This window comes from Symphalangus syndactylus, chromosome 22, assembly GCF_028878055.3.
Source record: "Symphalangus syndactylus isolate Jambi chromosome 22, NHGRI_mSymSyn1-v2.1_pri, whole genome shotgun sequence".
Classification (NCBI taxonomy): Eukaryota; Metazoa; Chordata; class Mammalia; order Primates; family Hylobatidae; genus Symphalangus; species Symphalangus syndactylus.
Window position 1 is genome coordinate 13,715,400 of NC_072444.2, and position 140,048 is coordinate 13,855,447.

General features: G+C 47.7%; 6 protein-coding genes across 26 annotated transcripts; 3 read left to right on the top strand and 3 right to left on the bottom strand.

Annotated features, from left to right (window-relative positions):
• Positions 1-2,071: 2,071 nt before the first annotated feature.
• Positions 2,072-28,305, top strand: FUCA1 (alpha-L-fucosidase 1). 4 transcript variants are annotated; one of them, XM_055261696.2, is made up of 8 exons: positions 2,072-2,528; positions 4,781-4,915; positions 7,056-7,193; positions 10,017-10,122; positions 19,367-19,567; positions 23,448-23,638; positions 26,121-26,220; positions 26,439-28,305. In XM_055261696.2, the coding sequence occupies exons 1-8, from the start codon at positions 2,140-2,142 to the stop codon at positions 26,577-26,579; spliced, it is 1,401 nt and encodes a 466-aa protein (XP_055117671.1). In that variant the 5' UTR covers positions 2,072-2,139; the 3' UTR covers positions 26,580-28,305. The 4 variants fall into 4 exon arrangements, 2 of the variants coding, with proteins under 2 accessions (XP_055117671.1, XP_055117672.1); XM_055261697.2 differs by lacking the exon at positions 26,121-26,220 and having other exon boundaries at positions 2,079-2,528; XR_010118905.1 differs by lacking the exons at positions 2,072-2,528; positions 4,781-4,915; positions 7,056-7,193; ... (2 more) ...; positions 26,121-26,220; positions 26,439-28,305 and adding exons at positions 13,305-15,008; positions 15,948-16,052 and having other exon boundaries at positions 19,367-19,389.
• Positions 28,306-42,573: 14,268 nt separating this feature from the next.
• Positions 42,574-66,674, top strand: HMGCL (3-hydroxy-3-methylglutaryl-CoA lyase). 6 transcript variants are annotated; one of them, XM_063631586.1, is made up of 10 exons: positions 42,671-42,701; positions 43,353-43,412; positions 47,444-47,527; positions 50,792-50,899; positions 51,600-51,695; positions 54,353-54,501; positions 57,872-57,935; positions 60,229-60,417; positions 64,037-64,162; positions 66,430-66,674. In XM_063631586.1, the coding sequence occupies exons 3-10, from the start codon at positions 47,459-47,461 to the stop codon at positions 66,625-66,627; spliced, it is 999 nt and encodes a 332-aa protein (XP_063487656.1). In that variant the 5' UTR covers positions 42,671-42,701; positions 43,353-43,412; positions 47,444-47,458; the 3' UTR covers positions 66,628-66,674. The 6 variants fall into 6 exon arrangements, with proteins under 6 accessions (XP_055118581.1, XP_055118584.1, XP_063487655.1 ...); XM_055262606.2 differs by lacking the exon at positions 43,353-43,412 and having other exon boundaries at positions 42,574-42,701; positions 65,986-66,674; XM_055262609.2 differs by lacking the exon at positions 43,353-43,412 and having other exon boundaries at positions 42,597-42,701; positions 66,392-66,674.
• Positions 66,675-67,961: 1,287 nt separating this feature from the next.
• GALE (UDP-galactose-4-epimerase) lies at positions 67,962-73,235 on the top strand. Of its 13 annotated transcripts, none has more exons than XM_063631592.1 (14): positions 68,042-68,116; positions 68,313-68,521; positions 68,727-68,969; positions 69,393-69,463; positions 69,816-69,941; positions 70,097-70,212; positions 70,619-70,732; positions 70,978-71,154; positions 71,699-71,812; positions 71,901-71,967; positions 72,061-72,146; positions 72,257-72,334; positions 72,570-72,684; positions 72,828-73,235. In XM_063631592.1, exons 5-14 carry the CDS (start codon positions 69,821-69,823, stop codon positions 72,884-72,886), a joined length of 1,047 nt encoding a protein of 348 aa, XP_063487662.1. In that variant the 5' UTR covers positions 68,042-68,116; positions 68,313-68,521; positions 68,727-68,969; positions 69,393-69,463; positions 69,816-69,820; the 3' UTR covers positions 72,887-73,235. The 13 variants fall into 13 exon arrangements, with proteins under 13 accessions (XP_055118573.1, XP_063487659.1, XP_055118580.1 ...); XM_055262601.2 differs by having other exon boundaries at positions 68,313-68,441; positions 68,710-68,969; XM_055262600.2 differs by having other exon boundaries at positions 68,313-68,441.
• Positions 73,236-73,295: 60 nt separating this feature from the next.
• LYPLA2 (lysophospholipase 2) lies at positions 73,296-78,004 on the bottom strand. Its single transcript, XM_055262612.1, has 10 exons — positions 77,540-78,004; positions 76,071-76,174; positions 75,799-75,830; positions 75,621-75,686; positions 75,085-75,132; positions 74,907-74,977; positions 74,700-74,773; positions 74,511-74,612; positions 74,236-74,409; positions 73,296-74,154 (listed from the first exon to the last, which is right to left on the bottom strand). The coding sequence occupies exons 2-10, from the start codon at positions 76,146-76,148 to the stop codon at positions 74,104-74,106; spliced, it is 696 nt and encodes a 231-aa protein (XP_055118587.1). The 5' UTR covers positions 76,149-76,174; positions 77,540-78,004; the 3' UTR covers positions 73,296-74,103.
• Positions 78,005-80,224: 2,220 nt separating this feature from the next.
• PITHD1 (PITH domain containing 1) lies at positions 80,225-90,915 on the bottom strand. Its single transcript, XM_055262614.2, has 6 exons — positions 90,509-90,915; positions 89,739-89,782; positions 89,280-89,357; positions 82,650-82,754; positions 82,004-82,112; positions 80,225-81,163 (listed from the first exon to the last, which is right to left on the bottom strand). Exons 1-6 carry the CDS (start codon positions 90,704-90,706, stop codon positions 81,062-81,064), a joined length of 636 nt encoding a protein of 211 aa, XP_055118589.1. The 5' UTR covers positions 90,707-90,915; the 3' UTR covers positions 80,225-81,061.
• Positions 90,916-104,402: 13,487 nt separating this feature from the next.
• Positions 104,403-122,992, bottom strand: ELOA (elongin A). Its single transcript, XM_055262597.2, has 11 exons — positions 121,038-122,992; positions 115,226-115,282; positions 114,334-114,440; positions 112,233-113,418; positions 111,745-111,856; positions 110,001-110,156; positions 109,796-109,893; positions 108,234-108,414; positions 107,873-107,984; positions 107,133-107,305; positions 104,403-104,783 (listed from the first exon to the last, which is right to left on the bottom strand). The coding sequence occupies exons 1-11, from the start codon at positions 121,188-121,190 to the stop codon at positions 104,722-104,724; spliced, it is 2,397 nt and encodes a 798-aa protein (XP_055118572.1). The 5' UTR covers positions 121,191-122,992; the 3' UTR covers positions 104,403-104,721.
• Between the last annotated feature and the right edge of the window lie 17,056 nt (positions 122,993-140,048).

A 140,048-nucleotide genomic window follows, 5' to 3' on the forward strand; every position in this document is an offset into this window, starting at 1 on the left:
TTTACCATATTGGCCAAGGCTGGTCTTGAACTCCTGACTTCAAGTGATCCACCCACCTTGGCCTCCCAAAGTGCTAGGATTACAGGTGTGAGCCACCACTCCCGGCCCCTATGTCTGCTTTAAGTAGAGAAGCAGAGCTTATGAGGGAGGAGAACAAGGGTGCAAAAGGGAACTAGATATCACTGAGAACTGCCCTTGTTGTTTGGTTGAGGAAATGGGCCCAGACAGTGGACAAGACTTGCTCAGGGAGACAAACGAGATGGTGTCCAGTGCAACAAACCCAGGTTTCCTAACTTCCAGTTCTGTCCGCTCTACATCAGTGCCTCTCACTCGTCCCTGCAGGTTCACATTTTGGTTATGTGGATAAGGAGAAATAAATTGAAGATCACAATGTCCCATTTTATCTTCCCCAAGACAAGCTCTGTAACATTAAAGACCACTGTGCAAATTGATTACTAGAAAATGTGTGTGGATGAGTTCGGTTTTTTTCCTAAGGTGTTCATGCTTACTGTTTTGGGCAATATTTCAACATAATCTGCCAGAAAAAGAAACTGAAGACAAAGAAAATAGATGTGGGCCGGGTGCAGTGGCTCACGCCTGTAATCTCAGCACTTTGGGAGGCTGAGGCTGGCGGATCACTTGAGGTCAGGAGTTCAGGACCAGCCTGGCCAACACAGCGAAACCCCATCTCTATTAAAAATACAAAAATTAGCCGGGCATGGTGGCACACCTGTAATCCCAGCTACTCGGGAGGCTGAGGCAGGAGAATGGCTTGAACCCAGGAGGTGGAGTTCAAGCAATGGTTAACCTCCACCTCCGGAGTTCAAGCAATTCTCCTGCCTCAGCCTCCTGAGTAGCTGGGATTACAGGCGCACCCCATGCCCGGCTAATTTTTGTATTTTTAGTAGAGATGGGGTTTCACCATGTTGGCCAGGCTGGTCTCAAACTTCCGACCTCAGGTGATCTGCCCACCTTGGCCTCCCAAAGTGCTGGGATTACAGGCGTGAGCCACTTTGTCTGGTCAGAGACTTCTGACTTCTGTTATTTCCCTCGCTAATGGCCTCACCTCCCGTCTGAGTATGTGCAGCATGTACAAATTGCACAGGAACTGGGGAACTGGGGAACTTCCCTGCCAGGCAGTCCTTGGGCCTGGGTCCTCTTGGCTCTCCACTTCCTTTTTCTTTTTCTTTTCTTTTCTTCTTTCTTTCTTTCTTTTTTTTTTTTTGACAGGGTCTGGCTCTGTGGCCCAGGAGCTGGAGTGCAGTGGCGCGATCTCGGTAGAAGCTAAGCTATTTGAAATGCCTCGGAATTCCCAAAGAAAGCTCAGTAAATATCAGACGATCCTGCCCGCTCCCCCTCTTTCAGTACCCACTTTTCTCTTTCCTCTCCCCTCATAACGTTCCCTCCCATCATCCCTCTACCTCCTTATTTCTGTCAGGGCTGTTAGATACCCTTCCAGTCTGGTATCTCCTCCTCCAGCCTTGTGCTACAGGACAACTCAAAAGCCCCCTATGGCTCCCAAGCGATCACTAAATAAAACTCGTGATCTGACTTCAGCCTATCCCTGCAGGATTGCTGCGACAAAATGGACTACTGCCAGAGGCGTGATCACGGTTCGGTTCACTGCAGCCCAAACTTCCCAGGCTCAAGCGATCCCGAACCTCCCACTTCAGCCTCCCGAGTAGCTGGGACCCCAGACATGCACCACCACGCCAGGCTCATTTTGTTTATTTTTTGTAGAGACCGGCTAGTCTCCAACTTGTGGGCTCAGAGCGATCCTCCCGCAAAGCGTTAGGATTACAGGCGTGAGCCACTGCGTCCGGCTCAATGGACTCCTTCTTAAATGTGAGTTCTCCGCACACACTGGGCCTTGCTCACCTCCACGATTTAACCTCGCAGTTAAGTCCCTTTTAAAGGTTTTTATTCGTCCTTCAGCGAAGCGCTGTCAACGCCTCCCTGCGTCTTTCCCCGTTTGAGCACCAGAGGGCGCTCCTCCGACCCGAGGAGGAAGCGACTCGGGCCAACCTGTCCAGGTTGTCCCACCCCTTTTTTCTTCCAGGCCAATCGTTAGTCAGAGTGGGCGGAGCCGCCCGCCGGCACCTGCGCGTTAAGAGTGGTCCGCGTCGCCGCGGGGTAGTGATGCGGCCTCCGGCGATGAGGTCGCGGCCGGCGGGACCCGCGCTGTTGCTGCTGCTGCTCCTCCTCGGAGCGGCCGAGTCGGTGCGTCGGACCCAGCCTGCGCGCCGCTACACCCCAGACTGGCCGAGCCTGGATTCTCGGCCGCTGCCGGCCTGGTTCGACGAAGCCAAGTTCGGGGTGTTCATCCACTGGGGCGTGTTCTCGGTGCCCGCCTGGGGCAGCGAGTGGTTCTGGTGGCACTGGCAGGGCGAGGGGCGGCCGCAGTACCAGCGCTTCATGCGCGACAACTACCCGCCCGGCTTCAGCTACGCCGACTTCGGGCCGCAGTTCACCGCGCGCTTCTTCCACCCGGAGGAGTGGGCCGACCTCTTCCAGGCCGCGGGCGCAAAGTGAGTGTGGTCCCGGGGAGCGGCGCCCCTTCCCGGCTCGGGCGGCAGACAGGAGGTGGGGCTGGGCGGCCAGCCGGGGCGCGCACCTGCCGGTCGCCCCCATGACCCCGGGGCCCGCGTGTGGCCTCCTGCGGCCACAGGAGTGAGCCTGGCACACCTGATGAGGAGGAGGAGGTGCGTTTGACTGGAGACTGATAAATGAAGGTTCAGGGAGATGGCGGGCTGGGAAGCCCTGGGTATCTACACCTGTGCACCGAGAGGGATGAGTTAGGCCATACCTGATGTCCCTTCCAGATTGACAGCACTATCAGGACTCCAGGGTTTCAAATCAGTGGTGTGGAGCCTGGTTCTAATTCAACTGTGAACCTGGACAAGTCACTTCAGCCTCCCTGCAGCCTCTTCTATGGTTATAGAAAGGGGTTGTATCCTTTCCTTTCAGCTCTAATGTCTCTAAGAGGGAAAGTGGGGAGTTCTGGTGTGCAGTGTATTTGGGCAACAGTACAGATAGTCATTCGTTTGCTCCTCTCAATCCGTTGTATATAGGAAGTACCCAAGAAGGGTCTGACTCTCTCTGAGAACTGTTGGAACTTGGGGGTGGCTGGTTCAGAGAACAGAGTAGAGAGCGCTGGGGTGGGGATAAGGGGAGACCAGGACCCATGAAGTTGTCAAGGCAGGGGCTTGTCCTGAAGGAGTGAGCCTTGAGAGCCCTGTATTGACAGGTGTTAAGTCAGGGAGTGGTTACTCTCAGCTTCTAGAAAGATTCTTTCGGCTGCTGGGAGAGAAGTGGGTTGGAGAAGAGTAAGAATGGAGGTGGGGAGGTTTCCCCAGCCCCTGGCTTAGAGCAGTCTTCCATCCTTATCTTGGTTCCTCGGCCATCTTCCGGGTTTTCGTTTCTCTTGAACTTTGGATTCACTTGTACTAAAGAGAAATTACAACTGGCATTTAGTGTTTACCATTAAATGTATGGGAGTATAAGACTTGATTAAGCAGAGGAAGTGTTTGTCTCCTAGGGGCCTTAGGGATCCATAACTTACAATTGAGAAAAATTAAAATCTGGGAGATAACCTCTTTCCATGCCTTTTATTTCATGGATGAGATGACTGGCCCAAAGAGAGGAAGGAATATAGTGTCCTAGACTCCAGGTCTCATGACGTCAAGGTTGTTTCCACTGCACCAAGGTCTGCAAACTGGCCAGAGGGATTGGTCCTCTGCCAGTTTTTTAAGGCCCATGAGGTGAGAATGGTTTTTACATTTTTAAAGGATTGTAAAATGTTTTAAAGAAGAATACACTACAGAGAGGAATGTGCCCCACAGAGCCTAAAATACTCTCTGGCCCATGAAGTCCTGGAGTTCCCTACTCTGGCCAGTGATTGAACCATGAAGTGCATTACCTATTTTTCTGCCATAAAAGTAAATTAAATATTGAGTGATTTGGTTGTTATTTCAACACTTGCCTTTTCTCCCAGTTATTGGGTCTTTTGTCACCTCTATAATAAATGAGAGGCAATTTATGTAGGCTTGGTAAACCAAACAGCTTAGTTTTCTAGAAAGTTTTCTTATTTTGTCATTGTTGTTTTGAAACAGTTTTGCTCTGTAGCCCAGTCTGGAGTACAGTTGCATGATCTCGGCTCACTGCAACCTCTGTCTCCCAGGCTCAAGTGATTCTTATGCCCCAGCCTCTCAAATACCTGGGACTACAGGCACACACCACCATGCCCGGTTATTTTTAGTTGAGATGGGTTTTCGCCTCGTTGGCCAGGTTGGTCTTGAACCCCTGACCTCAGGTAATCCGCCCATCTTGGCCTCCCAAAGTGCTGGGATTACAGGTGTGAGCCACTATGCCTGGCCAGCAAATGGCTTAGTTTTGTATTATCTGCCATTTCCAGTAGAGATCTTTCTCCTTCAGGGCAAAGAGTGAAAGAAAGTTAATCATTCCTACCAGAAGTGTTGAAGAATCAGAGAGCTAAGGTGCACTTCTTTTCCCTTACCCACTCCTTCCGTCCCTCTGGGCCTCCTCCTTCGCTGGGGACTGAGGGTTGGGACTTCCTCAAATCTGCTTCCATTCTTGGAGCAATGCCCAAGGGGAATTGTGACTGCAGCAGCTTCCTGAATATCACTAATATAGTCACTGGTACAAGTACATTTGTTGTGGTCAAGTTCTTTCAGGCATTTAAAAAGCCTCAAGCATGCTGGGCAAGTTCATGCAAGTTCACTGCCCACTTCCTTTGCTCATGTGGTTTTGCTGTCCACAGGTATGTAGTTTTGACGACAAAGCATCACGAAGGCTTCACCAACTGGCCGAGTCCTGTGTCTTGGAACTGGAACTCCAAGGATGTGGGGCCTCATCGGGATTTGGTTGGTGAATTGGGAACAGCTCTCCGGAAGAGGTGGGTGTCTAGGGATGGTTACTCTGTTATCTCTTTGGATCTGGCCGTCAAGAGTTCTGTACCTTCTCTACTCTCGTGTGATTTCTAGGTTTGCATTTAGCAAGTAGCAGAAGGGCCTCTGGCCTTTGAATTGGCAGTGTTTGATGCTTCACAGTTTTCATGTGACCAAAGGGGACACCATTACAGAAGTTCATGGCCATGTCTGGTTAGATGAAGGATACCCAACATAGACTACGATGGTACTTGATGTCCTGTTTGAGGAGTAGGCTGAGTGTCTGTGTAAATCATAAAGTTTGATTGGAACACAGCCATGCCTATTCATTTATGCACTGTCTGTGACTGCTTTCAAGCTACAATTTGAGAGCTAAGATAGAGACCAAATGGCCTACAAAACCTAAAACACTATCTGGATCTTTAAGAGTTCGCTGGTCGGGTGCATTGACTCACACCTGTAATCCCAGCACTTTGGGAGGCAGAGGCAGGCAGATCATGAGGTCAGGAGTTCAAGACCAACCTGACCAATATGGTGAAACCCTCTCTCTACTAAAAATACAAAAATTAGCCGGGCATGGTAGCATTTGCCTGTAGTCCCAGCAACTCGGGAGGCTAAGGTAGGAGAATCACTTGAACCCAGGAGGCGGAGGTTGCAGTGAGCCAAGATCGCGCCACTGCACTCCAGCATGGGTGACAGAGCGAGACTCTGTCTCAAAAAAAAAAAAAAGATAAAAGATAAAAAGACTTTGCTGACTCCTGTCACCTGCTCAGTTTGTTTCTCAGCACTGTGCTTTGCTTATAGTCCTGCTGTAAAACTCTGAGATGTTGATTAGATATGGACTTTAGGAGTCATGATTTTTACCATCTTTATTTAGTCCCTGGGTCATATGATGAAATACTTAAGTTGTTTTTTATCTGTGTAATTGCTTCTTGCATTATAAGGTTTTTGTAACACTCACCATTCTTAACCCAAAGCAAGCTTTATTAAATATGAAAATAGGTCATCAACCACATTTCATTTTGTGTATGTTAAGAACTACTACAGCGTGGTGGCTCACGCCTGTAATCCCAGCACTTTGGGAGGCTGAGGTGGGCAGATCATGAGGTCAGGAGATCGAGACCATCTTGGCTAACACAGTGAAACCCTGTCCCTAGTAAAAATAAAAAATAAATTAGCCGGGTGTGTTGGCGGGCACCTGTAGTCTCAGCTACTCAGGAGGCTGAGGCAGGAGAATGGCATGAACCTGGGAGGTGGAGCTTGCAGTGAGCCAAGATTGCGCCACTGCACTCCAGCCTGGGCAACAGAGCAAGACTCCATCTCAAAAAAAAGAAAGAAAGAAAAAAAAAAGAAAAAGAACTATTAGTAAATCTTAAATAAAACAATAAACCTATATTCACTTCAGCTGTGTGGAAAATGTTACTAATGATTATTTCTGAGTAAGAGTACTTTGGATATTTTATTTTCTATTTTCCAGTTTCTTTAAATATGAAATTTTATGATTGACAGGGAAGACATTTTTAAAAAATAAGACTATATGATTTTTTGTTTTGTTTTGTTTTTGTTTTGAGACAGGGTCTCACTCTGTCGCCTTTGCTAGACTCCAGCGGCACAGTCTCAGCTCACTGCAATCTCTACCTCCTGGGCTCAAGCCATCCTCCCACTTTAGCCTCCCAAGTAGCTGTGACTACAGGCTCGCACCACCACACTCAGCTAATTTTTTAATTTTTTGTGGAGACGAGGTCTCACTATGTTGCCCAGGCTGGTCTCAAACTCATGGACTCAAGGGATCCTCCCACCTCAGCCTCCCAAAGTGCTGGGATTACAGGCATGAGCCACCGCGCCCAGCAGGACTATACTCTATTGGGATAATTGACTTAAAAGATAAAAGATGGTTTAAATAACATTTTGGTGTTAAGTTATTTATGTATAAAAGGTAGTTATGTGTATAATCAAAAACACAGTAAACCTCATTTTGCTTAAGTGAATGGTGAATAATTTAAGGAAATGGTTTTAGATCCCATCCCTCTCTACATGCTCTTATGAGTGAGTGCCACTGAAATGAAAAAATGCTAGAACTGATATTCCTTAAAATAAATTATTTGTTCTATGCTTAATGGCAGTTGCCGTTCTGTTTTTCTGTTTAAGGAACATCCGCTATGGACTATACCACTCACTCTTAGAGTGGTTCCATCCACTCTATCTACTTGATAAGAAAAATGGCTTCAAAACACAGTATTTTGTCAGTGCAAAAACAATGCCAGAGCTGTACGACCTTGTTAATAGGTAAGACACTGAAATATTTTGGCCCTGCGACTTTTATCAATGAAATCAGAGCTTCCTATAGGGTACTGTTAAAGTGGAGAAGGGATAGGTATGAAAAAAACCTAAAAGACATCAAAATAATAAAAAGTGGTGGTTGTATTAAGACAAAATATGTTCTTTCCTCCTGCTTTTCAGAACTTCTGTCATGTGGTCATATTGCCTTCTACATTGAAACAATCACACAAAACCCAGGATGGCAGAAAGTCAAAATTTTAGTTCCCTTCTTACATGCCATTTTCCCTATGTCAGGACCCTGGAGAGGGGGTGGTTTGGCATCAGGCAGATTCGTGTTTGAATTCTGGCTTCTGTTACTTACACGCCTTAAACAGAACACTCTCCTGAGCTTGATTCTCACTCTGTAAAGTGGGGATAATAATGCCTTCTTTGTAGGGCTCAGAATAGTATGTGAAATGTATCTGTCACGGTGCCTGGTACAAAGTAAGGGTGTTGTTATTACCATTATTCTTTAAATGATCACTTTCACTTAGGGATTTGTCACCAGTTCTTCACAATGTTTTATCCCTGTTTGCCTTTCTCGAGCCTGGGGACTCATAGAGGACAGTAGACCCTTAAAGCTTCAGAGGCAGCTGCCTGGACCCTCACTTTAGAGCAAAGGAAAATCACCTTTAGCCAGGCACAGTGGCTCATGCCTGTAATCCCAGCATTTTGGGAGGCTGAGGCAGGCAGATCACTTGAAGTCAGGAGTTCCAGACTAGCCTAGCCAACATGGTGAAACCTCGTCTCTACTAAAAATACAAAAATTGGCCAGGTGTGCTGGTGCATACCTGTAGTCCCAGCTACTCGGGAGGCTGAGGCAGGAGAATCTCTTGAACCAGGGAGGCAGTGGCAGTGAGCCGAGATCCTGCTACAGTACTTCAGCCTGGGCTACAGAGGAAAACTTTGCCTCAAGAAAAGAAAAATTACCTTGTATTCAGATTCCATCCAGATGACTTCTCTTAAGAAAATAGTAACAATTGTAAGAGACCATCAGAGACATGGACAGATTTAGACATTACTGAATCTGAGATCCCCATTCTTTTATCGTACTTGGTTATGTTGCCTTGAACAAACTACTTATCTTTCAAGATCTTGGTTTCTCTATCTGTGAAATGGGATAATAATATATCCTAGAATCATGAGAACTAATGAGGTAATGAGTTTAAATTGCCTAATACAATTTCTTATACACAGTAAATCACAGACCATCTGTGTTGTATCTTGCCACTTAGTGATCTTCCTAGAGTTTACCTGCCTAATTATGGAGTACAGTGGACAGTTTGGCATTAGGCAGATTTGTATTTGAGTTCCACCTCCTGTTACTTACAAGCCTTGTTACCTAAAACAAATTGCCCTACTGAGCATCAAATTCTTGCTGCTCAGATGAGAATAATAATGCTTACCATATAGGTATATACATATGTATTTATATATATGTACACACAACATACATGCCTTATAGGGCTCAGAGTAATAATATGCTAAAGTACAAATGGGGCTCCAGTGGATTCCATAAATCCTTTACAGTACAGACTTTGGTAATTATCCACAAAAATGCATTTTATGAATAGTTCCAACTCTTAAAACATCTTCAAAGCAAATCTTAGTCTTATAGTCCTGAAGCACCATTTTTTTTCCTTTGCTTCCTTGAAACACCATTCTTAATTGGAATTAGTTACCGAAAGGAAACCAACTTGTTTGTATGCTGATTACACCTCCATTTTCTAAAAGGCATAAAGAAAAATATTAGGGCAGGCACAGTGGCTCATGCCTGAAATCCCAGCACTTTGAGAAGCCGAGGCAGGTGGATCACTTGATACCAAGAGTTGAAGACCAGCCTGGCCAAGATGGCAAAACACTGTCTGTACTGAAAATACGAAAATTAGTCAGGCATGGTGGTGCACACCTGTAATCCCAGCTACTTGGGTGGCTGAAGCACAAGAATCACTTGAACCCAGCAGGTGAAGGTCGCAGTGAGCCGAGATCATAGCACTGCACTCCAGCCTGGGAGACAAAGCAAAACAGTCTCAAAAAAAAAAAAATGAAGAAAGTAAAAGATCAGGAGGAAATATACCAGAATGCTGTGGGGTTTTTTGTTTTTTTGAGACGGAGTCTCACTCTGTCGCCCAGGCTGGAGTGCAGTGGCGCAATCTCGGCTCACTGCAGGCTCCGCCTCCCAGGTTCACGCCATTCTCCTGCCTCAGCCTCCCGAGTAGCTGGGACTACAGGCGCCCGCCACCACGCCCGGCTAATTTTTTTGTATTTTTAGTAGAGACGGGGTTTCACCATGTTAGCCAGGATGGTCTCGATCTCCTGACCTCGTGATCCACCCATCTCGGCCTCCCAAAGTACTGGGATTACAGGTGTGAGCCACTGCGCCCAGCCTGCTGTGTTTGTTTTAAATGGTGGTTTTATTAGCAAACTGGTTTTATTAGCAAATGTTTTCGGTTTTCCACATCCTCTGCACTGTGATAATTTTTATGCCACATACTTTCAAAATGGAGGAAGATTAATTTTAAAATATTTGTTGCAAAAATCAGTCCACAAGTCAAATGCAGTGATGTGCACCTGTAGTCCCAACTACTCAGGATGCTGAGGCAAGAGGATCGCTTGAGCCCAGGAATTTGAGCCTATGGTGTGCTATGATCGTACATGTTGATAGCTGCTGGACTCAAGCCTGGGCAACATAGCAAAACCCCATCTCTTAAAAAAAAAAAAAAAGGTCCATAAAATTTTACCATGAACATATTCAGATAATAAGCTCTTTCCTGATCATATGTCTTCCAGCCATAAACCTGATCTGATCTGGTCTGATGGGGAGTGGGAATGTCCTGATACTTACTGGAACTCCACAAATTTTCTTTCCTGGCTCTACAATGATAGCCCCGTCAAGGTATGTGATTATATGACTTCTTTCTTATTTATCTACTATGAAGAAAGAAAGTGCAAGGAGCCAAACTCTGGAGTAGACAACAGCAGCAGCAGCAATAATAAACAGGAATATCAACATGGAGGCAGTAGGGACTGGGGCACTTAATGGATGGTAAAGGTTTCTCCTTTAATCTTCCCTGGCTCCCTTAGAGTATAAGCTTTCTTCTCCATTAGTTCTTTTTTTTTTTTTTTTAATTGAGACAGAGTCTCACTCTGTCGCCCTGGCTGGAGTGCAGTGGCGTGATCTCCGCTCACTGTAACCTCTGCCTCCCAGGTTCAAGTGATTCTCCTGCCTCAGCCTTCCAAGTAGCTGAGATTACAGGCGCCCGCCACCCTGCCCGGCTGATTTTTGTGTTTTTAGTAGAGACAGGGTTTCGCCATGTTGGGCAGGCTGCTCTCAAGTCCCTGACCTCGGTGATCCACTCACCTTGGCTTCCCAAAGTGCTGGGATTACAGGCGTGAGCCACCGCGCCCGACAATCTCCTTTAGTTCTTAACTTTGACAATATAGGTTTAAACAGTGGTAAATTTACATAGTAGACTAAAAATAGTAATTACAATTTCCAGACCACTACAGAAAAAATAAACTCTATTAAGCAAATAAATGTTATAAATGAGAAAACCACCAAAAAGATATTAAAACATATAATAAAATATAAAGAAAACATATAAAAGACATACAGGCCAAGCACAGCAGCTCATGCCTGTAATCCCAGCACTTTGGGAGGCCAAGGCAAGCAGATGACTTGAGTCCAGGAGTTCAAGACCAGCCTGGACAACATAGTGAGACCTCATCTCTACAAAAAATAAACAAAATTAGCTGGGTGTGATGGCATGGACCTGTAGTCCCAGCTACTCGGGCGGCTGACGTGGGAGGATCACTTGAACCCAAGAGATCAAAGCTATAATGAACCTAGATCACGCCATTGTACTCCAGCCTGGGTGACAGCGAAACCCTGTCTCCAAAAAAATAAATAAATAAAACATATAAGATATACAAAACATACAAAATTAAACGGCAGGAATAAAATGCAAATGTCTACAATCCCACCTACTCTATGTTGATTTTATAGTTTAACTCTCAAGGGGCACACTCACTTCCCTTATATCCAAATCCTTGGGGGAATGTTGCCTACCCCATACCCCTCCCTATAATCAACACTATTAGGCAGTGCATAATGGCTGCCCATTTACAGTTTGTATTTTAGTGTACTTGCAAAGTAGCAGAAACCCTAATCTTCACTGTAGCAAATTTCAAAATTGTACATGTTCTAGATTTGTTGTGGATTTAAAAGAAAAATCTTAAGTGTAAAACCAGTTTGTACTGAGGTACCTTGGTAGTTCATAAACCTCTAAGGGTCTTGGCCAGGCGCAGTGGCTCATGCCTGTAATCCCAGCACTTTGGGAGGCCGAGGCAGGCAGATCATGAGGTCAGGAGATTGAGACCATCCTGGCTAACACAGCGAAACCCCGTCTCTACTAAAAATACAAAAAGAAATTAGCCAGGCGTGGTGGTGGGTGCCTGTAGTCCCAGCTGCTCAGGAGGCTGAGGCAGGAGAATGGTGTGAACCTGGGAGGCAGAACTTGCAGTGAGCCGAGATCGCACCACTGCACCCCAGCCTGGGCAACAGAGCGAGACTCCTTCTCACTTTTTTTTTTTGTGTGTGACAAGCGTATTTTATTGTATTCTAATTTTTTCAAAACAAGCAATATTTTTTTTTTTTTTTGATGCGTATCAAATATATTAGGAAGGTTGCACATGGGAAGTCGGGGAATAAAAATGGGGGGTGGGAGTTAAAATAAATGAGAGAGGGACTTTATGTGGATCAGTGATAATAACTCAATCCCCTATTTGACAAGAGGGAGAAGGAAGAGGAAGAAAAAGAAAGTGGGATAAAGGATCAGAAAGGGAGGAAAATAGAAAAAATTAGAGTATGACTCCAGGGTAGACCTGTTTTGTTGTCACTGAGTTGGTTGGTTGGTTTGTCTGTTGTATTTTTCATGTTTCGCCAAGTTGGCCAGACTGGTCTCGAACTCCTAGCCCGAAGTGATCAACCCACCTCGCCCCCCAGAGTGCCGGGACCACAGGCGTGAGCCACCACGTCCAGCCCCCACATTGCTTCTGGCCTCCGTGGTAGACCTCCCAGACGGAGCGGCCAGGCAGAGATGCTCCTCACTTCTTCCCAGACGATAGGTGGCCGGGCAGAGGCGCTCCTCACTTCCCAGACGATGGGTGGCCGGGCAGAGGCGCTCCTCACTTCCCAGATGGGGCGGCCGGGCAGAGGCGCTCCTCACTTCTTCCCGGACGGGGCGGCCGGGCAGAGGCGCTCCTCACTTCTTCCCGTATGGGGCAGCCAGGCAGAGGCGCTCCTCACTTCTTCCCGGACGGGGAGGCCGGGCAGAGGCGCTCCTCACTTCTTCCCTGACGGGGCGGCCGGGCAGAGGCGCTCCTCACTTCTTCCCGGACGGGGCAGCCGGGCAGAGGTGCTCCTCACTTCTTCCTGGACGGGGCGGCCGGGCAGAGGCGCTCCTCACTTCCCAGACGGTGGGTGGTCGGGCAGAGGCGCTCCTCACTTCCCAGACGGTGGGTGGCCGGGCAGAGGCGCTCCTCACTTCCCAGACGGGGCGGCCGGGCAGAGGCGCTCCTCACTTCCCAGACGGGGCGGCCGGGCCGAGGCGCTCCTCACTTCCCAGACGATGGGTGGCCGGGCAGAGGCGCTCCTCACCTCCCAGAGGATGGGTGGCCGGGCAGAGGTGCTCCTCACCTCCCAGACGATGGGTGGCCGGGCAGAGGCGCTCCTCACTTCCCAGACGGGGCGGCCGGGCAGAGGCGCTCCTCACTTCCCAGATGGGGCGGCCGGGCAGAGGCGCTCCTCACTTCTTCCCGGACGGGGCGGCCGGGCAGAGGCGCTCCTCACTTCCTCCCGGACGGGGCGGCCGGGCAGAGGCGCTCCTCACTTCCTCCCGGACGGGGCGGCCGGGCAGAGGCGCTCACTTCCTCCCGGACGGGGCGGCCGGGCAGAGGCGCTCCTCACCTCCCAGACGATGGGTGGCCGGGCCGAGGCGCTCCTCACCTCCCAGACGATGGGTGGCCGGGCAGAGGCGCTCCTCACCTCCCAGACGATGGGTGGCCGGGCAGAGGCGCTCCTCACTTCCCAGACGGGGCGGCCGGGCAGAGGCGCTCCTCACTTCTTCCCGGACGGGGCGGCCGGGCAGAGGCGCTACTCACTTCTTCCCGGACGGGGCGGCCGGGCAGAGGCGCTCCTCACTTCCCAGACGGGGCGGCCGGGCAGAGGCGCTCCTCACCTCCCAGACGATGGGTGGCCGGGCAGAGGCGCTCCTCACCTCCCAGACGATGGGTGGCCGGGCAGAGGCGCTCCTCACTTCTTCCCGGATGGGGCGGCCGGGCAGAGGCGCTCCTCACTTCCCAGACGATGGGTGGCCGGGCAGAGGCGCTCCTCACTTCTTCCCGGATGGGGCGGCCGGGCAGAGGCACTCCTCACCTCCCAGACGGTGGGTGGCCGGGCAGAGGCGCTCCTCACTTCTTCCCGGATGGGGCGGCCGGGCAGAGGCGCTCCTCACTTCCCAGACGGGGCGGCCGGGCAGAGGCGCTCCTCACTTCCCAGACGATGGGTGGCCGGGCAGAGGCGCTCCTCACCTCCCAGACGGTGGGTGGCCGGGCAGAGGCGCTCCTCACTTCTTCCCGGATGGGGCGGCCGGGCAGAGGCGCTCCTCACTTCCCAGACGGGGCGGCCGGGCAGAGGCGTTCCTCACTTCCCAGACGATGAGTGGTCGGGCAGAGGCGCTCCTCACTTCCCAGACGGTGGGTGGCCGGGCAGAGGGGCTCCTCACTTCCCAGACGGTGGGTGGCCGGGCAGAGGCGCTCCTCACTTCCCAGACGGTGGGTGGCCGGGCAGAGGCGCTCCTCACTTCCCAGACGGTGGGTGGCCGGGCAGAGGCGCTCCTCACTTCCCAGACGGTGGGTGGCCGGGCAGAGGCGCTCCTCACTTCCCAGACGGTGGGCTGCCGGGCAGAGGGGCTCCTCACTTCCCAGACGGTGGGTGGCCGGGCAGAGGGGCTCCTCACTTCCCAGACGGTGGGTGGCCGGGCAGAGGCGCTCCTCACTTCCCAGACGATGGGTGGTCGGGCAGAGGCGCTCCTCACTTCCCAGACGGTGGGTGGCCGGGCAGAGGGGCTCCTCACTTCCCAGACGGGGCGGCCGGGCCGAGGCGCTCCTCACTTCCCAGACGATGGGTGGCCGGGCAGAGGCGCTCCTCACTTCCCAGACGATGGGTGGCCGGGCAGAGGCGCTCCTCACTTCTTCCCGGACGGGGCGGCCGGGCAGAGGCGCTACTCACTTCCTCCCGGACGGGGCGGCCGGGCAGAGGCGCTCCTCACTTCCTCCCGGACGGGGCGGCCGGGCAGAGGCGCTCCTCACTTCCCAGACGATGGGTGGCCGGGCAGAGGCGCTCCTCACTTCCCAGACGGGGCGGCCGGGCAGAGGCGTTCCTCACTTCCCAGACAGGGTGGCCGGGCAGAGACGCTCCCCACCTCCCAGACGGGGCAGCGGCCGGGCAGGGGCTGCAATCCCAGCACCCTGGTAGGCCAAGGCAGGCGGCTGGGAGGCGGAGGCTGCCGCGAGGCCAGACCATGCCACCGCACTCCAGCCCGGGTAACACCGAGCACCGGGTGAGCGAGACTCCGTCTGCAGTCCCAGTACCTCGGGAGGCTGAGGCGGGCAGAGCAGTCGGCGTCAGGAGCTGGCGACCAGCGTGGCCAAGATGGCGAACGCGTGCCTGCAGCTAAAGGAGAAAAAGCAGGCAGCGGTGGCGTGCGCCGGCAGTCCCAGGTAGTCCGCGGCGCGGGCAGCAGAGAGCCGAGTAGATTGGAGCCGGGGCCACAGAGGGAAGGAAAGAAAGAAGAAAGGAAAGAAAGGAAAGAAAGAAAGAAAAGAAAGAAAAAGAAAGAAAGAAAGAGAAAGAAAGAAAGAAAGAAAGAAAGAAAGAAAGAAAGAAAGAAAGAAAGAAAGAAAGAAAGAAAGGAGGAAGGAAGGAAGGAAGCGAGACTCCTCAAAAAAAAAAAAGTCTAAGGGTCTCATTGGGTCTCTATTACTAAGCTCAGAAAATGGGAAGAAAGAAAAAAACAGATTCTATATGATGCACAGAGACAGATTAAGAGTGGTTTTCTAAGGCCGGGCGTGGTGTCTCACGCCTGTAATCCTAGCACTTTGGGAGGCTGAGGCTGGTGGATCACGAGGTCAGGAGTTCAGGACCAGCCTGGCTAACACGGTGAAACCCCGTCTCTACTGAAAATACAAAAATTAGGCCGGGCCTAATTTTTACATGCCTGTAGTCCCAGCTACTTGGGAGGCTGAGGCAGGAGAATGGCGTGAACCTGGGAGGCGGAGCTTGCAGTGAGCCGAGATGGCGCCACTGTACTCCAGCCTGGGCAACAGAGTGAGACTCTGTCTCAAAAAAAAAAAAAGAAAGAAAGAAAATACAAAAATTAGTCGGGCGAGGTGGTGGGCACCTCTAATCCCAGCTACTCGGGAGGCTGAGGCAGAGAATTGCTTGAACCTGGAAGGCAGAGGTTACAGTGAGCAGAGATCGTGCCACTGCACTCCAGCCTGGGTGACAGAGCGAGACTCCGTCTCAAAAAAAAAAAAAAAAAAAGTGGTTTTCTGGAACTTGATGAATGTTTGTGATCTCCCAGATGTGCAGTTCATCCCTGGGTAATGAACTCTGATGTGATGTCATATTGTAATTGTCCGCATATCTGTCTCTGCTAGTCTCTGCTGGATCGTTGAGGGCAAGAACTCCTTTATTCACCTTGGAAACTCAGTGTCTGCCACAGTGTGAGCCTCATGGTAGTTGCTGAATAATAGGAAAAGTAGGTGGGTGTTGAACCAAGAATTCAGATTGTTAATACCCCGTTTGTCTCTGAAATGGCGTCTATGTATATATATGTTCAGGGTGTATACCCCTGGAGCCAGGTCTCTTGCTATGTGAGGTTACAGTCTAGTGTTTGTGCTTAAGGAGTATCACGGAAGGAAAAATGACTAGCCAAAGATGCAGGATTGGGAAAGGGAAGAAAATATCAACCCCAGTGCCATTTAAGAAGCATGACTAGCTAGACAGCCTGAGCTTTTTTGGCTTTTTATTTATTTATTTTTTTGAGACGGAGTCTCGCACTGTCGCCCAGGCTGGAGTACAATGGCACGATCTCGACTCACTGCAACCTCCACCTTCTGGGTTCACACAATTCCCCTGCCTCAGCCTCCCAAGTAGCTGGGATTACAGGCGCACACCATCACACCTGGCTAATTTTTTTATTTTTAGTAGAGATGGGGTTTCACCATGTTGGCCAGACTGATCTTGAAACTCTTGACTTTGTGATCCACCCACCTCAGCCTCCCAAAGTGCTGGGATTACAGGTGTGAGCCACCACTCCCGGCCGGCCTCTCTTAAACAATAATTCCTAAGCAACCAGGACCTTCTGTGTGGGTGTGTCTCAACCCATCTTCACAGTAGCTTCGCAGGCATATGGGGACTGTAGATTCTCCTTCGTTTCTACCAGGATTTATTGAGAGCCGGTGCCGTAGCATGCCGCATGCTAAGCCTTGGAAATACTGAATGAATGGTTTCTGCTTTAGGGAACTACAGTCTGAAGAGAAAGACAGACATACAAACAAAGTACATTGTAGGGTGAACAGTATGATAGTAGAAGTATGTCCTGAGGTCTCCACAATCCATAGACACTGGCTCGAATGCCAAAGTGGAGGGTACTGCATTAGCTTCTGTGGGATGAAGGAGTGCATGGCTGTGTCTGTCCTTGACAGGCTGAGTGTACAGGGAGCGTTCACATCACCTGAGGACTCTGAGGAAGAGGAGGTGTGGCAAGGAGACACCTTTATTCACTCTGAGCCAGAGTCTAGGCACACTGTCACTTTTATCCCTCCCTGTCAAACCCCTGTGAGGTGGGTGATATTTGCCTTTGGATTTTGTTTGTTTGGTTGGTTTTGTTTGTTTGTTTTTATAGATAGGTAACTAACTTAAAAGGTAAAGTTGGCCGGGCACGGTGGCTCATGCCTGTAATCCCAGCACTTTGGGAGGCCGAGGTGGGTGTTTCACGAGGTCAGGAGATCGAGACCATCCTGGCTAACACAGTGAAACCCCGTCTCTACTAAAAATACAAAAAATTAGCCGGGCGTGGTGGCGGGCGCCTGTAGTCCCAGCTACTCAGGAGGCTGAGGCAGGAGAATGGCGTGAACCGGGGAGGCGGAGCTTGCAGTGAGCCGAGATGGCGACACTGCACTCCAGCCTGGGTGACAAAGTGAGACTCTCTCAAAAAAAAAAAAAAAAAAAGGTAAAGTTACCTGCCTAAGACCCCTTGACTACTAGGTGGTGGAGCCAGCTATGAACATCAAAGCCCTTGATAATCTTGTAACCAGGTATAAACTCTGATATGATGTCATATTGTAACTGTCCACATATCTGTCTCCTCTGCTAGTCTCTGCTGGATGGTTGAGGGCAAGACCTCTGTTTTATTCACCTTGGAGACCCAGTATCTGCCCACAGTGTGAGCCCCATGGTAGTTATTGAGTAAATACTTATTGAATAAGTGGATGGGTAGGTGTTGAATGAAGAATTAGGATTGTTAATACCCCATTTTTCTCTGAAATGGCTTTTACATACCTGTTCTTGAATTGATCTTGAGTTATCCTTTTCAATTATGTGACCCCATGATGCCCAGACATTGATAATCGAGTACCAGACATTGGATTGAACTAGTTACAGATAATGACTATTCTTCTATTTCTCTTTGGCACTTAACTAGCTTCCATAGGAGAAACTTCATACCAATGCGAATGACTCTAAAACAGGCAAGAAATTGGAATTTTAAACTTTTATTTAATCTCCTTTTGCCGTGATGAGTTGAACATGGTTTCAGTTTTGTTTTTGTTTTTGAGATGGAGTCTCGCTCTGTCGCCTAGGCTGGAGTGCAGTGGCACGATCTCAGCTCACTGCTACCTCCGCCTCCCAGGTTCAAGCGATTCTTCTGCCTCAGCCTCCCAAGTAGCTGGGACTACAGGCATGTGCCACCATGCCCAGCTAATTGTTTTTTTTTTTTGGTAGGGGCGGGGTTTCACCGTGTTAGCCAGGATGGTCTCTATCTTCTGACCTCATGATCTGCCTCCCTGGCCTCCCAAATGGTTTCAGTTTTTATCTTGTATTGGCCACTCTGTTATAAAATATGCTGCATTTGGCCGGGCGCGGTGGCTCACGCTTGTAATCCCAGCACTTTGGGAGGCCGAGGCGGGCAGATCACGAGGTCAGGAGATCGAGACCACAGTGAAACCCCGTCTCTACTAAAAATACAAAAAAAATTAGCTGGGCGTGGTGGCGGTCGCCTGTAGTCCCAGCTACTCGGGAGGCTGAGGCAGGAGAATGGCGTGAACCCGGGAGGCGGAGCTTGCAGTGAGCCGAGATCGCGCCACTGCACTCCAGCCTGGGTGACAAAGCAAGACTCTGTCTCAAAAAAATAAAAAAATAAAATAAAATAAAATATGCTGCATTTAACATTTACATTAAGATATTCCATGTATGATTTGTCATTCTTCAGCTAAACCTCGAAGGAAGAAAAAATTTGCATTTTTTTTTTGAGTGGGATTGGCTTAAGACTTTTTTTTACCTAGGTAAGGTTGCGATTATATAGTTGGAAAACAGCCTGCCATGGGTTCAGATACCTGATTTGCAGTTCCAGCTTTTGAAACTGCCTAGGGGCATGGCCCCAGGCAGATCTTCTCGTGTCCATTTCTCCTCTTATAGAACAAGTGATTTACCAGATGATCTTTAAAGCAAGCTCTCCCAGCCCTGACGTGTATCTCTGCTGCAGGGTTTCTCTGCCTCAGTACTGTTGACATTTAGGGCTCAATATTTCTTTACTGTGGGGGCTGTCCTGTGCATTGTAGGATGTTTAGTAACATCCCTGGTCTCTACCCACTAGATGGCATACCACCCCCGTTGTGACAATCAAAAATGTCTCTAGACTTTACCAAATGTCCCCTCCAGAGCAAAATTGCCCCCAGTTGAGAACCACTGCTCTAGACTAACTTTCTTGCTTCCAAATAGAGCCTTACCAAAGTGCATTACATAAAGAAGTCAAGTGGTTTTACTCCTCATGACCGAATATTCTTTCCCTTCTTAGGATGAGGTGGTAGTAAATGACCGATGGGGTCAGAACTGTTCCTGTCACCATGGAGGATACTATAACTGTGAAGATAAATTCAAGCCACAGAGCTTGCCAGATCACAAGTGGGAGATGTGCACCAGCATTGACAAGTTTTCCTGGGGCTATCGTCATGACATGGCAATGTCTGATGTTACAGAAGAATCTGAAATCATTTCGGTAAGAGCACCTTTGAGTTTTTTGTTTTTTTAACGAAATGGGGTCTTGCTCTGTCATGCAGGCAATAGTGCAGTGGCACGATCATACCTCACTGTAACCTTAAACTCCTGGGGCTCAAGTGGTCCTCCCACCTCAGCCTCCTGTGAGTAGCTAGAGCTACAGGTGTGCACCTCTACATCCAGCTAATTTTTAAATTTTTTGTAGAGACAGGGTCTTGCTATGTTGCCCAGGCTGGTCTGAAACCCCTGGCCTCAAGAGATCTTCTAGCCTCAGCCTCCCACAGCACTGGATTACAGGCATGAGCCACAGCACCTGGCCTGAGTGCACTGTTTTTTAACTATGGATCTCAAACCAGTTATTATTATTATTATTATTATTACCTTCTAACACTATATGATTGATTTCAATTATTTTTTTCCTCTTTTTTTAAATTTTACTTTAAATTCTGGGATACACGTACAGAGTGTGCAGGTTTGTTACATAGGTATACATGTGCCATGATGGTTTGTTGCAAACTATCAACCTGTTATCTAGGTTTTAAGCCCCGCATGCATTAGGTATTTGTCCTCATGCTCTCCCTCCCCAAGCCTCCACACTCCAACAGGCTCTGGTGTGTGATGTTCCTCTCCCTATGTCCACGTGTTCTCATTGTTCAACTCCCACTTATGAGTGAGAACATGTGGTGTTTGGTTTTCTGTTCCTGTGTTAGTTTGCTAAGAATGATGGTTTTAGGCCAGGCGCGGTGGCTCACATTTGTAATCCCAGCACTTTGGGAGGCCGAGGCGGGCGGATCCCGAGGCGGGCGGATCCCGAGGTCAGGAGATCGAGACCACGGTGAAACCCCGTCTCTACTAAAAATACAAAAAATTAGCTGAGTGTGGTGGCGGGCGCCTGTAGTCCCAGCTACTCGGAGAGGCTGAGGCAGGAGAATGGCGTGAACCCGGGAGGCGGAGCTTGCAGTGAGCCGAGATTGCGCCACTGCACTCCAGCCTGGGCGACAGAGCGAGACTCTGTCTCAAAAAAAAAAAAAAAAAGAATGATGGTTTCCAGCTTCATCCATGTCCCTGCAAAGGACATGAACTCATTCTTTTTTATGGCTGCAAAACCAGCTTTTTTATGTAAGAGTGATGTCCAGCTTCATCCATGTCCCTGCAAAGGACACATTCTTTTTTATGGCTGCAAAACCAGCTTTTTTATGTAAGACTGATAGAAGTACTCTGGATAGAAGTGCAGGTCAATAGAACCCTTTTAAGGACATTGAATAGACTAACAGAAACCTGTCCTAAGGAAATAATTAGAATTACACAAGAAAGTTGTGCAGAGGTCCTTCCCAGGATTATTTGTATGTATGTATGTATGTGTGTATTTATTTATTTATGACCGAACTTCACTCTGTCATCCAGGCTAGAGTGCAGTGGTGCGATCTCGGCCTGCTGCAACCTCCATCTCTTGGGTTCAAGCGATTCTCCTGCCTCAGCCTCCCGAATAGGGAATACGGGCACGTGCCACCATGCCCAGCTTGTTTTTGTGTTTTTAGTAGAGACAGGGTTTCTTCATCTTGGCCAGGCTTGTCTCGAACTCCTGGTAACCATAAAAGTGTTGACAAATTTAATATGGGTTAATGCTTAGAGCACTGAGTGAAAAAACAAGTTACATATTGGCTGGGCACAGTGGCTCATACCTGTAATGCCAACACTTTAGGAGGCCAAGGTGGGAGGATCCTTTGAGGCCAGGAGTTCAAGACCAGCCTGGCCAACATAGAAAGACCCTATCTCTATTATTATTATTATTTTTAATAAAGTTACATATTGGCTGGGCATGGTGATGGCTCACACTTGTAACCCCAACACTTTGGGAGACCAAGGCAAGAGGATTGCTTGAGGGCAGGAGTTTAAGACCAGCCTAACCAACATAGTGAGACCCCATCTCTATTTTAAAAAATGAGGCACAGTGGCTCACACCTGTAATCCCAGCACTTTGGGAGGCCAAGGAGGGTAGATCACAAGGTCAGGAATTTGAGACCAGCCTGGCCAATGTGGTGAAACCCCGTCCCTACTAAAAAATACAAAAAAATTAGCCGGGTGTGGTGGCGCACGCCTATAATCCCAGCTACTCAGGAGGCTGAGGCAGGAGAATTGCTTGAAACCAGGAGGCAGAGGTTGCAGTGAGCTGAGATTGCGCCACTGCACTCCAGCCTGGGTGACAGAGCTAGACTCTGTCTGAAAAAAATTTTTTTTTCAATAATAAATAAAATAAGTTACATATTATTACAACTATATAAAATTAACTACATAGGAAAAAGACTGGAAGAAGACATCAAAAGTTAATGGTGTGGTGTCACTTGGAGTACTGTAATGAATTCTTATAATGAATTCTTTAAATTCTTTTTTTTTTTTTTTCTTTTTGAGATAGAGTTTTGCTCTTGTTGCCCAGGCTGGAGTGCAATGGCACGATCTCAGCTTGCTGCAACCTCCACCTCCTGGGTTCAAGTGATTCTCTTGCCTCAGCCTCCCGTGTAGCTGGGACTACAGGTGCCTACCACAGCGGTCAGCTAATTTTTGTAATTTTAGTAGAGACGGGGCTTCACCATGTTGGCCAGGCTGGTCTCAAACTCCTGACCTCAGGTAATCCACCTGTCTTGGCCTCTCAAAGTGCTGGGATTACAGGTGTGATCCACCATGCCTGGCTGAATTCTTCAAATTCTATAATGAATTTAAAGTTTTCTCTATATAACCTTAGTTTTTCTGAGCTGCTTGGATATGTATAATACCTGTTCAAGGTCACAGTAAAAACACACACACCCAAATCCCACTCCAGAAGTCTTAAAGAATGTATCTCTTGGCTGGGCACGGTGGCTCACACCTGTAATCCCAGTACTTTGGGAGGCTGAGACAGGTGGATCACAAAGTCAGGAGTTCAAGACCAGCCTGGCCAACATAGTGAAACCCCATCTCTGCTAAAAATACAAAAATTAACTGGGCATGGTGGTGTGCACCTGTAGTCCCAGCTACTTGGGAGCCTGAGGCAGGCGAATCACTTGAACCCAGGAGGCAGAGGTTGCAGTGAGCCGAGATTGTGCCACTGCACTCCAGCCTGGGAGACAGAGCAAGACTCCGTCTCAAAAAAAAAAAAAAAAAAAAAAAGAATGTATCTCTTTATAGCAGTTTTCCCAAAGGGGCAGCATGTTCATTTATGTAGCCCAATGCATAAGGAATATCCTGAAATTCTCAGCTTCCTTGCCCACACCTCATGTTTTTGGGGCATGACCCTTCCCACTGCACCCAGCACCATGAGAAGTACAGTGTCACAGGAAGTGCTCCATGGCCACTCCCTGAAATTCGAGTTAATATAGCATGATTTTTCATTTACTCACATGAGCCTAACCTTTTATAGTGGCAAAAATATATATAGAGAGAGAATTTTTAGCTCAGGTGCGGTGACTCGCGCTTGTGATCCCAGCACTTTGGGGAGCCGAGGCAGGCGGATCACCTGAGGTCAGGAGTTTTGAGACCAGCCTGGCCAACATGGTGAAACCCCGTCTCTACTAAAAATACAACAATATTAGCTGGGTGTGGTGGCGCATGCCTGTAATTCCAGCTACTCAGGAGGCTGAGGCAGGAGAATCGCTTGAACTAGGGAGGTGGAGGTTGCAGTGACCTGAGATGCAGTTGAGCCAAGATCACGCCATTGCACTCCAGCCTGGGCGACAAGAGTGAAACTCCGGCTCAAAAAAAAAAAAAAAAAAAAAAATTAAAACAGCAGAGGATATTTAAAAAACAGAGTGTGCCCTAGATTCTTTCTCTTCTCTTACTGTCTGTTTTAAGCATGATGCCAGGCTTGGCATTCATAGCTAGACTTTCATTGTTTCTGTTGTCTCTAGGAACTGGTTCAGACAGTAAGTTTGGGAGGCAACTATCTTCTGAACATTGGACCAACTAAAGATGGACTGATTGTTCCCATCTTCCAAGAAAGGCTTCTTGCTGTTGGGAAATGGCTGAGCATCAATGGGGAGGCTATCTATGCCTCCAAACCATGGCGGGTGCAATGGGAAAAGAACACAACATCTGTATGGTGAGTCTTGTCTTCTGTTGTGTGTAAGAACAGGACAGTGCCCGATCCGAAACTGGTATCTCCTTGTTTCCTTGGGTCCACAGTATTACAAGCCAGGCTGGAAGTTGCCTTGAGAAAATCCAAAAGGTTATTTTCCTATGAAATTTGTACCCCATTTGAGTTATGTCTTAGGCTACTAGGTTATCTTTGACTAGTGAGGGGAGAGAGTGGGTTTGGTGAAAAGGGAAGGAGCAACAAAGCATCAGTCAATTTATTGAGATTATTACCCTGCCCCCTAAAAATAGTAATAATGAATGCTTGGATTGTACAGAGCCCCATGCAAAATTCTTTCTGTTCATACTTGGACTTCTGGATCTAGTTATTTGATCTTGGGCCCCATTTTTTCCACTACAGAATGGAGTGATGATACTTTATAGTGTTGTGAGGATTAAATGAGATGAGTGCCAGGCACAAACTCAGTGTTAAATTAAAGGGAACTGCTTTTATTATACCAGAGAGCTTAGGTCTCTGGATCTAATCCCTCTATTAATCCCTCTGTTTTGGATGAGTTTCTGTTTAGTGGTTGTCTTAGTCCATTTTCTGTTGCTATAACTGAATCCCACAGGCTAGATTTTTATTTTATTTTATTATTATTTTTTTAGACAGTCTCACTCTGTGGCCCAGGTTGGTGTACAGTGGCGCAATCTCAGCTCACTGCAACCTCTGCCTCCCAGGTTCAAGCAATTCTCCTGCCTCAGCCTCCCAAACAGCTGGGATTATAGGCACCCACCACCACGCCCAGCTAATTTTTGCATTTTTAGTAGAGATGGGGTTTCACACCATGTCGGCCAGGCTGATCTCAAACTCCTGGCCTCAAGTGATCCACCTGCCTCTGCCTCTCAAAGTGCTGGGATTACAGGCATGAGCCACTGCACCTGGCTCAGATTGGATAATTTTTAAAGAATAGAGGTTTATTTAGCTCACAGTTCTGGAGGCTGGGAAGTTCAAGAGCATAGCACCAGCATCTGGTGAGGGCCTTCCTGCTACACCATGACATGGTTGGGGACAGGAATGGGCATGTCCACTCAGGTCTCTCTTCCTCATATAAAGCCATCAAGTCCTATCATGGGGCCCTACCCTGATTACCTTATCTGATCCTAATTACTTCCCAAAGGCCTCACCTCTAAATACTATACCATCAACATATGAATTTGGGGATCAAGTTTCCAACATGAGATTTGGGAGATGCATTCAAACCATAGTAGTGATTTTCATCCTCTTCTCTAAACATAATGAAATTTCAGAACAGGCTGGGTGCAGTCTCAGAAAAAAAAAAAAAAAGAAATCTCTGAACAACAAATTTGTCTTCATTGCATATCTTGTCCTTGTTATAGTCTCTGCTATTTTCACATGGATTTGGAGTAGAAAAGAGATTTGAATAATAAGGTAAATGGCTCTATCTATTTGAAGTAACTGGTGTAGGAGATAATTTTTAAAGACAACCCAATTGGTAGGGAAAATAGACAATATCACCAGATAGAGTTTTATAGACTGCCTCCTTCCTGCAGACCTTCCTTGGTATTGAGTTATTGGTGCTCCCTAGTAGCAGTGACAGACTCAAGGACTGGGATTTGGTAGATAATTGAAAGGAGAATGAGTGGCCTTGTGCAGTGTTTCATGCCTGTAATCCCAGCACTTTCGAATGCCAAGGTGCGAGGATCACTTGAGCCCAGCAAAACATAGCAAGTTGTGTTGGGTGACACAGCAAGACTCCATCTCTTAAAAAAAAGAAATCAGGCCCGGCACGGTGGCTCACGCCTGTAATCCCAACACTTCAGGAGGCCGAGGCAGGTGGATCACCTGAGGTCAGGAGTTCGAGACCAGCCTGGCCAACATGGCGAAACCCCGTCTTTACTAAAAATACAAAAATTAGCAGGGTGTGGTGGCAGGCGCCTGTAATCCCAGTTACTCAGGAGCCTGACGCAGAATTGCTTGAACCTGGGAAGTGGAGGTTGTATGAGCCAAGATCATGCCACTGCACTCCACCCTGGACAACAAGAGCCTGGACAACAAGGCTTCATCTCAAAAAAATAAATAAATAAATAAGGAGCTGGGTGCAATGGCTCATACCTGTAATCCTAGCACTTTGGGAGGCCAATGCAGGTGGATCACTTGAGGCCAGGAGTTCAAGACCAGCCTGGTCAACATAGCAAAATGCCATCTCTACTAAAAATACAAAAGTTAGCCAAGCGTGGTGGTGCACACCTGTAATCCAGTGACTCGGGAGGCTGAACCACAAGAATTGCTTGAACCCAGGAGGCAGAGGTTGCAGTGAGCCAACATCACATCACTGCACTCCAGCCTGGGCAACAGAGCGAGACACTGTCTCAAAAAAAAAAAAAGAAAAGAAAAGAAAATTAACATTAGAAAGGGGGAACGTATAAAGTTGTATATCAGGATAACAAGCCAGGTATCTTTGACAGTGTTGTTTCTGTTTTCCCAGGTATACCTCAAAGGAATCAGCTGTTTATGCCATTTTTCTGCACTGGCCAGAAAATGGAGTCTTAAACCTTGAATCCCCCATAACTACCTCAACTACGAAAGTAAGGAGCCTCAGTCAGTCCTAAGATGTAACTTTCTGTAAAGGAATTGGCAGATCATTCCTTTCTTCCTTCCCTGCCAGGTTTCTCCCATATTCACACCTCTTTTAGACTGGCTTTCCTGCCCTGGCCCAGCGTGGCTGTTTCTCACCATAGTCAGCCTGTATTCTATACTCATTAGTGCATTACCAGTTTGTTTCATTCCCTTTTGTTTTCTGCAGATAACAATGCTGGGAATTCAAGGAGATCTGAAGTGGTCCACAGATCCAGATAAAGGTCTCCTTATCTCTCTGCCCCAGTTGCCACCCTCTGCTGTCCCCGCAGAGTTTGCTTGGACTATAAAGCTGGCAGGAGTGAAGTAATCATTTGAGTGCAAGAAGAAAGAGGCGCTGCCCACTGTTTTGCTGCCTCAGTTTTCCTCTTGTAGTACCATCACTATAATCAACGAACTTCTCTTCTCCACCCAGAGATGGCTTTTCCAACACATTTTAATCAAAGGAACTGAGTACATTACCCTGATGTCTTAATGGACCAAAGATCTGAGATCTATTGTGATTATATCTGTATCAGGTCAGCAGAAGAAGGAACTGAGCAGTTGAACTCTGAGTTCATCAATTCTAGTATTTGGAAATTGCCTACAGTGGAATTTTCCCTCTGTCCTCTGATAACCTACTTGCTTACTCAATGCCTTTAAGCCACATCACCTTGTTGCCTATGGGAAGAGGTGGAAAGGATTTGACAAGCTCAACCGCATGCTGTTTAGTTAGCATCAGTTGTCACCAACACTCTTTCTGCAAAGGGCCGGAGAGCTTTGGGGGAAAAGAAAAGGCTTACCAGGCTGCCATGGTCAACTCTTCAGAAATTCCCAGAGCAATCTAAGAGCGCCAAAGTTTGCTGTGTTTACAGTGATACTATTAAGAAAATGAATGTGATTCTGCTCTGTCTTTTTAAAATGATCAAATAAAAAAATTTGTGCATCACAATCATTTCTACCAAAAAAAATGGTATAGCTTTCTTTTCCTAGTTTCAGCTTAGACTGCTTATAGCTTTATGATCAGTTTCTGGTTTGTGTGTTTTTTTTTTTAATCTTGCAAAATCTCCTTAACGCTGAACAAAAAATGTAATTCCTGTGTTTTTTCTGCTTCTCACTTCTAATACCATTCTTCTGAGTTGACTACCAGTTCAGCCTCTTTGTTAGAGATCTAATCAAGTTTTCTATTTAATTTTTCCTTAATAGATATGTTTAGAAATCTTGTTTTGTTTTGAGGCAGAGTCTTGCTCTGTTGCCCAGGCTGGAGTACAGTGGTGTGATCTCAGCTCACTGCAGCCTCCACCTCCCAGGTTCAAGTGATCCTCCCTCCTCAGCCTCCCAAGTAGCTGGGACTATAGGCACACACCACCATGCCCAGCTAATTTTGTTTTATTTATTTTTTTTGTAGAGACGGGGTTTCACCATGTGGCCCAGGCTGGCCTCAAACTCCTGGGCTCAAGTGATCCACCTACCTCACAGCCTCCCAGAGTGCTGGGATTACAGGTGTGAGCCACCACACCCAGCCAAGTAGATGTATTTAGAAATCTTTACCCAACATTTAAGGAATATATGTTTTTCTCAAGCACATATGGAACATTTGCAAATCTCAAATACCAAAGAAGCAGCATCATATAAGCTGTTTAGTGTGTCTACAGTATAATTAAAAAACAATAACAAAAACTTGGAGAAGAAAAAACTATGTTTGTAAATGTTAAAATGCACTAACTCATTGTGTTACTGATTCATAAATTTATGGATTGTGCCATGAGATATAAGAATTCCAAATATGTAGTTCTGGTGAGGCAAATGAAGCCTGGTTGTGAAAGAAAAAAAGTAGACATTAGTGTAAGTAGATTAGCACAGCCAATTTTAATTAGATCGCTTTCTGCCCAGACTTAGAGAGCAAGTTGATGATAATAATATTGCTTATATGGTTCTTCACAGTCTTAAAGCAACTTCATGCACACTTCTAAAAAAAAAAATACTGGGAATGATAGTAACACTATATATTGAACCTTATAAGATGTAGCTTTAAAAATAAAAGTACTTTAGGAAAATACAGCGTTAAATGTTTATGTTAAAAAGAAGGCTGGTGGCCGGGCGCGGTGGCTCACGCCTGTAATCCCAGCACTTTGGGAGGCCGAGGTGGGCGGATCACAAGGTCAGGAGATCGAGACCATCCTGGCTAACACGGTGAAACCCCGTCTCTACTAAAAATACAAAAAATTAGCCAGGCGCGGTGGCGGGAGCCTGTAGTCCCAGCTACTCGGGAGGCTGAGGTAGGAGAACGGTGTGAACCCCAGGAGGCGGGGCCTGCAGTGAGCCGAGATCGCGCCACTGCACTCCAGCCTGGGCGACAGCGAGACTCTCTCAAAAAAAAAGGGCTGGAAAGAAGTAATGAAGGCCAGGTACAGTGGCTCACGCCTGTAATCCTAACACTTTGGGAAGGAGAGGCGGGTGGATTTCTTGAGTCCAGCAGTTCCAGATCAGCCTGGGCAACATAGCAAGACCCCATCTCTACAGAAAATACAAAAAGTAACCAGGCATGGTGGTGCACACTTGTAGTCTCAGCTATTTGGAAGGCGTAGGTGGGAGGATTGCTTGAGCCTGGGAGGTTGAGGCTGCGTTGAGGTGAGATGGATCACACTACTAGACTCCAGCCTGGGTGACAGATCAAAACCCCATCTCTAAATAATAAAATTTAAAAAGCAAAAGAAGTAAAGGGATGTAAGGAGCAACAAGGATGAAACCAAACTGTCATTGTTCTCAGGTGATGAAACTGTCCACATAGAAAACCTCAAAATAATATACAAATGAATTATTAGAATTAATGATAAGTTGTTGGATCAGAGACAAAAATCAATTGCATTGATACAGTTCAGAAACTAGAATACAATGAAAATATTCCATTTATCATAACAAAAGATATAAAGTAACTAAAATGAAATCAGCAAGAGTTGTGCAAGAAGCACCCACCCATTGCAGCTCCAACGGCCCCAAGTTTCCAGCTTCCACTTCCCAAAGGAAGGGGATGCAAGGGTGACAAGATGGTGCCAGGCGGCCTCTCTCAGACCTTTTGGAGGTTTCTTGAACCAGCCTTGCTGACTTTGTGGAATGTGTTGAGCAAATCCTGTTGGGTGAATCCATGAAAAATTCCAACTCCTGGTGGCAAAATTGCAAAATTGCGGCCCTAGAAATGTTCTCAGATTTTTTTTTTTTTTTAAGACAGAGTCTCGCTCTGTTGCCCAGGCTGGATTGCAATAGCGTGATCTTGGCTCACTGCAACCTCTGCCTCCTGGGTTCAAGCGATTCTCCTGCCCCAGCCTCCCAAGTAGCTGGGATTACAGGTGCCCGCCACCACACCCGGCTAATTTTTTTGTGTTTTTAGACAAGATGGGGTTTCACCATGTTGACCAGGCTGGTCTTGAACTCCTATCCTCAAGTGATCCGCCCGCCTCAGCCTCCCAAAGTGCTGGGATTACAAGCATGAGCCACCGCGCTCGACCGTATCCAATGTCTTGAGTAAATCAGCTTTGTTGGGTGTTTCTCTAGAACGGCTGCTATGAAAACTTGGAGAAACTCCTTTCAAAATTGAGTCCCAAATGTGTCCCTAATCCTTAAATCTTCAATGTTGCATCCAATGTCTGAAGTAAATACACGCTATTGGATTCGATTGCAGGCTAGTTCCAACAGAGACAGGTAGATCCAACTCCTTATAAAATCAAATCTCAAACTGTGGTCCCATCTCTGAGACCCAGACTGCATCTAGTATCTGGAGTAAATCCGTGCTGTTGGACATGATTCCGGATTCTAGGACAGTTATGATGGAGATAAGTTATTTCAGCTTCTTACAAATCAAGGTCCAAGGTGTGTTGTTTCCTTTCCCTGAGCAGGTGGAATAGTCTGTGGACAGTGACAGGTGCAGATGGTTTGCTGTGAAGATGTGGATAGAACCCCTTACAAAATGGAGGTCCAAGGTGTGTCCTGGTTCTTAAACTTGAACTCCTGGCTTCAAGCCATCCTCCCACCTCCACCTTCCAAAGTGCTGGGATTATAGGCGTGAGCTACCATGCCTGACCCCAATTCTTAAGTTTTCCAGACTGTATCAGATGTTGCTACTAAATCTGTATCCAGTAAATCCATGTTGGAGGATCTTCCACAATGGAAATAATAAATTGAATGCCTTAAAAGATTTGACCTCAACTCAAATTCATTCTGTCTAAAGCCTAAGTCATTCAGTGTCGAAATGACCAGGCAAGGTCAGGATGGATTGCAATGAAAAGTGGGTTGAACGCCTTACAAAGGCCCACAGTGTGTCTCAACTCTTCGGCTAGGGACCTTGGGAGGCCACTCAGTCTCATTTGCCACAAAATCCTAGCGTGACAAACTATTTTTGCACTGTGCTTATCTTAGGAAACTCTGTCTCAAAAAAATCTTATTTTGCACTGTGCTTATCTTCCCAGGCGCCAGAACAGAAGGGAAAACTTGTACATAGTTGCAAATAACTTTACACTACTCCATCCCTCTACTGCCACAGGATCTACTTTGAGGCACTAAGAAAAAAAAAGACAGCAGTTTGAAAAGTGCCCCTATCAGAATAACATGAATTCTGCTAAAATTGAAGCAAGAACAAACATCAACTTTTTTATTTTTTTTTTGAGACGGTGTCTTCCTCTGTCATCCAGGCTTGAGGGCAGTGGCGCAATCATGGCTCACTGCAACCTTCGCCTCCCAGGTTGAAGAGATTCTCCTGCCTCAGCCTCCCAAGTAGCTGGGGATTACAGGCACCTGCCACCACGCGCAGCCAATTTTTCGTATTTTTAGTAGAGACGGGGTTTCATCATGTTGGCCAGGCTGGTCTCGAACTCCTGACCTCAGGAGATCCACCTGCCTTGGCCTCCCAAAGTGCTGAGATTACAGGCGTGAGCCACTGTGCCCGGCGTATAATTTCTACTACGATTTTTTTCTTTGACTCATGAGTTAGGGTTTTTTTCCCCATACTTTCCAAGCATAAGGTTATGTCTAACTTAATTGCTCTATTTCTAATTTGAGTTTTCCATCAGAATTGTGTAAACTGAACCAATTGAGATGTCTATTGTGTTGGTTATTGTTTGTGCTGTTAATTGTCGGTCCTCTTCAATTAAGGCACAAACAAGATGAATTTTTTCCTCAAAAATTGATGTGGATGACGTGCTGCTGTGGGCTTCATTTTCAACATAATCTCATCGCTTCTTAAAATGAGTTATCCAGTTGGGTATGGTGGCTCATGCCTGTAATCTCAGCACTTTGGGATGCCAAGGTGAGAGGATCATTTGAGCCCAGGAGTTCAAGACCAGCCTTGGCAACATAGTAAGACCCCCATCTCTACAAAAAATACAAAACAAAAAATTTAGCTGGGCGTGGTGGCATGTGCCTGTCATCCCAGCTACTCAGGAGGCTAAGGTGGGAGAATCGCTTGAACCCAAGGGCTCAAGGCTGCAGTGAGCTATGATTATGCCACTGCACTCCAGCCTGGGTGACAGAGAAAGACCCTGTCTCAAACACACACACACACACACACACACACACACACACACACACACTTATCCACTTGTCATTAATTATGGTTAATTAATAGGATATGTATGTCACCAATTTTTTGAAATTTGCTTTATGGCCCAGAATATCATAAACGTTCATAAAAGTTGATACTGACTAAGTTCCACTAATGTGAAAAGTCTGCTATTGCTCTCACAGCATTTGCAGAAAGGCAGATGTTGGATTTAAACATTATTATTCCCACTTGCAGAAGAGATGTCATCTGCTTTTTTTTTTTTTTTTTTGAGACGGAGTCTCGCTCTGTCGCCCAGGCTGGAGTGCAGTGGCGCGATCTCGGCTCACTGCAAGCTCCGCCTCCTGGGTTCACGCCATTCTCCTGCCTCAGCCTCTCCGAGTAGCTGGGACTATAGACGCCCGCCACCACGCCCGGCTAATTTTTTGTATTTTTTAGTAGAGACGGGGTTTCACCGTGGTCTCGATCTCCTGACCTCGTGATCCGCCCGCCTCGGCCTCCCAAAGTGCTGGGATTACAAGCGTGAGCCACCGCGCCCGGCCGTCATCTGCTTTTAAGGAAAAGCTGTAAACAGAAATTTGCTGTTGTGCATTAGAAATGCAATCTGAGGCCAGGCGTGGTGGCTCACGCCTGTAATTTCAGCACTTTGGGAGGCCGAGGTGGGTGGATCACCTGAGGTCAGGAGTTTGAGACCAGCCTGACCAATATGGTGAAACCCCGTCTCTACCAAAAATACAAAAATTAGCCAGGTGTGGTGGTGGGCACCTGTAGTCCCCCCTATTCGGGAGGCTGAGACAGGAGAATTTCTTGAACCCGGGAGGTGGAGGTTGCAGTGAGCCAAGATCACACCACTGCACTCCTGCCTGGAGACAGAGCAAGACTCCGTCTCGTTAAAAAAAATTTTTTAAAGAAAAAAAAAGTCCTAGGAAAAAACCCTATACCATAAAATCTGAAGGTCTGAGAAAGGTGCGCAGAATTGTGGTGAATCTTCTTTACTACTGCGGTCTCAGCACCTAGCACCAACTTGTGCCTTAATCACAGCAGCCATCTCTTTTAGTAATTTGGAGAAAAAAGAAGAGGAAAGAGGGAATAGTGTTAGCATGTAGCAAATAAAGCATTCTCTAGAGTCAGATTTGGGTCTGAACTTACCCACCATACATGATCTTAGAAAAGTTATTTAATGTCTCTTAAGCCTCCGTTTCCTCATTTCTTAGATGGAAAGAGTAACATTTATGTTGCAGAGTTTGATTACTCATGAAAAGTTACTATATATCACAACCAATATATAGAAAAGATACTTAATAAATGGTAGAGGCTATTGTAAGCTTTGTAACTGAGGGTGGGTTACAATGCAAAAAAGGAAACATCTTGGTTAAAATAAGATTCCAACTAAGGGTGACCCTGAGCAAAGTCTCTTACAGTTGCTAGTATTACTTTTCAGTATTTACTTAATGCCACCAAATGTGCCTGGTATTGGAGACACCACATTTAACAACCAGTTAAAGTCTCTGCCCTTTAGTTTAGACATTTGCCTCAGAGCTTTGCTCGTAAGTTATTTACTTTTGCAGAATTTGCCAACAGGGGCTTTTAGAGGGGCAAACAGGAAGGAGAGAAGCCTCGTGTCTGTGACAATTAGGAGTAGTGGGGACTGGGGAGCTGGCAAGGGTATGCCTTGCCTAAGTATTTTTTTCTTGTGCAGTTTATTTTTTTTATTGTGTAAAATATATATAGCATAAAGTTTACCATTTGAACTCAGTGCCATTAAGTACATTCACATTGTTATACAACCATCTCCACTATACAGAACTCCTTCATATCCCAAACTGAAATTCCGTATCCATTAAACAATAACTCCCAATTTCTTTCCACTCCCAGCCCCTGATAACTGCTGTTCAACTTTCTTTCTCTATGAATTTGACTATTTTAAGTCCTCATTGTAATAGGATTCTCCAGAGAAACAAAACCAATAAAAGATGATATATAGACCAGACCCAGTGGCTGACGCCTGTAATCCCAACACTTTTGGAGGCTGCTGGAGCACCTGAAGTCAGGAGTTCGAGACCAGCCTGGCCAACATGGTGAAACCCTGTCTCTATTTAAACAAATGCAAAAATTAGCCAGGCATGGTGTTGGGTGCCTGTAGTCCCAGCTACTCGGGAGGCTGAGGCAGGAGAATCGCTTGACCCGTGGAGGTTGCAGTGAGCCAACATCGCGCCACTGCACTCCAGCCTGGGCAACAAGAGCAAAACTCCATCTCAAAAAAAAAAAAAAAAAAAAGATATGTATATGTATGAAATATCATGATCTGCTGTCAGCAAGCTGGAGACCAAAAAAAGCCAGTGAGGTGTAGCTCCAGTGGAAGCCCAGGGGCATGAGAATGAGGGGAACCAATGGTGTAGTGTAAGTCCCAGTCCGAATGTAGGAGAGAGAATTCTTCCTTCCCCACCTTTTTGTTCTATTCAGGCCTTCGAAGAATTGGATGATGCCCCCCACATTGAGGGAGTAATGTGCTTTACTCCCCCTACTGATTCAAATGCTAACCTCATTCACAAATGCCCCCACAGACACACCCGGAAATAATGTGTAGTCAAATATTTGGATACCCCGTGGCCTAGTCAAGTTGACACATAAAATTAACCATCACACCCACATAAGTGGAATCATGAAATTTGCCCTTTTGTGTCTGGCTTAGCAGAATATTTTTAAGGTTTATCCATGTTGTAACATGTATCAGAATTGTATATCTTTTTAAGAATGAGTAACTATTGTAGGTATACAATATAGCACATTTTGTTCATCCATTTATCTGTTAATGAACATGTGGATTCTGTACACCTTTTGGCCATCACAGATAACGTTACTATGAGAAACATTATTGTTCATTGTGTTAGACAGGGTTCTCCAGAGAAACAGAACCAACAGGATATATATATATATATATATATATATATACACACACACACATACATACATATATAATAAGTATATTATATATAAATATATTATATAAAAATATATAACTATAAATAAAAATATATAATATATTTATTATATAATTTGTTATATAATTTATAAATATATATTATATATTAATATATTTAAAATTATATATATAAATTTATATATACATAAAAGCTACTCAGGAGGCTGAGGTGGGAGGGTCACCTGAGCCCAGGGAGGTGGAGGCTGCAGTGAGCTGTGATTGCACCACTGCACTCCAGCCTAGGTGACACAGTGAGACACTGTCTCAAAAAAAAAAAAAAAAAATAGGCTGGGTGCAGTGGCTCACGCCTGTAATCCCAGCACTTTGGGAGGCCAAGGTAGACGGATCACTTGAGGTCAGCAGTTCGAGACCAGCCTGACCAACATGGTGAAACCCCATCTTTACTAAAAACATAAAAATTAACCAGGTATGGTGGTGTATGCCTGTAATCCCAGCTTCTCGGGAGGCTGAAGCATGAAAATTGCTGGAACCCAGGAGGCGGAGGTTGCAGCAAGCTGAGATTGCACCACTGCACTCCAGCCTGGGCGATAGAGTGAGACTCAGTCTCAAAAAAATAAATAAATAAATAAAACAAAAATAAAAACAAACATTACCATATGATCCAGGAATTCCACTTCTAGAAATATACTGAAAATAATTGAAAACAAGGAATTAAACAGATATTCACATACCAATAATGTTATCATGTTTGCTCATAAATATATATTCTTGTATACACAGAATAAATATATATATTTATATTTAAATTGGTATAACAATACCAATAATGTTGCTATGTTGCTCATAAATATATAGTCTTATATATGCAGAATATAAATAAATATATATATTTATAAATAAATTTATATTATATACATTCTATATATAAATATATAAATAAATATATTTATATTCTGTATATACAAGAATATATATTTATGAGCAACATAGCAACACTATTGGTATATGTACATATGTTTAAGTCCCTGTCTTCAATTATTTTGGGTATATTCCTAGAAATGAAATTCCTGGATCATATGGTAATTTTTATTTTTATTTTTTATATTTTTTCAGACAGGGTCTCACTGTCACCTAGGCTGGAGTGCAGTGGTGCAATCACAGCTCACTGTTAGCCTCCACCTCCCCAGGCTCAGGTGATCCTCCCACCTCAGCCTCCGAGTAGCTTGGACTACAGACATGTGCCACCACACTGGGGTAATTTTTTTTTTTTTTTTGAGATGGAGTCTTGCTCTGTTGCCCAGGCTGGAGTGCAGTGGAGTGATCTCGGCTCACTGCAAGCTCCACCTCCCGGGTTCACGCCATTCTCCTGCCTTAGCCTCCCAAGTAGCTGGGACTACAGGCGCCCGCCACCACGCCTGGCTAATTTTTTGTATTTTTAGTAGAGACGGGGTTTCACCATGTTAGCCAGGATGGTCTCGATCTCCTGACCTCATGATCTGCCCTCCTCGGCCTCCCAAAGTGCTGGGATTACAGGCATGAGCCACTGCGCCCGGCCCACACTGGGGTAGTTTTTGTATTTTTTGTAGAGACAAGGTTTACTATGTTACCCAGGCTGGTCTTGAACTCCTAACCTGAAGCAATCCACCTACTTTGGCCTCCCAAAATGGTAGAATTACAGGTGTGAGCCCCTGCACCTGGCTGTTAATTCTATGTTCAATTTTGTGAGGTATACTGTTTTTCACAGTGGTGGCACCATTTTACATTTTCTTTTTTTCCTTTTTTTTTTTTGTTGAGATGGAGTCTTGCTCTGTCACCCAAGCTGGAGTGCAGTGGCGCAATCTCGGCTCACTGCAAGCTCCACCTCCCGGGTTCACGCCATTCTCCTGCCTCAGCCTCTCCGAGTAGCTGGTACTACAGGCGCCCGCCACCACGCCCAGCTAATTTTTTTTTTTGTATTTTTAGTAGAGATGGGGTTTCACCGTGGTCTCGATCTCCTGACCTCGTGATCCGCCCACCTCGGCCTCCCAAAGTGCTGGGATTACAAGCGTGAGCCACCGCGCCCGGCCCATTTTACATTTTCACCAGCAATGCACAAGTGTTCTAATTTCTCTACATGCTTGCTAATAGCTGTTATTTTTCAGGATTTTGTTTAGAAAAGTGTTATAGCCATTGTGGCTGCTATGAAGTGGTATCCCTTTCTAGCTTTGATTTACACTTCCCTAATGATTAGTAATGTTGAGCAGCTTATGTGCTTATCAGCCATTTGTATATCTTGTTTGGAGAAATCTCTGTGCAAGTCCTTGCCCATTTTGGGGTTGGTTTTTTGTTGTTGTTGAGCTTTAAGAGTTCTTTATATATTCTGGATATGAAGCCCTTATCAGAGACCTGATTTGCAAATATTTTCTCCCATTCTATGGGTTGCCTTTTCACTCTGTGAGTAGTGTCCTTTGATGCACAAAACTTTTTAATTTTGATGAAGTCTCATTTATTAATTTTTTTCTTTTCTTTCTTTCTTTCTTTCTTTTTTTTTTTTTGAGACTAAGTCTTGCTCTGTTGCCCAGACTGGAGTGCAGTGGCATGACCTTGGCTCACTGCAACTTCCCCATCCACGCTCAAGAGATCCTCCCACTTTAGCCTCTGGAGTATCTGGGACTACAGGTGTGCATGCACCATGCCCAGCTAATTTTTTTGCAGAGATGAGGTTTCATCATACTACCCAGGCTGGTCTTAACTCATGGGCTCAAGTGATCCTCTCACCTCAGCCTCCCAAAGTGCTGGGATTACAGGCATAAGCCACCAAGCCTGGCCAATTTTTATTCTTTTGTTGCCTGTGTTTTTGGTGTCATATAAGAAATTATTGCCAGATCCAATGCTATGAAGCTCTTTCCCCTACATATTTTTTCTTTAAAAAAAAATCAACTTTTATTTTAGATACAGGGGGTATCCATGCGGGTTTGTTACATGGGTCTCCTGCATCCAGGTAGAGAGTACAGTGCCCAATAGGTAGTTCTTGAAGCCATTGCCCCTCCCTCCCCCACTCCCAGTAGTCTGCAATGACTATTGTTCCTTTTTTTTTTTTTTTTTTTTTTTTTTTGAGATGGAGTCTCTATCTGTCACCAGGCTGGAGTGCAGTGGTGCGATCTTGGCTCACTGCAACCTCCATGTCCAGGGTTCAAGCGATTCTCCTGCCTCAGCCTCCTGAGTAGCTGGGACTACAGGCACGCATCACCACGCCCAGCTAATTTTTGTATTTTTAGTAGAGACAGGGTTTCACCATGTTGACCAGGATGGTCTCAATCTCTTGATGTCGTGATCCGCCCACCTCGGTTTCCCAAAATGCTGGGATTACAGGCATAAGCCACTGCGCCTGGCCTTGTTTTGTTTTTTGAGACAGAATCTAACTCTGTTGTCCAGGTTGGAGTACAGTGGCACGATCTCAGCTCACTGCAGCCTCCACCTCCTGGGTTCAAGCTATTCTCCTGCCTCAGCCACCCAATTAGCTGGGATTACAGGTGCCTACTACCACACCCAGCTTATTTTTGTATTATTAGTAGAGATGGGGTTTCACCATGTTGGCCAGGCTGGTCTCAAACTCGTGAGCTGAAGTGATCCACCCATCTCAGCCTCCCAAAATGCTGGCGTTACATGCATGAGCCACCACACCTGGCCTATTGTTCCCACGTTTATGTCTATGTGTGCTCAATGTCTAGCTCCCACTTAGAAGTGAGAACATGTGGTATTTGGTTTTCTGTTCCTGAGTTAATTCACTTAGGATTATAGCCTCCAGCTCCATCCTTGTTGCTGCAAAGAACATGATTTCATTCTTTTTTATGGCCGTGCTTTCTCCCCTACATTTTCTTCCAAGAGTCTTATAGTTTTTGTTCTTATGTTTAGGCCTTTTTCCCATTTCGAGTTAGGTTTTGTATATGGTATCAGGTAAGAGTCCAACTTTATTCTTTCACGTGTGGATATCGAGTTTTCCCAGCATAATTTGTTTAAAAAGGCCGTCTTTTCTCCATGGAATGATTTTGGCACCTTTGTCAAAAATCATTTGACTATATATACAAGAGTTTCTATCTGGGCTCTCTATTCTACTTCATTGGTCTATGTCTATCTCTATTTCAGTACCACACTCTTTTGTTTCCTAAAGTAAGGTTTGAAATCAGGAAGTTTGAGTCCTCCAACTGTCCTTTTTCAAGATTGTTTTGGCTATTCAAGGACCATCGAGATTCCACGTGAATTTTAGGATGAATTTTTGTATTTCTGCAAAAAAAATCCTTGGGAATTTAACAGGGAATGCTTTCAACCTGTAGATCATTTTGGACAGTACTGACATTTTAACAATATTAAGTCTTCTGGGTGCTGGGACTCACATCTTTAATCTCAACACTTTGGGGCACCAAGACAAGAAAGATCACTTGAGCCCAGGAGTTCAAGACCAGCCTGGGCAACATGGCAAGACCATTGTCGGCACAAAAAACTTAAAACTTAACTGGTTGTGATGGTGCACGCACCAGTGGTCCCGGCTACTCAGGAGGCTGAGGTGGGAGGATGGCTTGAACGCAGGAGGTTGAGGCTACAGTGAGCTATGATTGCACTATTATACTCCAGCCTGGGCAAGAGAATGAGTGAGACCCCATCTAAAAAAAAAAATAAAAAAGGCTGGGTGTGGTGGCTCACGCCTGTAATCCCAGCACTTTGGGAGGCGGAGGAGAGTGGATGACTTGAGGTCGGGAGTTTGAGACCAGCCTGGCCAACATGGTGAAACCCCGTCTGTACTAAAAATATAAAAATTAGCTGGGCGTAGTGACAGGTGCCTGTAATCCCAGCTACTCGAGAGGTTGAGGCAGGAGAATCGCTTGAACCCGGGAGGCAGAGGTTGCAGTGAGTCGAGATTGCACCTCTGCACTACAGCCTGGGTGACAGAGCGAGACTCTGTCTCAAAAATAAATAAATAAATAAACAAACAATAAAATAAATAAAAATAAAAATAAATTAAAAATTAAAAAATTCAAAGCAAAAGCAAACAAACTAAAAAACAGTATTAAGTCTTCCAATTCATGAACATGGGATGTCCTACCACTATGTCTTCTTTAATTTTTTTCACCAATGGTTTATAATTTTCAGTGTGCAAGTCTTGAAAGTCATATTTTAAATAATACCATGCCAGTACGTTTGGGCCGAGGGCAGCCCTCTAACACAGGTTTGAGGATTCTGTGAGTAATGCTTCAAGTGTCATGATAGAGAAAATTTCCAGTGCTGCTGAAGCCTAACAGAATATTTATCATGTCTTGTTTTTTCCCTAGATAAAATCTGAGCTCCTTAAAGTCAAGAAAAGTGCCTTCGCTGCCTTCTCTGAGAATACCAAAGACACACCAATTAACATCCAACCAGTAGCCCCTGTGACTATTTAAAAATGCAAATTTAATCAGATTTCCCTACTCTATTCAAAATCACTGCTGTTAGGACAGCTGGTATTAGTGTGTTCACCAAAGCCCTGTGAGACAGTTCCTGCCAAAATCTCCAATCTTAGTAGGAAGTCCCCTTCCTACTCCCTCCCCGCTCTCCAATCATTCCAGCCTTCTTTTCATCTTGCTAAAAAGATGTTTTCAAACATTTCCAAGTGCAGCCCACAGTGAGAAATTTATTTTACATTGCAACCTTGTTGATATATATAATGAACAAAAGTTTTGCAAACCAGTACTTAGCTTTACTACTTTTATACACTGTATTCTAATATTTTTCTTATTTATTATTATTATTTATTTTTTAGACGGAGACTCGTTCTGTCACCCAGGCTGACGTGCAGTGGTGTGATCTCAGCTCACTGCAACCTCCGCCTCCCAGGTTCAAGTGATTCTCCTGCCTCAGCCTCCTGAGTAGCTGGGATTACAGGCACGCACCACCATGCCCAGCTAATTTTTGTATTTTTAGTAGAGACAGGGTTTCACTACGTTGGTCAGGCTGGTCTCGAACTCCTGACGTCAAGTGATCCGCCCACCTCAGCCTCCCAAAGTATTGGGATTACAGGCGTAAGCCACCACGCCTGGCTATTTTTCTTATTTATTGAATAGACTTGAGGTCTCACTTTATTGGCCAGAGTGGTCTTCAAGTTCTGACCTCAAGTGATCCTCCCACCTCGACCTCCCAAAGTGCTGGGATTACCGGTGTAAGCCACCGCACCCAGCCTTTTCTCTTTTATTATTATTTTTATTATTTTAGATCACTCTTATTATTTTATAGAGCAATATTTTATATTTTGGGCCTGGCACAGTGGCTCACGCCTGTAATCCCAGCACTTTGGGAGGCCGAGGAGGGTGGATTGCTTCAGCCCAGGCCAACATGGTGAAATCCCCCATCTCTACTAAAAATACGAACATTATCTGGGCACGGTGATGGGCACTTGTAATCCCAGCTACTCCGGAGGCTGAGGCAGGAGAATCGTTTGAACCCCGGGGGCAGAGGTTTCAGTGAGCCGAGATCAAGCCACTGCACTCCAGCCTGGGCAACACAGTGAGACTTTGTCTTAATAAATAAATAAATATAGATAGATAAAATTCTAGTTCTTTATTTTAAATAAAGTTTGTATCCACTAAATTGATACTGAGACCAATTAGTGGGGTACAACATACAGTTTGAAAAACAGTGCTCTGGCCGGGGGCAGTGGCCTTTGCCTGTAATCCCAGCATTTTGGGAGGCCAAGGCGGGCGGATCACCTGAGGTCAGGAATTTGAGACCAGCCTGGCCAACATGGTGAAACCTAGTTTCTACTGAAAACACTAAAATTAGCCAGGCGTAATGGTGCACACCTGTAATCCCAGCTACTCGGGAGACTGAGGCACGAGAATCTCGAACTCGGGAGGCGGAGGTTGCAGTGAGCCGAAATCGCCCCACTGCACTCCAACCTGGGTGACAGAGTGAGACTCTATCTCAAACAAACAAAACAAAACAAAACAAAAAAACACCAACAAAACAAAAAAGAGAAAAACAGTGTTCTAAGCATTTTCTTTGCCTCAGGGCCATTGCGAATGCTACACCGTCTGGAAAGTTTTTCTTGTATCCTCTTCACCTGGATAGATTTTTTTATTCAGCCCTTCAGAAAGTACACCTAGATAAATCTTAATCATTTTTTTAAGGTATGAAATCTAAGGATACCCCCTCTCTGGAGCTGCCTGCCTGTGTTTGAATCCTGAAGATCGTGATGCGTGAGTTAATCCGTGCTAAGAATTCGCAACAGTGAGTAGCAAATCGTAAAGCTGCTTCTTATAGTCAAGTTAGAAATGACACGACTGTTTGTGTAACTATTAATATGTGTCTCCTCACACCTCCCACACTCGAAACACAAGAAGCCACAGAATTTGGTTAATTTCTGTTTATGTTTTTGTTTTTTGTTTTGTTTTGTTTTTGACAGGCTCTCACTGTGTCGCCCAGGCTGGAGTGCAGTGGCACGATCTCCGCTCCCTGCAACTTCGCCTCCCGGGTTCAAACAATTCTCCTGCCTTAGCCTCCCAAGTAGCTGGGATTACAGGTGCCCACCACCAGGCCCGGCTTTTTTTTTTTTTTTTTTTTTTGTATTTTTTGTAGAGAACTGGGGGTTTCGCCATGTTAGCCAGGCTGGTCTCGAATTCCTGACCTCAGGTGATCTACCCGCCTCGGTCTCCCAAAGTGCTAAGGAGTACATGGTGTTCAGGCTGATTCTGTTCATCTTTATATTCCTAGCGTCTCACTTGGCCTGGCATGGAAGAGGCGCTCGGAATCCAAACGGAGAGAGGCTGGGAGTGGAGCCAGCTTCGGAAGTCACTGCGGAGGGGCGGGGGCGGGGGCGGGGCCTCGCCCACCAGACGTGCCGTCGGTCACGCGGGGCCCTGCTGGACTGCCGCGGGGGATTCTGGGCCAAGATGGCAGCAATGAGGAAGGCGCTTCTGCGGCGACTGGTGGGCTTGGCGTCCCTCCGGGCTGTAAGTGCCCCGAGCCGCCGAGGCGGCGGCCCTGCAGGCACTCTGACTGTCACGGTCGGGGGTTTGGCCCGTGGTGGCTGCTCTCTTAGAGGCGAGGCCGGACAGCTCTCAGGCCAGAGTAGGGAGGGCGTTGGAGTCCTGGACCCTCCCTTATCCCCTCAAATCCTTTGAAGGGGTTGGGAAAACTGAGGTCCGGAGGGGTGGAGTGACTTGTCTGGGTCATGGAGACCTGGGACGCCATCCTAGGCGTCCTGATTCCCCGCCCAGGACCCTTTCCGATGACCCTGGCCTCTTTCTCCCTCTAATTGAACTTCAGACCTCTCCAACTCTTCATTAGTGAAAATCACGAACACCCTTCCATTTCCTTCGTCTCCATTTCCAACTCTTGTTGCTTTTAGAGATGCTTGGGGAACTATCCCAGCCTACCGCGCGGGACTTGCGTTGATTGGAGCCAAGCTGTGATTCCCTTGGAATTGCACTTTGATCCTGTTCGATCCTGATGTTTTCCCCTCTCCCATTCTTAGCGCAGAAAAAGTGTGGGAGACGTAGCTGTATGGAGCAGAAAAAATAAAAGCTGAAGCTAGGGTGTCCCAATAGTTTTGCCACTTTCCAGACTTAATGACATAGTTATTTACTTTCTCTAAACCTCAGCTCTTTCATCTGTAAAACGGACAACATTCCCTTGGGGTTGTTTTGGAAATTAGAGAAAATGTAAGTAATACATTTGGCAGTGTTCTGGCTCCTAATAAGTGATGAGTCGGTGGTGGTATTTTGGCCTTAGAGAGTTGAGAAGGAGTTATAGCTGTATAGAGGGAAAAATACACTCCTGGTACTGGGTCCCTCTCAGAAAGCCACGTTAATATCCTTACTTGGCCATTCACCTGCACCCCCTGCTCATGTGTAAAATGAAGATGGCAATTCCAACTTGGAAAGTTAAGAAAATTAAACGAAATAGTAGATATTAATAAGCTTTTAAGAGATATTTGGTGTAATGAGATGGCCCTCCATGGGGTTCCAAGCATAGGAACCAGTATTAGTATTAGAACCAGATATGGGTTCAAGTCCAAGCTCTGTCACTTTCTAACTGTGAATTTTGGGTAACCTTTCTGAGGCTTAATTTCTTCACCTACAGAGTTGGGATAATAATAGTCCCTGGCCTGTAGTTTAACACTGGGTTTAGTCAGTATTCGCTGTTGGTGTTGATGTAGGTACACCATACCTCAGGACACTGTGGCACAGTACTCGTGTGGTTAGGGGGACCCTCTCTGAGCAGAGCTTTACAGAGGAGGAACGGGATGTTTAACCAGGAGAAGAGAAGACTGTGGACCGAACAGTGGTAAAGAGGCAACAGTGGCCCAGAGGTTAGGAGCTTGTGCTCTAGAGCCACACTGCCAGGTTTAGATACTGCCTCAGTGACTAGCTCCCCATGTCATCTCGGGAAGGTTACTTAATCTCTTTGGGCCTCAGATTTCTTTTCTTTTCTTTTTTTTTTTCCTGAGACGGTGTCTTGCTCTGTCATCTGTCACCCAGACTGGAGTGCAGTGGCACAATCTCAGCTCACTGCAACCTCTGCCTCCCAGGTTCAAGCGATTCTTCTGCCTCAGCCTCCCAAGTGGGGCCTTAGATTTCTTACAGTAAAATGGGGATGATGATAGTTCCTACCTGATAAGATTGTTGAGAGGACAGTATGGGTTAATATATAAATGGCTCACCAGGCGTGGTGGCTCATGCCTATAATCCTAGCACTTTGGGAGGCTGAGGTGGGTGGATCACTTGAAGTCGGAAGTTGGAGACAGGCCTGGCCAACCTGGTGAAACCCCGTCTCTACTAAAATACAAAAAATTAGCCAGGCGTGGTGGTGCGCACCTGTAGTCGTAGCTACTCGGGAGGCTGAGGCAGGGGAATCACTTGAACCTGGGAGGTGGAGGTTGTAGTGAGCCAAGATCGCGCCACTGCTTTCCAGCCTGGAGACAGAATGAGACTCTATCTCAAATAAACAAATAAATAAATATGTAAATGGCTCTTGTATGTGCCTGGCAAATATTAAGTGTTTAAAAACTGTGAATTATGTGAAGAGCTGTTACGGGGAAGGAAGGAAGTGGAATTGAGTTTATAATGTTCTAATAAAAGCAACTTGGAAGCAGGTTTCAGAATTTTTTTTTTTTTTTTGAGATGAGGTCTTGCTCTTGTCCCCCAGGCTGGAGTACAATGGCACGATCTCAGCTCACTGCAACCTCCTCCTCCTGGGTTCAAGCAATTCTCCTGCCTCAGCCTCCCGAGTAGCTGGGATTACAGGCGCCTGCTGCCACGCCCAGCTAATTTATGTATTTTTAGTGGAGATAGGGCTTCACCATGTTGGCTAGGCTGGTCTTGAACTCCTGACCTCAGGTGATCCGCCCACCTCGGCCTCCCAAAGTGCTGGGATTACAGGCGTGAGCCACCACGCTCGGCCTGAAGCAGGTTTTAGATTATTTCAGCAACACTCAACTGTTATTTATCAAGCCACTATTATGTCCCAGGGCCTTAGAAATACAGCATTGAATAAAACAAAGTCCCTGTCTCATGAAACTTATGTTCCAGTGAGATAGTTTTAGGGTGATATACTAGCAGAAGCTGAACATCCTTGTTGGAGGGAGATTCAAGTTGCAGGGACCTTCCAACTTAGCCTGTTGACTTCATGAAATCCAATGGCTCATTGCCTTAGTCTCTAAGAAGCCTTGTTGGCTAAAACGAGGCCAGTCAGGTGAGTTGTACATGTTCCAGCTGCTTCCTAGCAGGGAATTCCTGGGGGGCCTTCAGGGGGTTGAGATCGTTAGCAGATCACACAGTGTGCCTCCTGCTTTGCCCTGTTGTAGTATATTTATCCAGATTAAATCTGTAAAACAAAGTTGATTTGAAAAGTTACAGTATCAAGACAGGTAGAGGAAAGGGAAAAAAAAAAGTATTGTGTTACTTGATAGGGAAGACTAAGATTTTGAGCTGACTTTATATAGAGGAGACTCAGCATTTTGTAAAAAATGTCTTCAGCTACTGGGGGTGTCACCTCCCCTTATTCCCATGCTTGTCATCACCCAGCCTATGACTGTAACAGAATAGAGCCCTCCTGCATCTCGTCCATACCCCGAAAAGTCCAGGACTGACTACTCCTCCCCATACTCAGTAATTGCTCTCTTCTGGGACAGCTATGTCCTTCATGGTTTATGTGTTATTTTAATAACTTTAAAGAGTGGCTACTTTGTACCAAACACAGTGCCAAACACTAGGGATGAAGTGGAGTTGATTGAGACAGACAAGGTCCCTCAAAGAGCTTATGGTCTACTGGAAGAGACATTGAGTAGGCACTCTTTATCGTGCTTTGAAGGAAATAATTACAGCTCTGCAATAGAAAATAATGGGGGTGGGAGGAATGGCAGCTTTGCAAAGGGTGGTCAGAGGAAGCCTCTCTGCACTGAAAGATGAGAGATGTGAGAGAGCCAGTTTTTTTTTTAAAAAGCCAGATGAGGAACCCTGGGGCAGAGGGAAGAGAAGGCAGGGAGCTTAGCAACCTGTTGGGTGGAGGTTGGGAGTGGACAGTAGGGGCAAGTGATGATTCCAGGAGGTCAGAGGAGCCAACTCATACAGTCTTCTCCTTTTCTTAATTGGAAAGCATCAAGTGACATATAGAGTCATTTAATTTTTTTTTTTTTTTGTGACGGGGTCTCGCTCTGTTGCCCAGGCTGGAGTGTAGTAGCACAGTCATAGCTCACTGCAGCCTCAACCTTCTGGGCTCAAGCGATTCTCCCACCTCAGCCTCTTGAGTAGCTGGGAGTACAGGTCCATTCCACCGCGCCTGGCTAATTTTTCTATTTTTAGTAGAGACGGGGTTTCTTCATCATGTTGGCCAGGCTGGTCTCGAACCTCTGACCTCAAGTGATCTGCCTGCCTTGGCCTCCCAAAGTGCTGGGATTACAGGCATGAGCCACCGTGCCTGGCCTTTTTTTTGAAATGGAGTCTTCCTCTGTCACCCAAGATGGAGTACAGTGGCACGATCTTGGCTCATTGCAACTTCCACCTGCCTGGTTCAAGCAATTCTCCTGCCTCAGCCTCTTGAGTAGCTGGAATTACAGGCGTGCATCACCACACCTGGCTATTTTTTGTGTATTTTTAGTAGAGACAGGGTTTCACCATGTTGGTCAGGCTGGTCTCAAACTCCTGACCTCAAGTAATCGCCCACCTCGGCCTCCCAAAGTACTGGGATTACAGGCATGAGCCACTGCCCCCCACAATACCCAGCCTTTTTAAACTACTTACATACATACAGCAGCATACAGAGTCCTATAGGTCATGGTGAATAGGTGAAAGGGATCAATGAAGTTCTGGCTTATGCAGTAGGGTACATGCGATGCCTTTTACAGAGATGGAAAGCATGGAGTCAGACGGGCTTTAGGAGAAATTAGAGTTCTGTTTCAGGACTGCTAAATTGAAGAGATGCAAACAGAGCTGTCAGGTAGGCAGTGGAAAAGGAGTCTGGACTTCAGGGGAGAACCTCTACTGGAAGGATGAATCTCTTGCTTGTTCCTGTTACTCAGTGAAATTTTCTTTTTGTTCTTAATTCTAAAATAGACCAAATGTGAATTAAATGGTGAGAAATATTTCTTCTTGTCTCATTATTAGTGAAGATAGATCCATTCTTTCATATTGGTCTCCCTGGGAATTGTGGCAATCTCTTCCTCATACTTTTTGTTTCCTCTTTTAAACCAAAGGTCAGCACCTCATCTATGGGCACTTTACCAAGGCAGGTGAAAATTGTGGAAGTTGGTCCCCGAGATGGACTACAAAATGAAAAGGTAAAGTTGGAAATGAGCCAAAAAAAGTTTTTCAAGCATCTGCTTTGAGTACTATGTGTGATAGGTGCAATGGCAGTGGACAGAGCTATGCAAGATGTGATTCCTTTGCACAAGTTAGGGGAGAGTAGAGGAGGCCAAACAGGGACAGGTACCTGTGACAGTTAAATGGTCTAAAATGGTGGGGCAAGCTGGGTGGGTGGCTCATGCCTATCACCTCTAATTACTTGGGGGGCTGAGGTGGGAGGATGGCTTGAGCCCAGGACTTTGAGACCAGTCTGGGCAATATAGCAAGACTCCGTCTTATTAACAAATATATGTATATACATAAATTGAATGGTGGTACAGCAGGTTTGGTGTCCCCAGGTCCACAGCCCAGTGGGGTGGGGTAGACCCAGCAATTCCATGTAAGGAGATTTATCTTACAGGATAAATTTATAATAAATTTATTATTTAAATTTAAATAAATTTTAATTTAAAAATAAATTAAATTTATAAATTTATTTAAAATAAATTAAATTATTATTAAAATTAAATTTAAATTTAAATTTAAATAAATACTTACTGTAAGATTTATCTTACAGCAAGTCATGAAGGCCAAATGTAGAGATTTAGCCTTGGGGGTGTTCCTTACAAACCTGTTGGTAAGTGCAGAACAGTTGGAAACAACTTAAATATTTAGTATGAGGAAAGTTGGGTCAGATACATTATGGACTTTTTATAAAATGAAATATTATGAAGCCATTAATAACATAGGTGTATATAAAGTGACTCAAGCAGGTTATAAAATAGTGCATGTGGCTGGGCATGGTGGTGGCTCATGCCTGTAATCCCAGCACTTCAGGAGGCTGAGGCAGGTAGATCACTTGAAGCTGGGAGTTTGAGACCAGGCTGACCAATATAGTGAAACCCTGTCTCTACTGAAAAAAAAAAAAAAAAACATAGCTGGGTGTGGTGGCACACACCTGTAATCCTAAGGCTCAGGCATGATAATTACTTGAACCTGGGAGGCAGAGGTTGTAGTGAGTCGAGATCGTGGCATTGTACTCCAGCCTGGGTGATAGAGCACAATTCTGTCTCCAAACAAAAACAAATAGTGCATGTGCGCGTGCGTGTGTGTGTGTGTGTGTGTGTGTTTTGGGAGATGGCGTCTCACTCTGTCGCCCAGGCTGGAGTGCAATGGCGCAATCTCGGGTCACCTCAACCTCCACCTCCCCAGTTCAAGTGATTCTCCTGCCTCAGCCTCCCGAGTAGCTAGGATTACAGGCCCCTGCCACCATGCCCAGCTAATTTTTGTATTTTTAGTAGAGACGGGGTTTCACCAGGTTGGCCAGGCTGGTCTTGAACTCCTGACCTCAGGTGATCCACCTGCCTCGGCCTCCCAAAGTGCTGGGATTACAGGCATGAGCCACTGCGCCCAGCAATGTATTTTTTAATCTTAAACTTTTGTGTAAGAAAAAAGTTTATATACGTATGGGAGCATTTATCTAGACTAGGACCTAGGCCAGCACTTTCTGTGAAGACGGAAATATTCTGGACCTGAGCTTTTCCATGTGGCCACTACACCCATGTGGCCCTTGAGAATTTGAGATGTGACTAGTGTGGCCAAGGAATTGTATTTTTATTTTTATACAATTTTTATTAAATGTAAATAACCATATGTGACTAGTGACATATTGGGCTGCACAGATCTAGAAAGTTACACACCAGGGTGTTAATAGTGTTATCACTGGGAGATTCTAAGGGTAGTTTTCTTTTGTTTTTGGCATGTTTTTCTGAAAGAATCATATATTGATTATTCTTTCAATAAGAAAAGCTTTTTTCTTTTTCTTTTTTTTTTTTTTTTTAGCACATCCATCTTAGCTTTAATAGTGAGTGCTTGTTGGAAACAATAGTGTGTAAGTTCCCGAAGGGCAGAATCCTGTCTGTTCTGCTTCTGCTTATTGCTATATCCCCGGCACCTAGCACAATGCCTGCAACATGGAGGGCTTTCAAAAATTATTTGACAGGCCAGGCATGGTGGCTCATGCCTGTAATACTGGCACTTTGGGAGGCTGAGGCAGGCAGATCACCTGAGGTCAGGAGTTTGAGACCGGCCTGGCCAGCATGGTGAAACCCCATCTCTACTAAAATAAATGAGCCGGGATGGTGGCATGCTCATGTAATCCCATCTACTCTGGAGGCTGAGGCAGGAGAATCGCTTGAACCCAGGAGGCAGAGGTTGCAGTGAGCCGAGATTGTGCCACTGCACTCCAGTCTGGGCAGTAGAGTGAGACTCCATCTCAAAAAAAAAAAAATTTGTGGAATAGAGTAAGTTAGAGCAGTGGGAGAGAAACTGGAGAAGGCAGCCGAGGGGAGGACCTAGTGAGAAGGACCTGGAGTTTTTTTGTGTGTTCTTTTTGTTTGAGACAGGGTCTTGCTCTGTGTCACTTAGTGCAGTGGCACAATCATTGCTCACTGCAGCCTCGACTTCCCAGGCTCCAGTGATCCACCTCAGCCTCCTGAGTGGCTGGATCACAGACACGTGCCACCACGCCTGGCTAATTTTTGTATTTTTTGTAGAGAGGGGGTTTCGCCATGTTGCCCAGGCTGGTCTCAAACTCCTAAGCTTAAACGATCTGCCTGCCTCAGCCTCCCAAAGTGGTGGGATTACAGGCGTGAGCCAATGTGTCCGCCTGGACCGGGAGTTCTTAGAATTTTTTGCCTAATCCTATAAATATTAGGGAGCCATAGAAAGCTTTTGATGCAAGAGAATGGAAGATTGGAAGCTGCATTTTAGGATTCCTGTGTAGGATGAATTAGTGGCTTGAGACTGCGCCATGTTATATACAGGATCATGATGGTAGATTTGGAAAGAGGAATCCGTAGAATCTGTTGAGCTACTGGACATGGTGGGGAGGAAGATAAAGAAGCTATACGCTGAACACATGAGGCTGAAGTCCTATGCCAGTTGGGAGACAGAAGCGAGGAGTGTGTGATACTTTGGGGGCCCTATCCCATACTCCCCAGAGGGTTAGTCATCTCTGCTGTTTCAGGCCATCACACACTGCTCTCAGTTTGTTTATGCTGGGATTATAAATTAACACACATTTACTTACGGGAAAGCCTGCATGGCAGAATAATGTTTCCATGTAAATAACTCCTTTTCAGGTGAGAAGCTGCATCCACTACAAAAAATTATCTATAGTACTTGAACTAACAGGTACTGCATTCTGAGGCTGTTTTATTACTAACTTTGCTGCCTTGGTGTTTCTCTCTCCACTATAGAATATCGTATCTACTCCAGTGAAAATCAGGCTGATAGACATGCTTTCTGAAGCAGGACTCTCTGTTATAGAAGCCACCAGCTTTGTGTCTCCTAAGTGGGTTCCCCAGGTGAGCCCTAGCCCTCAGTGAGAGGCCTTTCTCCAGGGATGAAAAGTTTTGCATTTGCCTTTGAAGCAAGTACAGAACATAGGTTTCCAAGCCCCTGGCTTTGAGAGGTCTCAGGTGATTCATAGCACTGTGTTGCAGCAAAAGAACATGACCCAGGATTCAGGGCCTTGAGTTCAGTCTTGGCTGTGCTCTGACTTGCTCAGTGACATTGCTAAGGCCTTTCCCCTCCTCGATGTTAGAGATGACCTCTTCTAGCCCTAAAGTCTAAAACCCTGTATGCCTGTCTGTGATTTCTTTGTTTGTAAAAGAGGAAGACTGACAACTCCTGCTTCACAAAGATAGTTAAGTGGAGAAGAAACATCCTGTTACAGAGGAGTGTTTAACACAGAGCTGAGCTCAGTGCCTGGCCCAGAGTACATTCTCAATAAATGGCTGGTAGTAGTATTCCTGCTGTTTCTGCATATGTAAAGCTGGCAGTATGGGCCATATGGAGAAATAGGGATCTCACCCAGACCAAGGGCCCTTCTGAGCCATCAGCAGTCAAACAAACAGTAAAAGTATTGGAGAGACTCAGCTCTGCAGAAGGAATTACTCGCTAAGAGTTCTAGAGAACAGAGGTTTTGTGATGAAAAGGTTTTCTCTAACTGAACTCTCTGCCCGCTCTTGGTGATGACTTGGCAATGTCTCCCTTGGTTCCTAGATGGGTGACCACACTGAAGTCTTGAAGGGCATTCAGAAGTTTCCTGGCATCAACTACCCAGTCCTGACCCCAAATTTGAAAGGCTTCGAGGCAGCGGTAAGAGGATAGCTAGTTGGTGGGGGCTCCTGAAATGAGATTGATGGCACTGGTCCCTGCCTTGTCTTGGGGCCTCAGTCCCCTGTCCTGGGATGTCCATCTGAACAGCTTGTCTGTCAGCCAGACCCTGGGGCAAACCTGGCCCTGCCAATCACTGCTGTGTGATCCTGACAAGTTGACAAGCCTATAAAATAGGGCTAAATGATAGTACCTGAAATTGTGAGCATTTCAGAAGATAGGATGCATGTACATTGCTTAGCAAGAGCCAGATAAAAGGTAACTGCTTAATAAATGTCAGCTCTTTTGATTATCCACTTCTTTAGAGAAAGGTAACCAAACTCTCCACAAAAGTTTCAACAGTAGTTGCTGGCATCTGCCAACTTTCTTATAATTTTAGACAAGAACATCTTTGGAGATGTTGGTTCTGTATTTAGGCAAAAACCTTTTTTTGGCTGGGCACAGTGGCTAACACCTATAATCCCAGCACTTTGGGAGGTTGAGGCAGGAGAACAGCTTGAGGCCAGAAGCTTGAGATAGCCTGAACAACATAAGGAGACCTTGTCTCTACAAAAAAAAAAAAAAAAAAAAAAAAAATCAGCTGGCTATGATGGCATACACCTGTAGTCCTAGCTACTCGGAAGACTGAGGCACAGGATGGCTTGAGACCAGGAGTTCGAGGCTGCAGTAAGCCATGATAATACTGCTGCACTCGCCGGGCACGGTGGCTCACGCCTGTAATCCCAGCATTTTGGGAGGCTGAAGTGGGCGGATCACAAGGTCAGGAGATCGAGACCATCCTTGCTAACACGGTGAAACCCCGTCTCTACTAAAAATGCAGAAAATTAGCCGGGCGTGGTGGCAGGCACCTGTAGTCCCAGCTACTCGGGAGGCTGAGGCAGGAGAATGGCATGAACCTGGGAGGTGGAGCTTGCAGTGAGCAGAGATCAGGCCACTGCACTCCAGCCTGGGCAACAGAGCGAGACTCCGTCTCAAAAAAAAAAAAAAAAATACTGCTGCACTCATCCAGCCTGGGTGACAGAGCAAGAAAAGAAAAAAGCTTTTTCTCAAGAGTGACTTCCAGGGTGGTGATGGCGGTGGTGGTGGTTTCCTTGGGGAAAGTCAAAGTTTTTTTTTTTTTTTTTTTTTTTTTTTTAAGAGAAATTACTGTGTTTGTTTCCTAGTGCTACTGTAAGAAAGTACTACAAGCAGGCGCGGTGGCTCAAGCCTGTAATCCCAGCACTTTGGGAGACCAAGGCGGGTGGATCATGAAGTCAGGAGACCATCCTGGCTAACACGGTGAAACCCCGTCTCTACTAAAAATACAAAAAATTAGCCGGGCGTGGTGGCAGGCGCCTGTAATCCTAGCTACTTGGGAGCCTGAGGCAGGAGAATCACTTGATCCCGGAAGGCAGAGGTTGCAGTGAGCCAAGATCATGCCACTGCATTCCAGCCTGGGCGACAGAGTGAGACTCTGTCTCAAAAAAAAAAAAAAAAGAAAAGAAAAAAAGAAAGCACTACAAATTGGGTGGCTTAAAAACAACGGAAATTTATTCTCTCACAGTTCTGGAGGCCAGAAGTCCCAAATCAAGGTGTCAGCAGGATTGGTTCCTTCTGAGGCCTCTGGGAGAATCTGTCCCATGCCTCTCTGCTGGGGTCTGGTGGTAGCCAGCAGTCCTTGGCATTGCCTGGCTTGTAGATGCATCTCTCCAGTCTCTGCCTCCCTTTTCCCAGGGCCACGTTTTCTGTGTCTCTGTGTCTTCACATGGCCATCTTTTGTTTTTGTTTTTTTTAGACAGAGTCTTGCTCTGTGACCCAGGCTGGAGTACAGTGGCATGATCTCGGCTCACTGCAAGTTCCGCCTCCCAGGTTCAAGTGATTCTCCCACCTCAGCCTCCCGAGTAGCTGGGACTACAGGCGTGTGCCACCACACCCAGCTAATTTTTTGTATTTTTAGTAGAGATGGGGTTTCACTGTGTTAGCCAGGATGGTCTCGATCTCCTGACCTCATGATCTGCCTGCCTCGGCCTCCCAAAGTGCTGAGATTACAGGCGTGAGCCACCGCGCCCAGCTGGCCATCTTTTTTTAAGGTCACCAGTCGTATGGGATTAGGGGCCTACCCTATTCCAGTATGGCTTCATCTTAACTAATGATATCTGCAATGACGCTGTTTCCAAATAAGGTCACATTCTGAGGTGATGGGTTTTAATCCTTCAACATATCTTTTTAGGAGGACACAATTCAACCCATAACATTCACGTAACATAAAATTTACCTTAAGATAAATTTTTTGCCATTCTCTGTCAGTATTCTTTAAAGAGAAAAGTGCTGTCCAGGCGTGATGGCTGACACCTGTAATCTCAGCACTTTGGGAGGCCGAGGCGGGTGGATCACAAGGTCAGGAGTTTGAAACCAGCCTGACCAACATGGTGAAACCCCGTCTCTACTAAAAATACAAAAATTAGCCGGACATGGTGGTGGGTTCATATAATCCCAGCTACTCAGGAGGCTGAGGCAGGAGAATTGCTTGAACTCAGGAGGTGGAGGTTGCAGTGAGCCGAGATCGGGCCACTGCACTCCAGCCTGGGCGACAAAGCAAGACACCATCTCAAACAAAAAAAGAGAAAAGTGCTGAAAGGAATTCACCTGGATGTTGGCAGGTTGCTGCTGGAGCCAAGGAAGTAGCCATCTTTGGAGCTGCCTCAGAGCTCTTCACCAAGAAGAACATCAATTGTTCCATAGAGGAGAGTTTTCAGAGGTTTGACGCAATCCTGAAGGCAGCGCGGTCAGCCAATATTTCTGTGCGGGGGTGAGTCAGAGCACATTGGTATCCTTTCCTCTGTACCGTTCTGGAATGGGGCTAGACTCTGACTCAAATGGTCCTCCTGCCACAAACTTCTTATCCTGGGTGGGGGCAGCCCGAGCTCCACACCTAGACATCTTTTCCCAAATAAGTGTGGTCAGAAGAAATCCTAGCAAGTACCTTCTCTCAAACCTGAATTTTGGGTCAGTTTACCAGCTAGCCGTGATAGCATGCGCCTGTAGTCCTAGCAACTTGGGAGACTGAGGCAGAGGATGGCTGGAGACCGGGAGTTCGAGGCTGCAGTGAGCCACGATAGCACCACTGCTATCATGCTAAAGGAATCTAGCAGAACAGAACACTAATGGGTTTCTGGAGGTCAGTTGAGTCCTGGCTTTATCACTAGCTCTTCACACATCCCTGGAGAATTACCTAGGTTTCTATGTTTCCAACATCACGTCTCTAATATCAGTGGTTCCAGGCATTGTGTGTGTATTATCTATAATAATTGAAACCTCACAACAGCCCAGCAGGTAGTAGGTTATCCCCACTTTATAAATTACAAAACCAAGGCCCAGGAAGGGCGAATAGTCTACTGTAAGGTCACACTGCTGTGCAAATTGCAGCCAGAGGCCAGGCACGGTGGCTCACACCTGTAATCCCAGCACTTTGGGAGGACAAGGCAGGTGGATCAGCTGAGGTCAAGAGTTCAAGACCAGCCTGGCCAACATGGTGAAACCCTGTCTCTACTAAAAATACAAAAATTAGCTGGGCGTGGTAGCGGATAGAAACCCTGTCTTTACTAAAAATACAAAAATTAGCTGTAATTCCAGCTACTTGGGAGGCTGAGGCAGGAGAATCACTTGAACCTGGGAGGCGGAGGTTGTTGTGAGCCGAGATCACACCACTGTACTCCAGCCTGGGTGACAGAACAAAACTCCGTCTCAAAAAAAAAAAAAAAAAATTGTAGCCAGAACGATCGTTTAAAAGTGCACATCTGGGCTGAACATGGTGGCTCATGCCTGTAATCCCAGCACTTTGGGAGGCCAAGGCAGGCAGATCACCTGAGGTAAGGAGTTCGAGACCAGCCTGGCCAACATGGGGAAACCCCATCTCTACTAAAAATACAAAAATTAGCTGGGCATGGTGGCACGCATCTGTAATCCCAGTTACTCAGGAGGCTGAGGCAGGAGAATCACTTGAACCCAGGAGGCAGAGGTTGCAGTGAGCCGAGATCACGCCACTGCATTCCAGCCTATGTGACAGAGCAAGACTGTCTCAAAAACAAAAACCAAAAAAACCCCACAAAAGTGCACATCTGATCACATCCCTCCTGGTTAAAAAGCTTTCAGTGACTAATCAAGTGCAGACTTTTTAATGAGGTTTACAAACCCTGCATGATTTGGTCCCGGCTCTTTTCTGTAGCCCTACTGTTCAAGTTCCCTTCTGGCCTCTGTTGCCTCTTCATGGTACACTCCAGCCCAACTGGAACTTCTTTCTGTTTGTTACATGCCTCCACTCTTGCCTCTGGGTCTTTGCACATGCTTTATGTAGACTCAGAACAACCTTCCTTGGGAGGCCAAGGTGGGCGAGTTGCCTCAGCCCAGGAGTTTGTGACCAGCTTGGGCCTGGGCAACATGGTGAAACCCCAGCTCTACAAAAAAAAAAAAAAGCCAGGTGTGGTTGCATGTGCCTGTAGTCCCAGCTACTCTGGAGGCTAAGGTGGGAAGATCACCTGAGCCTGGGAGGTCCAAGCTGAAGTGAGCCAAAATCATGCCACTGCACACTAGCATGAGTGAAAGAGTAAGACTCTGTCTCCAAAAAATAAAAAAGAACACTTCCTCCACATCGTGCTTCTCGGGGATAACTCCTGCTCATCCTGACTCTTGCGGGAGTCAGTTCCTCTGAGAAGCTGCTGCAGTCCTTCAGGTGGCGTTAGCGCCCTTCTCTGGGACCCCGTAGTGTCGAGACATCCTCTAAATGTAGCACTTAGCGGCTTATTAAATTCCCTCCCTGCTCTACCCCACTAGACCGTGCACTCCATGAGGGCAAAGCCCACATCTCTCCCAGTCCCTGGGGTGCTCCACTCTCCCAGCTTGGGGCCTAGCACACAGTGGGCACTCAGTCACTGACGGGCAGGCAGACGAATGGGGAAGCAGGTGCTCCAGTAACATCGGCCCGACTCCCAGATCTGTGTCTTTCTAAGCATCTCTTACCTTTTTCTTGCTCAGCAATGGTTGGAGAGTAAGTGGGAGCATCGAAATGGAAAAGTACACCGAGATCTTTGAGTCTGAAATTATTTATCTGTTGAACATTTATTATGCCTCTTAATATGCAGAATTTGCTTGACTCTAAAGGGTTTTAAAGACAGCTCCAACAGGGCGGGTGGAAATAGAAGTCACCTACATCCCAAATCCACCCTCCTTACCATAGCCCTAAGACCCATGATCAGACCTGTGCCCACCTCGCTGACGTCCTTATCTCATACTTCCTTTCCCCTTGCTCTCTCTGCCTCAGCTATCCTTTGTTCTGTCTGGCTCTTCTGTCTCAGGGCTTTCCCCAGGTCTTCTCTCTGCCAGGAATGCTCTTCTCACAGACCCCCCCGGCTTCTCTCGGCTCCAACATCCTGTCCTCAGAGGGGTCTTTCCTGGACCTTCACTACAGTTGGCCTCCTCCACTTGTTCCTGTCATTTCCCATCTTTCCTCTGTAGCACATCACTTCTGAGATTTTCTCCATTACTTACTTGGTTGCTTTTTTGTTGGCCATCTCCCTAACTTGAGATAAGCTCTGAGAGGGCAGGAACCTTATCAGTCTTGCCCACTGCTCTGTGCCAGTGCCTGGCACATAGCAGGCAATTCAGTAAACATCAGGCAAATAAATGAATGAATGAATCCTCTAGCAACTCACTGGGGCAGCTCATCCCTTGGTCCTCAGGCCAGCCGAGCCTGTTACTGACTCATATCCAACTCAGCTCTTGTTCTGAATTTGGTTTTACCCAGTCTTTGGTCTCCTTCTGGAGTACTGGCCCCAGCTCCCCTGGCACGTAGTTTTGCTCCGTCTCCCCACCGTACAACCCAGCTGCTTACTCTCCTTGCCCTCTCTGGCTCCTCCTCCGCTTATTGTAAATCCTTGGCTGCCTCTTCTGAGGCCTGTGCAACTTCTGCTTCCTCAATTGTAGGTCCATTGTCCCCCAGTTCCCTGCGATTGCTCTCTACTGCCTCCTCCTGGCACTGAGTTGTACCATCCCTGCCCTTACTCCGCCCAGCTGCAGGTGTTGATTGCACACTGATCAGAAATGTGTGTTAAACAGCCCTGCCTTAGTTCTGCTAGCCAAAAAGCTCAGGACACTGACCTCATTCCTCCCCTGTCTTCCCACAGGTACGTCTCCTGTGCTCTTGGCTGCCCCTATGAAGGGAAGATCTCCCCAGCTAAAGTAGCTGAGGTGTGTGCATGTGTCAGGGTGGGGGGTTTGGTGAGGGTTGGCCACCTTGTCTGCCCCTGAGCACATAGGTTCCTCTCCCCACCCTTTCCTGCAGGTTCCTGACTTCATTCACCCAGCTCCTTCATTAAGCTCCCAGCTGTGAGCACAGCCCTGCACTTGCTCCTTAGAGGCCCCCCTCCTAGCCGAACATGTAGTCCTTGAATCCCCTGGCCTCTACCCAACCTGAAAACCTCTGATTCAGTTTCCAGTGTGGTCATTGAGGTGATTCTCTGAGGAGGGGCTCCTTACCCAGGAGTTCCCACAGTTCCTTGTAGTGATTGAAAGGCCACAACCCTGATGTCCTCTGAACAGTCACCAGGTCAACACTGAGAAGAACACAGCACGGGAATTGAGTTTGACCAGCCCAATAACTTATGTCATTTAGTCCTCAAAACCACTGTGCAAATTTGGTATTATTATTCCATTTTACAGTTGAGGAAACTGACACTAAATAACTTGCCACACAGGTTACAAATGGTGAAATCAGGTATCAAACCCTATTTTTTCTCTCTCCAAAGCCCACTTCTTCCCAGGATACTTTGTGGCATCCAGATAGGTGGAATGGTAACAGTAGCAACTGTTTCTTGAGAGCAGCTGCCCTGCTCCAGGTCTTAGCCTTAGTTGCCACAATCCTTGCCATATGACCAAAGGGTCATCACTATTTTTCAGAAGCAGAAATTGAAGCTCAGAAAAGTTAAGTTCCTTGCCAAGGCCCACAGCTAGTGAGCAGCAAAACTAGGACTTTAACCCAGCATCTCATGACTTCAAAGGCCTGCTCCTTCCCCTGCACCCTGCTGCCCCCTAAAGGCCAGCCACTGCTGCCCCACACTCTGTGCAGGGCCATTGGGGAAGTGACATCACCATTTCATTTATTTAGCAGATCATTGGTGTCTTCTGGTCCCCTTTCCCTGCCACATCCCTCTGCACCTTGTCCAGCAGCCCCGTGTGTGCTCTTTGGGTGAGGCCATCTTTTTTTAAGTTCACCAGTCGTATGGGATTAGCGGCCCACCCTATTCCAGTATGGCTTATTCCAATTGGACCCATATTGGACCTGTTCCAATATGGACCCATTTTGCAGTGGTTTTAGAGATGTGCAAATGGGCTTCTAAAAATTTAAATAGTGATGTACCTCTATTAAAAAATATAACTATTGGCCGGGTGTGGTGGCTCACACCTGTAATCCCAGCACTTTGGGAGGCTGAGATGGGCAGATCACAAGGTCAGGAGATTGAGACCTTCCTGGCTAACATGGTGAAACCCTGTCTCTACTAAAAATACAAAAAATTAGCCGGGCATGGTGGCGGGCGCCTGTAGTCTCAGCTACTCGGGAGGCTGAGGCAGGAGAATGGCGTGAACCTGGGAGGCGGAGCTTGCAGTGAGCTGAGATTGCGCCACCGCACTCCAGCCTGGGCAACAGAGGGAGACTCCATCTCAAAAAAAAAAAAAATATATATATATATATATATACACATAATTATATACATAATAATTATTATATACATAATATATATAATGTATATATTATATATACACATAATTATATACATAATTATAATTATATACATAATTATAATTATATACATAATTATAATTATATACATAATATGTATTATATTATTATATACATAATATATATTATATATTACATACATTTTATATATATATATACTATTAGCTGGGCATGGTGGTGCACACCTGTGGTCCAAGCTACTTGGGAGGCTGAGGTGGGAGGATTGCTTGAGTCTGAGAGGCCAAGGTTGCAGTGAGCCGAGTTCACACCACTGCACTCCAGCCTGAATGACAGAGTGAGACCCTGTCTCAAAAAAAAAAAAAGAAAAAAATATAACTAGCATCTCAGACCCATGATTTCATGGATTTTATTGCTGAGGATAAAACAACATGGAAGGAATCGACTTCACTGATTCCAGCACCTGGGTCTGACAGTATGATGTGACGGTGGTAAGTGAAAGACTGAAGTCTGAGGGGCACAGGTAGGGAGGAAAGCACGGGGGTTGGAGCCTCAGGATTGTGGGCTGGCTCCAGCGGCTGGCTCTGCCCCTTAAGCCTCAGCCTCCTGATCATAGATTGAGGAACATCATTCCCAGTTGGAGTGGTGAGGAGCATGTAAGCCAGTAAGAATTGAGTGCTTCATACACAGAAGTGTTCTGCCCAGGCAAAGGCCCCGTGCTTCTGAGTGCATGGATCCCCTGGCTGGTGGATTCCATATCCTCCAAGTGCCTGCTTGCTTCCTTAGGTCACCAAGAAGTTGTACTCAATGGGCTGCTACGAGATCTCCCTGGGGGACACCATTGGTGTGGGCACCCCAGGGATCATGAAAGACATGCTGTCTGCTGTCATGCAGGAAGTGCCTCTGGCTGCCCTGGCTGTCCACTGCCATGACACCTATGGCCAAGCCCTGGCCAACACCTTGATGGCCCTGCAGGTAATCAAAAGCATATGCCCATTCTCTCACAGGTCACGGTGGGCAGGACAGCTTGTTATTTATTTTTTCAGCAAACATTTACTGATGCCAGTATGCCAGGTTCTGAGCTGGCAATAGTGGACACCGTCATGGTGACCCTGCCCAGATGTGAAGTGTACACGTCTGTGTTGGGGAGACAGTCAAGGGAGTTACATGGCAATCCTACTGCACTATGACAGATGCCGTGAAGGGAGGAAGCACAGGGCTCAGGAAGCCTAGAGGGGCCCCAGCTGAGGAGATCTAGGAGGATTTGCAAAAGAGGCCTCAGTGAAGCTTGAAGGACATAAAGTAAGCTGCTGTTGAGGGAAGAGGAAAGGTGACTGGGCAGAATTGCACCTCAGGACTGATGTGGGGTTCAGGGAGGACTCATACAATATACAGGGTTTTCAGTGTGCGGGTGTGTAGCAGAAGCAGGTGAAGAGACAGGAGGTAGAGAAGCCAGCAGAGGTCACTCAGAGGGAGAGGCTTTAATGCCGTTCCCCACAGATTGAGCTAAGACCTCAGATTTAGTTTCCCTTGAGGTTTGCTTCTTGTAGGCTGGTCCAGAATGGAGATCCATTGGCTGGCAGCCGGATAGAAGGAGCATTCTTAGTGTCTGACCACAGCTACCTTGCTGTAGCATTGGCCTAACCTTCCGTCTTTAGGATAGTGATGGCAGTCCCAGCCACTCTTTTTTTCCTCTCAATTATCCCCTAGAGGTTCGTGTCTAAGCCAGGTGAGTCTGTTACATTCTGGGCCGGTTTCCTCAGAGTTGTGGCTGTCAAGGTTAAGGTTCGTAGCTCTGTGGTCTCCTCATTTCTCAGCTTACTGTGACACCCTGCCCTGGCTCCTGGGCTTTCCTTCAGCTCATGCGTTTCCCAGCCAGGCAGGCAGGGAGAGTGACTTCCTCTCCTATGCCTTGCCAGGCAGGTAAAGGGGAATTCTGCACAGCTGAGGTGAGTCTGAGGCAAAACTTCATCCTGATCAGGCTGAGGACACTCCTGCTCCTCTGTGCTTCTCTGTTTCATGGCAGTGATATCTCAAAATCCCCTTTTTGAAAATTTATCAGGGAACAGGTTGAGCTGTGTGCTGTCTGGCAGTAGCTTCCTCTGACCTCCCTCTTCCATCAGTTATTTGGGAAATATGGATCGATGTGCCAGGTTAAGTGCTGACTTAGATAATAGTAACAGGACCCAATCCCTGCCCTCTGGGAGCTCATGTCATGGTGGGTGGGGAAGACGGATGGAAGATTATAGGTGTGTAAATAACACATTGTACGACCATTTATTCACTATTAAAACCTAACCTAACAGTGTTAGTGTGCTAGGCACTGTTCTCAGCATTAAGGATTCAGCTGTGACCAAAACAGCGTCTCTGACTTCACAAGGCTGACACTCTAGTACGATGAGACAGATAATAAACAAACATACAGCAGGCCAGGTGTTCATAAACACTGTGGAGAAAAATGAAGCAGGTTAAGGCAGTGCCAGGCCTTTCTGTAGAGTGGCCTCACTCAGAAGGTAGCATTTGAGAGAGACCTGAGGGAAGCGAGGGAGTGAGCCCTGCGGACCCCTAGCAGGGAGGCGGGGGGAAGGGAGCCCCACCCAGGAAAGCAGGCGCAAAGCCCCTGAAGGAGGAGTGTGCTTGCTGTGTTCAGGGATCATGAGGAGGCATGTGGCGGGAGCAGTGTGACTGAGGAGAGGGGGGCAGAGATGTCAGGGTTAGAGGAAGGCTAGATCGGGGGCCTTGTAGGACTTTGACTCTTTCAGACTGAGCTGGGAAGCTAACAGAGTGTCTTGAGCAGGGGCGGGGAGGGAGATGATCTGAAATGTTCCCTTTGAGAGGCTCCTCGGCCAGGCATGGTGGCTCACACCCGTAATCCCAGCACTTTGGGAGGCTGAGGCAGGTGGATCACTTGAGGTCAGGAGTTTGAGACCAGCCTGGCCAACATGGTGAAACCCTTTCTCAACTAAAAATATAAAAATTAGCTGGGCGTGGTGGCGTGAGCCTGTTATCCCAGCTATTTGCGAGGCTGAGGCATGAGAATCACTTGAGCCCGGGAGGTGGAGGTTGCAGTGATTTGCAGTGAGCTGAGATGGCGCCAGTGCACTCCAGCCTGGGCGACAGAGTGAGACTTCTTATCCAAAAAAAAAAAAAAAAAAAAAAAAAAAGAGGCTCCTCTGGCTGCTGTGTAGAGTACACTGTAGAGAGACAGAAGAACCAATTTGGAGCCTACAGCAATCCAGGTGAGAGACATGGCAAGGAGGCCTGGAGGCAGAGGTGCGTGACCGGATCTCAGCAGTTCGTGTTCTGATCTGTGAAGCTCGAGACCTCTATAGGCAGGTATGTTAACCTGGGTGCAGTTAACTGGGAGTGAGTGGAGATAGAGAAGCTGTCTGAGGAGTGAGCAGTAAGGGCTCCAGCCGAGATCAGGGAGGTGAGGAAGAGCCAGCCAAGACTGGACTGAGGCCTCGGGAGAGGCCAGAGCACTAGGAGGAAAACCAAGGGATGTGGAGCCCTGGAAGCCACGTGGAGAAGGTGTCCAAGATGACGCGGCTAGTCAAGTGCAAAGATGAAGAAAGAGACTCGACCTTTGTACTTAGCTACATGGAGGCCAACAGTGGCCTTGACTAGAGCTGTTTGAGTGGAGGAGCTGTGGGGACGCAAACCTGTTTCGAATGGGTTCAAGGAAGAATGGTAGCTGTTAAATGGGAACAGTTCTTTTGAGGGACTTTGCTTTGAATCGGGGGAAAGAAATGGGAGGTTAGAGGGTTCCAAAAAGGTTTATAAAAGATGGGAGAGATCGCAGGCTGCGTGAGGATGACCCAGTGGAGGGGAGTAACAGGTTGCAGGAGAGAGGGAGAGACTTACTGGAGCACATCCTGAAGCAGGTGGGAATGGGCCTCACGCCAAGGTGGAGGGGTTGGCCATGGCTAGGAGCTCAGGGTCCATCAGGCAGCATGAGGGACGGCGGGTCTGTAGGCCCAGATGTAGGCAGGTGGGTAGATGTGACGGTGGGAGTCAGTGGAGACATCTCTTTTGATTGTATCTGTTTCCATAAAGCAGCAGATGAGAATGAGGATGGGGAAGGGGGTGACAGCGGTTTAAGAAGAGAGGAGAAAGTGAAATAGCCATTTGGGAGAGTGGGAGGTGACTGACCTGGGAAGACGGGATGTGGCCCTCGTGTGGCAAGGCCCTGACTGAGTGACAGTAGCCTGGAGGTGGTGGGGGGTAAGTGTGGGGGGGGGGGTAATAAATGAATCACAGTAAACAACAGGGGTCTGAAATCTCAACATTGGGAGGGAGTTAGGCTGGTGATCAGAAAAGGTCTCCCTGAGCAGGTGGCTTTCAGACTGGAACCTAAAGGGTGAGAGTCCACCATGAAAGGAAGGATACTGCTGGCAGAGGAAACAGTGTAACAGAAACTAAAAGGAGAAGCACTGTCTCTTTCTGTGGGATTTTCGTGTCAACAGAATCATAAGCCAAAGCAAAGAATGACTCTAGAATTTCAGGCAACAGACCATTGGGAGGTTTGCAAGGCTCAGCTCTGTGGGCTCTTGTCCCGAGCAACAGCCGTGTTTCACCATCCTTATGTTTCCAGATGGGAGTGAGCGTCGTGGATTCTTCTGTGGCAGGACTTGGAGGCTGTCCCTACGCACAGGGGGCATCAGGAAACTTGGCCACGGAAGACCTGGTCTACATGCTAGAGGGCTTGGGCATTCACACGGTAAGCCCCCCCACCCCCTGGTGGCGACAGCCCTGAACTGACCGGGGGGCCTGAAGCTGAGAACAAAAGCGGATGGGGGTATTTGGGGTTGTTAAGGTGCTGAGGAGTAAAGAGGGAAAGGGTTAGCCAGGCGCAGTGGCTCATGCCTATAATCTCAGCACTTTGGGAGGCTGAGGCAGGAGGGTCACTTGAGCCCAGGAGTTTGAGGCTGCAGTGAGCTATGATCCTGCCAGTGTACTCCAGCCTGGGTGAAACAGCAAGACCCTGTCTCTTCAAAACAAAACAAAAGAGGGGAAGGGTGCCGGGGTTTATGGATATTTGATCTAATATTTTAATGTTTGTGAGAGTAGGGTTGAGTGAGGCCACATGCATGGGCACAAGAAGGCTGGAGTGTCAGGGTGACTTTGACAGTTCAGTCCTAGGAGACACCAGGAACATGGAAGGGGCCCTGGGAAGGGTCAGGTTCATGACCTGAAATGAGTCAGTTCTGTCTTGGCTTTGTTTGGTTCTCTGTAAAATGAGGAGAGTAGCGTTAGACAGCTCACCAGGGATCCGCCAGGGTCCACCAGGGCCCTCAGTGGCGGGACGGAAGCAGAATAGCATCTGTGCTTAAAGATCAGATGGAACTGGGTTTAAAGCCTACTCCTGCCACTCACAGGCTATGAGACCTCAGACAAATTATTTCATCTCTGTCAACCTAAGAAATGGGAATAATAATGCCATCTATCTCATGGAGCCATTGTGAGGATTAAGTAAGAAAACGTATGTAGAGGGCCAGGCGCACACCTGTAATCCCAGCACTTTGGAAAGCCAAGGCGGGTGGATCACCTGAGGTCAAGAGTTCGAGACCAGCCTGGCCAATATGGTGAAACCCTGTCTCCACTAATAATAGAAAAATTGCTGAGCACGGTCGCTCATGCCTGTAATCCCAGCAGTTTGGGAGGCCAGGGTGGGCAGATCACCTGAGGTCAGGAGTTCGAGACCAGCTTGGCCGACATGGTGAAACCCCGTCTCTACTAAAAATACAAAAATTAGCTGGGTGTGGTGGCGTGCACCTGTAATCCCAGCTACTCGCGAGGCTGAGGCAGAAGAATCGCTTGAACCCAGGAGTTGGAGGTTGCAGTGAGCCGAGATCATGCCACTGCACTCCAGCCTGGTGACAGAGTGAGACTCCCTCTCAAAAAAAAAAAAAAAGAAAAGAAAAATTAGCTGGGTGTGGTGGCACACACCTGTACCCCAGCTACTCAGGAGACTGAGGCAGGAGAATCACTTGAACCTGGGAGGCTGAGATTGCGTCATTGCACTCCAGCCTGGGCGACAAGAGCAAACTCTGTCTCCAAAAAAAAAAAAGAAAGAAAACTTATGTAGAACGCTTATCACAGAGCTGAGCAGAGTGCACTTCAGCAAATATGAGCTACTGTATGAACAGAGGGTTTCTGCCTGGCCCTTTCAGTTGGTGTTTTTATCCCTCCCTCTCTGCCTCACAATCCTCACTTGAATATCAGTTTTTTACCTCTGTGGGCCAGGCCCTGTGCTGGGCCCTGAAGAGGGAGTACTGAACAAGACGGGTAAGATCTGATAAGATCTGTGCCCTGGTAGTGGCACTACAAACCAGGATAGAAATTGGGCATCTTACATGAGGGGGAGTCAGAGGAATAACCCAGGTGTCAGACAGGAGCTCACAGGCAGCTGGTGCCCCACTGTCAAGGAAAAAGCCTGTTTATCTTCACCTTTTCAGTATCAGTTGTCTGTCCATGCTGATGTTTTCCCTGGTGTTGAGGGCATACCATGACTTACCGCATCCTGTAACTTGTTTCTCAAAGGGTGTGAATCTCCAGAAGCTTCTGGAAGCTGGAAACTTTATCTGTCAAGCCCTGAACAGAAAAACTAGCTCCAAAGTGGCTCAGGCTACCTGTAAACTCTGAGCCCCTTGCCCACCTGAAGCCCTGGGGATGGTGTGGAAATAGGGGCATACACAGATGATTCATGGATGGGGACATGGAAATAAGAATAGGTTAAATGGTGCAGGTACCTCATAGCCAGCTCTACACAGAGGTCTCTCCTGGCAGAAAGCAGGCGAGGGGCAGGAGGAGCTGCTTGGCAGAAGGACCTCCTGCCCAGACCTGAGTAGGAGTAAGAGGCTTTGAGGGCTGAAGTCTCCCTTCGTTGGGGACCCTGGCCCAGGAGTTGAATGCCTGAGGACATGTGGGAACCCCATTCCCTACTTAGCATGATCCTTGAGTCTCCTCTCTGGATGGAATCCGCAGCTGGCCACCTCGCCACCCTCTACACAGCTCCACCCTGCCATGGCCTTGGGGCCCTTGCTGTCTGACTTCTCAGGACACAGGTCATGGAGGTTCTTCCCAAGCTGGCAGAGGCCATTTGTGGAAAGTGGAGAGCTTCGTGGTGGCCATCTGCCAACTCCAGCATCTCTGGAAAATCTCCACGCTGAATGTGATTTTTGAAAACAGCTTATGTAATTAAAGGTTAATGGCACATCATAATTCCAGCATTCGGTTGTGCAGCTGTGTGTATACATGAGCGTGGGGGAGTAAAATACTTTACCATGTTGCACTCTGAGAGGAAAATGGAGACTATGAACTAGTTTATTAATCTTTGGATTTCCTCCGTTTCCCCACCTGAGCCCCAAATCCATAGTGACTGGAAATCAGTGGTTTTGGGCTTACTCAGGAGGCTGCTTGCGGCAGTTGCTGGCCAGAACACCCGAGGGGGTTGTTTCTGAGCTTTGCCTCTGTGACTGGGGCTATTGCACAAGCTCCCCTGAGGGCACACTTGCTGCTTTGGGCCTCGGTGGCCCGACTTCTCCCTGGCGCTCCCAGGCCTGGGAGGGCTCACCTGTCGGTTCCCCGGACACCTGTGCGCTCCTGCATTTAGGGCTGCTTTGCTCTGGTTTCATCACACAGGATGTCACATTTTGTGCATATTATTCTCTAGTTCTACTACTTTTCATGATAAACAAACAATCATTTTCTCTTTTTTTTTTGAGATGGAGTCTTGCCCTGTAGCCCAGGCTGGAGTACAGTGGCACAATCTCGGCTCACTGCAAGCTCTGCCTTCTGGGTTCAGGCCATTCTCCTGCCTCAGCCTCCCGAGTAGCTGGGACTACAGGCGCCCGCCACCACGCCCGGCTCATTTTTTGTACTTTTAGTAGAAACGGGGTTTCGCCGTGTTAGCCAGGATGGTCTCGATCTCCTGACCTCATGATCCGCCCGCCTCGGCCTCCCAAAGTGCTAGGATTACAGGCGTGAGCCACCGCGCCCAGCCCGGAATCATTTTCTAACCTGCCGTCGTGGCAGGCAGAGTGCAGACCGACCCTTCCCGGCAGGTGGGGGCCGCGGTGAGGGCTGAGAGCCAAGAGCGCTGGAACCGCTAGTGTGGCCTGACAGCTTCCTCCAGCTCCTTGGTTTATTTGCAAACTGGACTTCCAGCACCAGGCCCCCTGCGACCCCCTCCTGCCTTAGTCCCGTGGGATCGAGTAGTTCAAGATTTTTAATTCATGGTTTGGCAGACACCGGCAAATCTGAAAACCTGCGGGTCAGAGTGGGGCGGAGGCGTGGGCCCCCTACCCTCTGCCCCCTGCCCCCTCGGAAGCGCGGCCCTCTTCCAGGGGTTGGGACAAGCTGGCGCGGGGACCCGGGGCACCGTCAAGGACCCACCCGCTCCTGGGACCTGGCGCCGGTGGCGCCTCTCGCGGGGTGGCACCGCCCACTTCCGCCTTCCGCGGGCGCGCGCTGCGCAGTCTTCGTCACAGCGCGGAGGCCTTTTGTCCTCCTGCCGTTCCCGTAGTGGCCGTCACCCGAGTGACACGTTTCCTTGGGGGCGTGGAGGGGCGGGGTCGGGGTCGGGGTGGGCCGTCAGCACTTAAAGGGCCCGCCGGTCGGGCGCAGGAGGCGGTGCCTCTGGAGCAAGCGTGGGGCGCGGGAACCGGAGCAGGTTCGGGAGGCGGAATGAAGGGCCGGGTGGGCTCGCGAGGGGCCGGGGAGTCCGCGGGGAGCGAGGGAGTTTCCGAGGGGCGGGTCGCGTTCCTGACAGCGTCCTTCTAGGGCAGGCCCGCCCCCTTTGTCCCAGTTCCCCGCTGCCTGGGCTGGGGCGGCCGGGGTTCATTCATTCCTGGCCTGGGGACTCCTAGCTTGGCCCTGCTCCGCGCTACAGCCCAAAGCCCAGCCTGAGACCCAGCCGCCTTCGAGTGCCCACGGCCTAGCTCTCCTTCCCTCCAGCAGACAGACGGGGAAAACCGAGGGGGCGACGGCTGAGCAAGGTCACTCCGCTGGTCGGGGGCGTAGCCGGCCTCAGACCAGCTTTCCTGCTTCCCAGGGCCTCTCTGCGACCACTTTCGGGGTCCGAGCCAGGCGCGAGGCGGGGGCGGGGGCGGCTTCGGCGCGGCGGGCAGAGTCCAGCGGGGAGTGGTGGGGGAAGGGCGAGCCGCCTGGGGAGGGGGCCGGGCTGCGAACCTGGTGATCCAGATTCCAGCCCGCTGTCGCCAGCTGTGGGACCGAAGGGCACCTGTTTCACCTTTCTGACCCTAGTATCTGTATCTGTAAAGTGCCAGTGATAACACCTGGCTCACCGAGATGCTGGGGGAATTCAGGAAAATCATGCAAAAGTGCCTGGTACAGAGCCTGGCACGCAGAGGGCTCTTGGTCAAGTGGGTTGGAGCTGCGTGAGCCCAGAAGGGGATAGAGGCAGCGTGGAGGAAGGCGGCAGCGGGCCCGGTCGCTGGGAATGAAAGGCCTCAGTGTCTGGAGCTTCCTCCCCATTCTACCCGCAGAGTTTGTTCTGGGTGGAGGTGCGCACCTGGCCAAGTCCACGTCTACACGGCCCACCCAGAGTGGCCTAAGTTGGGCGGGATTCCAAACTCCCAGCCAGGAGTGACCGGGCTGGCCCTGGTATGGGCAGAGGCTGAGCGGGGGTTGGGGTGGGGCCCCCTCCAGGACCAACCACGGTGTGGTTGCCCCTGAGCTGGCCTCAGCCTGCCTGGCAAAGGACCTCACCCTTGAGGCCATGTGATCTATTTCCTGCTTCCTCCCAGCTGACCCTTGAGGGAAAGGGGGTGGGGGCCGCCTAGAGCAGGAGGTATTAGTCACTGCGCCCAGGAGCCAGTTTACACCTAGCGAGGGCGGAGGCATTGGACAAGCCTGGGTCTCAGCAGACAGAACCCCTTCCTGGGACCCTGGAGTCCCAATCGTGCTGCCATTTTCCTTCTGCCCAGGACTCTTCAGTCCTCAGTTACCTTGGAGGAAGAAGTGTGGATCCTCAGATTCCATCTTTTCCAACTCCAAGGCAAGTGGAACTAGAAAATAAGGTGCCTATGTGTCAGTCTCCCCAACTCTGCTGTGGTGGGCCCTTAAGGTCACCTCACTGAACCCTCACGCTGCCTCTTGAAGTTTATATAATTATTAGCTCCGTTTTACAGAGATAGAAACTGAGGCCAAGAAGCTAATTAATTTCCAAAGCCTAAGGCCAGAAAGTGATGGTATCCAGACTTGCCCCAGGGCTGACTTCTGAGCCAGCCTGGTACCTAGGGCACACTGCCGCCTCCTTCCAAAGTGAGCTTAGGGGGCAGGATTCCAGTGGGAAGGAAGGTCTGAGCAGGCAGCCTCAGCCACCTCTGAGACTCTGTATCCTGGGCCAGGTGCCATGGCAGAGAAGGTGCTGGTAACAGGTGGGGCTGGCTACATTGGCAGCCACACGGTGCTGGAGCTGCTGGAGGCCGGCTACTTGCCCGTGGTCATCGACAACTTCCATAATGCCTTCCGTGGTGAGCGGGGCAGTGGGGCTGGGGCTGCTTGAGGGGATGGCAGAAGAAAACCCTGGGTTCCACCTCCACCACCGGGCGGGGAATGTGTGTCTGGCTAGTCCCTGGGAACACAGCACCCCATGTCATGATGATGTGGCCTACATGTACCCTACCAGGAGAGGGGTCCCTGCCTGAGAGCCTGCGGCGGGTCCAGGAGCTGACAGGCCGCTCTGTGGAGTTTGAGGAGATGGACATTTTGGACCAGGGAGCCCTACAGCGTCTCTTCAAAAAGGTGGGTGCAGGCTGGGCGTGGTGGCTCACGCCTGTAATTCCAGCACTTTGGAAGCCCAAGGTGAGGAGATCACTTGAGCCCAGGTGTTCAAGACCAGCCTGCTCAACACGGTGAAACCCCATCTCTACAGAAAAATGCAAAAATTAGCTGGGCGTGGTAGCCCATACCTGTGGTCCCAGCTACTCGGGAGGCTGGCATGGGAGGATGTCTTGAGCCTGGGAGGTGGAGGTTGCGGTGAGCTGAGATGGCACCACTGCACTCCAGCCTGGACAACAGCGAGACTGTCAAAAAAAAAAAAAAAAAAAAAAAAAAAAAAAAAAAAAAAGGTGGGTGCAGGCAGGCAGGCTGGGGGCATTGCCAAGGACTAAGACCAATAGAGCAACCTCTGGCCATGTCCCCCCTGCAGCACAGCTTTATGGCGGTCATCCACTTTGCGGGGCTCAAGGCCGTGGGCGAGTCGGTGCAGAAGCCTCTGGATTATTACAGAGTTAACCTGACCGGGACCATCCAGCTTCTGGAGGTGAGAGGCATGGGGCAGGGCACAGACACTAGGAGGGTACCCAGCTGGGCCCCAGCCTGGCAGGCAGTGCTAAACACAGAGCCCAAGCTGTATCATCCTGGACTCATGTCTTTACCTCCCAGTCTCAGTCTCCCCATCTGTAAATGAGAGTGCTCATCACCTCAGCCCCATTCTCCTGTGGAGGAGTAACAGGGTGGGAGTAATGTGTGAGGCAGAGGCCACTGATGCCACCTCTCCATGGCCAGATCATGAAGTCCCACGGGGTGAAGAACCTGGTGTTCAGCAGCTCAGCCACTGTGTACGGGAACCCCCAGTACCTGCCCCTGGACGAGGCCCACCCCACGGGTGGTTGTACTAACCCTTATGGCAAGTCCAAGTTCTTCATCGAGGAAATGATCCGGGACCTGTGCCAGGCAGACAAGGTGAGGGCCCCCTTGACAGTGCCCTGGCTCCACTGATTGATGGACTCCTCAGGGCCCACCCTGAGCCCAAGGGTGGGATTCTGAACAGCCCCACTAAGGAGGAAGCTAAGGCTCAGGCAGTTGCAGTGGAGGGCCCCATCCCCTGCTTGTTTCTAAAGATAATAGGCAACTGGCCGGGCGCAGTGGCTCATGCCTGTAATCTCAGCACTTTGGGCGGCCCAGGTGGGCAGATCACCTGAGGTCGGGAGTTCGAGACCAGCCTGGACAACATGGTAAAACCCCCATCTCTACTAAAAATACAAACATTAGCCGGGCATGGCGGTGTGTGCCTGTGGTCCCAGCTATTCGGGAGGCTGAGGCACAAGAATTGCTTGAACCTGGAAGGCGGAGGTTGCAGCAAGCCAAATCAGGCCACTATACTCCTGCCTGGGCCATAGTGAGACTCCATCTCAAAAAAACAGAATAGGCATGGGGGAGGGCTCTGGGTTCAGCTGGGACACGCTGCCTGTGCCTCTGGCCTCACCACCTGACCCACATCCCACAGACTTGGAACGCAGTGCTGCTGCGCTATTTCAACCCCACAGGTGCCCATGCCTCTGGCTGCATCGGCGAGGATCCCCAGGGCATACCCAACAACCTCATGCCTTATGTCTCCCAGGTAAGGCAAAAGGGAAGGGGCAGAGTGGCCCTGGGGTTATAGCCGGTGCCTGGGATCTGGGACGAACTGACCTGATCTCCACCTCCAGGTGGCGATCGGGCGACGGGAGGCCCTGAATGTCTTTGGCAATGACTATGACACAGAGGATGGCACAGGTGAGCCTAGGACCAGGGGGACCCAGGAGTGGGAGCCAGGAGGGAGAGTCAGGGGGAACAGACTCCCCATCCAACACACTCCCTTCTCTGCAGGTGTCCGGGATTACATCCATGTCGTGGATCTGGCCAAGGGCCACATTGCAGCCTTAAGGAAGCTGAAAGAACAGTGTGGCTGCCGGGTAGGAAGAGAAGGGAGAAGTGAGGGAGGGGAGGGACCAGATCCAGGCAGAGAGGCCCAGAGGGGTGGTCAGTCCAGCCCCTTCCATAAACCCTGTTCTCCGCGGGGCAGATCTACAACCTGGGCACGGGCACAGGCTATTCAGTGCTGCAGATGGTCCAAGCTATGGAGAAGGCCTCTGGGAAGAAGGTAGGCCCCCCCAGCCCCACCCACCTCACCCCACCCAGCTCTCAGCAACAGAGCAGCTTTGGCCCTTCCCACTCACCTCTCCGGAGGGCACCTGGCACTGCCCAGTCTCCTCAGCCTGCCTAGCACCCGGTGCCTGGGGGCGAGCCGCTGCTCTGCACTTCCGCTTCTTAAAGACCTGGCCAGCAGCTGGGCCAGGGCCAGCTCAGCTAAGCTTCAACTACCTCCTGTCTTGCAGATCCCATACAAGGTGGTGGCACGGCGGGAAGGTGATGTGGCAGCCTGTTACGCCAACCCCAGCCTGGCCCATGAGGAGCTGGGATGGACAGCAGCCTTAGGGCTGGACAGGATGTGTGAGTGCTGGCCTGACCCCTGCAGTTAGGGGCCAGGGAGGGGCTAAATCAGATCTGGGCATTCCCACCCAGGGCGGGCTGTGGGGTGGGGGAGGCTCTGCATTCCACCGTGGGCCCTGAGCGCACACCTCGCCGTGTTGCAGGTGAGGATCTCTGGCGCTGGCAGAAGCAGAATCCTTCAGGCTTTGGTGCGCAAGCCTGAGGACCCTCCCCTACCAAGGACCAGGAAAAGCAGCAGCTGCCTGCTCTCCAGCCTCTGGCAGGAACCCAGGGTCCTGGAGCTGCTGGGGCCAAGCCAAGGCCTCCCCTACCTCAAACCCCAGCTGGGCCCGCTCAGCCCACCAGCCATGAGGCCAAGGGCCCCACTGACCAGGAGGCCGAGGTCTCTAACTCTTATCTTCCACAGGGTCCAAGAGTTCATCAGGCCCACCAAGAGTGAGTGAGGGGCAAGGCTCTGGAACAAAACCTCCTCCTCCCAGGCACTCATTTATACTGCTCTGAAAGAGTTTTCCAAAGTATTTAAAAATAAAAACAAGTTTCCTTACACTGGGGCAGGTTCTCACAGATGGTCACTATCCACCCCTGGAATAGAATCAGCCAGGCCTGAGCGCTGAGGAAGCAATTTCTTTAATTTTATCGGAATCCAGGACACAACAAGAAAAACACCCAAAAACCACATGGAGACAGAAGACGAGACACAACTCCTCCCCCACCGCCTCCCTGCTCTAGAGTGGGGACAAAGTGGGGGTGAGACAGCTGGGAGGAGACCTGAACCTCAGTCCAGCCCTACAGGCTCCAGGCCTACAGGGAAGGAGGGTAACAGGGAGGCAGGGCCCAGCCCCCCAGCGTGGGAAACAGCTGAGGGAAGGCCCCCCTCAAAAGGCTCCACCTCCTCACCAGCACTCCTGCCCAGGGACAGGGAGCCCACAGCAGCAAGGGGACCCCGGGGCCATGCCCACATTCATGACTGAGAAGCAGCTGAGTGGAGGCAGGAGACACACGATTATCTGGGCAGAATCAGTTGGGGCAGGGGCCTGGGAGGGCCCCATGGGCCAAACCCTGAGGTCACAGGAGGGGGCCCAAAGCGGGGCTAGTGAGTGAGGTCCTGAGTGAGTGGGTCAGCGGCTGGGCCCCTTTCTCCAGCTGCCTGTAGCCCCTCCAATACTGCTGCCAGGGGGGCCCGCCTCCAGGGAAATGGGGTAAGAAAGCAGCCTGCCCCTGCTGCAGACAGAGCCAGGTGGCTGAGGCCAGGAAGGAAGGCCCGGCCAGGCCTTGCCACCTGCCCCCAGAGGCCTGTGGGAAAAGGACAGGTCAGGAAGGGTGGGGACAGGGGCTCGACCGGCTCAGATCCAAGATGGTGCCACGCTTGCTTGCTGAGTCCCCCATGAGCTGGGGTACCGCACTGGGGCCAGCGACTAGTTAGACAGGAGGCAGCAGCTTCTCAAGAAATTCCTTCACAGCTGCCATCTCCTGAGGGGATTAAGAGGGGATCACGAGAGGCTCCTTGCTGGAGGCAGAGAAGTGGGAGTGGGAAATGGTCCCCACACTGACCTGAGGACAGGAGCTGTGCATGACACCTGGGTATGTCTTGAACTGGACCCTGGCAGGTGTGACAACAGACCGGAGCTTCTCAGCCGTCAGGGCCCCAAACCGTACGGGCACCATGGGGTCCAGCTCCCCATGGCACTGGAGGATGGCCAGGTCCTTGGCACTGCCATTAGCTGCCTGGGGGCCGGACAGGACTCAGGGCAAAGCTAGTGCTGCAGTAGTCCCCATGCCACGAGGATGCAGACACAAAGGGCGGGGGGGTCAGTGGGGACATTCACCTGGGGGAAGGCCCGGTGCAGAGGCAGCCAGCAGCTCAATGCCACGATGCCAGCCAGAGGGTGGGGGCAGGTGAGGGCCGTGTAGAGGGACAGGGCCCCGCCCTGGAGGGAGGAGAGAGAGGGGTCATGAGGGCACAGCTCACTCACTGGCCACCCCTACCCCCTACCCCCACACGCCTCTCCCCTCACCTGTGAAAAGCCTCCCAGGACGATTCGATTGGCAGGGATCCCGTTCTTCATTTCATGCTCAATCAAGGCCTTGACTGGGGGGAGGGGGCGTGAGTGGGTAGGGGGAAGCTGCCAAGGGGCCCAAGAAGGGAGCCAGGCTGAGGAACCGCCCAGCGCTTTCCTGGGGGGCAGGGGAAGGAGGATGCGGAGGAGGGGCTGGGGTCTTACTGTTCTCTGCTGCTTTCTTGATGCCAGCCTCGTCCTCTGGGGCATCTGGACTCAGCCCCATCAGGTCAAACCTGGGGAGTAGAGGCACTGGCAGCTATAGAAAACCCCAGCCAGCCCCCTGTAGCTCCCTCAGCCCAAGTGTCCTCGTCCCCCTGCCCACCCCCATTCCCAAACTCACCAGGAGGGCATCACCATCTTCATGTTGAGGGTCACAGGGATCCTAGGCCTGGGGAAAGAGAGCCAGAGGGCCCACCATGCTCAGGAGGAATGAGGAGGCCAGAGCCCAGAGCCCGGAGTGCGGTCGCGCCACCCCTGGCAGCCCCTCCCAGCAGGCAGGGCCTGTGTTTAAGGTGTTGCCAGGCAACCTGCCACGTGGGATTGGAGGCTGTGGTTGGGGCAAAGCGCCAGCGATGGAGAAGCAGAGCCCAGCGCTTGGTGTGACGGGGTCCCAAGCAGTCGGTGAGTACTTGGGGAAGGGGCAAAGGGAGGTGTGGGTTCTAGGAGAGCTCAGGTCTAGGAGGCCCTAGGGCTGGGGGCTGGTGCTGGACCCCACTCCTGGGGGCTCCACAGGAGCTAAGGCTGAAAATGCCACTTCTGACTGCCCTGAGCCCAAGCCCCAGGATGCAACTGACAGGAGAGAACAGGCCTGGGATGACAGGACCACCCCCAGATGATCCCCAGCCTCAGCCCCTCCCTTGCTGGGGTGACACTCACGCATGGGGACAGATGTACTTGACGTGAGGGAGCCGGATGGTGGAGAGGGCGTCAGCCCAGCTGTGCCTGTAGGAGGGACGGGAGAAAAGGCTCCGATGTGGTAGGAAGAGAAGGCCTCTCCAGTCCGCTGCTGGGCCCAGGCCCCGTCCTTAAGGAGCACCCCTCCTCAGTCACTTACCCTGTGTCTCCAAGTCCATGTAAAAAAATAACCTGGAAAAGGATGGGAAATGAGACAGGAAGGTTCCCCCTGGGTCCTCCAACTTCTGCCCACCCCTCCCCCACCCCCAAGGACCTGGGGGAACCCAGGTAGCAGCCACATTACCACCCAGAGCCTCCTGGCCTCAGGATACTCCCTGCTCATCACTGCCACCTCCATTTTCCCACACCCCCTCCAGCCGGTCCTCCAGCTGCTCCCATAGTGTCTGGCCATGGGTGAAAGGGGACCCTTACCGCGGCCGTTTCCCGCTCAGCTCCAGACACGGTGGCAGCATCGGTGAGCAGGGGCACAGACATGGTGTTACCACACATACACCACACGGCTCCACGGCGGGGGCCTGCACACATCGGGGCAGTGGTCAAGAGCGAAACCAGGCACAGGACACACTCCTGGCCCAAGAGGCCACCAGGCCATCAGCCCCACACAGCACCCAGGTTCTGTCCTGGGCACAAAGAATAGTCAAGCAAGAAGTCCCAGGGCACAGGAGAAGGAAGTCTGCCTCAGTTCCAGGGCTGAAAGGCAGAGACAGCCTCCCTAGTGGCCCAGAACGTGTGTCTCTGGTTCTGGCCCAACCACAGGACCTGAGCTTGCTGGAGACAGGCAGAGGCAGGGCACAGGGACTGTAGGGCAGGGGGCAGAGGGGAGGCAGCGGCAAGCCTGCTTCATTCCCCCTCTAACTCCTCGGGGGTGAGTGCCTTCCCCCTCCTCTCCAATCATCCCTGGGTCCCTGCCTCCCCAACTCCCAGCCCTATGGGAAATGGAGAGAAAAATGCCAGGGAAAGGAGCTTCCATCCCCTACTCAGTGCCGCCTCCAAACCCCATCTCAACCTCCCCCCACCCAGCCCCCATCCAGCCTTCACAGCAGTTTCTGGCCCATCCATTCCCAGACCCCCAGGGGGCTGCCCATGTCCCCAGAAAGCGTAAGAACTCCACCCACCCCCAAACTGGTGCTCCACGCCCCTCTAAACGGAGCTACCTGCTGCTGCTGCCACTGACTGCAAACGAGCCCCGGCTTGACCACGCTCTGGGACTCCCGAACACACAAAAGAATGTCAGGCTGGCTGGCCCCTCCCCATCCTCGGCGTCCTCCAAACTCGCCGGAAGCTTCCACTACCTGCCTCCAAGTGCCTGCCCACCCCTCCCAACTGGCCTCACCTTCCATTTCTGACCCCTGAGGGCAGCTCCCCACAATGGGATTGTTCACCTGTGACCCGGGGTTCCTCTTCCCATGGGGAATGCACCTCCTGCCCTGAGCTGAGATTCCCTTCCTTTTCCACCGTGGGGACTTGCACCTCCCGCCCAGGCTCCCTCCTCGGAGGGGTGCCTTCCCCCTGACCTGTCTCTCTCCACACCTTGAGAACTTCCACCCTGACCCACGATCTCCCGCTCCTCACAATGAGAACTTCTGTTCTGACCAAGGGTCACCCTCCCCAGTGACAGGACTCCCACCTGCCCACAATAGGGGAAGCGCCCGCCCCACAATGGGCTCTTCTACTTCCGACCCCAAAGTCTGTCTCATTATACCGACACCCCCTTGCCTAGCCCCGCTCCACTCCCGAAGTCCCCAAGACTGGACAGCGCCTTCGCACCTCACTCCCCACCCCCATTCCCCCCATCGCGGTTCCCCCTCCCCGCTCTCCGGGACCCTCCCGAGGCCGACCTCCCCCCACACGCCCATCCTCCGCAGCCGCCGGCTGGGTACCTCCACTCCCTGGGACTTCCGAGGCCGCTTGGGCGATTCTCCTCTTTCTCCCGCAGACACACACTCTTCCCCCTCGGCCGCCCCCGCCGGAACTTCCGTTCGAGTCCCGGGAACCCAGCCATCGCGCTGCCGGAAGTAGCCTGGCCGACAGTACGGAACCCGGAAGCGGGGACCCGGCTTCGCTGGATAGAAGCTGCCATGTTGGAGGCGGCGGAGCTACTCCCTGTCATTCAGCCGCGCAGTCGCTGGGTTCTCACCCGCTCCCACCTTGTAGATTCGAGACAGGGCACCCAAGACTCCCACTTGCTACCACCACCCATGCGCCTCCTGGAGGAGGACTGACCGGAAGGAGAGGCATCCCTCACACTATTGTTTGCATAAACTTTATCACCTTGCCATCCTCATGGGACACACCTCTTAAGGCCTCGGGTGTCTGCCACTGGCTTTCATGCCCTATTCCAGGATCATGAATGGAATGACACACTCTGAACCGAAGAGACCTTACAGATCATCTAGTTCTCCAGCCTTAAAGATGGGGAAATTGAGTCTCAAGGAAAGCATGTAAACAGCAACCTTGGGATTCCATTGAAATTCTGCCTCTCTGGATCTGCTTCCTGAGATATAAAATGGTAATAACCACCCTGCCTCCTTCACAGCTTTGTTGGTAGGCTTAAATGAGGTTGTGTGAACATGCTTTATATAGTAAAATCACAGCGTGAGGTGTTAATCACGCAAAAAAGGACCTAGGAAAAATACAAAGACCGTATCAGGAGAGCTGGACAGGCACTGGCGGTGTTAGCGCTGCCCTTCACAAGCCATGTCATGCAGACAGTGCACAAAACGCTGCCATCAAGCTGAAGTGGAAACAGGTATCAGGGACCACAGAAAAGTCAGAAGGGAGGCAAACTGAGTTGAAGGAGCATGTCCCTGAGAATGTGTGGGGATCTGCAAATAGGAAATGAGTCACACTTGCCCCTCAGCAGCTTAGGACTCACTCTCCGAGCTTAACCTACACTAGTGTTTTCTTTGAATAGAAAACAGTACAAAGTTGGAAGCTCAACAAAGCACTTTCCCCCAGGCCCAGAGGCAATTTGGTCCTAAGTACTCAACAGGTCAGGGAGCCTACAATACCAGGATTCAGGGCAGGAAACCTTTGGGCCTAGGGGACCACCGCAAGCCAAGGACCCAGGACTGAATGTCAAAAGAAAATGGAGGGTAATGTCCCCACTTATGGAAGAACGAACAGTTCCTCCTGCAACCTCGATCACCTGAGACACCATGACACTTACAACAAATTCTTCAGAGTGAAGCTTCAAATTCAGAGGCTCGGTCCCAGGAGCTGTGATTAATACTTTAATTAGTGGACTTAGTGAAGGGCTAGTCTGCTCTTGGATTTTTAACTTTATTTTTCCCCCTACTCCAAATTTAAACATAGCCCTTCTTTTAACTCCAAAAAATGATCCAATTGAAATAAAGAGGCTGTGCCTGAGTGAATAGGACCCTTCATGCTTTTCAAGAACAGCATTTGCATTCTGGTTTATTTCAGGCTGCATTTTAGAAATTTTGAGGGCCAACAAGGTTTGGTGGTAGCAGACTTTTCCTAGGACAGGCTGGAGAAACAGTGGCTATATCCTCCAAACAACAGCATGGGCCAGTCCCTCAGAGGAATTCTCCCAAAAGGATCAGATTCAACACTAATTCCCTTTATCACCTGTTCCTGTTTTCTGCAAGGGAGAGAAGACTGACCATATCAAATCCCCTTTTTAGATACTTACATTCTCTTCAATTGCTAAACTGACTTTCAAAATTTAAGTCCAAAGTCTTTGGTCCACCTGGAGACCACATGAGCTGCTCAATTACTTTCCTCACCCTCATTTCTTCTGATGAGCTCCAGAATCTGTTCTCCCTCATTTTTGTAAATGTCATTCTACAAATTACTTCCTTTTGTGCAAAATGAAATATAGGGTTTTTTGTTGTTGTTGTTTTGTGACAAGGTCTCACTCTGTTGCCTCAGGCTGGGGTGCAGTCGCGCAATCATGGCTTACTGTAGCCTCAACCTCCTGGGCTCCAGTGATCCTCCCACCTCAGCCTCCCAAGTGGCTGGGACTATAGGTGCACACCACCATGCCCAGCTAATTTTTGTGAAATACAGGTTTTCAACCCCACCTTCTTCTTTACTATATATGGGTGTAGGAGTGTTTCTGGCCTACTGTACAAAATTAAGCTTGACCATTCCTGGAGAAATTGATCCAGTCTTGATTTAATTGTGGCACTTCCTATAATCTACCTAGTTTTTTCAAAGTAGGCCGGGCGCGCTGGCTCACGCTTGTAATCCCAGCACTTTGGGAGGCCAAGGCGGGCGGATCACGAGGTCAGGAGATCGAGACCACGGTGAAACCCTGTCTCTACTAAAAATACAAAAAAAAAAATTAGCCGGGCGTGGTGGCGGGCGCCTGTAGTCCCAGCTACTCGGAGAGGCTGAGGCAAGAGAATGGCGTGAACCCGGGAGGCGGAGCTTGCAGTGAGCCGAGATTGCGCCACTGCACTCCAGCCTGGGCGACAGAGCGAGACTCCGTCTCAAAAAAAAAAAAAAAAAAAAAAAATTTTTTTTCAAAGTTCAGTACAGTTCCCCATGAAATGAAAGTTGCATCAGTGCTGTCAAGAACTCAAAAGAAAATACAAACATTAAGTCTGGCAAGGATTTATTAGGAAGCTTATTAGTCACAGTGAATAAAAGCCATGAAAAGAAGAACTCAAATCTCCAAATTCTGACATTGGACTTACAACACTAGTCAGAAGCTAATAAACATTAAGGAAGTTCCAAGGGGAATCTTAACTAGTCTCAATCTTACCAACCAGATTACCCACACACACAGAAATGATCCCCACGCTCTCCCCAGACTGCTTAGCTAGGCAGTGGAAAAGACCTTCTCCCCAAGCTTAAGCTATCACGCATCAGCAGGAGACTCCTGCCCTTCTAGCTATAACCACAGGACACATGTGCGTGACAGACAACTCCAAGCTGGGCAACTTGACAAGAATGCTGAACAATGAGAGGGGAAAGGAGCAAGCAGGAACAAGTGTTTTAGCTGGAGACCCTCCTGATGGCTACTACTAACACAATCCTGAGGCGTCACAAAGTTTCCTATAGCCCACAAATAGTTTCCTTTAAAAAAAAAAAAAAAGTCACACAATCCTGCCACAAAGCAACATGACACTTGGAATCACATGGCCACATTAACTGGAAAAGCAAGCGTTATCCATGACTGCCAGATGCCACCCAGCCCAAGACCCAATTTCTGCAGCGCCCTAGAGAACCACAATGGTCCCCTGGCACCTACACAACCCTCCCAGTGGTGTCGTATCTTCCGTAGGCCAGGTTTCTGCAGCAAGCCCCAAAGACAAAGCTTGGCAGAGGCTGTGGCAGCCAACTCTCTCTGGAGCCTCATCCCTTTGTCCTTCCCAATAGGTAGTCGTACATCTTCACTGACACAGCGCCTCTACGGGAGCCTTGGCCAGCCCTTAGGAAATAAAGTGCGTCTGTGGGGTAACCTGATGGACCCTATGGTCTGCTGGGTTGGCAGATGCTTCGTAATTGCAGATGGTCACCTCGTGTCGGCGAAGCTGCGAGAAAATTGAGGCTGGGTCAGCCAGCCATTAAAAGAACTGTCCTTTCCCACACCACACACATTGCAGTAGTCCTTATTCAGGTTCATTTCTAGGAGTCGCCATTTAATATCTCCTTATTTTAATACTTAGAAGTCATCATCTAATATCTCCCAATTTTGATACTTTTTAACTCCAGAAAGCTGCAAAGATCATTATCAACGATTCACCCTGTAACTCTGAAGATTCAGTCTCCCTACTATAATGGGGGTACCATGAGAACAGGAACTTGTCTATGGTATTATCTTATCCCTGGTTCATGAATAGAAAAGATTATAAAAAATACTCAATGAAAGCATTTGAAAGTAAAAAACTGTGAATTAATATAAATGACAATTTCAGGCTGGGCAAGGTGGCTCACACCTGTAATGCCAACACTTTGGGAGGCTGAGATGGGCAGATCACCTGAGGTCAGGAGTTCGAGACCAGCCTGGCCAACATGGCAAAACCCCGTCTCTACTAAAAATACAAAAAAATTAGCCGAGCTTGGGAGTGGGCACCTGTAATCCCAGCTACTCGGGGGGCTGAGGCAGGAGAATCACTTGAACCTGGGAGGCGGAGGTCACAGTGAGCTGAGATATATATATTATATATATATATATATAAATAAGTTTCAACCCCCTTAAAAATACCTGTAGTTTCTCAAATGAGACGAAAAGTTTATACTGATAAAACCAAGAAAAATAATAAACTGGGAGTAATTGTGACACTTGCTCTTTTCCCTTCCCCGGAAGCTCCCATCACCACAGTGTGCAGATATGTAGACATGAGGGGAAAACCTTTCCAATCCCATCTTACCTCAGTCCACTCTCCTCTCAGGCCAATATAAAAGACCTTTGTCGTATCTGCTCCGAAGTTTTTTGAAATATGAATTGAGAGATGATAGACATTTGAAAAACGAGAAATTCTAGAGAATGACAGGAATAGGGAAAGAAGGTATGAATTATAGTTCAATGAGTATCTCACCACCATGTAAAACAACAACAATTCAGCTCCAGCTTGTAAAAGCCAGGCAAAGTCAGAGCTCCTGAGTTCTTCCTCCTCCTTTGGACAGGCAATTAATTCAATGACCACTTACTGAGCACCTGCCAGATCCTGTCCAAGGCAGTAGGGATAAACACTGCTCCTGCCTTCAAGGAACAGGAATGAGAAATGCTGCATAACCCAGCAGGAATTCTAAAGCACATTTAGTGTTAACCTAAACTAATGGGACACACATCTTTCCTAAAACCACCCTAGGAGTTCATTCAGATTTGCCAATTGCTTACAAGTTAACAAGTCTGTGGCTTGCACTGAATCTCTGCCGAAATTGACCAAGCCAAAGATCAAGTCTCCTCCACTGTTTTAACTCATTTCCGATGCTAAGAGAGCAGGAGAGTGGCCAAAAATAAATGGCAAGCCCTATAAGAAGCCACAGAGAATGGAAGACAGGCCCAGTGCTTACTTTGTAGCATACTCTAATTCTCCTGTAAGATCCCGGTTCAGACTAAAGGTCTGATCTGGCTCCCTTTCTGTATCATCAAAGGACATCTGTGGAATATTCTTGTACCTGAGAAAAGAAAGGAAAGAAAAGTCAAGAAATGTGCATTATCACGTTTCAGGTTTTCAAAATTTTCTACTGGCTGCTTAAATGGCTTTGGTTCTATCAATAGGAGACTGAATTTGGGGGTCAAATTTTAGAAATGACATTTTATACAAATATCTCCAAATATATATATATTTTTTGAGACAGAGTCTCACTGTGTCACCCAGGCTGGAGTGCAATGGCGCAATCTCAGCTCACTGCAACCTCCACCTCCTGGGTTCAAGTGACTCTCATGCCTCAGCCTCCTGAGTAGCTGGGACTACAGGCGTACGCCACCACGCCCGGCTAATTTTGGTACTTTTAGTAAAGACAGGGTTTCACCATATTGGCAATGCTGGTCTCTAACTCCCAACCTCAGGTGATCCGCCTACGTCGGTCTCCCAAAGTGCTGGAATTACAGGCATGAACCACCGCACCCAGCCTACAAATATCTTTAATCCAACAAAAAAAGAGCTGAGATCTGCAACATAACCCCATGGCATCTTTGAGTGGGTTAATATCACATGAGAAGCAATACACAATGAGACGGCTCAAACTAGATCACATGCAGCAAATGCATGGAGAAAATAAACAACTCAGCACATTCAGACCAAACTGAGGATGTTATTAAATAAAACAGCTTACTCAGGGGAAAAATACATACTTTGGCAGAAACATATTACACACAGTTAAGAGATAAAAGATCAGGTAACCCAATGCTCAAGCATTTTTTTGTGTCCAAAAACTACACCATACACTCAGTCACCTTACAGTTCTTAAAACATTTATAACATGGGGATTTCCATTTTGAAAGAGCACAAAAGGCTACGATCTCACATCCAAACCGCTAGAGAGGGTGCAATGAGCCAAGATCACGCCACTGTACTCCAGCCTGGGTGACAGAGTGAGACTCTGTCTCAGAATAAATAAAAAGTAAACTGCTAGAGAAGAAAATGTTTTTCAAAGAGTAATCTAAAAAGCAGCTGTCTCTATAACCCACAAATTCCCAAAGACTAAGCCACATGTCCTCACCAATTCCAGGGTGTTTTATTAACACACCCACACAGAAGAGGCCTCGATATTAGCTGGGGCAAAATGCATGTAATTTAAGAAAGCCGCCCGGCGCGGTGGCTGACGCCTGTAATCCCAGCACTTTGGGAGGCCGAGGCGGGCGGATCACGAGGTCAGGAGATCGAGACCATCCTGGCTAACACGGTGAAACCCTGTCTCTACTAAAAATACAAAAAATTAGCCGGGCGTGGTGGTGGGTGCCTGTAGTCTCTGCTACTCGGGAGGCTGAGGCAGGAGAATGGCATGAACCTGGGAGGCGGAACTTGGAGTGAGCCGACATCGTGCCACTGCACCCCAGCCTGGGTGACAGAGCAAGACTCCGTCTCAAAAAAAAAAAAAGAAAGCAAATGTTTACTTCAAAGTGTTTCTAAGAATGATGCACCACAGAATAACAATAATAGTAAACATTTATGAGCGGCATAATGAGAAGCAGTATAGCGCTGTAGTTAAAATCTAGAGCTAGACTTTCTAGGATTCAAGCCTGGCTCTGTCACTTACCAGCTGAGTAAATTTGGGCACCTGATTTAACCTGTTTCCTCATCTGTAAAATGGGAATAATAATAGTACATATTCCACACAGTTGGTATGGAGATGAAATTGAATCGATTCTAAGTAATGCATATATTGAAAAAAATTTACTATGGAAAAGTTCAAACTTACACAAAAGCAGAGATTACATAATCAATCTCCACATACTTTTCACTCATCTTCAATGATCAACATTTTGTTGATTTTGCCTATCAGCCCAATTTTGTTTAAGCTCAATATTTTAAAGCAATCCCAGACACACCATTTCACCTATAAATATTCCAGTATGGGCCAGGTGCAGTGGCTCACGCCTGTAATCCCAGCACTTTGGGAGGCGGAGGCAGGCGGATCACTTGAGGTCAGGAGTTCGAGAGCTGCCTGGTCAACATGGCAAAACCCTGTCTCTACTAAAAATAAAAAAACATTAGCCAGGCCTGGTGGTGTGTGCCTGTAATCCCAGCTACTCAGGAGGCTGAGGCAAGAGAATCACTTGACCCCAGGAGGTGGAGGTTGCAGTGAGCCAAGATTGGGCCACTGTGCTCAAGCCTAGGCAACAGAGCAGAACGCCGTCTTAAAAAATATATACATATATACACAAACACACACACGTATATATACACATACATACGTGTGTGTATATATATGCATATATACATACATGTGCTTGTAATCCCAGCACTTCGGGAGGCTGAGGCGGGTGGATCACGAGGTCAGGAGATCGAGACTATCCTTGCTAACACAGTGAAACCCTCTCTCTACCAAAAAATACAAAAAATTAGCCAGGCATAGTGGCGGGCGCCTGTAGTCCCAGCTACTCAGGAGGCTTGAGGTGGGAGAATGGCGTGAACCCAGGAGGCGGAGCTTGCAGTGAGCCGAGATCGCGCCACTGCACTCCAGCCACTCTCCAGAGTGAGACTCTCTCTCAAAATAAAATAAAATAAAATACATATATGTAATACCATTTTACAATAATTGACAATATCAACAGATAACAAAATTTAAGTTTTTTTTTTTTTTTTTTTTTGAGATGGAGTCTCGCTCTGTCCCCAGGCTGGAGTGCAGTGGCTCACTGCAAGCTCCGCCTCCCAGGTTCACGCCATTCTCCTGCCTCAGCCTCCTGAGTAGCTGGGACTACAGGCACCCGCCACCATGCCCGGCTCATTTTTTTTTTGTATTTTTAGTAGAGACGGGGTTTCACCGTGTTAGCCAGGATGATCTCGATCTCCTGACCTCGTGATCTGCCCGCCTCGGCCTCCCAAAGTGCCGGGATTACAGGCGTGAGCCACCATGCCTGGCCTTACAGCAATTCTTTTTTTTTTTTTTTTTTTTTTTTAAATTTTTTTTTGGCTGGGTGCAGTGGCTCACTCCTGTAATCTCAGCACACTGGGAGGCTGAGGTGGGCAGACTGCTTGATCCCAGGAGTTCAAGACCAGCCTGGGCAACACAGCAAAACCCCATCTCTGCAAAAATATACATAAATTAGCTGGGCGTGGTGGCACATGTCCGTATTCCCAGCTGCTTGGGAGGCTGCGGTGGGAGGATTGCTTGAGCTGAAGAGGTCGAGGCTGCAGTGAGCTATGATCACACCACTGCACTCCAGCCTAGGTGACAAAGTGAGGCCCTATCTCAAAATATATAAATAAACAATTTTTTTTTAAGCCTTGCTCTGTTGCCCAGGCTGGGGTCCAGTATATGATCTTACGATCTTAATTCACCATAACCTTTAATTCCTAGGCTCTAGTGATCCTTTGGCCTTGGCCTCCCCAAAGTGCTAGGATTGAGGCATGAGCCACTGTGCCCAGCCCAGTGGTAATTCTTTTTTTTTTTTCTTTTGAGACAGAGTCTTGCACTGTTGCACATGCTGGAGTGCAGTGGCATGATCTTGGCTCACTGCAACCTCTGCCTCCCAGGTTCAAGTGATTCTCCTGCCTCAGCCTCCCGAATAGCTGGGATTGCAGGCGCCTGCCACCATGACTGGCTCTTTTTTTTTTTTTTTTTTTTGAGACAGAGTCTCGCTCTCTCACCCAGGCTGGAGTGCAGTGGCACGATCGCGGCTCGCTGCAAGCTCCGCCTCCCGGGTTCACACCATTCTCCTGCCTCAGACTCTCCGAGTAGCTGGGACTACAGGCGCCCGCCACCACGCCCGGCTAATTTTTTTGTACTTTCAGTAGAGATGGGGTTTCACCATGGTCTTGATCTCCTGACCTCGTGATCCGCCTGCCTCAGCCTCCCAAAGTGCTGGGATTACAAGCGTGAGCCACCGTGCCCAGCCGACTGGCTAATTCTTGTGTTTTTAGTAGAGACGTGTTGGCCAGGCTGGTCTTGAACTCCTGACCTCAGGTGATCTGCCTGCCTCGGCCTCCCAAAGTGCTGGGATTACAGGTGTGAGCCACTGCGCCTGGCTGAATGGTAATTCTTTAGTAACACATAACACCTCATCTGTGTTCAAACTTCCCTGATTTAATACTCTCAATCTAATTTTTCTGGATGTGTCAATGGCATGTCATAGACAGCATTTTTTCTGTATTAATTGTATATAATGGTACATTTTACAATCAATGACATCTTACATTTGATAAAGTATAATATATGTAGTGTGCTTAGAACTGAGGGCTATGTATTCGTATCTGTTCACCCAAAATTGGACACTTACTGTGTTCCAGACCTAATCTAACCTCTTTACATGTTTTATCTCATTTAAACCTCTCCACAATCTTATGAGGTATGTATGCACTGTTACCATTCCCATGTTAGATATAGAAAATCCAGGCATAGAGAAGATAAGGTCTCAAAGTCATGAAGTTAGCAAATGGTACTGCCATTATTTGAACCCAGTTTACTCCAGATCCCACATTCTAAATCACAATGCAGCATGGATGCCTAATATTCTCAGGTCAGTCCATCATCTTCCAAGTAAATGAGTCTTCAAAAGCATCAAAGGTATTATTTCCTTAAAATGATTAAATACGGCTGGGCGCGGTGGCTCACGCTTGTAATCCCAGCACTTTGGGAGGCCGAGGCAGGCGGATCACAAGGTCAAGAGATCGAGACCACGGTGAAACCCCGTCTGTACTAAAAATACAAAAAATAAATAAATAAAAATAAAAATTAGCTGGGCGTGGTGGCGGGCGCTACTAGTAGTCCCAGCTACTCGGAGAGGCTGAGGCAGGAGAATGGCGTGAACCCGGGAGGCGGAGCTTGCAGTGAGCCGAGACTGCGCCACTGCACTCCAGCCTGGGCGACAGAGCAAGACTCCGTCTCAAAAAAAAAAAAAAAATATTAAATACATGGATTTGCTTTCAAATTCATGTTTCTAATACTCAACTACAATATATCTTAAATCTCTCCAAAGTCCTTTAATCAATTTTTCAGATGAATTTTTTCTTTTTTTTTTGAGACAGAGAGTCTCACTCTGTTGCCCAGGCTGGAATGCAGTGGTGCAATCTTGGCTCACTGCAACCTGCACCTCCCCGGTTCAAGTGATTCTCATGCTTCAGCCTCTCGAGTAGCTAAGATTACAGGCCTGTGCCACCGCACCCAGCTAATTTTTGTATTTTTAGTAGATACAGGGTTTCGCCATGTTGACCAGGCTGATCTTGAACTCTTGGCCTCAAGTGATCCACCCGCCTCGGCCTCCCAAAGTGCTGGGATTTGAATTTTTTTTTTCTTTTTTTTTTTTTGAGATGGAGTCTTGCTCTGTCACCCAGACTGGAGTGCAGTGGCACGATCTTGGCTCACTGCAACCTCTGCCACCTGGGTTCAAGCGATTCTCCTGCCTCAGCCTCCCGAGTAGCTAATTTTTGTATTTTTAGTAGAGACGGGGTTTCAGCATCTTGGTCAGGCTGGTCTTGAACTCCTGACCTCGTGATCTACCAGTCTCGACCTCCCAAAGTGCTGGGATTACAGGTGTGAACCACCATGCTCAGCCTTTAGGATTTGAATTTTTTATTTATTTGTTTTTATTATTACTTTTGAGATGGGGTCTCATTCTGTCATCCAGGCTAGAGTGCAGTGGCGAGATCTCGGCTCACTGCAACCTCTGCCTCCCAGGTTCAAGCAATTCTCCTGCCTCACCCTCCCTAGTAGCTGGGATTACAGGCACGCACCACCAGGCCCGGATAATTTTTGTATTTTTAGTAGAGACGGGGTTTTACCAGGTTGGCCAGGCTGGTCTAGAACCTCAGGTGATCCGCCCGCCTCAGCCTCCCAAAGTGCTGGGATCACAAGTGTAAGCCACCGTGCCCAGCCTATATATCATCTTTTATTGGTTTTGTGAGATAAGCTACTGCACCTCGCCTGAATTTTTTTAAATGTAAAGTTCTTCTTACATGTTTCTCCAGCACTCAGAAAGCAGTTTTCCCTTTCTTTTAGGAAGGCTGTTCTGGAATAAGGTAAGTTGTCAAAAAGGGTACTAGCTCTGGTGGCAAAGGTCCAGTGTTGCAAGAGGTATACACAACTTTGCTAACTAAATGCCACACAAACTCAGGTGGAGTAATTCCATGTCAACAAAACACATAAGATCATTACTGTATGAAATAGCAAGGAAAAATGTTGAAGCTAACCCCAAGAATAGAATCCATAAAGATCATATGAGATCTGCAGCTAGTTATTAAGAAAACTGCAGAGTCATCAACAAGTGACATTTACACAATGCTCTCTGAATGAATCATGTCACAGTAAGCACTTTGAAATATGAGACAAGCTGTTGGGCCTAAAGATGCTTAATCTAAAAAAGTCATTAATTCAGGAAGAAATATATGTATTCCAGTGCAGAATGAGAACAGGACCAAGGTATTTTAAAAGGGGAAATATTAAACCCGGTAAGAAGAAAAATGATACTATTCTGGAATAAAATGTTACCAGAAAAAGAGAATTAGGAGCTCCTTGAGGGCCTAAGCCTTTGCCACTTACAGTCTCATCTCAGAGGGGTGTGAGTCATCATCCTCTCCCATTATAATGATGCCTTTGAGCTTGACATTGCCCGTAAATCTGCCAGAATGCAAAAGAGAAGGTTGTCAACCAGGGTTTGAATACCTGTTTAGTTGTGTGACCCTGGGCAAGGCCCTTCCCCTGTATGGGCTTCAGTTTACTCATCTGTCAACTTGTACTAGATAACTTCTAAGATCCTGTCTACCTCTAGCATTCTACAATTCTAAGAAATTTACCTCAATTTCTCAGTTATTGTTCTACAAATACATCTGTTTCCAGTCTGCACCAAGAAAGCGATGATGCTTTCCTCCTCAAACCCACCAAAGTAATTTATCCCATTTCTAGAAGCAAATGTGCGCTCTTGACACCAGTGAATGAATCCATCTGAGACAACTGGGTACAGCCTATTTAGCCTGAGGTAGGCACCAAGGAGATACTTACGGAATATTAAACAGAAGCTCTTCATCTGCATCACTTTCAACAAACTGGAGGGGATGGGGAGGGGGGAGGAGAAAGCAACAAATATTTGCTGAGAGCCTACAATTTCAGGCATCTCCCACCCTGTTCTACAACTGGGGTGCAATGGGAATAGTCACTCTCCCTTGGCTTTCCAAGACTTATTAACTTGACGCTAATCAGTCTTATCCAGTGTCCTAACAGCCACAGGGCATCCAACTGGAAGGTTCTTAACAAAAAGCCCATGAATGAATTTCCAGGGTCGAAGAGCCTTCTGAAGTGTGAACTGAAAGGCAGGTGTTTATGTGCATTTTTCTGAGGAGAAGGTCCATTGCTTTCAAATAGATAGCAAAGGCGCCTGCGACCCCACAATGCAAAGAACCTTTGCTCTATATGGGAAACACCTTTCATCTCCCTAAGCTCATCTTCACCAGGTAATATGATGAGGCAGCCATTAGCACCAATGGTCCAACGGCCCTCACGGCCGTCCTCTCTAACCCACACAGCCCTGGAATAGAGCGTTAGGCTGTGTAGCTGGACAAAACTGTCCCCGTTCCCTCTCGGCCTCAGTTTCCCTATATGCAAAATGGGGACACTCAACGCTGCTCGCCTCCCAAAGAGCTGGCAGGAGACAGACACGGAAAAGCGCTTGGCAACCACGCTGTCGTTACTTTTAACATCAAAAATGAGTAGACCGACGGCCAGAGGCCCCACGCGCACCCTGCCCCGCCCGCCCCAAGCCCCAGGCGGCCCACCTTGGAGCGGTCGGTCCGCTCCTCCCACGGCTTGAAGACGCCGCGGCCGCTGCCCTCGCGGCTCTCGTTAAGGCACTGCAGCCGCTCCAGGTCGATGCGCAGGTACAGGCCATAGGCCAGGCCGCGCTGCTCGGGCGGCTCCTCCCGTTCGGCGGCGCAGCGGCAGCCGCCCCCGCCGTGGCTGTGACCGTGCGACATGACGACGCCGCCACCTGCGCGTCCTCTCGGCCCCACCGCCGCGCTCGCTCGGTTGGGCTCAGACCAGCTCCGCGCCGCCTAGCTCCGGCCACTAAGCGCGCCGCGCCTGCCGCGTCGTAAAAGGCGCCGCTGCGCGGCGCATGCGCGCGGGGAGAACGCGGGAGTGGGGTGGGGGGAGCGGGTGGAGTCGAGCGGAACTGACGTAGGACGCGCGCCTCCCCAGGTGACAGAGTTCGTGTTGACTCCAGTCCTGACGCTGGATGCTGCTACTGTTCCAGCTTCCCAGGTGTGGAAACTGAAGGACTAAGAGATTAAACGGGTGTGCTGAGTAAACTCACAGGCTGGGATTCGAATTCTCCTCCCCCCACGAGGCTGGAGCCTGTGCTCTCTTCCTTGATCGCCACGTTTCTTTGCGAGCTGATGAAGGAAAGCGTGAGGAATGATAAGGCCCTGGAGACTGGAGAACGCGAGCTTATCGCTGTCTCACATGCGCACGGCTTAGACGTTGAGAGCTCACAGGCCCACCTGCATAACCACTTTCTTGATAGCGGAGTTACAGCTTGAGAGCACGGGGCTTTGTGCACGGCCAGACCTAGAGACTAGTCCTGGGTCTGCTACTGGCCATTGTGACACCTTAAGTCATTTCCCCTATTCCGAGACTCCGTTTCCCCGTCTGTAAGGTGGAAAGAATAGTATCTGTTTCATAGGATCACAGTGAGTATTAAATGAAATAATGCAATTAAAGAACTCAGCAGGCCGGGCGCGGTGGCTCACGCCTGTAATCCCAGCACTTTGGGAGGCCGAGGCGGGCGGATCACGAGGTCAAAAGATCGAGACCATCCTAGCGAACATGGTGAAACCCCGTCTCTACTAAAAATACAAAAATTAGCTAGGCGTGGTGGCGCGAGCCTGTAGTCCCAGCTACTCGGGAGGCTGAAGCAGGAGAATCGCTTGAACCCGGGAGGCAGAGGTTGCAGTGAGCCGAGATCGCGCCACTGCACTCCAGCCTGGGCGACAGCGAGACTCTATCTCAAAAAAAAAAAAAAAAAAAGAGAGAGCTAGGTGCTATTACCTACTGTTATCTCCAATTTGAAGATGAGGAAAACTGAGGCTGAAAGAGGTAAATTAACTTGCCCGAGATCAGGTAAAGTTAGGAGGTAACCAGGCTTTGAACACATCCTGTAGTGTTCTGGTAACACGTCAGTAGTTTCCTGGTTAGGGTGGGGAGGTTGAGGCGGGAGGTGCACACAAAGTAAATATGCTGTATCAATTAGCTTATGCTGTGTAACATATTACCCTAAAACTTTGATAGCTTTAAACAACAAACATTGATTAATTCTCGTGATCCTGTGGATTAGCTTTTCTGGGCCAGTTCAGCTTGGGCTGGAAAGTTTGGAATGGTCTCACTCTCGTCTGCTTGATGCTGGCCGTTAGCTGGGATGATAGGACCACATGTCTCCAGCAGACAAGCCTAGCTAAATTACATGGTGATAATTGCAGAGTTCCCAGGAGCAAGAGAGGGCAAGACTCAATTGCACAAGCACCTTTTTTTTTTTTTTTTTTTTTTTTTTGAGATGGAGTCTTGCTCTGTCACCCAGGCTGGAGTGCAGTGGCGTGATCTCAGCTCACTGCAACCTCCGCCTCCCAGGTTCAAGCGATTCTCCTGCCTCAGCCTTCCGAGTAGCTGGGATTATAGGCGCCTGCCACCATGCCTGGCTAATTTTTGTATTTTTATTAGAGACGGGGTTTCACCATGTTGGGCAGGCTGATCTTGAACTCCTGACCTCAGGTGATCCGCCCACCTCGGCCTCCCAAAGTGCTAGGATTACAGGCATGAGCCACCGCGCCCTGCCAGCACAAGCACTTTTTAAGTCTTACATCTATAATCTTTCTATAATGACCCACCAGCCAAATCCAAATTCTGGAGTGGAGAGCTAGACTGTAGACTTCACCTCCTGATTGGAAGAACTACAAAATACTGTGGCTCCTCCCCTCCCAATAGGTCTGTATTAGTTGTCTTTTGTTGTGTAACAAATTATTCCCAAACTTAATGGCTTAAAACTGTAGCAGGACAAGCTGCAGACAAAACCTGTCAGACACCGGGTTAAAGAAGGAAGAGACTTTACTCGGCCAGAAGCGTCGGCAGAGTTGCGTCTCAAGAACCAAGCTCTCCAAAGAAAAAGTTCCTGGCCCTTTTAAGGGCTTACAACTCTAAGGGGGTCCACGTGAAAGGGTTGTGATTGAGCAAGTGATTTATAGGTAACACATGTGGTTAGAGTGGGGGCGTTAATCTTTAACCTCAGGCCTGGTCAGTGGCATCAGTTGGTCTTGCCACTGACATTTCATTCCTGTTGTTTTTCAGCTTTTACTTCTTCCTTCTCTTCAGAGACAGTAAGAGAAATGGCCTCTCTCCTCAAAACAACAATTAACATTTATCATCTCACAGTTTCTGTGAGTTAGGAATTTGAGAGCGTCCTAGCTGGGTGATTCTGGCTTGGGGTCTCTCATGAGCCTGAAATCATATGAAGGCTTGGCCAGGGCTGGAGAAGCCCCGGCTGGCAAGTTTGTGCAGGCTGTTGGCAGGAGGCCCCTGTTCCTTACCACATGGACCTCTCAATAGTACTGTTTGAGTGTCCTCATGATACAGCAGCTGGTTTTTAGCAGAGCAGGTGATCTAAGGGCAAGGTGGAAACCACCAATGTCTTTTATGACCTGGCCACAGAAGCCCCGTATTGTCAATGTTGCAACATCCCATGGTTTCACAGGTCAGCCATACTCAGTGTGTGCGGGAACTTCGTAAGAGTGCAGATACCAGGAGGTAGAAATCATTAGAGGCCACCTTAGTGGCTGGCTACTGTGCTGCTATACATGTTAAGTGGCACTGAAAATGGCTTTATTCTATTGTATTTAATTAGTAGTTTGGCTGTGGATAGAATTCTTTCATAATTGTGAAGATATTGCTCTGGTTTTTTTTCTGACTTTGATAAATACAATTCTGACTCCTGATTCTTTGTATGGGTTTTCCCCCCACCCCCACCCCGTTTTCTGGAAGCTTTTAAGATCTCCTCTTGGTATTCTAGAATGTGATGATTTTTGTTGTGCTTTGGTCTCTTTTGTCATTCATTGTGCTGGATACCTGAGGGACCTTTTCAGTTTAGAACCCCTAGAACAAAGCGTGAGCACACAGGTTAGGACCTCTGCATGCGTGGACACAAGGCCCTGCCAGGCAAACAGATTTAGAGATATGGAGAAAACGGGGCAGGGCTGGGGTCCTGTTCTCTGCCTCCCACCGCCTTCTAGTACAGAACTCTGAGAGGCCCAAAAATGTGAATGTGGTCTTCCAGGTCATTGTGAAGGTTTATTTATTGACATAGCAGAATAGATTGTCTTTAATAGTTCATTAGGGTCATTTATAACTTTTTAAGTATGCATTCAGCTGTATTCTTGCCCCTGTCCTGCAAATATTAGGTTTGGCCTGCTAGGCAAATTGCTTAACCTCTCCAGGTCTCAGATTTTTTTCTTTTTTCTTTTTATTTATTTTTTTTCTAGGCCTCAGATTTGTCTTACATAAAATGGGAATAATAAGAGTACCTATGTTGTGGAGTGTTATGACAGTAATGTGAAATAACACATGAAAGTGTTTGGTATAACATCTGGTCCACAGGGAAACGCTGTTACTGTAGCCGCCCCCCTCCCCTGCCCCCAACTCTGTTTTGCTTTCTGTGGTTTCAGTTACATGCAGTCAACCACTGTCCAAAAATATTAAATGGAAATTTTCAGAAATAAACCATCTGCAAGTTTTAAATTGCATGCTGTCCTGAGTAGCGTGATGAAGTCTTGTGCTGTCCCGCTCTGTCCACCTGGGGAACCTGAATCGTCCCTTTGTCTAGTGCCTCCACGCTGTATACACTCCCTGTTCGTTAGTCACTTATTAAGTAAGTGCCCTGTTTGTTATCGGATCGACTGCCGTGGTATTGCAATGCTTGTGTTCAAGTCATCCTTATTTGACTTAATAATGGCCCCAAAGTGCAAGAGTGGTGATGCTAGCAATTTGGATATGCCAAAGAGAAGCCATAAAGTTCTTTCTTTAAATGAAAAAGGTAAAAGTTATCATAAGGAAAGAAAAAATAAAGTATGCTGAGGTCGCTAAGGTCTGTAGTAAGAACGAATCTTCTATCTTTGAAATTACGAAGAAGGAAAAAGAAATACCTGCTAGTTTTGCTGCCACACATGAAACTGCAAAAGTTATGACCACAGTGCCTGATAACTGTATTACATCATATTGCTATAGTTATTCTATTTTATTATTAGTTGTTAATCTCTTATCGTGCCTAATTTATAAATTAAATGTAATCATAAGTATGTATGTATAGAAAAAAACATAGTACTGTATATATAGGGTTCAGTACTATTCAGTCATCCCCTGAGGGTCTTGGAACATATCGCCCACAGATAAGGGGGGACTGTGGATAATCCCCAGTTTATGGTGGTTCGACTTATGACTTTGTGACTTTACAATGGTGCAAAAGTGATAAGAATTCAGCATGCTCCTCGACAAGTGGACGAGCATCTACTGTGCTTTCACAGCGGCTATCACTATTGCCAGCAGCAAGACTGTCAGCTCAGCACCCTCGTCTGGTTGGATGGGAAACTGCAGTTGCTAAGGGAGCTGGGTTTGGAAGGAACTGGCCATGGTTGCAGAGTGGTTTAGCTGTGATTTGGAAGTAATGCCTTGTGCCTCTGCTTACTGTCTCCTCTCTTGCACTCCTATGTTGCAGGAATCTCTGAGGACAAATGGGAATTCTCACTGATTTCTAGGACTACCCTGGGGCAGGTAAGAAAAGCATCCAAGATTTTCCCATTGCTCCATTTATAAACTTTTTTTTTTTTTTTTTGAGATAGGGTCTCACTCTGCCACCCAGGCTGGAGTGTAGTGGCAGTCTTGGCTCACTGCAACCTCTGCCTCCTGGGCTCAACCAGTCCTCCCACTTCAGCCTCCTGAGTAGCTGGGACTACAGGTGCATGCCACCATGCCCAGGTAATTTTTGTATTTTTTGTAGAGATGGGGTTTCATCATATTGCCTAGGCTGGTCTCGAAATCCTGGACTCAAGTGATCTGCTGGCCTCAGCCTCCCAAACTGCTGGGACTACAGGCCTGAGCGACCACCCCTGGCTGTAAACATTTTCTTAGCTCAAGGATTGCTGAATTTGTATCCATTTTCTTCTCTCCTATCTCAATTGGGTTGGGTGAAATGATACTGTTAACTGTTTTCTGTTACTTTCGAATGCTTCTTTGTGGCGAACTGAGGGCATAGTAATACTGTAGCAGCTAACAACCATATGGGTCCGAGGGCTTTACTAATGTTATTTTTTAGTCTTCCTAATTGCAGGTGTTTTATTATTAGCTGCATTTTATAGATGAGAAAACTGGGCACAGAGAGGCTGAGTTACTTGCTGAAGTTCATACAGGTGGTCAGTAGTAGAGCTAGGATTTGAACCTGGCGGTCAGCCTCTAGAGTTCATGTTATTTTTATTTATTTATTTTTTGAGACAAGGTCTTGCTCTGCCACCCAGACTGGAGTGCAGTGTCGTGATCTCAGCTCACTGCAGCCTTGACACCCCCGGGCTTAAGTGATCCTCCTGCCTCAGCCTCTTGAGTAGCTGGGACTACAGGCACACATCACCATGCCTGGCTAATTTTTGTATATTTTGTAGAGACGGAGTTTTGCCATGTTGCCGAGGCTGGTCTCAAACTCCTGGGATCAAAGGATGCGCCCATGTTAGCGTCCCAAAATGCTGGGATTATAGGTGTGAGCTGCCGAGTCCATGTTCTTAACCACACTAAACCTCCTCCAAATATTATTTAATATTTATGATTTACGATGTGCCAGAGCTTAGGCTCTTCTCCACCATGCTTCACTTACCAGCTGTTACCTTGGACAAGTCATTTTCCTCAGAGCTTAGGTTATAACAACAACTGTGTACTAAACGCCCACTCTGTGATTGGCGCCTGGCCTAATCCATCATCGCCATCAGCCCGGCTAACATGTCCTGGCTCTTTCTGTGTGCTAGGCACTGTTCTAAGCATTTTCACACTGCAAGGTTGATTTATTTTCCCTTTTTTTTTTTTTTTTGAGATGGAGTCTCGCTCTGTCCCCAGACTGGAGTGCAGTGGCACAATCTCAGCTCACTGCAACCTCCACCTCCTGGGTTCAGGTGATTCTTCTGCCTCAGCCTCCTGAGTAGCTGGGATTACAGGCGCACAGCACCATACCCGGCTAATTGTTGTGGTTTCTTTTTTTTTTTTTTTTTTTTTTTTTTTGAGACGGAGTCTCACCCTGTGGCCCAGGCTGGAGTGCAGTGGCGTGATCTCGGCTCACTGCAAGCTCCGCCTCCTGGGTTCACACCATTCTCCTGCCTCAGCCTCCCGAGTAGCTGGGACCACAGGCGCCCACCACCATGCCCGGGTAATTTTTTGTATTTTTAGTAGAGACGGGGTTTCACCATGTTAGCCAGGATGGTCTCGAAATCCTGACCTCGTGATATGCCCGCCTCGGCCTCCCAAAGTGCTGGGATTACAGGCGTGAGCTACCATGCCCGACCTTTTTTTTTTTTTTTTTTTTTTTGAGACGGAGTCTCACTCTGTCACCTAGGCTGGGGTGCAGTGGCATAATCTACCTCCCAGGTTCAAGCAATTCTCCTGCCTCATCCTCCTGAGTAGCTGGGATTACAGGCTTACACCACCATGCCTGGCTAATTTTTATATTTTTAATAAAGACAGGGTTTCACCATGATGGTCAGGCTGGTCTGGAACTCCTGACCTCGTGATCCGCCTTCCTTGGCCTCCCAAAGTGCTGGGATTACAGGCGTGAGCCACCATGCCCGGCCTTTTTTTCCTTTTTCTTTTTTGAGACAGGGTGTTGCTCTTTCACCCAGGCTGATGCACAGTGGGATGATCTTGGCTCACTGCAGCCTCAACATCCCCGAGTTCAAGCAATCCTCCCAGGGGCCTCCTGAGTAGCTGGAACTACAGGTTCATGCCACCATGCCCAACTAATATTTTATTTTATTTTGTTTTGTTTTTATTTTATTTTATTTCAAGACGGAGTTTCACTCTTGTTGCCCAGGCTGGAATGCAATGGCATGATCTTGGCTCACTGCAACCTCCACCTCCCAGGTTCAAGCTATTCTCCTGCTTCAGCCTCCTGAGTAGCTGGGATTACAGGCATGCGCCACCATGCCCGGCTAATTTTGTTTTAGTAGAGATGGGGTTTCTCCATGTTGGTCAGGCTGGTCTTGATCTCCTGACCTCAGGTGATCCGCCCGCCTCAGCCTCCCAAAGTGCTGGGATTACAGGCATGAGCCACCACACCTGGCCTAATATTTTATTTTTTTAGAGACGAGATCTCACTATGTTGCCCAGGCTAGTTTCAACCTCCTGGACTCAAGCAATCTCTCACTTTGGTCCCCCAAAGTGCTGGGATTACAGCTGTGAGCCACTGTCCCCAGCCTGCCATGTCTGACTTAGTCAGTGACACAGAGTGGGAGGCAATGCAAGTATTTGCTTAGTACTAAATCAACAAGCTTCCTAGTCCTGACCTAGGGACCTGCTGTGAAGAGCTATTCCACTGTGGCAAATTCTCTGGAGCAGTTCTCAAACTTCAGTGTACATTTTAAGAATTGCTTAGTGTCAGCCGGGTGTGGTAGCTCATGACTGTAATCCCAGCACGTTGGGAGGCAGAGGCAGGTGGATCATTTGAGGTCAGGAGTTCAAGACTAGCCTGGCCAACATGGTGAAACCCCATCTCTACTAAAAATACAAAAACTAGCCGGGTCGTAGTGACGCATGCCTATAATCCCAGCTACTTGGGAGGCTGAGGCAGGAGAATTGCTTGAGCCTGGGAGGCAGAGGTTGCAGTGAGCTGAGATCACGCCACTGCACTCCAGTCTGGCAGTCTGGGGAACAGAGCAAGACTCCATCTCAAAAAAAAAAAAAAAAAAAAAAAGTGCTTAGTGTCAGGCCAGGCACAATGGCTCATGCCTGTAATCCCAGCACTTCGGGAGGTTGAGGCAGGTGGATCTCACCTGATCTCACCTGAGGTCAGGAGTTCAAGACCAGCCTAGCCAACATGGTGAAACCCATCTCTACTAAAAGTACAAAAGTTGGTGGTGCACGCCTGTAGTCCCAGCTACTAGGGAGGCTGAAGCAGGAGAATCACATGAACCTGGGAGGCGGAGGTTGCAGTGAGCCGAGAGTGATCCAGCTACTGCATTCCAGCCTGGGTGACAGAGTGAGACTTCACCAAAAAAAAAAAAAAAAAAATTGCTTAGTGTCTCAGTCAGTTCAGGCTGCTTTAACAACTTACCATAAACTGGCTTAGGCAACAAACATTTACTTCTTACAGTTCCAGAGGCTGGAAGTCCAAGATCAAGGTGCTGGCCAATTCTGTGTCTGGTGAGGGCCTTCTTCCTGGTTTGCAGACTGCCGTCTTCTCATTTCCTCACATGGTGGAGAACAAGGAGCAAGAGCAAACTCTCATTTCTCTTATGAGGGAGAATCCTATTCATGAAGCCTCTACCCATGTGACCTGATTACCTCCAAAGGCCCATCTAATACTGTCACATTGGGTCTTAGGATTTCAGCATAGGAATTTTGGGGGGACACAAACATTTAGTCCATAACACTTGAGTTGCGTCTTTTTAAATGCATATTCTGAGGCCCCAACCCAAGACTCTGTGCTTGAGAGACAGATACAGTGATAGTAAAATTTTGATGGCTGGAACTTTCCTTAGTCTTTGAAAAGAGTTGAGACAATAGACATCATAGAGAAGTTCAGGGGACTGGGCGAGGTGCCCCATGCCTGTAATCCCTGCACTTTGAGAGGCCAAGGTAGACTGATTGAGCTCGAGTTTGAGACCAGCCTGGGCAACACGGCAAAACTCCATCTCTTCCAAAAAAAAAATACCAAAAAATTAGCTGGGAGTGGTGGTGCACATCTGTAGTCACAGCTACTTGAGAGGCTGAGGTGGGAGGAACACTTGAGCCTGGGAGGTTGAGGCTGCAGTGAGCCAAGATCCCACCACTGCACTCCAGCCTGGGTGACAGAGTGAGACTGTCTCAAAAAGAAAAAAAGAGTGAGAGAAAGAAGTCCAGGGGCCTCTGAAGACAAACTGTTTCACCATTTAGCAAATAACCAGAAAGAGATGAAAGTGGATGAGAAACCCTGTGATGGGGGCATCTGTCAAGTTGATAAGCCAGGTAGGATTCTGCTGGGCATCAGTTACATGAAGCAGACAAAAAGATATCATTCTTAGAAATGACTGTTGAACTTCAGGGTAAAGAATTTTTAGGCTGGGCACGGTGGCTCACACCTGTAATCCCAGCACTTTGGGAGGCCAAAGCGGGCAGATGGCTTGAGGTTGGGAGTTCGAGACCAGCCTGGCCAACATGGTGAAACCCTGTCTCTACTAAAAATATAAAAATTAGCTGGGCGTGGTGGCACATGTCTGTAACCCCAGCTACTCGGGAGGCTGAGGCTGCAGTGAGCCGAGATCGTGCCACTGCACACCAGCCTGGGCAACAGAGCAAGACTCCGTCACAAAAAAAGAATTAAAAAAAAAAAAAAAAAGAAACGACTGTGGCCTTGGCTCAGGCATCTTTTGTTTTGGAGGTCGGCTTTGCTTCAGAGGCCAAATTGGGTATGTGTGTCAGTGTATGAGATGGTAAATGTGACTGAGCGCATGTGTTTTGGAGTCAGGCCAATACATAGCACCACTGCTCACTGATTCTGTGACCTTAGGCAAGTTCTTCATCTCTCTGTGCTTCGGTTTTCTCATTTTCATTAAAACAATTTTTAAAAATTTATTTCTACAGACACTATGGTGACTTAAGTTCTCATTTTTATTTTTTTAATCCCCTGGATTTACCAAGATTAAATTGTCATTTTTAAAATGGGGCCATGACTGTTTACCTCACAGGATCATTGTGATAACAGAGGCAGTGTACACAAGAAGGAATGGTGGCACCTAGTAGGTGCATAATCAATAAAGTCAGTTACTCCTCCCCAACTGTAAGTGTCAGAGTCTATTACTCCATATCCTAAGGTCTAATACAGGTCCTGGCTCAGCAAATGTTTAATTAATCGATAAAGGACAGATTTGTATGTTTGATGGAAGGTCCAATCCCCTGGCTGTATGCAGGGTTGAAGCCAAATCTGTGGCTCCATTAGCAAGTGCTAAAGCTCCTGCAGCTCAGCCAGAGCCACCACAGCAGGTTCTCATTAAGTCCTTGCTGGCACGACTTTCCTGTACTCATGTTCCTTCTGTTCTCATTAGAACGCCCGTGTAAGCTGAGACCTACTGGTCCCGCACAGCCTGTGGAAACTGAAAGGCAGAGTGGCACAAACCTTGCAGTTAGAGAATCATGGTGTCAAATCCTTCCTTTTGCCACTTTATTAGCTACGCAACTTGGCCATGTTAATTTCACTCCTTCCCCCCCACCCCCCGTTTGTTTTTTGCTTTTTTTTTTTTTTTGGAGACAGGGTCTTGCTCTGTCGCCCATGCTGGAGTGCAGTGTCAATAATGGCTTATTGCAGCCTCAACCTCCTGGGCTCAAGCCATCCTCCCACCTCAGCCTCCTGAGTGGCTGGGACTAAAGGTGTGTGCCACCACACCCAGCTAGTTTTTTTTGTATCTTTTGTAGAGATAGAGTTTCGCCATGTTGCCAAGGCTGGTCTCGAACTCTTGAACTCCAGCAATCCACCCACCTTGGCCTCCCAAAGTGCTGGGATTACAGGTATGAGCCACAGTCCCTCCTAACCCCCTACCTGGTTTTTTTTTGAGACAAAAAAAGAGATGGGGTTTTGCCATGTTGCCCAGGCTGGTCTTGCTCTGTCACCTAGACTGGAGTGCAGTGGCATAATCACAGCTCACTGTAGCCTCGACCACCCAAGCTCAAGTGATCCTCCCACCTCATCCTCCCACGTGGCTGGGACTATAGGTGCACCATCACACCTGGCTAATTTTTAATCTTTTTCTAGAGACAGGGTCTCAATATGTTGCTCAGGCTGGTCTTAAACTCTTGGGCCCAAGCAATCCTCCTGCCTCCGCTCTTCACAGTGTTGGGATTACAGGTATGAACCACCATGCCTGGCCCCATTTCACCCCTTTGAACCAGTTTCTAATTTTAAGATGGGGTTACCAGGGTTCCAAGTATAATAAGAGACAGTGCCTGTTCCCTGCAAATGCTGAGTTCCCTCCCTTTGCTCACAGAATTCTTTCCCACTGAAATTCCTCTTTCCTCTTCCTACTATGTTACCAGCAGAAATTCGGCATCGTTTAAGGCCCAGCCCAAGGATGCTGATTAAGATCTCTGCCTTAGGAGGTTGCGGTGAGCCGAGGTCGCCTCCTCCAGACGTCAGCCTAGGCAACGAGAGCGAAACTCCATCTCAAAAAAAAAAAAAAAAAATTATCTGCCTTAAACAGTCCAAGAATCAGGCATTTTCTAACTTCTTTCCACTGACACTGTAAGTAAGGAAGACACAGCATATGGAGTTTGTTTTTTATTTAGACATGGAATTTTCCTTTTCTTATAACTTATCTAATTAAAATATTCATCTTGGTAGTTACCACAAAAAAGTAACATAGAAAATTGTATTTACATTTTGGGACCAAAATACAAATGAAGAGCAGGAAGACACCTTGCTCCTTTCCCTCCCGCTTCCCAGAAAGAAAAAGCCCCAAAGGAACTGCTCAGTACACCAAGGATCACAAAGGGGTAATTTGTAATTTGGTGATTTGTATGTAGTGTAGCACAGAAAAAAAATTGCACAAGTTTTTCCATAAATGAGACCAAAGGTTCAAATTCATCCTGTGTCAGGTTCAAATTCATCCTGTGTCTGCTCTGCAGCCATTTTAGTAAGCTGGGCAAGGAGGTCATTTAGAAATTGGGTTTTTCCTCTTTCCCCTGACTCTTCACACCAAGTCACATCCCTGATGTAGATACTCTTGGGGGAGGGGAAAACATCTGGCTCTATGCAAACAGCATTCATCAAAAATCTTTATGTGCCAAAATGGATACTGACATTGCTATGAACAAATCTGTCTTTTCTTCCCTCCCTGCCTAAAGACTCCTAATAAGGGAAATTAAATCATACACAACTGAATCTAAGATATGAAAAACTAGTTTCAATGACAAAGACTTGAACACACAGTTAAGAGACAAATTCAAGGTGGTAGACACCTAGAAAAAGCTATTCTAGGCAGCAGACATCTGGCACCTGACCCAAATGTTCATTTGGTTTCAGGTAAGAGGCTTCCTAATATTAGATTTGTGGGGCAGGCTAGGGATAGGGGTGGAATGGTGGTACAAGTGACCAAGAGAAGTAATGCTTTACCCATTCAAAAATACAGCAAGTTAAAACAGTAACGTTTGTGTCTTGTCACAATAGGCACCCTGCACAGCAATACACACTGAATGATGTCAAGTTTCTGCTGAATAGACTTCCTAGGTTGCTCTGGAATTCAAAGTTGGCCTAACTGAGGTCTCCAGTTACAGAAAACACTGGCTCTGTATCTTGGGCTTTGAGAAAACTTGTCAGGCTGTCACACTTACCATCCCCTCAGTCTGCTTTTCAGGTTCCTTAAGGACGCATATCTCAAATGTATGGCATCTACCTCTACACCTCGGTCACAACCAAGTGGGTTTCTACTAGATCAGTGTTCCTTGACAGCCAACAAGGGAGCTGACACTGCCCTCCTAAGTTCTGATCTTGCTCCTGTTCAACTGGAACTTGATGGATCCCATGTGGTTTCCCCCATCCTGGCGCTGTGGCTCAGACACTCTCCCTAAGCTGGTCCTTCCCTCCAAATCTTGCCTTAAACACTCAGAAGGTAGAAAACACTTCAACAGCAAAGTTCTCTTCCCAAGCCAACAGTTGTGTTCTTCCAATCACATGATCTTACCTTTTCAATAAAAGGCAAAACAAACCAATTTCCAACATAGCATTACAGCTTTTAAAACCATTCACTTCTCATAGTGATTCACAGAGAACAAGAGATTAAAGTGCTGGCTTTTAAATGTCTAAAGTTGCATTCAGTGCTACAAACAGCCCTGCCATGTGTGTGTTTTTCCTTCATGCTGTTGAGGGGAAGGAAAGATAGGGAAGGGCAGTGAGGGGAAACCCTAAAATTTTCAATCAGAAACTGGAAATTGTAAAAGTGGGAGGTGGGGAGTTCTGTGCAAATCAGTCTCCCAAGGTTCTGTGTCCTCTAGTGAGCTTCAAAGAAAAAAAAAAAAAAAAAGGTGGAGACTCGCAAAAAGGATGAGGGAAAGGCTCCAGACCTAGAGCACCTCCCTTAATAAATACCAGTTAGTGAGTAAGAAAGAGATGCACCTGCACAGGAATACGCAGTGACACTGGGGAGGGCCTGAGGTGGAGTCCGCCGAGCACCCTGTCGCCCCACTGAGGCTCCCTTGGGGACGGGCGGTCTAGTGCTCATTCCTTGCCCTATGTGCAGCAGGTACTGTGCAGGCTCTGGAGATGCCCAGTCCTCTGTCTGGACCAGAGTCCACTCAGAGCTGAGCTGGGGCAGGAGAATGGCTTTCACTAGGCTTTCATCTGATTTTAATAAGGACCTGGAAGATAAAAGGCTAAATGTGTGGTAGAGGACAAAAAACAAAAACAAACCTGGGGGATAATATAAATACAATCTGGGGGCAATATTTATTAATTAAAACTATGTCTTATAGTTTACAAAGATGCTAATGAACAACAAAAGTATAATTGACCTTTAAAATCCTCAGTGAGACAGAGGCTTCACATCTTCTTCAGAATTCTGAAGTGTGCTCCAGGCAGGAAGGCGGGGCTGCGGCACGCAGGTTCCCAGGGGCAGCACCTGCAGACTGCAGGATCCACAAAGCAAGACTCCAGTCTCCTGTAGAATTCCATTCCCCAACCCCCACTGTCCTTGTACTCCTGCCTCCCCAGATTCCACTTCCAAGGCAAGTCCTCAGTTTATCGTCGGGAGAATCTGTTCTTGAAGGCTTTAATCGTCTTGGCCATCATTGGGGCAATTTCTGTGAAAAGAGAAACAAGGCAGCTGTCTCAGAGCTGTGGAGGCTCAGACACACCCCCAGTGGTTTACAGTCAAAGCCAGCTCTGCTATTCTTGGCTGTGCACCACCAGGCAGAGATACAAGTAGTAACTATCTCCTCTGTTCACAATGCAATAAAAGCAACAGCACAGAGCAGACACTTTCGGAGGACCTGCCAGGGGCATTAACAACCACTCTCTCTAACCACCTGCACCAAGGCTCAGAGAGCCCGGCCAACTTGCCCATGGTTGTACAGTAAGGTACAGAATTACAATTCAATCTTTGTCAGACTTTCTTGTTTTTATTTTTGTAAAGAGAGTGTCTCACTCTGTCACCCTGGCTAGGGTGCAGTGTCACAATCACAGCACACTGTAGCCTCTACCTCCTAGGCTCCAGAGTAGCTGAGACTACAGGAGTGTGCCACCATGGCTGGATAATTTTTTTATTTTCTGTAGAGTCAGGGTCTCACCATGTTGCTAAGGCTGGTCTCAATCTCCTGGGCTCAAGCACCCTCCTACCCCAGCCTCCCAAAGTGCTGGGATTACAGGTGTGTGTGAACCACTGCACCCGGGCCCTTGCCAGACTCTAAAGGCCATACTCAGTCATAACTTAACTTTGCCTCACAAATAGCCAAACCAGTAAACAGCACGTCTACCCCCAATCTGTCCAGTGTAGAAACAGGTCTAAGGTGGCTATGCAAGTACTGCCTAAGGAAGGCCAGCCTGCCTCCTGAATGGTTTAATCTGAGCATAGCTGCAGCTCAAGCCAGGACTCCCACCCTCCCATGGGCCCTGCAATTAATACAGAATAAGACTTAAGTTAGGACATCCCCTTAGGATACTGGGGATAGTCTATGGTAATAAAGTTAACAAAATACAAAATAGACGCAACTAGATATAAAGAATAAATATTTGGAAGACGGCCGGGCATGGTGGCTCACGCTTGTAATCCCAGCACTTTGGGAGGCTGAGGCAGGCGAAACACAAGGTCAGGAGTTCAAGACCAGCCTGGCCAACATGGTGAAACCCCGTCTCTACTAAAAATACAAAAAATTAGCTGGGCGTAGTGGCGGGCAACTGTAATCCCAGCTACTTGGGAGGCTGAGGCAGGAGAATCGCTTGAATCCGGGAGGTGGAAGTTGCAGTGAGCCGAGATCACGCCACTGTACTCCAGCCCAGGCGACAGAGTGAGACTCTGACTCAAACAAACAAACAAAAAAAATGGAAGACCCAATTAGATATAAAGAATAAATATTTGGAAGCTAGAGTTATAAGATTATAGAAAAACAGTAAGAGGGCCTGTCATTTAGCTGTTAATATTAGTAATTATGAACACTGTGGTACTGCCTAGAGAAGTAAGTTTACATTTAGGTGAAAAAAGAAGAGTGCCAAAATGGTCATTCACAATGATATTTATTGATTTATTTAGAGACAGCGTCTCACTCTGTCATCCAGGCTGGAGGGCAGTGGCACAATCCTGGCTCACCGCAACCTCTGCCTCCCAGGTTCAAGCAATTCTCCTGTCTCAGCCACCCAAGTAGCTGAGATTATAGGCACGTGCCACCATGGTGGGCTAATTTTTCTATTTTTAATAGAGACGGGGACCATGCCTGGCTAGATACTATTTTCTACTTTCACTTTTTTTTTTTTCCAGAGACAGGGTCGGCCGGGCGCGGTGGCTCACACCTGTAATCCCAGCACTTGGGAGGCTAAGGCGGGCAGATCATGAGGTCAGGATATCGAGACCATCCTGGCTAACATGGTGAAACCCCATCTCTACTAAAAAATGAAAAAATTAGGTGGGCGTGGTGGTGGGCGCCTCTAGTCCCGGCTACTCGGGAGGCTGAGGCAGGAGAATGGCATGAACCCAGGAGGCGGAGCATGCAGTGAGCCGAGATCGTGCCATGCACTCCAGCCTGGGTGACAGAGCAAGACTCCATCTCAAAAAATCCTCCCACCTCAGTCTCCTGAGTAGCTGGGACTACAGGTATGTACCACTAAGCCCAATTTTTTAATTTTTTGTAGAGGGTCTCATTATGTTGTCCAGGCTGGTCTTAAACTCCTGGATTCAAGGGATCCTCCTGCCTCAGCCTGCCAAAGTGCTGAGACTACAGGCATGAGCCACTGCACCCAGACTCACTGTAATTATTTAAGAGATATAGTGCACTATGGACAAAGCAGGGGAAGGAGGGACTGACATTCAGACCAGCTATGTGCAAGGCATCATGCACATGCAATATGCAGTCCACAAAATGTAATACAGTGAATAATGACATTGAGAGTTAAAAACTAGTTCTGAAGTAATATTTGAGCAGGAACTCCAAGTTACTTACTCTTCACAGTGGGTTTCCTAGGATCATAGGAAACAGTGCTGCTGACCACTGGTGCCAAGTGGGCACTGCTGGTGCTTGGGCCATCATAGGCTGGCTCCTCAGGGCTGGGGTTAAAGCTGTTGCTACTGGCGGAAGCATGGCTGCTTCCCGTGGGGTACGGGGCTGGCTTAATCCTGCAACACAGGACAACACTAGTTAGCCATAAGCACAAGAAATCTGCCCTGACCATGAACAGCCTGAAGCAGGCCTGTGTGAGGATGACTAACCCTGTTTGTGGCTTTGACCAGTGGACCCTATCACCCTGGATTCTGGTGGTGGCTCAGAGATGTTTGCATTATCCTTTCAGAATAAATGATAATCTCAACTAACTTTTCACTGTTTTGGTATAAATTTGTATTTTGAAAAGGCTAATGTGGCTTAGACAAAATAACAGTCATTGCAGAAATGTGTTTTTTGTTTAGATGGGAAAAGGGAAAGCATAAGGGAATGTTTCCCATAAGCCAGGCTTTGCTCTCCACTTAATCTTGACTACCCTAAGGCAGGGGTAATTATCACCTTGCACTGCAGTCCAAGAAGCGGAGGCTGAGGGAGGTGAGGGAAGTGCTGAGCTGATGAGGTCTGCCTCCAGAGCCCACAGTCTGCACTGCCTCACTTTCACCAAAAGCAATTTGCTTCCTGCCGCCATGGCTACCTCTAAGGGTTGATAGCACACAAAAGCCAGGTAAAAACCCAGATCTTACTTGATTTTCTCAGGGACAGCTGCTCCTCCCGTTCCAAACTTTTCCTGCCTCCTCCGGACGTCACGAGGTGGCTTGGCCACAGAGTTGACAAAGGCCATCTTTGCTTGTCGGCCTGTGGAATTATGGAGATGAACATCTGCCTTCTTGAGCAGAGATGCTCCTGTTATTTAAACAATCCACGGGCTTTTCGAGTGCCCTGAAACCCCACTGTAGGGTAGAATGGGCGGTGGCAGAAGAAATACCCACCCTGCTACCTGATGTAGGGGCGAGCAGTCCTACACCAGCCAAGCCCACCAATACCCTGCTATTGACCAGAACACTCATCCTGCCAGTTCTCCCCCAGCTCTCCCGTCTCCGTTACCTTTGGGCTTATTGGCATGTGCGAACTGGATATTCTTTGTTAGTACTCGTAGCCGCTGCTCTCGGGCGTCCTGAAGCCGCAGGTACATCTCTCGCCACGACTCATACTCTTCAGGTCTTTCTTCCTTAAAGTCTCGGTGACAATGAACTTTCCATAATTGATCTGTTTCTTCAATTAATACCTGAAACCAGAACCAGGACATCATTTGTGTACAAGCACTTTTCCATATTTCTTTTTTTTTTTTTTGAGACAGAGTCTTGCTCTGTCGCATAGACTGCAGTGCAGTGGTGCAATTTCAGCTCACTGCAACCCTTGCCTCCTGGGTTCAAGCGATTCTCGTGCCTCAGCCTCCCAAGTAGCCAGGACTACAGGTGCTTACCACCACGCCCAGCTAATTTTTTATATTTTTAGTAGAGATGGGGTTTTGCCATGTTGTCCAGGCTGGTCTCGAACTCCTGACCTCAGGTGATCTGCCTGCCTTGGCCTCCCAGAGTGCTGGGATTACAGGCGTGTGTTACCATGCCCGGCCCCATATCTTTTTCTGATTATTTAATTACCTAGGAGTGACCAGTTTCCCAATAATTTTTTGGTCTTCATCTTAGTAATACGTTAAAATACCCCAATTCTAGGAAAAAAAAATAACTCACTAAATTTTAAAAATGCTAAGTGCGAGGCACTATGCTAGTTGCTTTTGGTGGCTGTGACAGGATATCACAAAAATTAGTGTAAGATCAGTCTTTTCCTTTAGAAAATCAGCAAAGGGTAGAACTGCGATCAAGTCAAATCAGGTACTTCCCAACACTACGCTGAACTGTGATGGCAAAGGGGCAACCTAAGAAGGATGTTAAGTTATTGGCCAGGCGCGTTGGCTCATGCCTGTAATCCCGGCACTTCCAGAAGCCAAGAGTCTGAGAATCCATCTCTCCAAAAAATAAAAATATTAGCCAGGTGTGGTGTTATGTGCTTGTGGTCCCAGCTACTGGGAGGATCACTTAAGCCCAGGAGTTCAAGGATGCAGTGAGCCATGACTAGACCACTGTACTGCAGAGTCTAAGCAGCAGAGGTAGACCCTGTCTCCAGAAAAAAAAAAAAAGGTGTTAGGTCATAGAACTTTCAGAATTAAAGAGAGACAGCTAATGCAATCAAATGTGTATACCCTACATCCTAAGGAGGATTTCTGGATAAATCTTGATGTCTCTTAAAGAGACATCCAGCCAATCACCAGATGTCACAAAGTGCTTTCCCCGCCCTGGGTCCCAGCTACTCTGCTGCCAGAATTCTCCCTTTACCTTCATGACTAGGCAAGCTCAAGGGAGGTGTTAAAAGTGTTTTTCTTCTCCCTTTGAATCCCACCCTGCCTAGCCCAAGAGGCCCACTTAAGGTGCCAGGAGCAAGTGCTAATAACATGCTTGTTTAAAGGCCCAGTGGCAAACCAAATATACCCAGAACAATGTTCTGACCACCGATCTGCCCTTCAGCCACAGCGGAGTCACAGGGACAAAGCTATTTCTGGAGGTACAAGCCAGAAAACTGCCCTCTTCCCACCCAAACAGAATACTCACATGATTGCATTCCTCTATGCGATACAGCTGATCAGGTGTACACCTCTCCAAAACAGGTTCAAGAACAGAGTATGGGACTCCTCCCACTTCAAAGATTGCTGCAGAGAAACCAAAGGTGAAGACACTGAGTAGCAGCCAAGCCACCCAGTGATAAGCTCCAAGTGCTACAATGTGCTTGAGAGCTAGAGAGAAGCATGTGACTTACAATCGATGTTGTTTTTAAGTACTCGGATGCATTGCTGGTGCAAGGTCATCATTTTAGGGAGATAGGCACACTTGGAACCAGAATACACCTGCATCTTGGAATTCATTCTGCGCCCAGTAAATCCAGCTTCTTCTTCTTCCTGGGGTGAAGAGAACGCTACAGGGCAAGAAAAACCCAAAAGGGAATTATAAAAGGCCCTAAGTGATCCAGTGAAAACTCTCCTTCTACCCTCTTCAGCCTCCCACTTCCCTTTCCCAGTGGCAATCCACGCTACAGATTTTTGTAGATCCTTCCAGAGAATTTAAAAATAAGCTCCTGTAATCCCAGCACTTTAGGAGGCCAAGGCAGACGAATCATCTAAGGTCAAGAGTTTGAGATCAGCCTGCCCAACATGTACCTGTAGTCCCAGCTACTCAGGAGGCTGAGGCAGAGGAATTGCTTGAACCTAGGAGGTGAAGGCTGCAGTGAGCCAAGATGGAGCTACTGCACTCCAGCCTGAGCAACACAGCAAGACTCTCAACAGCAACAACAAAAAAGAGCAAATGTATCTTATTCCTTTTAAGCCAATTATTCAATTAATAACATACTACATACATTGCTTTTTTTCATTTGCCACATCTGAGAGATCATTCCATGTCAGTGCATAGACTTTCCACGTTTTTTTTTTTTTACTGTGGCATAGGATGCCACTGTGTAGATGAACCATGATTTATCTGTTAGTCTCCTGCTGATGGACCCTTATGTGGCTTCCACTTCTTTTGCTATGAAAATTAGACATTTTTTTCTTTCAGACAAAAATCCTATGTAACACATAGGATAAAGGGCTGCTAATAACAGCAGCAGCAATTTACTAAACAATTACTATGTGATAAACCCAGAGCAAAAAGGCATCACTTCTGAATTCATAAACTGAGCCCTATGGGGCAGATACCATTATAACTCCCATTTACACAATATATATAACTAAGGTCCAAAGAAATTAAGATATTTCTCAAGGTCATATAACTTGCAGAAACCAGAGTTGGGATTCAAACCCAAGCCATCAAACTTCAGAGTCTATGCACTTAGGAAATGCATCAAAAATCTGATGTTATGGTGATAGAAGTTTGTTTGTTTTTGAAACAGTCTTGCTCTGTCACCCAAGCTAGAGTGCAGTGATGCAATCATAGCTCACTGCAGCCTTGAACTCCTGGGCTCAAGTGATCCTCCCACTTCAGCCTACCGAGTACCTGGGATGTGCCACCACGCCTGGCTATTTTTTTTCTCTTGTAGAGACAGCATCTTGCTGTGTTGACCAGGGTGGTTTAGAACTCTTTTTTTTTTCAAATGGAGTTTCGCTCTTGTCGCCCAGGCTTCAGTGCAATGGTGTAATCTCGGCCCACTGCAACCTCCACCTCCCAGGTTCAAGTGATTCTCCTGCCTCAGCCTCTGGAGTAGCTGGGATTACAGGCACGCGCCACCATGCCTGGCTAATTTTTGTATTTTTAGTAGAGACAGGGTTTCACCATGTTGGCCAGGCTGATCTCAAACTTCTTACCTAAGGTGATCCGCCCGCCTCGGCCTCCCAAAGTGCTGGGATTACAGGAGTGAGCCACCACGCCCGGTTGGTTTAGAACTCTTGGCCGCAAGCAATCCTCTTGCCTCAGCCTCCCAAAGTGCTGGAATTATAGGTGTGAGCCACTGCACCCTGCCTTGAATTTTTAAATCTTTTTCCCATTAAGAAAAAGAAGATATAGAAAATTACCTTTTCGCTTTGGCTGGAAGGAGGATATCAGCTCAAGGGAAGGCAGTGGACGGTAATTGGCCTGTATCGCGGGTAACGGGAGGTCTGGCAACACCGGCAACACATCAGGCACCTGCAGGGGACAGACCCATGGGTGGAGAGTCAGTGAGTACGAGCACAGCTCTCTTTCCTACAGTCTATTCCCGGGAGCATTAACTGGACATCTTGCACAGGAAGATCCAGGTTGGAGGGGGCCACAGTCACGTCTGACACCACCTCAGTCAGGAAATAAATACAGATGGGCCCATCACAAGAGAATAATGCAGAAAATTCTTATTTAGGGTACAATATACCCTAACAACCAGTGAAGCCCAGAGGAAATTACTGCACACTGAAATTCAACAGGCCCCCAAAAAGCAAGCTAAAGACAACAGTGGTAGGGCAATCCTCTGAACTCTGCAGGGCCAGGTGCTGTGAGTGGGAAGCCACCAAGGGGCTGAAGGGGTTACCTTTCTCAGCTTGGCTGAATCAGCTCCAGCCGGCTTCTCTGACTTGGTTTTGTTCACCTTGGGTAATTTCTGAACTGAGTCCAAGTTTTTACTAGTGCTTTTAGAGTCATTTTTTTTAAGTCCTTTATCTCCAAGTGCTGTGGCTGAAGTTTTCACAATCTTTTTCTTTTTCTTCCGGGGCTGGTCATAGCTGAGGTAGGATTCGAAAGACATGGTTGGCTGCTCGAATTCATCCTCCATATCTGTCTCCTCAACTTTAGGGAGGGAGCCCAGTGACTTTCTGTCTGAATTAGTTTTGATTTTCCCTTCTGGAGTCTTTAGGTTGTTAGAACCCTTCTCTTTTACTTTGGGCAACAGGTCTCCTGCTCCTTTTCCTGTGTCAAAGCTGTCCAGACCTTGCTTGCTTTTGTCCAATTTGGCTCTCTCTGGGTCCCTGTGCTTTGGCTTTTTCAGGTGGTTGTCTGAAGCTGCCTCTGAGGGAGGCAAACACTTCTTCTTCAGGCTGCTGCCCTCTCTGTCCTTCTCTTTCTTTACGCCACTAGAGGGCGGTTTCTCCCTTGCACTGTCCCCTGAGGGTGGCCTTCGGTTCTCCTCTTTGGAGAGGGCCTTGTGTGATTTCTCTCTGCTCACCACAGAGGCCTTCTCATCACTCTTGGCATCCACGGGGCGTTTGTCCTTGTGGGAAGATTTGTGCTCCTTGTTTTGACTCACAACCCCTTTCCCATGGGGTTCACCTAGGTGTCGTTCTTGGCTGGCCCCCAGTCTGTCCTGAAAGGCATTGCTGTGGCCTTTCCCAGGCTTCTGGTGTGAAACAATGGGCTCCTGGTCCTCCTCCAGGGATCTGTAGTGGTCGACATACATCTGATGAGGACTGGTACAAGATGGAGGGGATTGAACATGGCCATAATCAGAAGACTCAGGGTCTGAAGAGTAAGTTGGTGACATTCTGTGACACCTCTTTCTCTCGTCTCTCCTCTCATGACCATGAGACACTTTGTGAGGTCTCTCGAGCTCCGTGAGTTTCCTATGTTTCTTCTGCCTGTGGTCAGGGCTATAGGATCGGCTCCCCGTGGCTTTCCAGGTTTCTTGGTAGTCCCCCTCCATCTCCTCCTCCTTCTGCAGGGCATCCCGAGGGCGCTTTCGGGAATTGCTCTTCTCAAAGTCCTGCTCATCAGGCTCAGCATTTCTAAAATAAAAGAAAAAGCAGACAAAGTAGGTCTAAGTCTTGCTTCTTGAGGGACAAAGTCACAGAACCTGAACTCACCAAAGAAGTGAAGATGCAGAGCTAGAAACAACAAGGTCTTAAGAAGAAGGTAAGTGGGTTATGCTTAAAGATACTCAAGTCTTAAAACTGGGAAAACCCAAATGAGAAATGGTGAGTTTAACTACAAGATGCAAAAATCAAATATCTCATATACATGAAAATGTGAAGATTTATTAAAACATGAGGACATGTTTAATTTGTTATATAAAATGGGGGCTGCTCGTTATTTATCTAGTTCACAACTAAAAAAAATGCCATTTAAGGAGCGGTTAGAAAGAAACATATCAAAATGTTCACAACGTTTGTCTTTGCATGATAGAAATATGAAATTTTGATTTATATATATATATATATATATATATATATTTTTTTTTTTTTTTTTTTTTTTTTTTTTTTTTTTTTTGAGACGGAGTCTCGCTCTGTCGCCCAGGCTAGAGTGCAGTGGCGCAATCTCGGCTCACTGCAAGCTCCGCCTCCCGGGTTCACGCCATTCTCCTGCCTCAGCCTCTCCGAGTAGCTGGGACTACAGGCGCCCGCCACCGCGCCCGGCTAATTTTTTGTATTTTTAGTAGAGACGGGGTTTCACCTTGGTCTCGATCTCCTGACCTCGTGATCCGCCCGCCTCGGCCTCCCAAAGTGCTGGGATTACAAGCGTGAGCCACCGCGCCCGGCCGATTTATATTTTTAATATTTTCTAATATTCTACAATGATCATGGATTATTTTTATAATTGAGGCAAAACAGTTTCAGAAGGCAAAAGAGAAATAATAAAGAAAATATTTTCTATCTGTAAATTTAACCATGAAATTGAACAAACCTAAAGAGAAATGTTCTTACCGTTCCACAGGAACCAGCTTCTTCCACTGGGCCACTAGGTCCCTGGCAAAGCTTCCAACATGCTCGTGTTTTCGCAAGCTATTTACTGTTTTCCCAACCCCAGTCTCCTAAAATTTGACAAAGTAATTGTTAGAGGGGTCTGGAACTAGGCCACTTTTTTTTCTAAAGAAATAAGGCCTTCTACTTTGAGAAACTCAACAAGCAATACTTCCTTCCTACAACATACCCTGCAAATCTTAACACTAAATTACTTTGTGTCTATGCCCCAAATCTCTAATGACACAGTAGCAAACCTCTTGGTACATAGTAGCAAAGCGTACCAAGTTCAGAACTTTAATAACAAGAGTGATTAGGGCAGGTGTTAGGCACTAAGATAAGAGCTTTGCATACAGTTCTGAATCAGTCTTTACAATAACTCTGTGAAGCAGGATTCAGACCCATTTTACATAGGAACAGCCTAAAGTCATAGAACTCAGATTTGAATCTGGGACTAGGTGATGCCAAAGTCAATGTTCTTTTAATTCTAATTTTGAAATAAAGTCACATGACAATATTCACCATTTTAACTAAAGTACATAATTCAGTGGTTTCCAGAACATTCACAATATTGTATAACCATTATAACCATCTAATTCCAGAACATTTACATTACCCTAAAAAGAAATCCTGTTCCTCCCAATTCTCCTAGCCCCTGGCAACCACTAATCTACTTTCTGTCTATGGATTTGCCTATTCTGGACATTTCATATAAATGGAATCAGACAATATATGGCCCTTTGTGTCTGGTTTCTTTCACTTCCAAAGCCCATACTTGTAACCTTATTCTACACACTCTCTAATGAGAAGGGAATGGGATATCATTATATAATATTTAAAGTCACACACTTCTTACCGCAAGAATGTCTACTGTAATAGGCAGGATGGAGAGTTTCTTCAAATATTTCAATAGCTGCAGAGAAGAAAACATTAATTTCAATAGTCATATTCACTTTAACAAGAATATCTGATTATTAAGTGCTTAGTGCTAACCATTTACAGTAATGAGTATAAGTATTATGCCTATTTACAGTAATAAGTAATATCCCTATTTTACAAGTATGAAAATAGGCTCATAAAAGTTATGTTTCTTGTCCCAAGATGCAAGTGGGGCAAGATTCACTCAGGTCTGTGGCTTTAGACTCCCTGCTTTCAACCACTGTGCTACGCCAAGGGGAAATAAGATGTAGAGAAGAGAATCAAAACTTACCAACTCTGATAAAAGCCATCAACAACTATCATTTTTGCCCTAGTTTTGATAGAATTTATGAGAAAGGTACCAATTTTAGGAGAATTACCCACGGACCTGGCACAGAGGAAGTAAAAGGAAGAAAAGGCCTCTACAGGAAAAGACCATCATGTTTCCAGAAGGGCCACAGTGTTTAACAGAATTGTTTTCTTCTATATAAGTGTAAAGCCAAGAGCAATTTCGAGTTGTCAGAATCAGAGCTTTGATGTTAATGGTGGACACAAAATGCCTGGGTAGATTAGAAAAGTGATCTGGGTTTGACCACATTTCCTTCCTATAGTTCCTAAAACTAGGTGAAAATCAGTACAGCAGAGCTGTTAAGATGGAGTTCTGGAGTCAGAGACAGGCTTCACAGTCTGGCTGTCACTCCTTGATGGGTGATCTTGAATAAGTCAAAAACCTCCTCAAACTTCAGTTACTTCATCTGCAAAATAGGAACTTGGTCCTGTCTCTATTTCACAAACTATGAGGATTCACTGAGACAAACCATGTGCAGTCCTTAGTCATAGTGTCTAGAACACTATGAAAGCTCACTAAATACTTATCATTTCATTCATCGACTGACAGCTTTTAGCGTTCTGCCCTTGATCTTCAACCAGATATTCCTCAGCCAATTCCTACTTGCTCTAACAAAAGTTATGACTGGCCATACCTTTCTCTAGGAAATGTCTATGTGTATCTAAACATACATACAAGGAGTGCTTCAAAATACAAGTAGTTTAAAATAGATAACTGTAGTTACCTTTGCATTTACATATTATATAACAAGATCTGCTCTTTTACCATGTGTGGCCCAGATATAATTGGTATGCCATATTGCTATTAGGTGGAGTAACAAGTCTGTTTTTCTGGTCATTCCACTTCAATCATTACTTAACATGGTCACCAGACACAGCAATTGGATTACAAGTGATAATCTTGAGACCAAGTAAGAGGCCAAGTGGCATATCTAGGGAGTTTCACCTTCATAGTTGAGTGAAAATTATCCCCCACTTCAAATGCTGTCACCACCACCATCCAACTCAGGAAAAATTTTGTGTTTCTTGCCACCCAAGCTATGGGTGCAAAGACTAATACCAATTCCTTCACTTAAAGGAAAATTTTAAATCACTGAAAAGGTCAAAAACAAGTGGTTCTCTCATAATGCCATTCCTTGGAAGGGGTAGGTTGGGAACATTCACATACCATCTACTGTGTGTCAGCTACTGCACTAAGTTCTTACGTGTGTTACCTCATTTCATCCCCACTAACCAACTCTATAAAGTGGATGTTATTCTCCCCATTTTACAGATATTGCAACTGAACCCAATCAGGTTAGGTAACTTGCTTAACAAGCTGGAAAGTCAAATGTGTCTACTACAGTAAGTAAAGCCAGGAGAAGCATCCAACATCAGAACACTGTCCTTAGGAAAAGAAAATAGAGCGGCAGCACATATACTTCTTAGCGTACTTGCAAGAAAGCAGAAAAACTCCTCCTGTGATGTGATTAGACAGTTCAGAACCCACATAGTAAAGGAGGTCACCAAGGGGACAAAGGTGTCCCAGGACCTCTACAAAGCCAACATTTAAGGATGAGGCTGGAAGTCACTGTGGGTGTGTTTATCTCAAAGCCTAGCACTGACTGGAAGAACAAATGCTGTCTTTCTGCTTTACTTTGGGTTATTAGGGGTGATTTAAAAGGAGATAAAACTAAAACCCTCAAGATTTTCAGACTCATTTAGTCTAACACAAGAGAAAAAAGGACTTCACAACCCCTCTATTTTCAGTAAATTTCAAGAAAGAACAAAGCAATAACAAGGCAAAGGCACATTGGGCATCCTCAGGTGGATCGAAACTTGCTGTTATCAAACAAGGTACCAACTGTAGAGCTTGTAAGAACTGATAACAGGCAATTGAGAAATATCAAACATTTGCGGGGTACATGTTGAGGCATCTCAGTTGTCCCCTGCACAATCCTTCAACCCAAAAAAGCAAAAAATATTTTTAATGTCACCTGCCATCAAAATGTTCTTGGTAGCTTTCACAGGCAAAATGTAACACAAGACAAGTAACTTTTTTTTTTGGAGATGGAGTTTTGCTCTTGTTTTCCAGGCTGGAGTGCAATGGTGCCATCTCGGCTCACTGCAACCTCCGCCTCCTGGGTTCAAGCGATTCTCCTGGCTCAGCCTCCCGAGTAGCTGGGATTACAGGCACCACCACCATGACCAACTAATTTTTGTATTTATTTATTTTTTTGTGTTTTTTTTTTTTTTTTTTTTTTGAGACGGAGTCTCGCTCTGTCACCCAGGCTGGAGTGCAGTGGTGCGATCTCGGCTCACTGCAAGCTCCGCCTCCCGGGTTCACGCCATTCTCCTGCCTCAGCCTCTCCGAGTAGCTGGGACTACAGGAGCCCACCACCAAACCCGGCTAATTTTTTGTATTTTTTTTTAGTAGAGATGGGGTTTCACCATGTTAGCCAGGATGGTCTCAATCTCCTGACCTCGTGATCCGCCCGCCTCGGCCTCCCAAAGTGCTGGGATTACAAGCGTGAGCCACCGCGCCCGGCCTGTAATTTTTGTATTTTTAGTAGAGACAGGGGTTCATCATGTTGGCCAGGCTGGTCTCAAACTCTTGACCTCAGATGATCCACCCGCCTTGGCCTCCCAAAGTGCTGTGATTACAAGCGTGAGCCACTGCGCCCGGCCAACTGTGTGTTTTTTTGTTTGTTTTTTTTTTGAGACGGAGTTTCGCTCTTGTTGCCCAGGCTGGAGTGCAATGGCGCAATCTCGGCTCGCTGCAACCTCTGCCTCCTGGGTTCGAGTGTTCTCCTGCCTCAGCCTCCCGAGCAGCTGGGATTACAGGTGCCTGCCACCACACCCGGCTAATTTTCGTACTTTTAGTAGAGAAGGGGTTTCACCATGTTGGCCAGGCTGGTCTCGAACTCCTGATCTCAGGTGATCCACTCACCTCGGCCTCCCAAAGTGCTGGGATTACAGGCGTGAGCCACTGCACTCGGCCTAAGGACAGGTAACTTTTACCAGCCATGAACTATGAAACATAAAAACAGAAACCAAGTGGCCCTAGACTGCTGATACCTTCTCCCTCAAGTGAGCCAAGATAATAGATGAAAAAGTGAAAACAGAGTTACAGCAATGTCTAATACCAAAAAATCCATGAACATAGGTGTGGAATCAAACCCTTGGCTAATAATGGTTTGAAAGCAAGATCTGGTTGTAAATTCAACAGTGCTATATAATCATCTTGCAATTTCACATACAACCTGTAGGAGCTTGTTAGGTTACCAGAAGGTTGAGAGGAACAAGGCCAACATGACAGCTTGCAATCTTCCCTCTGCAGTTAACTCATTTCTGAATGCCGACTATTATGCCCTTGGCAAAAATGATCTCCCAACATTTTCTCATCTTCAGGATGCTCACTTCACAATGCAAAGCTAGAAGTTCAGGGTGATTTTCTATCTAGAAAGAGCCCAAATCCTCAAAAAAAAAAAAAAAAAATCACTAATAGTTCAACTAGGTTGAGGTGGAATAAGCCTTTTCCTAATTTTGTATCTCATGCAAATCAACTAATAGAAAAACTACTTCCAAATCTAAATTCTAGTTAAAAAAAAAATGACTGTAGACACTACATAGAACATTTGTATCTGACAGAAATAAAGAACAAATAGTGGGTAGTTATTATATGGCATTGCTTTAAGGTACCAAACGTCAGTCACAGATCTTACAGTGTTCAGGAAAACAAACTAGTACTAAAAAATAATGACCATTTATTAGATGTCCACAAGGGGTTACTGTAAAAAGAAACTTGTAGGTATGCCTGACCACTAGGTACGGTACTGAAGCTGCAACAGAAAACATGGCACAATGAAAGCATTTAAGTTTTCCCAGATTTGTAACTAAAATGGCTTCCTGAAGAAGTGAATCTTCGAGCTAGGTATGAACGAGGAGCCTTAAAAAGTGGTCTGATGGTAAGAGGCTGTGTACGGCCTTTGGAATTGGAGAAACCCTATCTCCAACAGGCTAGAACAAGGTAAAGAGAAAGTGGCTCTTCAAGGAAAAAAACTCCAAAGAACGACGATTGGTTTTCTGAGCACTGACTTTCAGCCTAGTACCTTAGCCTTTCAGGTTAGTCCTAGGAAGCAGCAGGTGAGGAAGAGGCTCAGCAGAGCAGTTCCCCCATGGCCCTAGCGCTCCCTCCACGACTTCCTTTTCCACCAGGACTGAGCTCCAACTCCTGGAACTGCCCGCCCCGGCCAGAATGATGACGGAGAATGCCAAACACATAAGTGCTTTCATCGTTGTGTTTCCACTTAAAAAATCCTGACAACTAAGTTCAAGACCAGCCTGGCCAAGATGGTGAAACCCTGTCTCTACTAAAATTACAAAAATTAGCCAGGCATGGTGGCGGGCGCCTATAATCCCAGCTACTCGGGAGGCTGAGGCAGAGAACTGCTTGAACCCGGGAGGCGGAGGTTGCAGTGAGCCGAGATCGCGCCACTGCACTCCAGCCTGGGCGACCAGAGCAAGACTCGTCTCAAAAACAACAAAAAAATCCTGACAACCACCAGACTGTCTCCTGGAGACTAGAGAAGTGAGTGACAGAAAGATGGAAAGGTACAAGAACGCGTTTAACTTAATGTTCAGTTTGTACAATAAACAACAAAAACTACTTAACTACAATTAAAAATGGTTGCCCATCAATCGAACAACGAGAAACGGTAGCTCTTACCTTCCTATTAATGGCCAAAAGGAAACCTAGCTGCGACTTCCAACCCCGGGCCCCCGCCTCTTTTTCAATTCCAACCTAAGTTTTCAGGAGTATGCCTAGGTGACGTGAGGCTTTATTCTGCTTTGAAAGGGATTCACTGAGAGAGCGAAAGGTCCACGCGCTGATAATCCAGCCGGAGAGTAGTAACCGCGTCTCCGAGAGGCGCGGACCACACCGCGAGCCCAGGCTCCGCAGCATTCGGGCGCCCCGTCTCCTCTTCCCAGCGAACACGCACCCGCTGGCAAGTCCGCGCCGCCCCGCGGGGAGCCGGGCACCAGCGCAGGCACCGAGAGGCCAGCGAGACGGCGGCCAGCGCCCTCCCGCCCCGGGCACGCTCTCCCGCAGGAAACAGCTGGCTCGGGACGCCACGGAGCGCCTCTGGGAGGAAGCACTGGGCACGCGGTGTCCGCACCGGGCGCGCCCCCGTCCCGGGCGCGTGAGGGAGGGGGAGCGGCCGAGGCCCCGCGTCCCGACGCCCGACGCACGGGGTCCCTACGCGCGGGCAGCGGTCAATGGCCGCGAACTTCACGACCCCAGCCCCGCGGGGCCTGGCTCAGGGTCCCAGCCCCCGAACCCCGCTGCGCTCGGGCCGCGACCGTTACGGGGCCCTCACCGACCCAACGCCCACCCCGCTACGCGCCGCCGCCTTGCTCACCTTCTTAGGGTCCGGGTTCGCGGCCAGGCGCGCCTGCAGCTTCTCCACAACTTGGAGCGCCGACTCCGCCGCCATCGCTGTCACTGGCGCGGCCTCCTCGCCGGAACTGGACTCGCGTCGCGTCCTCGGGCCGCAGCTCCGCCCTCCGTGCATCCCCGGCGGAGACGGAAGCGCGCCTGGCCCCTTCCGGGCCTCGGCTGGGGTGTGTGGGGGGCGGCAGGCTGCAGGCTCCGCCCCCAAGGCCCGGTACCCAGCGCCCACCCGGCGGCCGCGCACGCCTCGCGCCCCGGGCCCAAGTGTGCGCGCTGGGGGCTGGGGGCTGCTCGGGCCGTACGCGCCTCCGACGCCGGCACCCTCGCTCCCGGTGCTCGCGTGCTGAGCCCAAGCCTGGAAGACCTCTCCAGGGTCTAGTTCAAGACGGAATGAGGCCACCGCGCCAGACCCTGGCCTTATAAATCCCAACGCTTTCTCCCGCCCGGGGCTTAGCCACGCCCTAATCAACACCCTGTCTGGGGTCCCGGGCTGGTGCCCGTCCTAGGAGTCCGCAGGTACACGCGGTAGCAGCCACCCTAGGCTGAGCACACGATGCGTCAGTAGTTAGACTATCTTTTCCAGCCTCAGTACAACCTGATGAAACGAGTTGTATGATCTTAATTTTACAGATGAGGAAACTGAGGTTCAGGGAGACCAAATTAACTTGCAGATGGCCGCAGGACAGGAAAGAACTGAAAATGGAACCTGAATCTAAGATGTCTAGGACCACTGTGAGCGCACATTTCTTAACAGGTCGAGGAACTGAGGCCCAGAGAAAGGGATTTTTCAAAATCCAAACAGCTTAGTTCCTTCCATGAGGCAATAATAGCCCATGTGTCTTGTTTTCCCCACAAACAGTGTCTGGCACATAGGCACTAAATAAATACTTCTCGAATGAATGTATAGATAGATAGATGTTTCCTCTGATGACCTGCCAATGAGCCGTAGGGCTTGAATCAGAAGAGCCCAAGATGCTATTCTTCAGGCCGTCTACTCTCATCCTAAAAGCACTAAGTTTTACCATTACTCATATTACTACTAAAAAGAGCAACTAAATAGTTGCAAACTCACTTAAAGTACCAGCATTGATTACATCTCATTTGATCAGATCAAAGTAGAACCTAATCAGATCTTCAGCAGCAAATTGGCAATGCACCTAGCCTGATCTCTCCCTCAAAGCAGGAAAGCCCAGAGATTCTTCCGGATTCCAGTTCTGGAAGAAACAAACCTTAAACACAAGTTGTTTCTTCAAACGAGCATTCATTCACTCACTATGCTGAAAAGCCCTCCCTACCATGTCCCCACTTCTCCATTTGGCGCCCCTCCCCCAGTTCCCTGAGCAACTGACCACCTTTTCAGGGTATAAATGGTCAGTTTATTTATCTGTCTTGCCACTGGGCTGTTTATTTATCAAGTACAGTAACCGACCTGTCCAACTTTGAATCTCTGCCACCTAGCATCATCTAGACCTTATAATCAGCATTGGATGTAAAGTCCATACAAGACTAATGACCATCCACTTGGTGCCCTAAGGCTCAAATGAGGTATGTTGTAGAAAAGGCATTGAACTGGGTGTGAGAAAACTTCGATTCTAGTCCCAGCAGTAGCGTCTCCCTCCTCTGCATAGCAAATACTTTTACATTTTATATTCCTCCCATTTTGAAAATGTAGCACTGTTGTAATGGAATACAGACTGATTCTTGAAGCAGAATTGCTGAGTAATTGGCCTGGCACATACTCGGGACACATGGAACATTCTGCAGATGTTATCCAGAGAGAGCTCAATAACCAAAATGAAAAGAAACAATGAGGCTGGGCACAGTGGCTCACGCCTGTAATCCCAGCACTTTGGGGGTCAAGACGGGGGACTGCTTGAGCCCAGGAGTTTGAGACCAGCCTGGGTAACGTAGTAAGACCCAGCCTCTACAAAAAATATAAAAATTTTAAAATTAGCCAGGCATGGTGGTGCGTGCCTGTGGTCCCAGCTACTTGGGAGGCTGAGTTAGGAGAACCACTTGAGCCCAGGAGATCAAGACTGCAGTGAGCCATGATCGCACCACTGCTCCAGCCTGGCAACAGAAAAAAACAAAAAAACAGAAAGAAAGAAAAAATGAATGCTTCTGGGGGATCCTGGAGTGGGTGCGCTGCTCCCACACAGCCACCCCTATGTCAGCCTGAGTCAGGCTTACCTGCAAAGTACTCTTACATTTGGATATATGACTTTTTTTGTTTGTTTGTTTGTTTGTTTTGAGACAGAGTCTCACTCTGTCACCCAGGCTGGAGTGCAATGGCGAGATCTGGGCTCACTGCAACCTCTGCCTCCCAGGTTCAAGCAATTCTCCTGCCTCAGCCTCCCGAGTAGCTGAGACTACAGGCATGCGCCACTACGCTCGGCTAATTTTTATATTTCTAGTAAAGACGGGGTTTTACCATGTTGGCCAGGCTGGTCTCGAACTGCTGACCTCAAGTGATCCACCCGCCTCAGCCTCCCAAAGTGCTGTGATTACAGGCATGAGCCACCACGCCCGGTCTGGATATATGACTTCTAGGACGAGCAGCTAATTATACATGTGTAATTCTCTGTTTTTTTTTTTTTTTGTTTTTTTGTTTTTTTGTTTTTTTTTTGAGACAGAGTCTTGCTCTGTCGCCCAGGCTGGAGTGCAGTGGCGCAATCTCGGCTCACTGCAAGCTCCACCTCCCGGGTTCACGCCATTCTCCTGCCTCAGCCTCTCCAAGTAGCTGGGACTACAGGCGCCCGCCACCACGCCCGGCTAATTTTTTTGTATTTTTAGTAGAGACGGGGTTTCACCGTGGTCTCGATCTCCTGACCTCGTGATCCGCCCGCCTCGGCCTCCCAAAGTGCTGGGATTACAAGCGTGAGCCACCGCGCCCGGCCAATTCTCTGATTTTTTTAAAAAACTTTTCAACCACTTCTAAAATTGGTACTCTGTATGTATTCACTGGGGGATTACCATTGAAATCCTTGGTTTACACACGGGTGATCAACACAGGAATGAGATTCCTAAGGTCAGAGGCTGTTTACCCATCTTCGATTAGCAACATTTAGCACATAGGTGAGATTCAGTAAGTTTCTTGAAAACTGAAATAATTATTATTAAATTTAAATTATTAAATTTAAGGCTAGCCTGACGTGTCATCTGAAAACCTAAGAGGGCGTCCTCAGCTCTCTTATCAGCACTACAGAGTCCTCTGTGAGAGTAACTAAAAGACCCATCCTATTCTGTTCAGGAGATGAGTTCAAGGCTATACTAGGGGAAAAGGATGGGCAAGGAGGCTCTCATCTGCTCCATACACTTTTTTGAATTTTTGCAGCAAGTATAGTCTACTCAGTATAGTCTCACTCAGTCGCCCAGGCTGGAGTGCAGTGGCACGATCTCGGCTCACTGCAAGCTCTGCCTCCTGGGTTCACGCCATTCTCCTGCCTCAGCCTCCCGAGTAGCTGGGACTACAGACTCCCGCCACTACACCCGGCTAATTTTTTTGAATTTTTAGTAGAGACGGGGTTTCACTATGTTAGCCAGGCTAGTCTCGATCTCCTGACCTCGTGATCCACCTGTCTCGGCCTCCCAAAGTGCTGGGATTACAGGCATGAGCCACCGCACCTGGCCCTTTTTTTTTTTTTTTTTTTTTTTTTTGAGACAGGGTCTCACTCTGTTGCCCGGGCTGGAGTGCCCTGACACATTCACGGCTCACTGTCAGTCTTGACCTCCTGGGCTCAAGTAATCCTCTTGCCTCAGCCTGGGACTACAGGTGTATGCCACCATGCCCAGCTAATTTTTTTATTTTTATTTTTTGTAGAGAAAAGGTCTCACTAGGTTGCCCACACTGGTCTTGAACTCCTGGGCTCAAGTGATCCTCCCGCCTTAGCCTCCCAAAGTGTTGAGATTACAGGCATGTGCAACTGCACCCAGTCTGGTCTATTTTTATAATGAAAATAACTTAAAGGTATTTTAATTTTGGAAAAGAGTAATCCTAGGCTGGCTAGCATTAGAGAGATTTAAAACACTGAAAGACAAGTTAAAAAAATTTTCAGGCCAGGCGCAGTGGCTCATGCCTGTAATCTCAGCACTTTGGGAGGCCGAGGCAGGCGGATCACCTGAGGTTCGGAGTTTGAGACCAGCCTGGCCAACATGGTGAAACCCCGTCTCTACTAAAAACACGAAAATTAGCCCGATGTGGTGGCACCTATCTGTAATCATAGCTACTCAGGAGGCAGAGGCAGGAGAACTGCTTGAACCCAGGAGGTGGAGATTGCAGTGAGCCAAGATTGCACCATTGCACTCCAGCCTGGGCAACAACTGTCTCAAAAAAAAAAAAAAAAAAAATTGGCCGGGTGTGGTGGCGGGTGCCTGTAATCCCAGCCACTTGGGAGGCTGAGGCAGGAAAATCACTTGAACCCGGGAGATGGAGGTTGCAGTGAGCTGAGACTGCACCATTGCACTCCAGCCAGAGCAACAAGAGCGAAACTGTCTCAAAAAAAAAAAAAAAAAAAATTCAACCATCTTGTCCTCATAGCAGAGAGGAGCCCTTTCATAAAACAGTCTAAGATTCTGCAGGCCTGACAGTGTGCTAAGTGAGGCATACTGGCTCAAGTGGGCTTCCTCCTTGGACCTATTCTGCCGAGAGGTCTGCCACTCTATCTTAGCAAGTAGGCAGCATCTGAAGTTGCTTGGATGGTGGTGTAAAGAACAAAGGTTGGAGCTTAGTGACAACCTGGGCTCCAATCTCAATTCCACCAATGCTAGCCATGGCTCCTGATCAAGTTACTTAAACTTGCTGAAATTTTTTCCTCCTACTGTATAGATATCCTGAGGCTTATTAATATGTCAAGTAATTGGCATATAATAGGTCTTTTTGAAAAGGCAGCAATTATTAGGGAAAATGCATTGCCTTGGTGAAGAAAATATAGTGTGCTGCTGTAAAGCAAGATATAAAATCCTCCATCTGGCAAGTTTGTTTTTTTTGAGACAGACTCTTGCTCTGTCAGCCAGACTAGAGCGCATTGGCACGATCTCGGTTCACTACAACCTCTGCCTCCTGGGCTCAAGCAATTCTCCTGCCTCAGCCTCCCCAGTAGCTGGGATTACAGGTGTGTGCCACCACGCCTGGCTAATTTTTGTATTTTTAGTAGAGACAGGGTTTCACCATGTTGGCCAGGCTGGTCTCGAACTCCTGACCTCAGGTGATCCACCCGCCTTGGCCTCCCAAAGTGCTGGGATCATAGGTGTGAGCCATCGTGCCTGGCCCATCTGGCCAGTTTTGTTCTGCACAGCTGTGGCCACTGTTCTCTTCCCCCATGGGTTCATGTTTCTGAATTGACTACACTCATCTTTGTTTCACAGCCTTCAACCAACATTCAGTTGGTTATTTACTTACGGATGGCATCTTTTTGGGTTTCACAAACTGAATTCACCCTCTTCAAATATAGTAATGGCATGTGGAGACTGCCAGCTCCAGGGTGTAGTGTTTGAGATTCAAAGTCCACAACTTTCACAGAATGTCTTGAAAGGTGGATGAAACTTTCCACTAACAATTTAAAGATATCAGACCTAGATAACCCTCTGAGGCCTTTTGTCAAAAGAGGGTAGAACACAGCCTTCTCTCTGCTCATGAAGAGCAGTCTACTGAGAATCTGTATTTACTAGGGGGAAAAAAAGCTAACATTAAAATTAAAAAGTAGGTCGGGCACAGTAGCTCACACCCATAATCCCAGCACTTTGGAAGGCTGAGGCGGGTGGATCACCTGGGGTCAGTAGTTTGAGATCAGTCTGGTGAAACCCCATTTCTATTAAAAATAACAAAAATTAGCCCAGCTTGGTGGTACACGCCTGTAGTCCCAGCCAGTCGGGAGGCTGAGGCAGGAGAATCGCTTGAGCCCGGGAGGCGGAGGTTGTAGTGAGCCGAGATAGTGCCACTGCACTCCAGCCTGGGCGACAGAGCAAGTACTCTGTCTCGAAAAAAAAAAAAAATTAAAAAGTAACAAGTATACTGATACTGTTAAACTTTATGGATTTATATAAATTGTATCCAGGTGGAAGCCTGTCTGCAGGCCTTCCCTTAGCTCTTTATCTTGTTTTATTTTTGTTACAGCACTTAGACAATTTGAAATTACCTTACTTAAGTGGCATATAGTGCACTTAAGAGGCACTTTTTACAGTCTGTTCCCAATATGTAAGCTCCACGAGACATCACTGTAGCTAAAACAGTGCCTGGTTACCTAATAAGCACACCATATTTTTTTTTTTTTTTTTTTTTGAGACAGGAGTTTCACTCTTGTCATCCAGGCTGGAGTGTAATGGCACAATCTTGGCTCACTGCAACCTCCACCTCCCGGATTCAAGCTATCCTCCTGCTTCAGCCTCCGGAGTAGCTGGGATTACAGGCGCCTGCCACCACACCCAGCTAATTTTTGTATTTTTAGTACAGATGGGGTTTCACCATGTTGGCCAGGCTGGTCTTGAACTCCTGACCTCAGGAGATCCGCCCACCTCGGCCTCCCAAAGTGCTGGGGTTACAGGCATGAGCCACCATGCCTGGCCAGCACTCCATAAATATTGACTGAGTTGAATGAAAACTTTGCCTTCCAGCATTGTTGTACAGATCACATGAGAAAACACTTGGCAAAGTGCTATAAACAATGCTCATTTTACTGATGAGTAAACTGATACTTAGAGAAACAAGTGACACCGTGCCCTCAGCCCCAGAAACTGAGAATGTGGTTGTGGTCTTTGCTGCGAGTGCCCTTCTTGGAACAAAGTTGTTAGACAAAGTGTGAGCTGCTAGGCATGGTGGCATGCACCTGTAGTCCCAGCTATCCTGGAGGCTGAGGCAGGAGGATCGCCTGAGCCTAGGAGTTCTGGGCTGTAGTGCACTATACCAATCAGGTGTCCGCACTAAGTTTAGCATCAATAAGGTATACCCCCAGGGAGCTGGGGACCACCAGTTTGCCTAAGAATGGGTGAATCGGGCCGAGTCGGAAGTGGAGCAAGTCAAAGTTCCCATGCGGATCAGCAGTGGGATCATGCCTATGTACAGCCACTGCACTCCAGCCTGGGCAACATAGTGAGACCCTGTCTCAAAACAAAACAGATGTGTGAGCTAAAGGCAACTAGCCTAGAAATGATGGGGATAACAGGAAAAAGCAAAAAAGGAGAGTGGGGAGAGAGAGGAAGAAGGAGCAACTGACTGATTTGATCGATTAAGTTTTCATCCCCAATATTGGCAGATGTCTCTGAACTCTGTGAATTTGAGTGTCCACAGATCACAAATTCTCAAAGGGGTCTATGTCTCTCTCCTGTCTTAAAAAAATAAAAGATTGGGCTGGGCATGGTGGCTCACACCTGTAATCTCAGCACTGTGGGAGGCCGAGGTGGGCAGATCACGAGGTCAGGAGATCGAGACCATCCCAGCTAACACGGTGAAACCCCGTCTCTACTAAAATACAAAAAATTAGCCAGGTGTGGTGGTGGGCGCCTGTAGTCCCAGCTACTCGGGAGGCTGAGGCAGGAGAATAGTGTGAACCTGGGAGGCGGGGCTTGAGGTGAGCCAAGATTGCGCCACTGCACTCCAGCCTGGGCGACAGAGCAAGACTCCATCTCAAAAAAATAAAAATAAAAATAAAAATAAAAGATTAAAGACTACTGAGTTAAGCAGGGAAGAAGAAAGCAACAGCACGAAAGGGGTTGGGAACGCCTGCCATCTGTGAGGCTCCTCTCAGTGGCTCAGCTCTGTGCTGCCTTTACATACTTTTTTTTTTTTTTTTTTTTTTGAGATGAAGTCTTGCTCTGTCACCCAGGCTGGAGTACAATGGCATGATCTTGGCTCACTGCAACCTCTGCCTCCTGGGTTCAAGCGATTCTCCTGCCTCAGCCTCTTGAGTAGCTAGGATTACAGGCACATGCCACCACACCTGGCTAATTTTTGCATGTTTAGTAGAAATGGGGTTTCACCATGTTGGCCAGGCTGGGCTCGAACTCCTGACCTCGTGATCCACCCACTTTGGCCTCCCAAAGTGCTGGGATTACAGGCGTGAGCCACTGCGCGAGGCCTACATACATCATTTTAAGAACAGAGCACTCGAAGTTCAGATAGGTTAAGTAACTCGCCTCAAATTTGGGAAATGACTAACTCAAAATGTGAGCCAAGTCTGCTCAGCTCCAAAGCCCACACTAGCCTGTACTCTGTGTCTGAACACCTGGGTGCAGGTCAACCCTCCTCCATCCCTAACTCACTGTTTGACTCTGGCCATCTGTTAACAGAGGAGGGTTGACTGGTCAAAGTAATGATAATGACAACAATGATGATGCTAACACTACTAATTCTTGAGTGCTTATAATGTGCCAGGCACTGTGCTAAGAAATTTGCAGTAATTCTCAACTTTATCCTTAAAATAATCCTCAGTATAGACATATAGTCTCCATTGCACATTTGAGGAAGCTGAGACTCGCTGAGGCTGTATGACCTACACAAGGTCAAAGAGCTTGTAAGCAGCACAGCCAGGACCCAAGCCAGATTTGTCTGGCATAAACACGCAAGCTCTTTGACCGTAAGCTGTCTTGCTTCCTGTTGCCCAAGAAGCCACCTGGGAAGATACTTCCAACACTTCATTCGTTCATTCAATCCAGCTTTGGTGCATGTGGCTGGAGCGGAATAAGAAAGGGGAAGGGTGGTATCAGATGAACTTGGTAAGAAAGGCAGAGGTAGATTACAGGGTCTCGGAACCTTATGTAGGATCCATGATAAGGAATTTGTATTTTATTGTAAAGTTCTGTGGATTCTAAGTAGAGGAGTAGCAAAATGTACAATTATCTTAACACTGAAGACAGTATATCAAGAATTAAGAGCTGAGCACAGTGGCTCATGCCTGTAATCAAAGTGCTGCCTGTAATCCCAGCACTTTGGGAGGCCAAGGCCGGCAGATCACTTGAGGTCAGGAGTTCAAGACCAGCCTGGCCAACATGGCAAAACTCCGTCTCTACTGAAAATACAAAAATTAGCCAAGTGTGGTAGCGCATACCTGTAATCCCAGCTACTAGGGAGGCTGAGGCAGGAGAATTGCTTGAACCAGGGGGCAGAGGTTGCAGGGAGCCGAGATCGTGCCAATGCACTTCAGCCAGGGAGACAGAGAAAGACTCTGTCTCAAAAAAAAAAAAAAATTAAGGACTACAGTCTATCTGATACTGTACTTTAAAACAAACTCAACAATCCCTTGTAAAAGTCACCTGATCACAGAGACCTTTCCTAATCACCCTATGCAAAATAGCTTTTCTTCAAAGTACTTGGCTGGGCGCGGTGGCTCACGCCTGTAATCGCAGCACTTTGGGAGGCCGAGACGGGCGGATCACGAGGTCAGGAGATCGAGACCATCCTGGCTAACACGGTGAAACCCCGTCTCTACTAAAAATACAAAAAATTAGCCGGGCGCGGTGGCAGGCACCTGTAGTCCCAGCTACTCGGGAGGCTGAGGCAGGAGAATGGCGTGAACCTGGGAGTCGGAGCTTGCAGTGAGCCGAGGTCGCGCCACTGCACTCCAGCCTGGGCGACAGAGCGAGACTCCGTCTCAAAAAAAAAAAAAAAAACAACAACAACAACAACAAAAAAACAAAGTACTTAACACTAACTTGTATATTTTGTATAGTTTCTCTCTCCACCCCTAGAATATAAGCTCTGTGAAAGCAGGAACGTTAGTTTTGGTGTTTAAATTTTTTTTTTTTTTTAAGAGTTTCACTCTTGTTGCCCAGGCTGGAGTGCAGTGGCACGATCTCAGCTCACCACAACCTCCGCCTCCTAGGTTCAAGCGACTGTCCTGCCGCAGCCTCCTGAGTAGCTGGGATTACAGGCATGTGCCACCACACCTGACTAATTTTGTATTTTTAGCAGAGACGGGGTTTCTCCATGTTGGTCAGGCTAGTCTTGAACTCCCGACCTCAGGTGATCCACCCACCTTGGCCTCCCAAATTGCTGGGATTACAGGCGTGAGTCACAGTGCCCAGCCAAAAAATTTTTTATTTTTTAATAGAGATGGGGTCTAGATGTTGCCCAGCCTGGTCTCAAACCTCTGAGCTCAGGCAATCCACCTGCCTCAGCCTTCCAAAATGCTGGAATTAACATGAGCCATGGTGCCTGGCTGGACTTTGTTTCTGTTCATTGCTTTGTTCATCATCACCTAGTACAGGGCCAGATAGGCCATCAATAATTTTTTTTTTTTTGAGACAGTCTCACTCTGTCACCCAGGCTGGAGTGCAATGGCACAATCTCAGCTCATTGTAACCTCTGCCTCCCAGTTTCAAGCGATTCTCATGCCTCAGCCTCACAAGCAGCTGGGATTACAGGCATGTGCCACCGCATCTGGCTAATTTTTGTAATTTTAGTAGAGACAGGTTTTCACCATATTGGCCAGGCTGGTTTTGAACTCCCGACCTCAGGTGATCCACCCACCTCAGCCTCCCAGAGTGCTCCGATCACAGGCATAAGCCACCACACCTGGCCAATAAATCTTTATTAAATGAATAAACAAAGGTATATTATACTTCCCCCAAATAACAGTCTATGCTCACTGTCTATGCTTGTCTCTCAGCCATCCCTCAGTGCAATCTGAATTTTGGTTTCCATTCTCACCACTCTACTGGAAAAAACTTTTCTAAGGTCACCAGTGAAATCCCAATGACAACACGTGAAGGTGTTTTTGTTGTGGCAGATCTCTGCTATATCTGACATTTGTGATGACTCCACTCCATGAAATTCCATTCTGTTGGCTTCCACGACACTTTACTCTCCTGAACAACTTCCAAAGTTTCTGACTATTGGCTGGGTGCAGTGTCTCACGCCTGTAATCCCAGCCCTTTGAGAGACCAAGGTGGGCGGATCACCTGAGGTCAGGAGTTTGAGACCAGCCTGGTCAACATGGTGCAACCCCATCTCTACTAAAAATACAAAAATTAGCTAGGCATGGTGGCGTGAGCCTGTAGTCCCAGCTACTTGGGAGGCTGAGGCATGAGAATCACTTGAGCCCGGGAGGTGGAGGTTGCAGTGATTTGCAGTGAGCTGAGATGGTGCCAGTGCACTCCAGCCTGGGCGACAGAGCGAGACTCCGTCTCAAAAAAAAAAAAAGTTTCTGACTATTCCCTCTGTCACCTTTATGCTCTCCTTTTTTGCTACTTCTCTACCTTGAATGCTGTAGTTCTTCAGGATGTAGTCCTGGGTGCATGACTTTTATGATAATACATACTCTTTTTGGGCATTCTCATCTACTCTCATGGTTGCTACCACCATCTATAGGCTGGTACTACTCAAATCTATAGGTCTAGTCCCAGGCTTTCAGTTGTCCGGATAGAGTTCAGAATCCATCTGAATGGACACTTCCCCACTGGTACTCCCCCGTCTCTATGACTCAGCAGGTTAGAGATGGAATGTGTCATCTTCTTAAATTTCCTCTCTTCTGGTGAGCTAGAAGCTGTTGAGACAGAGAGGACTAAGCACCTTGCTGCCCTCAAGACCTCCATCTACTCCATAAGGGAAGGCAAAAATCTACTCTTAGGCTGGGAGGATTTGCAGCAAAACACTCATCAAAATGGCTGCTTCCTTAGCTCCTCTGTTGGAGGGCTGATACCCAGTCTTGAGGATGATCTACATTTCTTGTTTCCATTTTCTCTTCTATATTCTTATTGCCATGAACCTTCTTAGCCTCTTAACTGATGTTTGTGCTCTCAAAATGTCCAATTACATGCTTCTTCTTTTTTTTTTTTTTTTTTTGACACAGAGTTTCGCCCTTGTTGCCCAGGCTGGAGTGCAATGGCATGATCTCGGCTCACTGCAACCCCTGCCTCCTGGATTCAAGCAATTCTCCTGCCTCAACATCCCAAGTCACTGGGATTAAAGGCACCTGCCACCACGCCCAGCTAATTTTTATTATTTTTAGTAGAGATGGGGTTTCGCCATGTTGGCCAGGCTCGTCTCGAACTCCTGACCTCAGGTGATCCACCTGCCTTGGCCTCCCAAAGTGCTAGGATTACAGGCGTGAGCCACTGCACCCGGCTGACATGCTTCTTCTTGAAATGGAGTCTCACTGTGTCACCCAGGCTGGAGTGCAGTGGCTCGATCTCTGCTCACTGCAACCTCCACCTCCCAGGTTCAAGCGATTCTCCTGCCTCGGCCTCTCGAGTAGCTGGGACTGCAGGCACACGCCACTACACCCAGCTAATTTTTGTATTTTTAGTAGAGACAGGGTTTCACCATGTTGGCCAGGATGGTCTCCATCTCCTGACCTTGTGATCCACCCGCCTCAGCCTCCCAAAGTGCTGAGATTACAGGTGTGCCTCACCACGCCCAGCCAACATGCCTCTTTAATAATTTCTTAGACTTCTATTGTTTGTGGAAGGGGAAATTTATAGGCAGAGGTTGGTGGGCAACAGAATCTAGCAAGAGATTTGTTTTTATTGAATTTCTTTTTACAATTACCTTCTTTATATGGCAGGTGATAATGCTTTTTAAATTTTTGACCTAAACTTTCTTTCCAAAATAAATTTAAGTTAGAAAAGTGAGTCTTGGCTGGGCGCAGTGGCTCATGCCTGTAATCCCAGCACTTTGGGAGGCCAAGGCAGGTGGATCATGAGGTCAGAAGTGTGAGACCAGCCTGGCCAACATGGTGAAACCCCATCTCTACTAAAAATACAAAAATTAGCTGGGCATGGTGGCATATGCCTGTAATCTGAGCTACTCAGGAGGCTGAGGCAGGAGAATTGCTTGAACCCAGGAGGTGGAGGTTACAGTGAGCCGAGATTGCACCATGGCACTCCAACCTGGGGGACAGAGCAAGACTGTCTCAGAAAAAAAAAAAAAAGAAGAAGAAGAAAAGGAAGTGAGTTTCTCTGAATAAAAATTAAGTGGATCATAGTAGGTAGGTAGGAACTCAGAGAAGGTAAAAATCATGAGGATGGATAAAAAATGACAGAAGTTAGCTGGGCATGATGGTGGCGCCTGAAGGCTCAGCTACTCAGGAGGCTGAAGCAGGAAGATCACTTGAGCCCAGGAGTTCGAGGCTGCAGTGAGCCTTGATTGCACCACTGCACTCCACCCTGGGAGACAGAGTGAGATCCTATCTCAAATAATAATAATAATAATAATAACAGAAGTTTGGGAAACAATATAAAGTCCAAAACTCTTAGGGTGACATATTAGCTTGAAACCCCATGAAATTGATGATATCTATTTTGATATACAAAAAATGGTCATGGCCGGGCATGGTGGCTCACGCCTGTAATCCCAGCACTTTGGGAAGCTAAGGCAGGCGGATCACCTCAGGACAAGAATTCGAGACCAGCCTGGCCAACATGGTGAAACCCTGTCTCTACTAAAAATACAAAATTAGCCAGGTGTAGTGGGTGCCTGTAATCCCAGCTACTTGGGAGGCTGAGGCAGGAGAATCGCTTGAATCTGGGAGGTGGAGGTTGCAGTGAGCTGAGATCATGCCACTGCACTCCAGCCTGGGCAACAAGAGTGAAAACACCATCTCCAGGAAAAAAAAAATGACAGTTTTAGGTCCGGCGCGGTGGCTCACACCTGTAATCCCAGCACTTTGGGAGGCTGAGGCAGGTGGGTCATCTGAGGTCAGGAGTTCATGACCAGCCTGGCCAACATAGTGAAACTCCGTCTCCATAAAAATAAAAATACAAAAATTAGCTAGGCATGATGGTGCATGCCTGTAGTCCCAGCTAGACGGGAGGCTTAGGCAGGAAAATCGCTGGAACCTGGGAGGCGGAGGTTGCAGTGAGCTGAGATCATGCCACTGCACTCCAGCCTGGGTGACAGAGTGAGACTCGATCTCAAAAAAAAAAAAAAAAAAAAAGCAGTTTCATATGGGTCAATATAATAGACAGTCCTACATTTTCAGGCCCCTATGTTCCAGCAAAACCAACTGCTTGTCATTGTTGTGCACCTGCAACATTATTTGTTTCCTCTGTGCTTTTGCCCAAGCCAGTTCCTTATCTGGATACCCACACACTCTTAGGATTCAGGTGTCCCCACCTTCTGGAACCTTCCCTGTCATCTGTCCCCCAAGGCAGGTGAAGTGCTCCTCCTCAGTGCTTCCCTAATGCAGTCAGCATGGCTGTCTAAATGTTTAGGTTTGTCTACCCCACTAGCCTATGAACTCCTCTAGGGCAAGGACAATTTTTTGGTAGCTAACCAAGTATGTGAGTTAATGAATATCTACAAAGAAGGGAGGCCTAACTCTGCCGGGAGAGCCACAGAAGGTTTCAGAAAGGGACCATCTGACCTAGATCTTGAAGGAGGACGAGGAAGGAATTTGCCAGATGATAAGTGAGTGGAAGGATACTCCAGGTGAGGTGACAGCAGGTGTAAAGGGGCTGGAGTTCCGATGGAGTCTGCAGTGTTACAGGAAATGTAAGCATGGCTTGAGAAGGGTGCATGAAGGAGAGCCAGGAGAAAAAGGCCATCTTCACAGGGGATACCCTCCCTCCTGAATCTTGGTCAAGACATCCTGAAACTGACAAACACATCCACAAATACTCCCCAGTGGGCACTGATTAAAGGGGCTGTGGGACTGGAGTGTTCTTCTACCTTGAAGACAAAAACAAAAAACAAAAACAAAAAAAAACACCTGAGCACAGATGTAAAACCAGCCACATGGAACCACTATGCTCAAACTAGCATGACCTTCTGCAGCCCTCAAGGAACTACTCTCTAGAGAAGTCACTGTAGGCCGGGCGTGGTGACTCACGCCTGTAATCCCAGTACTTTGGGAGGCTGAGGTGGGTGGATCACCTGAGGTCAGAAGTTCCAGGCTAGCCTGGCCAACATGGTGAAACCCCATCTCTACTAAAAATACAAAAATTAGCCGGGCGTGGTAACGGGCACCTCTAATTGCAGCTACTTTGGGAAGCAGAGGCAGGATAATTACTTGAACCTGGGAGGCGGAGATTGCAGTGAGCTGAGATTGTCCCACTGCACTCCAGCCTAGGTGACAGAGCAAGACTCCATCTCAAAGAAAAAAAAAAAAAAAGAAAAGAAAAAAGAATCATTGTTCCCTTAAGGCCAGCAGGTTCCCCTTTCACTTCCTGGTTTGAATGGGGCAGGACACAGGCAAACCTCTAGAAGTGTGTTTCCTCACCAAAGTGGGGAGTTGTGATTGTTGAATACGCTGATAACTAAATCAATAATACTTGTGCCAAGAACTAGAGAATAAAGAAATATGCTCTTGAAATAGGAATAAAGATTCATTCAAATATTTATTGAACCCCTCCTCTGTGGCGGTACTGGGCTTGATGCTTGGCGTCCTGAGATGTGCAGACAGCCCCAAACCTAAATAAGAGTCCAGGCTAGTGGATGTGATGTTATTCAAAAGAAATATTTCACTAGGGAAGCCCTAAATCTCTCCATACCTGAAGGATGATCTGAAGACTTAAAACAAAAATTCTACTGAGGGAGAAGAAAGTTCTATAGATGTATTTTTTTGAAATGTTCAATCTCAGCAGTAACCAGGAAATGCAAATTGCATTTTAATTTGAATTGAAACACCATTTCAAGCCCACTAAACTGATTTAGTACCTGATAGGATGACTGAGCCAGCACGCCTGAGGTGGCAGAACAGTAAACATGACCAGGCACTGAGGAGCTACAGGTACAGCAGGCGCTTAGTAAATATTTTGCTAAGTCAAGCGCAGAAAGCCTAGAACATAGATAGCAAACTGGCAGCTTGTGGGCTAAATACAGCCTACCGACACGTTTTGTTTGCTCTCCCAATGTTTACAAAAATGAAATAATTGCCGAGAGTTTAAAATGAGGAGATTTCACAACTTCTCTTGAGAAACAGTAAGATCTAGCAGCTCCTGGCCCAGTCTCCATGGGGCACCACATGGCTGCAGCTGAGAGCAACAGAGAGAGCCCTACGTCTTTCACCACATCCCCACTACAGCCCCGGCCTCCCACGCTGGGGCTGCTGCACCATCTTCCGTTCTGTCTAGCCCTAGAAGCACAGAAGTGTGCTCCTCCTTGGCTAGAGATTTAATGGGATCCACTCTCAGGGAGAAAATTCAGAGACTGGTATTACCAACTCTGCAATGGAGCCAGGAACTATGGCCAGGGACAGTTTCTTCAGTGAGATACTGACATCCTATTATCCCAAATCCTTAAAACCCTACAGGGTTGATGCTATCATCAGCATTGTTCATTCACAATTGGAAATGGAGGCTCAAAGAAGTTAAGAAATTTGCCCAATGGGTGGCAAAACTGGAACGGAAACTCAAGAATTTCTGACTTAGCTAATATTAATTAAGCATATTCATATGCTAAGCACCTAAATATATCACGTGAGCTAAATAATTTGATTCTCACTTCAACCCTGTGGGATAGAAACAATTACTAAACCCATTTTACTTGTGAGGAAACTATGGCACAGAAGGTTAATGACTAGTCAAAGGCCACACAGCTAATTGGAGGCAGAACTGAGATTTGAATCCAGCAGTGTTACAACACAGCTTGAATCTCAGCAAGGCAGGTGGCTGCCTGCCTCTAGTAGCTTCTGCAGAGTGAGTCCCCACTTCACCAACCCCACCAATTCCCTCTTCACGCTCACCACTGTTAACAGTTCAGTGCCTTTTTTTCAAGACAGAAGCACTGTCTATGGTGGCTTTTAATACCCCAATGGGATGCCACACACCATCCTGCAATGTGCTTATACCCTTCTCTTTTTTTTTTTTTGAGATGGAATTTCGCTTTTATTGCCCAGGCTAGAGTGCAATGGCATGATCTCGGCTCACTGCAACCCCTGCCTCCTGGATTCAAGCGATTCTCCTGCCTCAGCATCCCAAGTAGCTGGGATTACAGGCATGCGCCACCACGCCCAGCTAATTTTTTTATTTTTAGTAGAGACGGGGTTTCTCCATATTGGTCAGGCTGGTCTTGAACTCCCGACCTCAGGCGATCCACCCACCTTGGCCACCCAAAGTGCTGGGATTACAGGTGTGAGCCAGTGCACCCGCCCGCTTATCCTCCTCTTAACAGTACACTGTGGAGCACCTTCCATATCAGCATGCTATTCCACTCTGTAGACTTACTGTAATTTATTTAACTTATAAATATTTAAGGCAGGGTAAGGTGGATCATGCGTATTATCCCAACACTTTGGGAGGCCAAGGCGGGAGGAGCACTTGAGCCCAGGAGTTTGAGACCAACCCAGGTAACAGCGAGTGAGACCCAGTCTCTACAAAAAAAAAATTTTAGGCCAGGTGCGGTGGCTCACGCCTCTAATCCCAGCACTTTGGGAGGCAAAGGCAGGCGGATCACCTGAGATCAGGAGTTTAAGTCCAGCCAGGCCAACATGGGGAAACCCCATCTCTACTAAAAATACAAAAATCAGCCAGGCGTGGTGGCGGGTGCCTGTAATCCCAGCTACTCGGGAGGCTGAGGCGGGAGAATCGCTTGAACCTGGGAGGTGGAGGTTGCAGTGAGCAGAGATCGTGCCATTCCAGCCTGGGCAACAGAGCAAGATTCCATCTCAAAAAAAAAAAAAAAAAAAAAAAAAAAAAAAAAAAAAAAAAAAAGAATAAAAATAAATAAATAAATATGGCCAGGTGTGGTGGCTCACACCTATAATCCCAGCACTTTGGGAGGCTGAGGTGGGTAGATCATGAGGTCAGGAGATGGAGATCAGCCTGGCAAACATGGTGAAACCCTGTCTCTACTAAAAATATAAAAATTAGCCAGGTGTGGTGGCACATGCCTGTAGTCCCAACTACTCAGGAGGCCGAGGCAGGAGAACTGCTTGAACTCAGGAGGCGGAGGCTGCAGTGAGCCGAGATCATGCCACTGCACTCCAGCCTGGGCGACATAGTGAGACTCCATCTCAAAATAAATAAATAAATATATATATATATATATATATATATATTTATGTTGTCCTCTGTTTTTTTCTTTTTCTGTTTTTTTGAGACGGAGTCTCGCTCTGTCGCCCAGGCTGGAGTGCAGTGGCGCAATCTCGGCTCACTGCAAGCTCTGCCTCCTGGGTTCACGCCATTTTCCTGCTTCAGCCTCCTGAGTAGCTGGGACTACAGGTGCCTGCCACCACACCTGGCTAATTTTTTTTTTTTTTGTATTTTTAGTAGAGACGGGGTTTCATCATGTTAGCCAGGATGGTCTCGATCTCCTGACCTTGTGATCCGCCCGCCTCGGCCTCCCAAAGTGCTGGGATTACAGGCATGAGCCACCACGCCCGGCCTTTTTTTTTTTTTTTTTTGAGATAGAGTATTGCTCTGTCACCCAGGCTAGAGTACAGTGGTGCAGTCTTGGCTCACTGCAACCTCCATCTCCTGGGTTCAAGCAGTTCTCCTGCCTCAGCCTCCCAAGTAGCTGGGATTACAGGAGCACGTCACCACGCCCGGCTAATTTTTTTTTTTTTTTTTTGAGACGGAGTCTTTCTCTGTCCCCCAGCTGGAGTGCAGTGGCGCGATCTCGGCTCACTGCAAGCTCCGCCTCCTGGGTTCACGCCATTCTCCTGCCTCAGCCTCCCCAGTAGCTGGGACTACAAGCACCCGCCAACACGCCTGGCTAATTTTTTGTATTTTTAGTAGAGACGGGGTTTCACCATGTTGGCCAGGCTGGTGTCGAACTCCTGACCTCAAGTGAGTCCGCCCGCCTCAGACTCCCAAAGTGCTGGGATTACAGGCGTGAGCCACTGTGCCTGGCCTAGTTTTTCCTTCTTTAAAAAACAACTGATGCATTCACCTAAATTTGTGCAGTTGGACACTGTAGGATAATTCTAAGTAGAATTCTGGAGTCAAAGTCATGCATCTATAAGATTTTGATAGATACTGTAAAATTCTCCTCCAGAAAGGCTCTGCCAATGTACATTTCCACCAACACTGTAAGAAGTGCCTGTTTTCCATGCCCTTGCCTATGATGGGTATATTTTTCTGTACCACACATAAACTGCCTCCCTTAAGC

Bases quoted from the DNA above. Each gene is read 5' to 3' on its own strand.
- FUCA1 (XM_055261696.2), top strand. From the start codon at position 2,140: ATGCGGCCTCCGGCGATGAGGTCGCGGCCGGCGGGACCCGCGCTGTTG. The intron at 2,529-4,780 runs GTGAGTGTGGTC...TGCTGTCCACAG, and splicing joins TTCCAGGCCGCGGGCGCAAA to GTATGTAGTTTTGACGACAA. The intron at 26,221-26,438 runs GTAAGGAGCCTC...TGTTTTCTGCAG, and splicing joins TAACTACCTCAACTACGAAA to ATAACAATGCTGGGAATTCA.
- HMGCL (XM_063631585.1), top strand. From the start codon at position 42,642: ATGGCAGCAATGAGGAAGGCGCTTCTGCGGCGACTGGTGGGCTTGGCG. The intron at 51,696-54,352 runs GTAAGAGGATAG...GGATGTTGGCAG, and splicing joins TGAAAGGCTTCGAGGCAGCG to GTTGCTGCTGGAGCCAAGGA. The intron at 64,163-66,429 runs GTAAGCCCCCCC...TGGAATCCGCAG, and splicing joins AGGGCTTGGGCATTCACACG to CTGGCCACCTCGCCACCCTC.
- GALE (XM_055262598.2), top strand. From the start codon at position 69,821: ATGGCAGAGAAGGTGCTGGTAACAGGTGGGGCTGGCTACATTGGCAGC. The intron at 70,213-70,618 runs GTGGGTGCAGGC...TCCCCCCTGCAG, and splicing joins TACAGCGTCTCTTCAAAAAG to CACAGCTTTATGGCGGTCAT. The intron at 72,685-72,827 runs GTGAGTGCTGGC...GCCGTGTTGCAG, and splicing joins CTTAGGGCTGGACAGGATGT to GTGAGGATCTCTGGCGCTGG.
- LYPLA2 (XM_055262612.1), bottom strand. From the start codon at position 76,148: ATGTGTGGTAACACCATGTCTGTGCCCCTGCTCACCGATGCTGCCACC. The intron at 74,774-74,906 runs GTAAGACCCCAG...CCCTCCCCCCAG, and splicing joins CAAGAAAGCAGCAGAGAACA to TCAAGGCCTTGATTGAGCAT. The intron at 74,613-74,699 runs GTGAGGGGAGAG...TCCTCCCTCCAG, and splicing joins TCCTGGGAGGCTTTTCACAG to GGCGGGGCCCTGTCCCTCTA.
- PITHD1 (XM_055262614.2), bottom strand. From the start codon at position 90,706: ATGTCGCACGGTCACAGCCACGGCGGGGGCGGCTGCCGCTGCGCCGCC. The intron at 82,755-89,279 runs GTAAGTGGCAAA...TTCTTTTCTCAG, and splicing joins CACCCCTCTGAGATGAGACT to GTACAAGAATATTCCACAGA. The intron at 82,113-82,649 runs GTAAGCACTGGG...GTCATTCTCTAG, and splicing joins GAATTAGAGTATGCTACAAA to AATTTCTCGTTTTTCAAATG.
- ELOA (XM_055262597.2), bottom strand. From the start codon at position 121,190: ATGCACGGAGGGCGGAGCTGCGGCCCGAGGACGCGACGCGAGTCCAGT. The intron at 115,283-121,037 runs GTGAGCAAGGCG...TCTTCTCTGCAG, and splicing joins CGAACCCGGACCCTAAGAAG to CTATTGAAATATTTGAAGAA. The intron at 107,985-108,233 runs GTAACGGAGACG...ATAATTCCACAG, and splicing joins ACATGCCAATAAGCCCAAAG to GCCGACAAGCAAAGATGGCC.